At 39.7% G+C, this 123,369-nt stretch overlaps 2 protein-coding genes and 1 pseudogene across 2 annotated transcripts; all 3 read right to left on the bottom strand.

The window, feature by feature from the left end:
- Positions 1 to 33,402: 33,402 nt before the first annotated feature.
- Msh2 (mutS homolog 2) lies at positions 33,403 to 99,497 on the bottom strand. The gene is made up of 16 exons (XM_076832948.2): positions 99,214 to 99,497; positions 90,909 to 91,063; positions 88,119 to 88,397; positions 85,915 to 86,061; positions 83,270 to 83,419; positions 82,606 to 82,739; positions 72,958 to 73,157; positions 57,573 to 57,682; positions 51,681 to 51,804; positions 47,958 to 48,108; positions 45,480 to 45,577; positions 41,126 to 41,371; positions 39,934 to 40,138; positions 37,931 to 38,178; positions 36,224 to 36,399; positions 33,403 to 33,829 (listed from the first exon to the last, which is right to left on the bottom strand). The coding sequence occupies exons 1-16, from the start codon at positions 99,422 to 99,424 to the stop codon at positions 33,659 to 33,661; spliced, it is 2,805 nt and encodes a 934-aa protein (XP_076689063.2). The 5' UTR covers positions 99,425 to 99,497; the 3' UTR covers positions 33,403 to 33,658.
- On the bottom strand, positions 81,305 to 81,629 carry LOC143380473 (peptidyl-prolyl cis-trans isomerase FKBP1A-like; annotated as a pseudogene).
- Positions 99,498 to 106,687: 7,190 nt separating the features above from the next.
- Positions 106,688 to 119,085, bottom strand: Epcam (epithelial cell adhesion molecule). The gene is made up of 9 exons (XM_076832740.2): positions 119,010 to 119,085; positions 116,170 to 116,277; positions 115,398 to 115,638; positions 114,203 to 114,268; positions 112,914 to 112,977; positions 112,436 to 112,537; positions 111,403 to 111,603; positions 108,392 to 108,436; positions 106,688 to 106,729 (listed from the first exon to the last, which is right to left on the bottom strand). The coding sequence occupies exons 1-9, from the start codon at positions 119,083 to 119,085 to the stop codon at positions 106,688 to 106,690; spliced, it is 945 nt and encodes a 314-aa protein (XP_076688855.1).
- Between the last annotated feature and the right edge of the window lie 4,284 nt (positions 119,086 to 123,369).

The raw sequence follows: 123,369 nt of genomic DNA, 5'->3' as shown, positions 1-123,369 counted from the left end.
AGCTGGCAACCCCAAAGCATATGGTGCAGCTTTTCATGGCTCTGAATTACCTCCTCAGCATTTAGAATCCTGGCCCAGCCTAGCAGCTTCCTTCTGGTCGTCAGAAGTGATATAGTCACAGTTTTGACAGGTGGGGGTGGGGAGAGCCATATGTTGCCTCCCCATGTATATATATAGAACAGCCACTACACACAGAGAATGGTGTAGTATTATGCAATGAGATGAAACATAGCACCAACTTGCAGACTGTGGCATTTCCCCCAGATTTGGAAATTGCAAATGGTAAGGGGCTTAGCTGGCCTTTCTCAGCCTGGAGTGAGTCCACTTAGCACAACACACCGGGCAGCTACTTCTAATGGTGGAAAGCCCAGGGTAGCCCGCAGGAGCTGTCTCTCAGGCTGCGGGAGCCCTGCTCTGCTTCAGCTGGCTCATCTCTGAGGCACATGTTAAGTCCCCCAACCCTCCTTTCATTCACAAGCTTCATCCACATATAGGAATGCTCTTCTTCATTATTAACCAGGAATATTTGATTCTTCTTAGACAAGATTTTTTGTTATTGTTGTCATTTTCTTCTTTTTTTAACTACTGTTGACAGTTTGACATTTTACCATTATTAGAGAGCCTGTTGGTGCAGAGCATGGCCGCCCTAGTATCCCTCCTCCCAAGTCAGGGCTCTGCCAGCTACTCCCTTGGGGACCCAGGGCCTGTGTCACCATAAACCCAAAGTAGCCATCCTGCAAATGTCAGGGCATTTGGCTTCAGTGCTCATAAGGTATTTGGGGTCAGCAGTAGCAGAGTTCCATTCTAAATCCTATGTGCCCCTCAAATCAGTTTTTGTTTTTGTTTTCTCATGCACAGTCTGCATCAAAGGTGGAGAAAGACAGGAGGAAGGGAGCTGGGGGAACCTATGGATTAGAATAATTTTTGGATTAAAGTTATGGTCTGGATGCTCCTCAAGCTGAGGGACAGATTCTCCCAGAAGAGCCCCCTCTATATCCAGGCTTCATTGAAAAATTGGTGGCTTGAGGCTATATACTATTTCTGTTGGGAAGTCTTAGAAAAGTACCACTTCACCACCAGCTGCAGGGATGCTATGACATCTCCCTCCCTGGCAACTGTGTCTAGAGCACACACAGGCACAGACTCTTACACACTCATACCTACACCCAAATATGCACACCTGCACACTCATGTACACACAGCATTAAGAATCATGTTGAATATCAAACTCCTCTCTCCCCTTCAGGTTTATGGCAAGAAGGAAAAAAAATAGCTGAGATCTCAGTCACTCTCCAGTTACTTTGGGTAATTCCTAACTTGGGTTGGGGTTGGTTTTTAAACACAGGACTTCATCTGAGATGAAGCCAGTGAGGCAGGGCTGACCAGGAGGGGAGTCAGTCTTGCTAAATCCTGAGAGGTAAGCTTCTCCAAGAGCTCAGCTTCTGGGATCCACCATGATTGTCAGTCAGGTCAGCCCTGTGAACACCCATCTGAATGCTGGCTGCATTCACACAAGGGGACTGCATGCGCTCAGAGAGACACATGTCTAGTGGGACTTGGAAATAAAGTGCCAGGTTCATCTCTTTTAAAGAAGGAACCATTAAAAGGCATCTAATTAGAGATGTCACCTAGGCAACGGGAAATAACTTGGAGATCTGAGCTATCCAGGGGAGGAAGTAAAGATCCCCAGGGTAGAGGCATCTGGACACAAGGACTCAGTTACAGGCAAAATAGCAGCCTACCTAGGGTCAGGGAGCCCTGGGCAACAGCACAGAGGGGCAAAGGCCCAGCTACCAAGTTTCCATCCCACCAACAGGTGCACAGCAATGATGGAATCCTGTCCCCCTGGGAGGGACGGCTTGCCTCCAGAGAAGAGAGATACAAAACATTCCTTGGCAGTCTCCTCTGTCAATAGTGCTTCCTAGAGTCAATCCTAAATTGCTTATGCTCCAGCCTTAGCTGTTTTCTCTTCCTTTCCTGTGTTTTTGCTTTGGATGGAGGCAATTGGGCGCAGCTGAGCAAATTTGTAAAGGAGCCATAAGCCTCCCAACTTCCCAGAGAACCATTAATCCTCCAAGTATGGTGGTAGCTCAGGATCCAGGACCACATGCACATTTTCCCACAAGTCCCCATCCCTCTTCCCCAGTCTCAGTGACACTGGAGGGTATAGCACATCATTGTCCTTCCCCTTAGACCAAAAGGCTTAGGGCTGCTGCCTTCAAAAGCTGGGTCAGAGGACTGGGTAGGACATTTGACTAACCCACCCCTAAAGGATGTTTGGTTAATATCCTGCTTGAGGGCCTAAAATGAGAAGCAGGGATGGGATGGGATCTTCACATAATTTCAGGAACAATGACATTGATAGGGATCCCTTTCCTTCATGCAGTTTCTTTCCAACCTTGGGCTTAGAAGGGTTCAATTCTGTCAGATGCCAAGGTCCCTTTAGATTGACCCACAGCTGGTAGCTCACTGCAATCTGCAACTTGCACAGGCTCTGGGAGCTGTTCCTAACCTCAGGCCCACACTCACCCATCTCAGGCTGAACTGTGGGGCTCCATCAAGGCAGCCTGACTCCAAGAAGCCCTTGCCATTTCAGCTGTGGCCAAGAAGGGTCTTGGTGCTGGGCCCTCTCAGAGACAGGTTAAGAAGCCACTGTGGTGCGCCTGCTTGCTAATGCTGGGTGACTGATTCCTTCATTCTGTGAGTGAAGCCGGAGACCCAGGCCTGGTGAAAGGAGTCCTAAGGCTCAGGGAGTCTCAACCCTCAGCCTGTGGAAAAGGTCAGACAGCCCTGGGACAGGTGTACCTGCACACACATCAGCCTTACAAAGAGCTATTAGCCCTTCTCTGCAAGGAAAAATCAGTCTGGGCTTCTTTAAGAAGAAAGATGGTTCATGTTTGATTCTCTAGAGGTCTGCTAGGACCTGGGAAGCCCCTTTCTGCCTTGGCGGAGCTCTTTGTACCATGTGCGTGTGTTTGTTTTACACAGAAGCCAGCACCCAAAACCAAGCCGCGTCCTGAGCAGCAGCTGACCTGGGGCCTCTGTCCCTCAAGCCTTCTAGCAGAGTCCTCTTCCTGCAGGCTCTGGGGTGAGGAGTGGCTGAGCCCTCATGGGGATCGGAGGCAGACGACAGTCCACGGAGGCCACCGAGGAGCTGTGGGCCATGCAGTTTCATCTTACTGTAACCTTTTACACTCTCAAAAATAAAAAGCACAATTCTACATCACCGCCTGGAAAGCACATCCAGACTGCAGCTGAGGGCACTTCTGCGGGGCTCTGTTTGCTACAGCAGTTGAATAACCCTGGCCTTGGTGACTCCTAAAGCTCCTCCTATGGGGCAGGAGGGGCTAATGAAGCCATTCCTGACTCCCAGCAGGCTCAGCAGCAGGGGACTTGAAGCCTGGACTCCTGGAGGAGCTCTGTCACCCTCAGGCACTCCAGGGTGTGACATCACTCTGTGATATCTTCCATGCAACACAGAGCAAAGCCAGCCTCATCGCGTGCATTGAGAAGCCATGAGGGGTCTGCACTCGCCTGGCCCCCTCCCTTTCCTCCCAGAGGAAGCTGCCCCTGCTTTACAACTCATTTTCTATGCTACTCGGTCTCTCAGGAGGGGGGTGGAGCATGCAGGGCTTCTTCAACAACACGTTTCTTTTTCTGAGCGGCACTTCAAGAGAGGACTTGAAGGGTGTTTAAATTAACGATGAATAAAATGCAGCCTGCCACCCCTGTGAGCTGTTTGCTTTCTGCCTGTCAGAGCCACCTGCTTTCCCATCTTCCTGTTCACACCTCCTCTCTGGAGGTCCCTGGAGATATGTGGCAACCCCACAGGGGAATTACTCTGCAAAACAATGACTCCATTTGAGCCTGGGCATCAACCAGGCCAGAGTGGCCTGAGCCTGGGGGAGGGACCGTGGCCCTGCTCTTCAACCCAACTGCCCACTGCACACTTGCCCTTGATTCTCCAAATGAAGCTTCGAAAGAGGCCAGGCCCAACCCTGGAGATTCTGGAGATTTCGATATCATGGGAAAGCACTGGGAACTTTTACAGAAGTTGCCCAGGTAATTCTAATGGGCAGCCAGGGTCTTGAACCTGCACCATAACACTCACATTATAGGGAGGTGGGCAGGGTGCCCGCTGAGAAACGAGGAGGCCTGGCATCACCACTCAGCTCCTCCGTCTCCCCATCTCTGATATGAGTTAATGATACCCTCCCCTGATCTCCCAGAAGTAAGCAGAGCTGGGGACTCTGGAAAGTGTAATTTGTTGCACCATTGCAAGGTGTCACCATAATGAAAGGCATTTCATGAGGATAACGGGACCAGGTAGCCCCTCTTGCTTCCTCAGGGGAAACTGCTCCTTCCGGGTGATTGCTCAGCCAGGGGCTTTTGTGAACTTCCTTTCAGTAGCACCTTAGTCACCGCCATAATTGTGCCAAGTCTGCAAAGGCTTCTTTCCGCCTCCACTTCCCCCTCCCGCACCATCCTTGTCCTAGAGACAGTATTGGATCACACACCTTGAGGGCTCCTCCCATTACAATCTATGAACTCAATCTCCAGTCCTCTGGGCTCCCCACCCTGCTGGCCAAAGCCACCAAATATACCTCCTCTGTCTAGAGCAGGGGCCTTCCTGATATCACGTGATAGAATGGAACAAGAATTTTCGTAAAACCACACTGTACAGTATACGGTATCATTTTCCATTTGAGTTTTTGTTTTGTTTCAGTGATAGACAAAGCTACTAAGTTGATTTCATGATCCACCTATGAACCTCATCCAGTAGGTGAAAGAACACTTTGCCAACAGAGTTTTTGGAGAGAGGGCTTCCAATTGCCCCACTTCCAGCCAAGACCCAAGAGCTAGGCTCTGACAGTGAAGGGCACTGCGTCCAGCTCACCCAGCAGCTCTCCTCCCTGTTGGGGTCTCCACTATGGCCCAAGTATGTGATGGGTGCATGAAGGTGTCAGAGGGTCCTCACCTTCCTTTCCATTCTAAAGCCTGTGATTCCTGTGACATTTCAACATCCACTGGGCAACTGGGAAATATCTAGATGCCAACCCTCTCCCTTCTATAATCAGTCACCTCCCTGTTTTCTGCATAGGGAGATAAGAAAAGGGAACTGCTGGGCACAGTGGCACACACCTGCATCCCCAGTGGCTTGGGAGCCTGAGACAGAAAGATCACAAATTCAAAGACAGCCTCAGCAAAAGTGAGGTACTAAGCAACTCAGTGAGACCCTGTCTCTAAATAAAATGCAAAATAGAGCTGGGATGTGGCTCAGTGGTCGAGTGCCCATGAGTTCAATTCCTGGTACCAAAAATGAAAAAGAAAAGGGAACTTATAGTTACCAAGCCAGGTCTTTGAACAAGAGACTTGCATTTTTATTTCATTATCAAATAAAAAATACACAGCCCTAGGAAATTGGTACTTTTCCTCTGTATTTTTTTTCCTGGATCAGAGATGTTAAGTACCTTGTCTAGTTTGGATCCAGGCAGCACTGAGTTAGGGGTCAGAAAGACAAAGGTGGGAAGGACAGTACTATTCCTGTACTCCAGACTTGTGGTTCCCTACAAGAGACAGAGTGCTGTGTACCATGGGGAGGACTCTATGGCCATGGGCCAGCCTGAACTGCTGGGGCACAGCAAGGAGATACAGCCACCCTAAGCCTGCAGGCAGGAAAGGTTCTGGGAAGCAGGCTGCCCAAGCTGAGCCTGAGAGGAAGCCACAGGGAGCTTGCTCATGAGAAGCAAGAGGGTTGCATGCAGAAGGAGTAGTGTGTGAATCCAGAGAGGGGGCTGGTTTTGGAAATGTGTAGGACTGGATCTGCAGAATAAGGAGGTGACAAGGACCAGACCATGAAGGGCCTTGTAAATCAAAGTATTTTTGCTTAATATTGAGGATATTGAGAAGATGGTACAAGGTTTTGAAGGATGTTTCTGCTATAGAAGAATGGCTGGGGCCACAGGGCTGGAAAATAAGGGAATGGCAGGGTGGGCGAGGGCAGTGAGAATGGAGACATGTGGACAAGTTTGAGAGACACCTTAAAGAGCAGGTCAACGGAATCAATACTTTGCCTGGATGTGGGCAAAAGACTGAAAATCAAGATGACTGCAAGTTTCAAACTAAGCAACTGCGTGGTCAATGGGGCTGCTACAGCCCAAGAACCCAGGAGGAAGAACAGGCTTAGACAGGAGAGACAAGGAGCACAAGGAGAGAGAGGCTGGGTTTCATGGGCCTGTGGGGTATGCCAGCGAAGGTTTCCATTAAGCAATTGGCCATAGGAGTCTAGAGCTGAGAGCAATGATCTAGGTTGGACAAACATTCCAGAAGTTCTCAGCTTCAAGATGGTAAATAAAATCACTCAGATGGTGAGTAGAAAGAGATAAAAAGAGGATCATAACCAACACTTCAATGACATGCAGAAGAGTAGGCAAAACAAACTAAGGAAGAAAGGTCAGAGATGTAGGAGCAAAGTCAAGTGTATGGATACCACAGAGCCCAGGGAAGGCAGGGTTTTGAAAGGAATAAATGCCAAGTACCACTGAAAGATTTAGTAAAACAGGCTGAAAAATGCCTCCTGGGTTTAGTGGCAAGGAGGATCTCAGTGGCCTCAGAAAGAGGAGGTGCAGGTGCTTGTGAGCTCCTTTGGAGTGGGGCCGCCATGTCTAATTTTCATGGGCCACACCTTAGAATACAGATGGGCAGTGTTAACAGATTCTAAACAATACTGTCTTCAAAAAGTAAAAGTTTATTTCTCTAAGAGTTCAAGCATAATCTATCCAGTACGGAGGCTCCATAATATCAGCTCCCAGCCTCTCCTACCTAGTTCCCTCACCATACTCAATGGTGTTTCCGGTTTTCATGATCAAAGATGATCACTATCAACATCCACATTTCCAAGAAAGGAAAGGGAAAGAGAAGAGGATGAGCTCATCCCTTCCTTTCAAGACCTGGCACTGAAATTATACACATCATTTTTTCTCCATTGACATTGTAAAGGTCGGGCGAACGTCGGAGGAAAAGACCACCAAGAGACTGTCTGATGCAACAGCAAAGGGCTTATTGGGGGTCCAGCATGCTGGGGCTCAGAGCTCACTTCTGAGGAGCAGAGAACAAAGAGCCCCGGGAACAACTTGAGCAGAGCTTATATACATTCTTTGGAGGGGGCAGGGACTTTACATACATCATAGCATCCTTTAGCAAATCATCACATACCGTGGGAAAATCAAATAACAACTCTAAAACATGATTAGCACATTCCCTGGCGGGAACAGGTCGGGCGGGGGTGATTGGTCAGTACTAGGATGGGTATATATTTAAACTGATTGGTTTAAGCCTTGAGGTGTATACGTGCTGGGTTGCATGGTTTCTGAGAGGGGGTTGTTGAGCAACAAGGTGGTCAGGGGAGATTTCAACACACATCTAATGGGCAGTTCCTGGAATTGTTTTACTGCCACATGAATTTCAGGTTCCGAATGCAACTTAAAAACTTTTCAGGACAAACCTTATCCTTTACATTTCAATTTTTTTATCCTTTCACCATTGGCCAGAACTTTCCCATATGACCTAATATAGTTGCAAAGAGAGCTGAAAAATGCAGTTTTCCTTCAAGGTAGCCATGAACAAAGTAAGGGTGAGAATCAGCTCATGTTCAGGCCACTGAAGGGACAACAGGCAGTATAGTGGTACCTCAGAGGACCCACAATGAGGCTGGCATCATAGTTGCCTGATGCTGATAGAGTGATTCAGACCCTGACTGGAAACAAGAAATGAGTCCCTTCCTCTTCCCCGACTTCCACTTGCAAACTTATTTGGAAGGAAACTGGCAAAAAATTATGGGAAGTGGAGTTTTCAGACTTCTAGCCTGAACAGTACAGAGCAGAGCTCAGAGACAGTAGGTATAACAGCACCAACATCCTACTAGGGCAACTTAGCCACCATCTCAAGTTCACAGAAAGTGTTTTCTTACTGTAAGAACTGTAGTCTGGGCAAAGAAAGTTATATTGCTAGTCCTTTGTTTGGTTGGATGATTTGGGGTTTTGTTTTTTGAGACAAATCCTGGGCTCAAGCTATTCTCTTGCCTCAAGCCTCCCAAGTAGCTGGGACTACAGTGTGTCACCATTTTTTAGAGTTTCTACTCCATTTTGAGGGAAATGTTCACAGATGTGATGTTCACAGAATCACTAAAGAAAATCTTAATCAGGAAACACCAGACACCCCCTGGCTCTGCCTCTCCAACTGACCACAAGCAATTATTTTCCATATAAGCAAAATGAGTCTGACCTTTGGGCTCTGTCACTCTGAGGTTCTGAAGGGAAAGGAAGGAGTGGAGGCAAATGTAAGAGTCCCACAGGGATTTCCACCAAGAACCACATTTAGTAAGCATCTGCCAACTGCGTAACCCAGTTTGGCAGGTGAACTGTATAGAGCAGGATGGAGCCACCTGGATGCAGGATGGAAGGAAATGTCCTCCATTGAGGGTGGGCCATCTTCCTGCTGAAGATGCATCTTCAACACACATCCCCTGCCCCATGAGGTTTTGCAAGCCCAGTTCTTGTTTTCACCAGTTTCTGTTTCCTAGGAGACCAGTAAAGTTCTGTTCTCTAGAGTTGTGCTGCCTACTAAGGTAGCCACTAGCTACCCACAGTTATTTACATTTAAATGAATTTAAATTATTGCAACTCTTTGGTTGCACTAACGATTTTTGAAGTGCTCAATAGCCACCTTGGCTAACAGCCACCATATTGGACAGCACAAACATAGAATATTTCTGTCCTCACACACAGGATTATATTAAAAGCCTAGTTCCAGGGGCTGGGGTTGTAGCTCTGGTAGAATGCTGGCCTAGCCCAGATGAGGCCCCAGGTTCAATCCTCAGCACCACATAAGAAGCAAATAAATAAAATAAAGGTTAAATTAAAAAAAAAAAAAAAGCCTAGTTTTGGGAATTGTAGTAGGATACAAAATCAAAATTCAGAGACTGCTCCCTTTGGTTCAGACATTCATTGTGCAATGCAATGGCAGAGCGGACAAACAACGGAGCATTTGCTTGACTCAGCAGGTGGAGGTAATGAAGGATCAGCAAGGTGAAGTTCACGGGGCAGCACCAGCCAGTGCAACCAGGGGCCTCTTCCCAGAGAATTCCAAGGTCTGATGCAGGTGCCCTCAGTCTGCAACCTTGCCAACTCCCTGGTGCATAGGGAGGGGAAATCTCTGTCCTCCATCTTTAGTGGGGAGTGTGTTTCTAGGACCTGTGAGCATCCTTTCCAAAGCCCATGAGGACTCCTGAAGGTCCTTGTACAAATACATTTCAGTTCTGCCTGCCAGAAACTGTCACATAAATAAATGCACTTCCCACAGAGATATGAGTAAAACGGGGTTATGTTAATCATCCCCTAAAGAAGACATGTGAAAAAACCGTGTCAACTACTGGAAGTCATAAAATAAGAAATGAGGAGGGTTACGGTTCGTATGTTTCTTTTTGCGGGGGTTGTTTGTTTGCTTGGTTAGCAGAAACTTTTCTCCACAATGATTTAAACTATAAATCCTTGAGGAGGGAGATACTGTGGTTTTCAGCTATACTACATTGCAAATGACTGATAACAAAATCCTTGCAGAGAACTATTTATCACATGACCAAAAATTAGTAAGGTTGGGCGTGGCAAGGCACGCCTATAATGCCAGTGACTCCGGAGGCTGAAACAGGAGGATCACAAGCTCACCTGGACACTACTTCTGAGAGACAGGCCTGCAGCCAGGGTGGGGAACAGGCTTTGGAACCAGGGTTCTGCGAAAGTCACACCAAGGACCCATCTCCAGAAGCACATCCACATTCCAGGTCCCCAGACTCCTGCACCTCCTGGCTCCCTACAGCTGTTCCTTCTGATGGTGACATCAGCTTGAAGCCAGGCCTTGAGACAGAGTGTGTGGGCAGGCCCTCCTCTCTCCTCCTCTGAGGCCTGCTCACCCAAATGACACCTGCTCTCAGCTTCTATGCTCTGGAATAAACAGAGCGGATATCGTCTGGAACCCCTCAGAGAGACCAGTCTGGGGGATGAGGGAGTGGAGAAGGACCATGGGAGACAGGGCCAGCTGGTAGTGACCTTGTTGTAGGGACAAACGAGGCAAGGCACTGAAGATAGCAGGAAACAGTTTTATTTGGCTGCAGCCAGGTTCAGAGGGCACAGCTTTTGCTGTAATCAATCAATCCCCTGAACCCTGAGTTCAGGGAGTTTCAGAATTTTATACCCAGCATGTAAGGGGAGGGGCTCAGAAGCTCACAGTCTGCAGAAGTTCACATAAAAGCAGCTTTTTTCTTTCACTGTTCTGGGCAAGTTAACCCTTCAAGGACAACACCTGAGAAGGGGAGAGCTTCTTCTCCCCTCTCTTTCCTCCCCCTGCCAGCTGTTACCATGGAGCCCATTTGTAACTTATCTTAAGAATGTAGACATCTCTGTGAAGCCCAACTCAAGGCCAGAGGCCTTGTTTGCACATTTCTTCAAAGCACTATACTGGATACGTTTTGAAAAACTAGTCAGGGAGTGTCCAGCACCTGGACACCCTGGCCAGTGGCCAAGTAAAACAGGGTGACACACGAAAATAGGAAGTTCATCTACATTGGACTCTTTTGTAGAGACTCTTTTGCTGACAGTCCTAAAATCAGCCATGGTGAAGAGGGCTTTTCTGTGGAGAAAGGGGGTGCCACTTCAGCCTGGAACCCAGCACAATATTCTAGGACAGGGCTGCTGAGAGTTCCACTATACCATCCTAGGACTCCTCTCGCAGCAAGCGGGGGATGGGCACTCGAGTCACACAGGCCTTGGGGAAGCCAACTTTTTGGTCCCTGCCACTGACCCCAAGTCATGGCTGAACCTGCTTCACTTTAATCCTGTAGTCACATGTGTCCTGAGCCAATGCCTCTGGGTAAACGACATCACAAAAATCAACTTTTTTGGTGTCTGTTTGGTACTCAGTTGAACTTTAGAGTATAGTAGGCATTTTCATTCACACTGACCTAGATGAAGGTCCCACTGGGCAAATTCTTAACCTGCCTAAATAGAAATGTTGAAATAGAAAAACAACAGGCTGCATTGGTACGAGTCTTAACTGAAGTGATGTTTATAAAGTGCCAGACAGTATTTAACTCAGACATACCAAGTATCACCTCCCTTCTTCCCTTCTCTCATCAGCCCACAATTTAGCTTTGCCCAGCCCAACCTGACTCCCCAGCATCCTTCATCCATGCTTCTGTCCACCCACCCACCCATCCATCCATCCATCCATCCACTCATCCATCTACTCATTTGTATATTTTTATTGCATCATTTACTGAGCACAAACCACTGCAATTTGTCCACAGACGTAGATATGGGACAATATAATCTAAAAGCAAAAAGTAAATATCCAAACCTGGATATAAATAACTTGGCAGGAAGTGAAAATTGTCATAAGAGATGTGCAGAGGCTGCATTGGGAGACTTCAAGCTCCAATCAAAGGCAAGTGCCAGGATTTCACTTTATTTGAGAAATCCTTTCTCTTTCTAATGAAGACCACCAGGACATTTTTTTCCTTTTTACACAGGAAGATGCCTCCAATTCTAATTACCGTAATCTGGGCAATGGCTTCGTCTTGTTTCTCATTTTACTGTATTCAGCACTAAGTTGCTCCGCTGAGGGCAATGTACACAGCCCAGATTTCTTCCAAGATTTTAATTGGACCTTCCACGAGGGATTTTGAAACCCACAAAATGATCTAAATGAGATGATGGGTCCATTAGAGATGCCCTTTTTAGGGCCTGACATTCCCTGCATGACAGTGAGCAGGTCGGCCCTAGGGTAAGGGCCATGCAGCGTCAGCAGTAACTTCTACCCCTTATGACCTCTCCCTGTCTCCTGAGTCCTGCCCTCACTTAAGGTCAACTCCAGGAAAAATAAGGGAAAAAATGTCTCCCACGAATGTTCTGGATTACAAGCATAGTTCACAGCTGATGCAGGAGAAAAAGAAACCGCACACATTCCATTGGCACAGGGAGAACAAGGGCCCACTGACGTGCAGAGTGAAACCTTCCCCCTGCCCCATCCTCCACAGCTGCCACGCACCCCCTACTGGGAGAATGTTTTTTGGGTGTAGGGTGCTCGGTTTTGAACCCATGGTAGGCAAGCACTCCTCTGCTGAGCTATACCCTTGATCCATGAAGGGGAAGTTGGACCTTAAGATTCCTGCAAAGACATTACTAAGAAAGTAAGTGCTGCCAGTTGAGCTGTAGGTGTGGTGCATTTAGAGGCAAAAGGCCCAGCCCTGCTGCTCACCAGATGGTGAGTGTGGATGAGGGCCCCCTGGGCATCTTCCCTCACTTGGCTGTTGGTGGGGAAATCATCTACCTTGCCTAGGTAACCAGCTCGAGTGCTAGAGCCACAGTGATGGTGACAATGCCCTCTCCATGAGCTACTCACAAGAGGCAGGACACACAGTGAGAAGCCAGTCCTGCCTCCCACTAGCTCGATGACTTTGGTCACATAATGTTCTGAGCCTCTGCGTTCTTTACCTGTAACTTTACAGGTAAATCCAGCTATCGGCAGCGTTCCTGGCGACACACACGAGTCTCAAAAGTGTTAGTTCCCTTCCCCTAGAGGTCTGCCGTCCTCCCTCTGCAGAGTCCCCCGGGGTTATGGACAGGAGGTGGAGGGTCTGTCTGCATGCATGGTGTCCACCTCGTCTGATGCCCTGGTCGATTCCCACTGAAAACCCAATCTAGGCTCAGCAGCTTCTGGCTCCTGGAGAATGATTTACCAAAACCCTTCCTCATTGTGCTATACAACCAGCAGCAAATTCATGATCCAATTCATGCTTTCATTGCAAACCATTAAACTCAAACTGTAACTCTGGTCTTTAGTGACCTCAGGGATTTTTATTTATTTATTTATTTAGGTACTGGGAATTGAATCAGAGGTGGTTTACCACTGACTCTCATCCCCAGCTCTTTATATTTTTCATTTTGAGCCAGGGTCTTGTTTGAGCTACTTAGAGCCTTGCCAAAATACTGAGGCTGGCCTCAGACTTGTGATCCTCCTACCTCAACCTCCTTGCTGGGAATACAGGCGTGTTCCACTGTGTACAGCACAGCTCAGGGATTTTAGCTCTTTATGCTTCAGTGCAAAGACTTCATCTTCCTCCCAGAGTTTTGCTAGCTCTCACGGTGCTTCTGGGTGATGTAAAGAAGGTGCTCCAAGCAACCCAAGCTCCCCACTAGGACACAGTGCAGTGAGGATGGGACATGGCCCCGTTTGCCAGTGGCTCCCCTCATGCCCAGGATGCTATTTGGGGCTGGCATCTGAAATGGGAGCAGTCTTTTGGGATTGAGCCCTTAACCTCTATATGATCTCAGTTGACTCCAGATAGTGTCAGAATTAGATGGAAATGTTGGATACCAAGATGGTGTTGTTGGAGAATCAGAGACCAGCTTACACCAAAAGGGCACTGGTTGGCCTTATGAATCAGAAGTCCAGAAGTGGAGCTGGCCTCAGAAACCCTAAGAATCCCATTACCGCGATCAGCTCACTTTTGCTTCATTTCCACCTTTCCCAGCATCTCTAGCTCCCCTCCCTCTGTGTGTTGACCTCATTCTTATTTCCTGCTGATGGTTTCCTTGGGATGGCTACATGATATGTGGGGTGTGGGGACATGCCTATAAACAGTCCCAGAAACATCCAAGTCAAACCAGGGTAGAGGAAGAAGAGCATCTCCCTCCCGAATGTACATATAAACTCTGGTGTCACAGCTTGGACCACTGGCCACCTCTGTGGCCAGTACAACGGACCCTGTGACTAGCAGCCCCTTCAGAACTGCCAAGTGTCCCAAATCACATAGAAGAATTGCTCACAGGCCTCCTTACCCCTGAGCCTCAGAGGAAAGGCTGGCTTTGAGGCCTGTGCAAGCCAGTTAAGGACAAATAGGGGTCTCTGTCATATAAAGAGGAACCAGAGACAGACGTGGAATGAGTTCAAGCAGGTCTGAGCCAGAGTATCATTAAGAGAACGCTCACTGTCTACTGAGAAAAATCAAAAAGCTGCTGGAGATGACAGTGGGGCCTCTGTCAGCAAAATTCTAGAAAGGAAGGAATTTGGCCAGCGACTGCCTGGGTAAGTCCTGAACTGCATTTCTCCCCTGCAGCGGCTGTCATTGAAGTGTCATTGAAACACAGATTCTTTTCTAAAGGGAGGACCATACTTATAGCACTGCCCTTTGGAAATATGACACAACTCTTTGAAAAAAGAAACCACTTTTCTTCCAGCTCATTTATTTTCCAGCTTGTCAGTTCTCACACCAAGGAAAAATGGAGTGAGTGGGGGAGAGAAAAGGACCCTGTTAATAAGGATATGGTCTTCTAAAGAAAGTCTATAAACAAGGTGCACACTCAGTAATTACCACTTAGATCCCAGGCTGAAAATCATTATTTCCAATGAAGTTAATCAACCCCAAGAGCAGGGGAGGAGAGAAACCGTTTCTGAACATATAAAAATTTATTATCCTTTTCTATTTTACTTAATGACCCTTAATGATCAGCCTGACCCTGATCAGGCTCTCTGTGGAAATTGGTGGAAGGTGGCTCCTTTAGCAGGAGGGGCCTGAGGATTAGGAGCTTTCTTCCTCCCTCTTCCCTTCTTTCTGCACTGAGGACAAAAGCCAGAGGCACTACATCCTCAGTTCTTTTTACTTTTTAATTTGAGACAGGCTTTTGCAAAGTTGCCACGGGTCTCTCTAGGTTACAGAGGCTGTCCTCAAACTTGCAATCTCCTTGCCTCAGCCTCCTGAGTTGCTGGGATTACAGTGCCACCACACTCAACTAAGCTGCTACATTTTTTTTTTTTTTTTTTAAGGAAAGAAGCAAATGAAGGAAATAGAGAGGAGAAGGAGGCTGTGTTAGGTAGGAGTTCAGGGACACCAAGATGGCGGAGGCAGAGTATAAGAAGGATACAGCAGGAGGACGAAACAGGGAGACAAGTTGTGTCCCCTCAGCGCACTCCGCTCTACCTTGCAGATTGCTACTTCCACCTCTGTTATGCTCGAATTCGGGACCCCCAAAAGACCACCAGAGATCAAGATCGATGTAAACAGCAAAGAGGTGTTTATTGTGAGCTAGCTCGGTCCTCCGCGAGTACACACAGCAACTGGCGTCACTGAGAGGTCCTGAGCCCAGGGTTTGCAGCAGTTTTATACTTTTTTTGGAGAAGGCAGGGACTTCACATACATCATAGCATCCCTTAGCAAATCATCACACACTGCGGGAAAATCAAATAACAACTCTAAAACATGATTAGCACATTCACTGGCGGGAACAAGTTGGGTAGGGGTGATTGGTCAGTACAAAAGGAGTATTCATTTGAACTGATTGGTTTAAGCCAAGAGGGGTGTACGCGCTGAAATACATGGTTTCCCAACATGTTATCAACCACCATAAACTACTGGGAGGGTCATCTGGCATCCCAGGTATTTCCCTGTCTCATGCTGATTGCTGGCTGCTAGGGGGTTGTTATGGATCCCCACCTAGCCTGACTGAGTCAGGGACACCTGGTGCAGCAGATCTCTCCTGTTATTTGTAGATAAATAACTTAGCAGGGTGGGAATGTGCTTAGAAGTGCTCTGTGGGTCTTTCCAAGGAGTAAGGTCACGTCCCTTCCTTGAACAGGCTTTGCTCTGAGATAGAGGCTGGTTTTTCACTGAGAGGCCCCGAGCCCAGGGTTTGCAGCAGTTTTATACATACTTTGGAGAAGGCAGGGACCCCCACATACATCACAGCATCTCTTAGCAAATCATCACACACCTCGGGGAAAATCATAAAACAACTCTAAAACATTCACTGGCAGGAACAAGTTGGGTAGGGGTGATTGGTTACTACAAGAGGGGAATTCATTTGAACTGATTGGTTTAAGCCAAGAGGGGTGTTCATGCTGAACTACATGGTTTTCCAACATGATAAACTACTGGGAGGGTCATCTGGCATCCCAGGTATTTCTCTGTCTCATGATGATTGATTGTTGCTAGGGGTTTGCTATGGATCCCCACCTAGCCTGACTGAGTCAGGGACACCTGGCACAGCAGATCTCTCCTGTTATTTGTAGATAAACAACTTAGCAGAGTGGGAATGTGCCTAGGGGTGCTCTGTGGGTCTTTCCAAGGACAAAGGTCATGTCCCTTCCTTAGACACTCTTTGCTCTGAGGTAGAGGCTGTTTTTTCACCTCCACCTTCAAAAAATCCATACTTTGCCTGTTACTTGTGTGAACTGCTCAATTCTTTGTTTGGGACTCCCTGGCAGTAACAAAGGCTCAAGGGTAACAAGTTTATTTGGGACAAACCTGCAGGGAGGTGCCCAGAGGAGCCTGAGACCATCCTCCACTTACAGTTTGAGGTAGATATAGAGGATTAAGGGAGAGGAATTAGGACCTTGCTAGGGGCTTTTCAGGGAAGGGTCTGGGTGGTATCACCTGCATAAGGAACTAGGTATTTTTAGTCCCAGATAACCATTTCCTTTCTTATGATGCATTTGGGGTTTCTTTGCCTAATGGTGGAGTATTGTCTGGGGTTTAGGTCAGGCTTGAATCAGAATGACCTTGAGGTGACTCTTGTTCTAAAATGGAGGATATGCTTCAAAATGGCGTTGCCTATGTCAAGTTTTACCTAACATTTTAAAAACAATTTTATTGAGCTATAATGTAAAGGTGAAATTTTTAAGCTGATTCTAAGCTCAAAGCCTGAGTAAAATTGTAAAAGATCAGACATTGTGAAGTTTCTAAACTGCAAGGCTTGGGTTGTAAAGTAAGAGACCATTGATATGTTAAATTCCTCGGCTACCCTGGAGCCTTTGATCTCTATAGCTGTTAGGACAATACCGGAGCTGCCCCAGTAAACATTCTCACTGACTCCTCTGGTGGTCTGATAACTTGGGACTTTGAGTCGCCTGGCACTAGGCACCACGGGCCCAGAACCAATCAGTTTAAATATTCCCCCCCACTTAAAAGTAACCAATCACCCCCGTCCAATCTGTTCCCACCAGTAAATGTGCTAATCTTGACTCAGAGTTGTTGTTCAATTTTCCCGCATCTCCTGTTGATTTGTTCTGATGTATGCAAAGCCCCCCCCCCAAAAAAAAGGTGTACTTAAGCTCAGCTGAACCTCTGCTCTGGGCCCTGGGCTGCTCTTCCTTTTTGTGCGAGCCGGCCTGGGGACTCAGCGCGCTGAACCGGATCCTAATAAACTCCTCTTGCACATTGCATAAAGTTAGTCTCTTGGTGGTCTCTTCCTCCGACACTTCACCGGACCCTTACAATAATTTATATACCACCTAGTTTTCCCATTTAAAGCATACACTTCAGTGATTTCCAGTGTATTTAGAGAGTTTTATATAATTTTAGTGTAAGGGTCCGGCAAAGCGTCGGAGGGAGAGGCCACAAGAGACCGGCTTCATGCAATTGGCAGAAGGGGTTTTATTGATTCAGCATGCTGAGGCTCCAGGTTCACTCAGGAAGATAGAGCAGCCCAGAGCACAGGTCAAGCAGTGCTTAAGTACACTTTTTGGGGAGGGCAGGGGGCTTTGCATACATCAGAACAAATCATCATGAGGCACGGGAAAATTGAACAACAACTCTGAGACATGATTATTACATTCATTGGCGGGAACAGATTGGGCAGGGGTGATTGGTCACCCCTAAGTGGGGTACACATTCAAACTGATTGGTTTTAGGGCCTGCAATACCTACGTGACATATTACACAGCATCCCAAGTTATTAGACAACCAGAGGAGAAATTGAGAATATTTACTGGGCAGTTCGGGTATTGTCCTAACAGCTACAGGGATTACAGGTTTTGGGGGTAGCAGAGGAATTTTAACAATACTTGGTCTTTTACTTTTTTACCCAAGCCCTGCAGTTTAGAAACTTTACAATGCCCGGTCTTTTACACTTTAACTCAGGCTCTGCGGCTTAGAATCAGCTTAGAAATTTTACCCTTACATTAGTACATTTCTATCATGCCCCAAGGAGACCTGTACCCCACAGCAGTTACTCCTCATTTCCTTATTCCTTCTCCCCAGATCTAGGTGTGGGTTTGGGGTTTTTCTTTTTTGCCATGCTGGGGATGGGACCCAGGGCCTCAGGAGTGTTAGGTAAATAAATGCTGTACTGATGAAACTATAGGGACCCTGTTAAGACAAATGACACACACGTGTCTCACATCTCAGCCTCCAGTGCCGCTGGGATTACACACTAGGATTACAGGTGTGCTCCATTACACCTGGCAAATATGGTTTTTAAGATTTTTTTTGTTTTTTTGTTTTTTTTTTTTTGGTAGTGCTGGGCATTGAACCCAGGGCTTTGTGCATGCAAGGCAAATACCCTACCAACTGAGCTACATTCCCAGCGGGCATGGCTCATTTTTCGGGAACAGAAAATGGCGACTGCTGGCGGAAGCAAGCTTCTGGGTTACATAGGCCTCCTTTAGAGTGGGACAGGAATATGAATAGGGAATTGCTGGGCTTAATGTATTGGCTTCGGGTGACCCATTAGGGTGAAGGGTCAACTATGCTCTGGCAGAGGCCTGGGATTTTAAATGACAAAAGCTTAGGGGAAATGTCCTTGGACTTGATGAAAAACAAGACCCTTCAGAATTAAGGGAAAAACACCTCTCAGGGGAAATTAGACAGCTCAGAGAGCTCTCAGTCTTACAGGTTTAGCGGCCATACTAGAAAATTAGAAGTTAAAAGGTGAATTGCCCTTCACAGAGATGGGAGTAGGAAAACAGGCCGGGAGACAGGAAGCTGGGCAAGTGAGTTCAGCTTCTGAGACCCTGTGGTCAGCAGAAATGTCAGCTAACGGCAGACAGAGCAGGGTTTGCTCTATCCTCAAAATAATATTAGAAACTTTCCCAAGATGATAAGGGGAAACTGGAGAGGGGCAAAAATGCATCTACCCACAGTTACCTGGTTACTGGTTATCACAGTGTAGCTGCACCCACCTCCGCAGAAAATCTTAATTAAGCTTCTCCAGAAACCTTCACCATAATTGAGAAGAGTCTCTACAAAAGGATTCCATGTAGTTAAACTTCCTATTTCCTGTTGCTCTATACTTGGCCAACAACATACACAATAGTTTGTAGAAGCCTGTTTGCGAATGCAAAGTGTGGTAAGAAAGGCAGATCCTTTAACAAGGCCACTGGCCTTGAGCCTGAGCTACACAGAGGTGTTTACATTTCAAAGAGAAGAAGTTACTAATTGGGCTCCTGGGTAACAGCTGGCAGGGGGAGGGAAGAAAGGGCCCTAGAAGCTCTCCTCTTCTCAGGGTGCTATCGTTGAAGGGTTCACTTGCCCAGAACAGTAAAAGGGAAAAACTGCTTTTATGTGAACTTCTGCAGACTGTGAAGTTCTGAGCCCCTCCCCTTTCACACTGGGTATAAAGTTTTGAAACTAAACTCAGGGTTCAGGGGGATTGATTGATTACAGCGAAAGCTGTGCCCTCTGAACCTGGCTGTAGCCAAATAAACCTGCTTTCTGTTTCCCATCTGGTGTCCTGCCTGGTTTTTCCCTACACACCTGTGCAGGGAGTCCCACCTCAAATGTGATGACAGCCAGGCGTGGTGGCACATGCCTGTAATCTCTGCAGCATGGGAGACTGAGATAGGAGGATTGCAAGTTCAAAGCCAGCCTCAGCAAAAGCGAGGCACTAAGCAACTCAGTGAGACCCTGTCTCTAAATAAAATACAACATAAGGCTGGAGACGTTGCTTAGTGGTCAAGTGCCCCTGAGTTCAATCCCCGGTACTCCATAAATAAATAAATATATAAATAAATAAAGATATTTAAAAAAAAAATGTGGGGCTGAGGTTGTGGCTCACAGGTAGAGCGCTCACCTGGCATGTGTGGGGCGCTGGGTTTGATCCTCAGCACCACATGAAATGAAATAAAAGTATTGTGCCCACTAAACTTTGTTCCTGGAGAGCTGAGGTACTGATCTCCAGCCCAGGGCTTTCAGGAGAGACAGTCCTGGCCAGCTCCAGTGTACTCAAATACAAGCTCACTTTAATTTGATTTAAAATTGGAGTCAGTGTGAAAAACCAGCCTCTACCTCAGAGCAAAGCCTCTCCAAGGAAGGGACATCACCTTTGTCGTTGGAAAGACCCAAAGAGCACTCCTAGGCACATTCCCACCCTGCTAAGTTGTTTATCTACAAATAACAGGAGAGATCTGCTGCACCAGGTGTCCCTGACTCAGTCAGGCTAGGTGGGGACCCATAGCAACCCTCTAGCAGCCACCAATCAGCATAAGATAGGGAAAATACCTGGGATGCCAGATGACCCTCCCAGTAGTTTATGGTGGTTGATAACATGTTGGGAAACCATGTATTTCAGTGCGTACACCCCTCTTGGCTTAAACCAATCAGTTCAAATGAATACCCTTTTGTACTGACCAATCACCCCTACCCAACTTGTTCCTGCCAGTGAATGTGCTAATCATGTTTTAGAGTTGTTATTTGATTTTTCCCGCCGTGTGTGATGATTTGCTAAGAGATGCTATGATGTATGTGAAGTCCCTGCCTTCCCCAAAGAGTGTATAAAACTGCTGCAAACCTTGGGCTCGGGGCCTCTCAGCGTCACCAGTTGCTGTGTGTGTGCATGGAGGACCGAGCTAGCTCGCAATAAACACCTCTTTGCTGTTTACATCGATCTTGGTCTCTGGTGGTCTTTTGGGGGTCCCGAATTCGAGCATAACATGTGGTCTCATCATGGTTCAACATCATCTGTTTTAACTTGTACTCATCCCTCCTCAGGACCTGTCCATGTTTAAGCTTCTATTAGCCAATCTTGCAAGCTACTTGAGTCATACTCAATGCTGAAGGGCCCAAACTACTTTCTTATTCCCCCTAAGTCTGTGATTACCTGATTACTGTAGGCTTGGAAGTGTTACTTTATTCCAACCATCTTGCCTTCTCTTCCTACAGTAATCAGGTAATCACAGATTATTCACTAGCTCCTCCCCTGTTCCCCTCTGCTTGGAATTCATTAGGTCTTTTTTTAAAAAATATTTTTTAAAATATTTTTTGAACTCAAGGGTACTCGACCGCTGAACCACATCCCCAGCCCTATTTGGTATTTAGAGACAGGGTCTCACTGAGTTGCTTAGGGCCTTGCTAAATTGCTGAGGCTGGCCTTGAACCCATGATCCTCCTGCATCAGCCTTCTAAACTGCTGGGATTACAGGCATGAACTGTAAGGGTCCAGCGAACGTCGGACCAAGTGACCAACTCATGCAATAGCAAAAGGGGTTTATTGAGGATCCAATCCAGCACGCTGGGGCTCCATGCTCATTCAAGTAGGGAGAGCAGCCCAGAGCCCCGAGCAGGGCTTGAAAAGTGTTTAAGTACACTTTTTGGGGAGGGCGGGGGCTTTGCATACATCACAGTCTCCTTTAACAAATCATCATACACCTCGGGAAAATCAAACAACAATTCTTAGACATGATTAGTACATTCATTGGCAGGAACAGGTTGGGCGGGAGTGATAGGTCACTCCTAAATCGGGGTACACATTCAAACTGATTGGTTTAGGTCCTGCGATGCCTACGTGCCGAGCCGCACAGGGTCCGAGGTTATTAAACAACCAGAGGGTCAGGGGGAATATTTACTGGGCAGTTCCAAGTATTATCCTAACAGCTACAGGAATTTCAGGTTTTGGGGGTAGCAGAGGAACTTAACAATTCCTGGTCCTTTACTTTTTAACTCAGGTCTTGCAGCTTAGAAACTTTACAATGCCCGGTCTTTTACACTTTAACTTCAATTTCTTTTACCTCTTACAGAACCACCCTGCCTAGCTCATTAGGTCTTTTTTTCCCTCCGTGTTTGTACTAGGGACTGACCCCAGAGATGCTCTACCATTGAGCTACATCCCAGCCCTTTTTATTTTTTTGAGACAGTCTGGCTACATTGCCTAATCTGGCCTTGAGCTTTCCATTTTCCTGCCTGAGTCTTCAGAATAGCTGGGATTATAGGTGTGTGCCCCCCCCCCCCAGCTCCTAGTCTGATTCTTGTGAAGTGGTTACCAAGAAGGCCTCAGGGAAAAACACTACTGAGGTATGTTTCTAAGCCTCAATGGACCAGGGCTGCTAGTGAAGTCAGATTTAAAGGTAATAGTTAGTGTAGTTAGGTAAATCAGGTCTAATATAAATATGAATAAAATAAAGAATGGAGGCCATTATAGAGAATGGAGTCCAGGAAAGCAAAGCAGCACTTGGGGAAATTAAAATGTTAATGTCCCCAAGTCCTCTGAACCCATCCTAAGGAAATATTAATGAAGCAGCTTTCATAAGACAAGGAGGTGCTAATCAAAAGCTGCCCCAGGCCCTTCCTGCCCTTGTTACTCCTCCAGCCCACCTATCTCCCACCTTTTGGACCTTCGCACCTGCATTCTATCACTGAAAAATAAAGGGAAACAAAGAAAAGGAGTGTGGGAAAGCTGAAAGAAGACCTTAGCTATAAAAAAGGGAAGACATCACCCTTGTGGTGGGTCCCCTTCTTCCTCCGGGGAGAAGTCTTTTCTGCTGTCCTTTAATAAAGCTTCTACTTTCCACTCTACACTTGCCTCGGCGCCCTTCTCTGGAGTTACACTTCAGCATTCAGGGAAGCAAGGACTAACTGGTAAACATCGATAACACTAGGATCACAGCTAATTACAACAAATGGAGCAGCAAAGTGCTCCATTGCTGATTAGAAAAATATGAGCTGGAATATTAATATTTAGATGAGGACAGAGGTTGGAGACCACCTTGAGGTGGCTATTTGGATGTGTTATGCTCGAATTCGGGACCCCCAAAGACCACCAGAGACCCAAGATCAATGTAAGCAGCAAAGAGGTGTTTATTGTGAGCTAGCTGGGTCCTCCGCGGGCACACACAGCAACTGGTGACGCTGAGAGGCCCCGAGCCCAGGGTTTGCAGCAGTTTTATACATTCTTTGGAGAGGGCAGGGACTTCACATACATCATAGCCTCTTTTAGCAAATCATCACACACCACGGGAAAATCAAATAACAACTCTAAAACATGATTAGCACTTTCACTGGCAGGAACAAGTTGGGTAGGGGTGATTGGTCAGTACAAAAGGGGTATTCATTTGAACTGATTGGTTTAAGCCAAGAGGGGTGTACGCACTGAAATACATGGTTTCCCAACATGTTATCAACCACCATAAACTACTGGGAGGGTCATCTGGCATCCCAGGTATTTCCCTGTCTCATGCTGATTGGTGGCTGCTAGAGGGTTGCTATGGGTCCTTACCTAGCCTGACTGAGTCAGGGACACCTGGTGCAGCAGATCTCTCCTGTTATTTGTAGATAAACAACTTAGCAGGGTGGGAATGTGCCTAGAGTGCTTTGTGGGTCTTTCCAAGGACAAAGGTCACGTCCCTTCCTTGGACAGGCTTTGCTCTGAGGTAGAGGCTGGTTTTTCAGATGCTGACACAGACTGCAGCTGGAGCTTATTTCATTGTGAATGAAATAAATCATTTCACAGAATCGTGAACTATTAGAGAACATCCGAGGGTACAAAACTAGCCATCTTCAACCAGATTCAGGCCTGAAGCTGTCAGATCAGGCGAAGCGGGCAGCGACCAAAGGAGGCAGATTTAAAAAGGGCTGCTTTATTGAGATATCACTCCTGGGCGGAACTCGACCAGGCCCCCAGAGTGGACAGAAGGGTCTGAGGAGAAACTGCGTGGAAGCTCGACCCGACTGGACTTTTATGGGGCTTCCAGCAGGAAGGGAAGGGCTTGGGACAGGAAAAGGTGTCTCTAGGGTCCCTTGCCCCCTTGGAGTTGGTCGGGGGAGTTGGCTGAACTCCAGGATTGGCCAGGGGGTCCTGCTGATTGACAGGCGTTTCCAGCGGCGCCTGATTGGCGTTCTTTTCCCATGAGGGCTGCTTTGTTCTAAGTCGCTGCCTCCGACCTAACAGAAGCCACTGCTTTTAGGCTGGGAATCTCACCTTAATTCCACTATGTATATCTTGCACCTTCCTGGCCTTACAAGTATGGCATTTGAGAACTCTAATCATCCACTTCCCTTAAATTACCGAAGAGGGGAACAACAACAACAAAAATAGGAAGAGAAGTAACCAATTTACAAGTCAGACAGCTAAATGGTGAAACAAGGGTTCATCCCAAGGCAAACAGTTTTCTTAATAAACCACAGTGCCGCTGGGTGATGGGTACGGTGGCGCATGCCTGTAATTCCCAGCAGCTCGGGAGGCTGAGGCAGGAGGATCACGAGTTCAAAGTCAGCCTCAACAAAGAGGTGTTAAGCAACTCAGTGAAACCCTGTCTCTGAATAAAATACAAAATAGGGCTGGGGATGTGGCTCAGTGGTCGCACACTTCTGAATTCAAACCCCGGTACCAAAAAATAAAACAAAAAATAAATAAAAATAAAAGAAACCCACAATGCCGCTCACTTCAACTCCCAGTGTGTCCAGGCCCTAGTGGCTCACTGTGTTAGTCGGCTTTGCATCTCTGTGATCAAAATACCTGACAAGACAATTTAAGAGAAGGGAAAGTTTATTTGGGCTCAGTTTCAGAGATTTAGCCCACGGTCAGCCAATTCCATTGCTCTGGGTCCAAGGAGAGGCAAAACATCATGGCAGAAGTTAACAGTGGCTGACTTTATGCTTTGAATACAGCCCTTGCTGCTCTGCCACTGCTACTGATTCTTAAAATGGAAGATTCTTTCTCTTCCTCTCTCCCTGCTCCTCCCTAATCTCAGGGGAAACAGGATTATCTTTCTTTCCCTTGTTGGCCGAGTTATCAGTCCCTGAGTACACACCCACCATAGGAAGTAATCCAGACTTTGGGGATGGTACCCAAAGATCTCAGAAAGGACTATCTTCCAAATTAACAAGTGAATTACAACAGAGAACACACAGAATGGAGCCTTTGAATCACCTCCTTAAAAGCCCCGTTCCTGCTGACAGGCAGAATCACTGCTTTTGGGACGGGTGTCCTCTGTGTTTCTCCTTCGCTACATAGCAATAAACTTTCTTTTTCCTTTTACTCAAAACATTGTCCTCGTTATTGGATTGGCTTGAGGGGCAAGGACCAAGCTTTTGGGAACCAAGGGTGTGGTGGAAGGAAGCTGCTCAGTTTATGGTAGCCAAGAGGGGTGGGAAGGGGAGGGGAGATGAGAGTTACCACCCAGGCAGTCCATTCAAATTAGGATGGGCTGATTAGGTCACAGCTCTCAAAATGCAATCATTTCACCTCTGAACATTTCTGCATTAACAGAGGAGCTTTTGGGGGACACCGACCGCATATCCAACCCAGAAGAAAATTTACTCAGTAAGTGCATATTCAAAGCAGAGTAATAAAAAGAATTACCAGGGTTATTCCTTACAGGTTGGGGAGAATTCTTGGGGTATAATAGAACAAATGGAGGATATTCTGGTACACACCTGTGAGGATGGCCTTGGGCCTGAGCCTAAGCAACTCCATTTTAAAAACTCCAGTTTGAAACCTGCAGACACGTCTAACACAGCCCTCCAGTAAGGCCCTCAGGCACAAACAAGTCACTTCCCCCTGCCCCTATAAACTCCAAGTGAAGCCTCTTGCAAGAGAGAGAGAATTTTTAATATTTATTTTTCAATTTTCGGCGGACACAACATCTTTCTTTGTATGTGGTGCTGAGGATCGAACCGGGCCGCGCACATGTCAGGCGAGCCGCTATCGCTTGAGCCACATCCCCAGCCCCCAACGCTTTTCATCATTTGTTGATCCTCTGCATCTTCCTCACCGCTCTCAAACTCTACAGCCACATCTTGACCCTGGTGAGAGCCACAACTCGTCAGCTCCACCCCAGGAGAAGCCTGCCTTGGTTCCAGACCTGGTCACCGCGGTCTGAGTGTGCATCTGCTGGACTTCAAGCCCAAGGCTTGGGACTTTTGATTGACACCTGAATTTAACCCGCAGAGGGAATGTCTGTCATGAGCCTGTCATAATTATGTTTGCAATGCTTAGAATTAATCTAGAATTGTTTGCTGTGAATTTAATTAATCTAGAATTGTCCTATAGAGTGAAATTGTATTGAGTGATTTTTTTTTTAAAAGAGAGTGAGAGAGGGAGGGAGAGAGAGAGAGAGAATTTTTTTTAATGTTTATTTTTTTTTTAGTTATCGGCGGACACAACATCTTTGTTTGTATGTGGTGCTGAGGATCGAACCCGGGCCACACGCATGCCAGGCGAGCGCGCTACCGCTTGAGCCACATCCCCAGCCCTGTATTGAGTGATTTGAGTGAATACAGCATTGAAAAGGGCAGAAGCACGTGGACATTCTTTATTTCTCTCCCTCGACTGCATAAGTTGCACCTTTTGCCCATCATGACAACACCTCTGTTTTTCTTAATTCCAGTTGCATTGCCTACATCACTCATTTTGACATTTATTATTTAGAAAGATGAGATCACACATGTACATCTCAGATTCCCAATCATATTTCAAGTTTCTAAATTAAAAAAAAAAAAATGGGGTTCTGGAGACAGGGTGCTGAGGTACAAATCTCAACTTTGTCACTTACTGGCTGTGTGACCTGGGTACATGACTGAACTTCTGAACCTAGATTTCTTCTGTACAATGTAAATAATAACTACTAGCATCTACCTTTCAATGCTGTTTAAGAGAAGGAGTCTTTGGAGTAGCCCCTCACAATAGTTTGCACTTTTTGTAATATGCAAAATTGTAATCCATGTTAAGGATTTCATGTGGGCTTATTTTTATGATTGATTTGATGGAGCCAGATAACATTTAGCAATAAAATGTCAAATTATAACTGATAATAAAAATTAGATCCTGATTATGTGACCCCCCCCTCAAAAAAAAAAAGATAAAATACATCATGCTGGATAGACAATGTACATTAAAATGGCCAGTCAGTGTCTGCACTACAAATAATTATACTTAATTTGGCTTTAATGTTAAACCACGATGCAAGGAAAAGACCACCGGCTCCAATTTAAATCAAATTAAAGCAAGCTTATAATTCCAACCAGCCAGGGGCCAGAGATCCATGGGAATAGAAGACAACCCCGCAGCTCTCTAGGAGCACAGTTTTAAGGTACAGAAAGTTGCAAAAAGGGGTGTCATGAGAACTTAAAGAAAACAGGTTTTTAACAAGCATAACACAAAGGCAGGTAGTAGGTTAATGGTCCAGCACTTAGGGAGTAAATTTAGATCCCAACATCAGAATTTATAAGGCACCACTAGAGTTTCAGAGAGGGTCCTTATCTGGTCAGGGGGAGCCAGGCATGGGTGAGTTCAAGGCACCGGCAGGCATTCCAAGCAAGTTTAGAAATTGCAGTAATTTATAGTAAAGCCGAAATTAACTTTTCATGCCTTTCTGAGGAGATGGCTGTGGATCTTAAGAGGAAATTAGGCTGGGTTTATCATTTAAGATATCTCCATTCAAGATCATTCATAAGGGGCTGGGGATGTGGCTCAAGCGGTAGCGCGCTCGCCTGGCATGCGTGTGGCCCGGGTTCGATCCTCAGCACCACATACAAACAAAGATGTTGTGTCTGCCGATAACTAAAATAAAATAAGTATGAAAAAATTTTCTCTCTCTCTCTCTTTAAAAAAAAAAGAATGTCCAATACCATCCATGTTCTCACAAAAGGCAAGATTTCGTTCTTAAAAAAAAAAAAAAAGATCATTCATAAAATTTATCTAACAATTAAGTGTCAACAAAATTCCAGGAAATAGGGGCTGGGATTGTGGCTCAGTGGTAGAGTGATTGCTTTGCACATGTGAGGCATTGGGTATCATCCTCAGCACTGAAGCCAGATTTAAAGTTAGGCAGTCAGTGTAGTTAGGTAAATCGGGTCTAATACCGAGTGAAATCTAAAATGGAGGCCATGCTGACAATGATTCCGGAAAACGCAGGACAACTCATGGAATGTTAATGAAGTCCTGAGAAAAGCCCTAGGCCCAAAGCCCATCCCAAAGAAGTGTTAATAAACAGCCCCCAGCAAACTTGAAGGTGCTACCTCAGAAGTCCTTCCCGCTCAGACTACTTCTTTGGCCCACCTGGTCTCTCCCCCCACCCCCTTCCCACCTACATTCCATCACTGGAAGAACTATAAAAAGGGGAGACAACAGCCCTTCCACGGATTCCACCTCTTGGGTCCCCTTCTTCCTCCGGGAGAAGTCTTTTCTGCTGTCCTTTAATAAACTTCTAATTTCTACTCTGACCTTGCCTGGCGTGCTTCTTTGGTGTTATTCTTCAACATTGGGGAAGCAAGAACTCGTCACGGGTCAACAGCGGTAACAGCACCACATAAAATAAGTAAGTAAAACAAAGGTATTGTGTCCAAGTTCAACTAAAAAAAATTTTTTTTAATTCCAGGAAATAAACACAACAGTGTGATATCATAGACTAATTACAATGGCTGTGTTTATTGATGGATTTTATACACCAAGGAATCCACTGCCATTGTCCTCTTGCTAGAATTAAGAAACGGATAGCTTCTTCTTTCTAAATTTAATGATTTAATGGAGTTTCTAATCTCTTTACCTTGTTTAGGTGAACTAAAGGCAGCATAGTATGCTCTTCTAGTCATCAAGTCTAGAAATAAAAATTAGGACAATCGAGGGGCTAGGGGTGTAGCTTCCTAGGAGAGCACTTATCTAGCTAGAGGCCTTGGGTTGGAGCCCCAGAACCAAAAAACAGGCAGCCCAGTCACACCTGCAGTCTCACTAGGCAGATCTAACTGATCCCTCCAGTATGGCCCTCAGGCACAAACAAGTCACTCCTCCTGCCCCCCACTATCACCACGTGGCTCACAGCACAGCTAGATGAGCTAGGCTAGATGACAGATGTGTAGGATACTCCAGTTCAAACAAACCACACACAAAGTGAAAATATGCTGACATACATTAAATTTGATCATATTCTGAATATCGTCTGAAGATGTCTAACAGGATGTGCTCAGTATGTGAAACCGAGACTTTAAGGGGAACAAGTTATTAACTATAGTTACCACTGTCACCACGCTGGGGAAACTGCTGTGGCAAATGCAAGGCAAGGGCTTCCCATTTCTCTCTGAAAGAACAGGAAGCACCCATCACAACCACTGCACCCTGTCTACAGGGTTTATTTCCCCTGCCACAGCCCAGCACTGCACCAGGATGTTCACAATGTAAAACTGGTCAGAGGTATGTTCTGAGGTAGAGCAGTAAGAGAAAGCAGTACTTCTGTCCTGTCTATCAAGGATAGTAGCATGGACACAGGGAGGGGACAACGTCAGGCAGAAAACTATTATTTTAAGTTGGCTGCACTTCCAGTTTCAGTCTAAAAATGCATGGACCATTCTGGGTACTTTCATCACTTCTCCAGCCACACCCTAGCTCCTTAACCCAAACACACGGAATTGACGAAGGCAGTGAGAGATTTCCTTTGTATATGAAAATGCTCTTTATTCATATGTTCTTCCCCATAAGCTAATTAACAATGTTTAATTTATTTCAGATCAGGGACTGGTTTTTCTTGACTATTCTGCACACATTTTAATCAACAGAATGTAACTAACAAGCTTAAAGAGCCATTCAATACTGAATCAGCAGCTCTTACCATATGCTGAGGGTAAAAACACACTTCCCCAAAAAAGCTAAATGCAGAAAGACCAAGGATAGAAGATGTATTTAATACTGAAGAAGTCTAACAGGATGTGCTTAGTGTGTGGAAGACTGAGATGCCAAAGGGAACAAGTTATTCTTTAAATATATCTACCCTGGTCACCTGGCTAGCTAAGTTGGAAGAGCTGAAGATTCTTAAACATATCTACCCCGAGACATCTTTCCTGTGTTGTTGCAACCTTTAAACCTAAAACAATATTCTAAAGGGGAAAACTCTAATTGTTTTATACAATTGCATCTTTTTTAAAATACAAAAACCAAGTAATTTCTCCAAAATAGAATTGTGGCCAGCAGATTTTATGACAACAGTATGGTTGAGTTCCAAATCCCTGCATATTTATTTATATATTCAGGTTTATTCTGGTTACCCATGTCAATGCTTGCTTGAGTGAGGGACAAAAAAGAATTACAATTAAAAATTTTAAATATAACTTCCTTTGACAGTCAGAAATTAGTTTATTTTGCTTTACATGCTCCTTTCCAAAAGGAAGGGGGACTCTTTAATTGAAGGCCTGGTTGTCCATTAGCATATTCATGTAATAAATACAGCTCAAGTTGAATATAGATCTGTTATGTTTCTTCATTTTTAAAAACATCTCAGAACTAAACACTAAGCCTGTTAAGGGAAAGTAGCCTGATTTCTAAAGCTTGAGAGATAACATGTTACCTTGGAATCAACATTGACTTGCCCCATTTCTTGTAGCCCTAACAACTAAAACCACAAACTGATTTCCATTTTTAAATATTTTTAAACAGCAATCTAAAAACACTCTTTCACAGCCAAGGGATGAAATATTTCACTGGAATTGCTTTTTGAATTATATGAAAAAGTTTCCCACTTGTGATTAAATGATTTTGTAAACCAATTAAGAGTTTCCACATTTTAAATTTTCTTCTTTAAGTTTGTCTTCTTCCCAAGCTTGTGGTATCCAAAAAAAGAAAAGCAAAATGTGACTGACTGTAAAATTATCAATGATGATGAAAAAAACATGGTAAGTTATTTTAAAGCATTAAGCTTAAATTTCAACTTGTTCTCATACCAAAGATTACATGTATAAACAAAATTGCACAGCTTAATAATAACTGTAAAGCAAGTTCCAAACCCATGTTCCACAGTATGGATAGTCCACATTTTGTAGAAAAATAATACAGCAGCCCTCTGGAGATCTGATTTGCCTTCTTCCCATCAGCAACCAGTCTCATCACTTTATTTTCCTTCACAGTTTCCATTCCCCAAGAACAGACCCCTGAACATCACTTATTTTCAACTTCATATGAATGGAGGAAAAAATAATGGTTGCCAAGCTGGGGGGTGAGGAGGAGGTAAAGGAGGAGATTGTGGAAGTGGCCTGGCATGGTTTTTATTTTCATTTTTCTGTCTTGTGATGAAGAACTTTTCATGATTATGGACTACTTATTTCCTTTGGGGTGAAGTATCTGAAACTTAAAACTAAAAATAGCTTTATTGCTATAATGCATATACCATGATTATCCATTTAAGATACACACAAAAAAAAATTCAATGGTTTTTGGAACATTTATAGATACAGAGTCATCAATTTTAGAACCTTCATCTCAGCTTTAAAACTGGAACTTTTAGTGACCCTACCACCCTCTGGCCCCAAACCACTACATATCTACTTTGTCTCTAGCTTTCCCCATTCTGAATTGTTGTACAAACAGAATCATAACATGTAGTCTCTTGTGAGATTTTTTTTCACCTGGCACAATTTTTAAGGTTCATCCAAGTTTTACCATGCGTTAATTCTCCATTCCTTTTATGGTAGAATAATGTTCCACTGTATGGGTATTCCACATTTTGTTGATATCTTCACTCACTGACAGGCATTTGGGGTGTTTTTGCCTTTTAAATATCACAAACAATTCTACTATAAACATTTATGTACGAGTTTTTGTGTGGACTTAATATTTTTATTTCTGATAAGTACTTTAGTTGAGGAATTGCTGGGTCTTAAGGTAATCGAGGACCTGCCTGTTTTCCAAAGCAGATACATCATTTTACATTCCCGCCACTAGTGTATGAGTGTTTCAATTTTCCCACATCCTTGCCAATGCTTACCATCTGATTTTTTAACTATCTTAATTGTTAAATGGTAGTTCTTCAGAGATTTAACTTGCATTTCCCTTGTCTGTCTCTTTTCATCTATAACTATTAATCTTTTTTTTTTTAATATTTATTTATTTATTTATTTATTTATAGTTCTTGGCAGACACAACATCTTTGTTGGTATGTGGTGCTGAGGATCGAACCCGGGCCGCACGCATGCCAGGCGAGCACGCTACCGCTTGAGCCACATCCCCAGCCCATATAACTATTTATCTTCCTTGGAAAAATATTTAGATTTTTTTGCCCACTTTTAAATCCAGTTATCTTTTTGTTATTGAGCTGTATGGAGACCCTTAAATGTTTCTTTCCTTAGTGATTTTGATTCTTTATCTGAATATAACGTCTTTGACTTTGTACGCGTCTGATACTAGGGACTGAACAGAGGGCCTCTCACATGCTAGGGAAGCACTCTACCACTGAGCTACATCCCCAGCCCACTTTTTATTATGAAATAAGGTCTCACTAAGTTGCCAAGACTGGCCTTGAATTACAATCCTACCTCAATTGCTGGATTAGAACCATGAACCACCTCACTGGCTCCACAAAGTGTCTTGTCTTTTTACTTTGTGATACCTTTGTTTTGCATTTCAATATAGCCAAATGTGTGACTTAAGGAATTTTCCCCAAAGATATAAAAGTATTTAAGTATTATCTTGTATAGAACTATAAACCAAGCACTAAAAGCTTGATAGTTTTGTACATTTGGTCTAAAATTCACTGGATTTGATTTTTATATATTACATGGAATACTATTTTATCAGTTTCTATATGGATATCCCCCCTCCCCATCTCACTACAATTTATTTACTGAAGACTGTTCTTCAACCCCCGCATGGTGCATAACCAAGCCCTTAACTCTTAACCCCTCATTTTTTTTCCCTATAAAATAATAGATTAAATCAAGATTCCCAAAGTAATACTTTGTTAAAATCCAGATTTCTAAGTCTCACCACAGATTAGAGGTGAGTGAATAGCAGGTTGAGTGCAAAGTCATACTCAGACTCAGAATTAATAAATTCCTTGGTGGGCTGAGGTTGTGGCTCAGTGGTAGAACACTAGCCTACCATGTGTGAGGCACTGGGTTCAATCCTCAGCACCAAATAAAAATAAATAAGTAAATAAAGGTATTGTATCCAACCACAACTAATATATATATTAAATAAATCCCTTGGCTAAAGTACATGCAGTCAGCTGATGGACACTGAGAAATCACTGGAAATTAATTTGGGGAGTAAGTGGGGTGGAGACTGGGGATTGAACCCCAGGGGCCCTTAACCATTTAGTCATATCCCCAGCCCTTTCACATCTTATTAGAGACAGGGTCTTAATGAGTTGCTTAGGGCCTTGCTAATTAAATTGTTGAGGCTGGCTTTGAACTTGTGATCCTGGGGCTTCAGCCTCCTGGGGCACTGGGATTACAGGTATACCACTGTGCTCAGCTATTGGAAGTGATCTTCAATGGTGCCGTCCAGATTCTTCAAGTTTACAAGACTTTTGGGCACTTATTTATTAGAACAAATATGAATAAAACTTAGTACAAAGAAATAACACATTCGATATTCCACAAACTACATGATTTTATTTATAAAATTCAGCAAATTTTGCCCCATGTCCATTTAAATAGTCCTTAGTTACAGCTCTCAATTTCCAAAATAAAAATCTTTGAAAATGTACTATTACTAAATATTTTATTAAATTGATATTCAATGGGCATTGATAGTCAAATAGTCAAACACTACAGAAAAGGGGTTACTATAAAACAATACAAAAGTCTTACAGACAATAGCTTATCAATACTATTTTCATTCCATTCCTGGGTTTTCTTTCATGTAGTAACCTTTATTCGTGAAATGATTTCATTTACAAAACTATTATTCTTTGCTATTACTTCAGCTTTCAGCTGTTTTAACTTTATTTTAATGTTTTCTTCCGACATTTCAGTAAAGGGCACTTGCTTCACCTTGGATAGAAACTCCTGAATAATTTTTTCACCTTGCTGAAAAATAAGAACATCCCAACAGTCATTAAGATGTCTTTTCTAAGTCACATTAGTTAGCAATAAATTGTTTTAAAAAAATTTCAATGTAAATATACTACCCACATTTAAAGAACATTTTTATTAGTATGTATGCAATGTCTAGGATACATAATAAAATCTTTTTTTTTTAATATTTATTTTTTAGTTATTGGCAGACACAACATCCTTGTCTGTATGTGGTGCTGAGGATCGAACCCGGGCCGCACACACGCCAGGCGAGCGCGCTACCGCTTGAGCCACATCCCCAGCCCCCATAATAAAATCTTTAAAAATACATTTATTAATTTTTTTTCAGCTGCTGATGACAAAGGAATTGGAATTTTTAGTAGTTCTCAAGTCCCTCTGCTTTTATAATTCATACATAAACAATCTTCTGGGGAAAAAAAGAATTCAAGGTTTATTGTTAAGGCAAATAGTAATCAAAATTCTCTCTCACACACAAGCACACAATGCTTCTGTTTTATTTATTTCACTACCCAGTTTTTGCTGTTCCAAAGAACGTGGTTATTATTTGCTATGTGACCCTTGGACATAAGCTCACATGCCATTCCTCACCTATAAAATGGGGATATTAATATTACCAACCTCATACATCTGTTATGAGAATTAAAAAGAGTTAATATGTGTAAGTTGTTTAGAACAGTTCCTGACAAAGCATGTACTATATGAATGTATATTACTGCACATAAAGCAGAAGTAAATAGGATGCTTTCATACCAGGGAGTTGATAGGTAATAAGTATCTTAAAAGTAAATGGTAGCTGGGTGCAGCAGCACATGCCTGTAATCCCAGTGGCTTAGTAGGCTGAGGCAGGAGGATCATGAGCTCAAAGCCCCAGCAATTTAGCATAAAGCTTTAAAACTTTTGGATATATTATAATTTCAAAAGCATATGACTTTTGTTCTACTTGGAAACCAACGATTTCATATAAGAACTTTTCCAATCCCAGGTCACCAAAAGCAAGTAAGTTTGATATTGTAGCAACCATCTATCCTTCAAGTAAGAAGAAGAAAAAAAAACCCAACAACAACAAAAAACTCACTGGGTAAAAGTTAAAATAATGCCAAGTAAAAAGTTGTCATAATAAATGCTGCAATAAATGTTACAGGCTAGGCAGTGCATCAATTAAGATTCTTTTATTTTGTGTCTATAAAAATTTACTGCTTAATTTTCTTTAATTGTTTGGTTTTTTTTTTTGGTACCAGGAATTGAACCCAGGGCACTCAACCACTGAGCTACATCCCCAGCTGTTTTTCATATTTTATTTTGAGATAGGGCCTCACTAGTTGCTGAAGCTGGCTTTAAAACTTGTGATCCTCCTGCCTTAGTATCCTGAGCTGCTGGGATTACAGGCATATAAGACTTAGCTTTAAAAAAAAAACCCAAAAAACAAGTTAGACATATGTTGTACCTTTCCACATAAACATCTAAGTTTGACCCCTTACTTAGAGAAGGCCCAAAATAAGCTCCATTCCTCCCATTAAAACAAGCATCCTGCCCACAAACAACTTACTTTAACAAACATTTGTCTCATACCACTTTATACTCTATGGTATATTTATTGTTCTTATCTCCTCAACTACAGTGTAAATAATTGGAGGGCAGAAATGAAGAATATCTTTAGATATCTTCACCATCTAATTTAACTGGACATCTTTATCTTTAGCTCCTTTGAATAACTAATTTTAAACCTAGATTTGTATTCCTAATTTTAAAATCTTTTTTTCCCCCCTCTTTTTGGTAATAGGGATTGAAACCAGGTCCTTGCCCATGCTAAGTATGTAATCTACCCCTGAGCTATATCCCAGTCCTGAATGCTATATACATTTTTTTTTTTTTGGCCTGCCACCCCTTGAAAATGCTATCATTTCATCATGCAGATTTACATGGTACAGAAATCAAAATATCAGAGATGGATTCTTGGCCATGCAAAGAAACATGTGAAAGCCAATAAGAATGATCAGAGGTGCTGGGGATGTGGCTCAAGCGGTAGTGCGCTCGCCTGGCATGCGTGCAGCCTGGGTTCGATCCTCAGTACCACATACAAACAAAGATGTTGTATCTGCCAAAAACTAAATAATAAATATTAAAAAAAAAAAAAAAAAAAAGAATGATCAGAGCCTGGGTACAGTGGCAAATGCCTATAAACCCAATGACTCAGAAGGCCAAGGCAGAAGGATCACAAGTTTGAGGCAGCCTGGGGATGCAGTTCAGTAACAGAGCACCCTTGGTTGCAAAAAAAAGAAAGTAAACACTGGAATCATTTATACAGGAAAGAAACTAATTCATCTTGGTGACTTGGTTTATATAACACAGAGATCATTAAATAACTACAAAAACAAACTGACAAACCTCTCTTTCCAGATAGCATTTCTTTGCCACTGGTTCTGTTTCATCACCTCCTTGTGAGACTCCAATATTCTGAAACTCTTCGAGTTCCAGGGCTTTTTGTTTGGCACATTCTATTACATGCCTAGGGAAATTAGCAAGCTCTGCAACGTGAATCCCAAAACTCTGATCACAAGCACCTAAAAGAAATTGGGAGGGAAAGAGTGAGTGAGGGAAGAGGGTGAAAGACAGCAATTTATGTAAATGAATTTATCCTTCTTACCTTGTCATCAGAAAACTGAATTTTGGATTATTTCAAATACATTAGCCAAATGTTTCAGAGTAACTTAGATAAAAGGATTTTAATCAAGCTTCAAGTGAGAAGTGATTATGACTTGGCATTTAGTGCTGTATTTTATCCTTGACAAATGTAGCATGAAAAATAAAAATAGCAGAGGAAAAGCTTGATAGATGAATCCTCAGAGGCCTACTATCTAAAGTTGAGAGGTAGAGAAACAAACAAAAACCCACCATCTCTGTGGTTTTCCCATTTTATGAGCAAAAAGTACTAAGGATAAAAGGGTTACATATACAAGTGTCACTAGTTAAGAACAGTATTAAATTCAAGACATACTGACTCATTACTAATGAATGGTCCTATTATTTTCCAAGGATAAGTCACTCAAGAAAATTAGTAAGATGAGTGTATTGATGAATTTATAGTATTTTTTCTTAGAAAAGTTGTTCACCATTCTTCTATACTCTCTTTTTGGGAGGATGGTGGGCACCAGCGGTTGAACTCAGAGGCACTCAACCATTGAGCCACATCTCCAGCCCTATTTTATTTAGAGTCAGGTTCTCACTGAGTTAATTAGCACCTCAATAAATCGCTGAGGCTGGCTTTGAACTCACAATCTTCCTGCCTCAGCCTCTGGAGATGCTGCCCAGCATACACTCTCATCCTGATTCTGAACCAGTGAAAACAAATGATAATGGAATTTTTGACCCAAGTAGGTAGCTTATATTCATTCCCATTTATATAAAATAAGGTGAATTAAGACAGTCTTTCCAAACATTTAATATGAATGATGACTACAAAGTTATTACAGACTTTCTATTTTTGCCGCAATTATATATCAACTGTTAAAAAAAAAAAAAAAAAAAAAATTAGCTGGGTGTGGTGGCGCATGCCTGAAATCCAGCAGCTTGGGAGGCAGGAGGATCGCAAGTTAAAAGCCAGCCTTAGCAAAAGAAAGGCCCTCAGCAACTCAGTGAGACACTGTCTCTAAATAAAATACACTGGAGATGCGGCTCAATGGTCGAGTGTCCTGAGTTCAATCTCTGATACCTGCTCCCCCAATCAGATGATTAATTATTTTATTAACAATAAAATAACCTAGAGCCTTGGAACTTCAAAGCATATCGTTATTAGCTAGAGCTAATCTGACAAGGAATACTGCTACAGAGTTGGGTAAATCCCTCTGTGGCGATGTTTGAGACTATAGATTATTCTATGTTTGGAATAAGAGGTCCTATCTCAAGATACAGAAATATAGATAATATACAATGTTCCTGGCTCCTGAGACTGGAAAGTTACAACTAAATGTGCTTTACAAAAATCTCAATGATTGATACTAAGAAGGAATAAGGCAATTTACTGATTATTTTAAATTCAATAAGTTTTCCACTGTCACATTCTGAATTTAAGGTACATCAATGGTACATACTTACCTTTCTTCACCTGATAAAGCATAGTTAAGGTCTCTTCAGTGGTTAGTGCTGTGACATGTAGGTTATTAACAGTGGGAATCTGTTTGGCTAAGGCAGTAAGTTCATGAAAATGGGTTGCAAACATGCAAAAAGCACCAATCTTTGTTGCAATGTAATCGGATATAGCCCACGCTAGTCCAAATCCATCATAGGTAGAGGTTCCTCTTCCCAATTCATCTATGATTATTAAAGAATCTTTGGTTGCAGTCCTGAAATACATAATTACATGAAAATTTGCCATGACACAGTATTTGGTAATACAAAACAAAAACCAAAATTAAGATAATACATTGGGAAAGATATATAGCACAAACATAATAGATTAATTACCAGTTATAATCAAAGAATTTATAAATAAAACATTCATTTCAGATTAATCAAATCACTCTAAGATTTTATGTGTATGGTACTAGGGACTAAATCTGGGAGCACTCTACCACTGAGTGGTAAATCCCCGAGCCCCTCCCCTTTTTGAGACAGAATCAAAATTGCTGAGGCCAGCCTCAGAAGTCACCATTCTCCTAAACTATTGAGATTACGGGTATGTATCACATACCCAGCTAAATCACTTTTTTTTTTTTTTTTTTTTTAAAGTACAGGGCAATGAACTCAGGGGTACACAACCACTGAGCACATTCCCAGTCCTGTTTTGTATTTTATTTAGAGACAGGGTCTGAGTTGCTTAGTGCCTTTCTGTTGCTGAGGCTTACTTTGAATTTGGAATCCTCCTCTTTCAGCAAGCTGCTGGGATTCCAGGCATGTGCCACCATGCCCGGCAAATCACCCCCAAATTTTTAAAAAATAAAATAAAATTGGATAAAGATGGGAGCAGCGTTTGATGACATGAACACTCACATACCCTGATGGTGGTTGTGTAAATTGTGTGTTTGCCAAAGCCTCATTAATCCCAGTTATTACTATTCTTATCTTTAAACAAGTATGAGGATTTTTAAAAAATTAGTGAATTTGCCAGCCTTTCAGTGATCATTGGTTATTTCTTTTTTCTGTAAATTACCAGATTATTCCTAATTTTTCAAATTATGAATATTAATCTAACTACTATGCCAAACATTTGTATTGCTTTTATTATTCCTCATGAACAACAGATCCTTCTAGAAATTATATCAACACATAATTTACTAGAAACCTAATGTATTGAAAGTACTTTAGGAGATACCAAGAAACAGAAAGTAAAGTCCCTGATTTCAAGGAAACTTCTAGAAAGTAAAATAAAGACAAAGAATTTCAGTAACCTATAAAATAAACAATGAATTACACTCATATCAAACAGCAGTAGCTGAAAAGAAACACCTATGATCTTAGTTTTTTATGTGAAGAAAAATTCATCAGAATTTTCATCATTAGGGCCTTAAAGACTGGAAAGGACTTGGGCAAGAAGGACTCTTCCAAGTAATATAAACAGTGGAAGCAAAAGCATCACAGGGAGGGAGACTTATAAGGAGGGGCTACTACCAGAAACTGTAGGGAAACAACTTCAAAATTAATCAAAGCTTTGCCAGACAGGATGGTAATGGTACATGTCAGTAATCTCATCTTCTTGGGAGGCTAAGGCAGGAGGATCACAGGTTTGAGTACAGTCTCAGCAACTTAGCAAGGAATCAGTCTCAAAACTTAAAAAAAAAAAAAAAAAAAAAAATCACCAATCATACCTTCCCCATTTTTTTGGGACAGGGTCTCATATGTTGCCTAAGCTGGTCTCAAAACTTCCTGGGGTCAAGTGATCCCACTGCCTTGGCCTCCCTAGTAGGTGGGAGTAGAGGCACAAGCTACAGCACCCAGCTTCAAACACCCTTTTAAGAAAATACAAAGTGCACAAAGTTTGTAGGAACACAACCATTAGACTCTGATAATGTTTTCAGATATTTTATAGAAAAATCTTTTAATGTACTTCTTATGAGATGTACATTCATTTCCACTTTCAGGGCACTAGAACAAGCAATTACCTGAGGATAGAAGCAGTTTCCAGCATTTCAGCCATGAATGTGGAGACTCCTTTTAACTGACTGTCACCAGCCCCTACCCGAGCCAAGATGCAGTCCACAATGGATACTTCTGCTGATTCACACGGTACAAAACATCCAATTTGGGCCATGAGTACTATCACCCCAGTTTGGCGAATATATGTTGATTTACCTCCCATATTGGGACCTATAAAGCAAATTATATCAAAAAGCATTATTAATTTCTTTCTGCTAATAAGTGGACTGCTAGTCCTAAGCTGTATACTGATGATTATTCATCTAAGCCACATGGCAAATTAGAAGAACCATAAGCCACTCAAAGACGTGGACCAAGTCACTGCCCATCCTACCCCTTAAGGCAATGCTATTATTTCTTCAGAAAAACCAGCACTGGGTCCTTCATCAGGAGGACTATGAAAAATATCTCAACTATAATTTGACTATGGTTTAGAAAGATCATACACATATCTCCCTGCAGCTCACAGAGATGCCTGTACCTTATTTACTTATAAAGTAGTCAAAGTCTAATTGAATGGATCAGCATTGGTCAAATTCTTCAAATCATTTAAAGTTCATCTTAAAGCTCTAAGATACAACTCCTCTTTTGGCAACCATCAAATTATTTGCTAGGGTTAGATTAAGTACATAACTTAAAAACATATTTGAAGAAATAAAATACAATCCTGTTTCCCAAATATATCTGTCCTAAGACTCCTACTTCCCTCTTTTGATCTCTAGAGTCTTGTTATGATCTCTCAAAATGCCTCATCTTAGATATGCTACATTGGTCTATATGCAAGACTATGCTGTGTTTAATATGACCATAGTGCCATGTCTTAAAAGAAACTGCTACCTAAGCTGAGTTTCTTCTAGCCATCAAATTTTGCCTCTCCTTCAACGACCTCAACTTCTGAAAGTAACTGACTCAAATACAAGCTTTGAGGGTGATGCTGGTTTTTAAATGCTGTGAACCACTGAGTCAGAATACGTATTTTCACATAAGCCTTAATCTCCCCTCCAAATCTTCCCTTTAATCCAAATGTGAATATTTTACTAACCAGAATAAACATGTTCTTTTTCTAATGTCAAGGGTTGGATTTTCTTTGTAAATTTAAAACATTCGTATTCTAACATAAAAGAAAAATGTTACCCGCCCCAAAGTTTTTTTAAATACCAGTAATGATGTGGAACATCTGTTTATCTTTTTCAAAGTGTACATCATTAGGAATAAATGCAACTTCATCTTGAATTTCGACACAAGCATGTCTGGATGCTTTCAATATAATTCTTCCTTGTCCTTTCTCCAAAATGACTGGTCGTACATATGGAACAGGTGCTCCATTTGACACATGAGCAAAGCTGACAACAGCATCTAGCTGAGCTAACACATCATTTAGTGTCTGCATTGGCTCTACATAGCCTGTATAAAAATAAAAACAGAAAATGTACAAAGGAATATCAAATAATTTTTAAAAAGATATAAGCTATAAGAATAAATTTAACTCCCACAAATGGGAGTTTTAAAACCCATTTCCCTAACATACTTTTTTCTTTTTAAATTTGTTCTTTTTAGATACATATGACAGTAGAGTATATTATGACATATTATACATACATGAAGTAAAACTTAATTAGGTCCCATTCTTGTGGCTGAACATGATGCGGAGTTTCACAGGTGGTGTATTCATATACAAACATAGGAAACTCATGTGTGATTCATTCATCTTTCCTAACACCATCCTCCTTCCTTCCCCTTTGTCTAATCCAATGAACTTCTATTCCCAGCACCCTTTTTGGATGTTAGTATCCGCACATCAGAAATATGGTTCTTGGGATTGGTTTATTTCATTTAGCACGAGAGTCTCCAGATCCATCCAAAGTCATAAAGTCCTTTTCTTTTTAAAAATGTTTTAGTTGTTGATAGGACTTTAATTTATTTATTTGCAGTGCTGAGAATTGAACCCAGTGCCTCACACATGCTAGGTTAAGTGCTCTCCCACTGAGCCAAGCCCCCTAACATACTTTTTAAACAAAATTTTACTAGACACTGTTCCACCAAAAAACAACCCGAACACAAAAAAGGTTGAGGTCATGGCTCAAGGGTCAAAGGTCATAGCTCTTGCCTAGCATCTGCAAGGCCCTAGGTTCAATGTCCAGTGCTGTTTCAAAAGAGTGTGATGCTTTTCCTTACCAAAATCCAACAAAATATCATACCCTCAATTTTAAAACACACTTTTTCCTGAATTTTAACAATCTGAAAACAGGATGACACCTCACAATCATCACAAGAAATGTGCATGCTCTCAGTAGCAAGCTGTAAGGAGACTATTAAGACTTATGCATTTACAAACCAACTACTGCAAGATTGTTAGCTGAGTTTTAATATTTTTCAATCAGTACCACATGCAGAGAATTTTAGCATAAATTTAGATCCATAATTGCCACTTAAAACACAAGATTCTATTCACTAGAGCATTCAAACTAACAGTTATTACATATATTAAAAAGCCCTTGACACAGGCTAGACAACATGTGAAGATAGTAACAATGGTCCAAATTTTCAGAATAGATTCTAAATGTCAACAGTTTGGAGGGGTGGTATAACAACAGTATGACAGACTCACATGTCACACTATCTCACTAGTCATTCAAGTGTAAAGTATTTAATTTTAGGAAAACCCCAAATTATAAATTTAATCAAAAGGCAGGAAATTTGACTTATTTTTAATTGTTTTTTACTTATTGGAGCTGGGATTGTGGCTCAGTCGTAGAGCACTTGCCTAATATATCTCGTGAGGCACTGGGTTTGATTCTCAGCACCACACACAAATAAATAAATAAATAAAATTTAAAAAATTTTTAAAAATTCATTTACTTATGAATGGTTGAGTACAAATAATTCTGTTCTGTTTTATCATACTTTGGTGCACACCTGTAATATTAGCAAATTGGGAGGCTGAGGCAGAAGGATAGGAAGTTCAAGGATAGCTTCAGTAAATTAGCAAAGCCTTAAAGCAACTTAGTGAGAGCCTGTCTCAAATAAAAAGGGGTAGGAATGTTGAGCTCATCTCTAAAATGACCCAGTTTTTAAAAAAAATTTTATTATACTTTTCTCTAGCAGATCTTTAGAAACCTCTAGGAAAGAGTGGAGTATTTACAATGATTATTTATTTTTAGCAGTGCAGGGATCAAACCCATGGCCTTGTATATACTAGGTAAACACCCTACCACTGAGCTACAACACCAGCCCCTATAATTATTTTCAAATTCATAAGATTTCTTACATACTGAGAATAATTTTACATATATATTTTTAGAAAGCATCTTAACAAAAAGTATATAGTCTTTAGCACGACATAAAATGTGGCTCATTAATAATATCACTCTTTCTGGTTTAATAATATGACAAAACTATAAAAAATGATCCATTACACTATAAAAATAGTTCTTAATGTGTATGTTAGAACAAGAGAAGGTTCTGTTTCAATTCAGGTTAACTCCATATACAGAACCTTCCATTTAAATGTTAAAACCTAGACCCTTTCACTAGCTAAGTGGTGAATGTTCTTTTTCTTTTTTTTTTTTTTTAAAGCAAGATTCACAGTATTTACAAGGGTTTTTAAAAATGCAAACAAAGTTTGGGAACACAATTCAGCTAAATTATTGTGCTAAAGTTATCTGATATCACCAAGAGAAATGCAAATTTTACAAATCAATTCATCTCAATACCAATACATAAAGCATATTAAAATAAAACCTTTTAAGTTTTACATTTCCTTCTCCCTCACTATGTTGTAACAATAAAACAATCTACAACTAGTACTAGGAATTGGATTCTGTCTCACACATGCTAGCCATACCCTCTGCTCTTGGTGCTTTTTATTTCAGAAGAGTCTCTCCAAGTTGTCTAGGCTGGCCACAAACTTGGGGTCTGCTTGCCTTAGTCTCCCAAGTAGCTGGGATAAAGACAAGTGTCACTGAACCCAATTTATAAAATTATACCTCCAAATAATTAAAAAAAAAAAAAAAAAAAAGATTCTTTACCCTCAAATAATTCAGCATACATATTCTGAGAACAAGGACATCCTCCTACTTAATCATAATGCCATTAATATATCCAAGAAATTGAATATTGATAGAAGATGGTCTCATATTAAACTTTCCCAATTGTCCCAAAAGTGTCCTCTTAAGACATTTCCCAACTCTAACCTAATCTAGTAAATGACTATTGACCCCACTGCATTTGGTTGTCCTGTCTTTTTATATCTCCTTTTTTTTTTTTTTGGTACCAGGGAGTGAACCCAGGGGCACTTAACTATTTAGCCACATCTTCCGCCCTTTTTAAGTTGATTAGGGCTTTGCTAAATTGCTGAGCTGGATTTGAACTCACAATCCTCCATCCTCAGCCTCCTGACCCACTGGGATTACAGTCATGTGCCACCTTGCCCAGAAATACCTCCTTTAATGTAGAACAGATATGTCCGTTCCTCTTTTTATTTCATGATCATGACATTTTTAAAGAGTTTAGACCTAAAAAAGAAAGTCCCACAATTTTTCTCCTTAATTATAACTGAATTAAATTTTTTTTTGTTAAGAATACTATATACATGGCCATGTAATCTCATATACATGGGATTACATGTCTGTAATCCCAGTATTCTGGAGGCTGAGGCAGGCGAATCTTGAGTTTTGAAGTTAGCCTTACAATTTAGCAAGATCCTGTCTCAAAAAGGCCCAGGGATGTAGCTCAGGGGTGGGGTACCTGCCTAGTGTGCATCTGGGGCGCTGGGTGGTGGTGGTGGGGAAATACTAGGTGACTATATATCCTCTCTGTACCATATCAGGAAGCACTTAATGTCATTTGTCCCATTACTGGTGATGCTAACTTTGATCACTCAGTTGCTTGCACATTTCTGAAAGGTACAATAAAGGTCAATATACACACATTGGTGGTCAAACCTTTCAGTGGAATACACTGTCACCTGTAACATAGGTTGAATTCTGTTCTAAAGGCAACAACATAATGCCAAGTCGTGCTATCGCTTTAATTAAAAAAATCATTTCAGGGGAGCGGAGGGGGGATAGTAGAGGATAGGAAAGATAGCAGAATACAACAGTCACTAGTATGGCAATATGTAAAAATGTGGATGTGTAACCAATGTGATTCTGTAATCTGTATACGGGGTAAAAATGGGAGTTCATAACCCACTTGAATCAAATGTATGAAATATGATATGTCAAGAGCTTTGTAATGTTTTGAACAACCAATAATAATAAAAAAAAATCATTTCAAACAGTGGATCCAGAGTGGACCAGATTCTGAACATCTACAAAATGGCACACAGAACTCAAAATGTCTTGTTTCATTTCTAATTTATATTTCTACAACCTAATCTGTTGAACACATAGATAGTGGGTTAAAACAATTTTTGTAAAACAAAACATTCTTCAAACATCCTGATTCTTTTTTATTAGCAAAACCCAGGTCACATTCAGAACAGTTAATATAATGGTTCTCTTAAATTTACCTGAAGAAATATTGACAATTTCTTTGACAATGGCATCCTGGGCCTCTTCGTATTCAGCTTTATTTTTAGTATATTCTTCATTTAAAGAAGACAACTTACTGCAAATCAAGATAATGGCATCATTAAAAACATCAAAATATTTACTAGAAGTAATGTACATTACCTAAAACATATCCAGAGTATCTGTCTGATGAAACATCAAAACTGATCATTAAAATGGAAATACAAGTAGAAAGTGGGACAACCTATAAGGTGCAGATGTGGCTAGAACTGTTTATTTATATTCCTCTCCAATGTTTAGAATAACACATTGGCACAGCATTGGCTATAAAGATTTTTCACTCGATTAAAATTCTGACTTAGGACCTTTTATAAATACTTAAATGAATCCTTACTTAAGAAGAGGGCCATTCCCATTTTAACACACAAATATGTTTCTTCTCATTTTGACTATATATAACTATCTTTTGCTACCAAAGTTCTGCAAATAAGGAAAAGGCTTTGAAAACTATCTTATTAATTGAAAAATGTGAATATAAAACTAGAAATTAAAATAACAAAAAATGAAGATGAGAAAGAGGAAAAATATTCACTGGCATCAAAGAAAGGGAATGAAATTACCAAAAGAAGGGACCTAGAAGAGAGAGGGAAGTAAGCATCTGAAGTGGAAGGGTTAGGGCAGCGACTGTGTACTTGGTCAATAGCACAGCACAGTACAGCTCGAGAATGAGCAAGTAGGAAAACACACACACACACACTCTGAAAGGGTAAATGTAAATAATTAAAGGAAGAAAAGCAAGAGGCAAACACACTGTAAAAACAGAACCACTGAGTGAAGAAGTGAACTAAAAGATAGAAAAGCAGAAGTAGGCAGAGACCAGATTACATAGCCCATATGAAGACTTATAGATTTTATCTGAATAATCAATAGGCACTGGAGGTTTTTTGTTTGTTTTCATTTTTAGTTTTAGGTGGACACAATATCTTTATTTTATTTTTTTATGTGGTGCTAAGGATCAAACTCAGTGCCTCACGCACGCCAGGTGAGCGCACTACCACTTGACCACATCCCCAGGCCTGGCACTGGAGGTTTTAAGGAGAGAGTCATACAAAGGAAGCATTCAACTGCTCACTCCTTACAAGCGAAAAATTTTTCTGCAACTTTTGGTACCATGAGGTCATCCAGTTTAATTTCTTTTATGTAACTAACCCATGTTGATCTAAAGATGATTATAACACCAAAAGTCCTTCCTTCCTTCCTCCCTCCCTTCTTTCCTTCCTTCCTTTCGGTACCAGGGATTGAACTCAGGGGCACCCGACCACTGAGCCATATCCCCTAGCCCTATTTTGTATTTTATTTAGAGACAGGGTCTCACTGAGCTGCTCAGCACCTCACTAAAGTGCTGAGGCTGTCTTTGAACTCATGATCCTCCTGTCTCACCTCCCGAGCTGCTGAGATTACAGGTGTGCACCATCAGGCTCGGCTAAAAGTTCAGTCTTATGTAAGCTAAAATATATATATTTCTTATATCAGGAGGAATACAGTGTGTTGGGAAAACAACAGAACTAGACTTGGCAACAGAAGACCTGAGTTTCATATCCATTAATATTAGCCATCTAACCTGGGAGAACTGAAATCTATGAAAGTAATATTCATGTTCCATTTACTTCACAAAGGTGTTATAAAAAACAAACTTAATAGATTGGGGGTTACCAGGGATTGAACCCAGGGACACTGAGCCCTATTTTGTATTACTAAGAAAGAGGGACTCACTGAGTTGTTTAACACCTTGCTTTTGGTGAGGCTGGCTTTGAACTTGTGTTCCTCCTATCTCAGCCTCCTGAACTGCTGGGACTACAGGCGTGTGTCACCAAGCCCACCTAGAAGATTTCTTAATATTCGTCTATGAATGATTTGCATCAGGAATTTTCCAAAATTAGAAAGTGAAAAGGCAATAGAAACTGGTAAGGAATTTTTTCAACACAGAACATAATAAAAAAGCTGTAATTTAGTGAATGGCCTTGTGAAGGCTCCCTAAACTAATTTATACATTCAGTTGAAATACTGAAAATTTTTAATTTGATAAATGATAGTAAAGTTTTCTTAGGAAAAAAATAACAAAATAACTAAAGCAGAGGCATTAGGAGGAACTATCTCCAATGGATATGAAAACATAATATAAATAAGGATTCAAACTATAGAGTATGACAAAAGAATGGTGAGACAGTGAAGAGAAAAAAATAGCCTTAAATAGACTCAAAGTTCCACTTTAGTCAAGGAGGGAGAGGATTACTTAACAAATGGTGTTGGGACATTTGACTAGCCTCTTGGAAGAAAGTAAAACTTGACTCTTACCTAATGCTTTATACCAGTAAATAATAACTAAGGTAAAATCTCCCGATTACAGATAATTCACATTTCACTAGAGAATCCATGCAAGTATTGAAGGCTTAAAAATATAATATAGATGTGCAAACCTGTTAGTAAATTTAACACCATTCTTCTGGATATCTACTGTACTAAAGTTTTTATTATTACGAAGGACCTTTTCTTCCTTACAGGTTACACGAAAGTAGTATCCAAACTGTGCACTGGAATCCAATTTAATCTGTTTGCCAGGGTCCAATCCTTTAAGATTAAAAAAAAAAACAATAGATAAATACCTGCAGCCATTTATCAGTGTAAATGTTTAAAATCATTAAATCTAATTAGTAAAATATACACTTTTATTATGTGATAGCATTCTGGAAATTATTAGTATTAGCATCCTGGAAAAGATAAAAATTTCACTTCACTCAAGAAACTACACGAAATAAGGATACCTAGCTGGGCATGGTGGTGTATGCCTTTTAATCCCAGTGGCTTAGAAGGCTGAGGCAGGAGGATTGCCAAATTCAAAGCCAGTCTAAGCCAGGTATGGTGGCTCACGCCTGTAATCCTAGCAGCTCGGGAGGCTGAGATAGGAAGATCACAAGTTCAAAGCCAGCCTCAGCAATAGCAAGACACTAAGCAACTCAGTGAGACCCTGTCTCTAAATAAGAAACACAAAATAGGGTAGGGATGTGGCTCAGTGGTTGAGTGCCCAAGTTCATTCCTGGTACCCCCCCACCCCCCCCCCAAAAAAGGCCAGTCTAAGCAACTTTGCAAGATTCTGTCTCAAGATAAAAAATAAAAAGGGCTGGGGATGTGGTCCAGTGATTAAGTGACCCTGGGTTCAATTCCTGTTACCAAAAGAAAGAAAAAAAAAAAAGAGATAAGGATATCTATAAAAATCCTTAAAGTCCCTCATAAGTGCTGGCTTCTGATGGAAGTTGTTTGCAGGGTAAATCCTCAAAGGGTGCAGACCATCAGCATGAGGTAGCACACACTGTACCGGACGTTTTGGGCATATGAAGATGTGTAAGGACTGGCCCACCCAGGACAAATTATACATGAATTCTTTTCTTAACCAAATCATTTCTTTAAAATTAATTAGTATAATTAAAGTGATCAGATACTGCCATAAGCAACAGTACATGCCTATAATCCTAGTTACCTGGGAAGTGAGCAGGAGGATAGAAAGTCTGAGTCTAGCCTGGTCAGCTTAGTGAGATCCTGTCTCAAAACAAAGAATAAAAGTGGGTAGTGTGGGGGGAGACTAGGGATAGAGCTCAGCAGTAGAGTGTTGGCCTAGCATGTACAAGGCCCAGGATTCAATTCTCAGTATTACAGAAAAATAAAATTAAATAAGGCGCCCAAAGGCAATTTCCAAACAAATCTAGGACTCTGACAACAAAACTCCAGGAATACTGAAATTTATATATTTTGTTAAATATAGAAAACTTCACAAAGCAAGTAATGTGCTTAATCAGATTTTATGAACCTAAGTTTTAATTTTTATAATTAAATACCCTCTCTTCATAATTTCATTCAACTTTAGATTTCAAACTATAAGAGAAGAATAGTATCCACAAATGTATTTATTGAAAAACAGCAATTAAATGTTACAGTGGCAAACAACTAAGGGCAGACTTCACTTGACCAGGGAGAAAAAAGACAGTAGAGACCTATGCCAAAATAAAATCTGTTTTGAATAAAGAATGTCTCAAAATGTTCAAAGGGAAGTGATTGTTCCAGTGAAAAGTATAATCATTCAGTGATCAAAGTCTCAAACCAAAGGACTGCAAGAAGATGTGATACTGTTTGCTGCTCTCGTATATATTTCAGTGTAGTGCTAGTAGCATATCCCTAAATATGAAAGACAATGGTATTTATGGAATAAATGCTATATTGACTTAACACTTGCATATTTGTAATACCACAAAGATCACAACTTTATTTAATGGCTTATATCCTCAAAGTGTAGAGGTATTTCTGATGACATGTATGTTTAAAAACCCAAAGCACTAAATCTGACCTGCTAATTTTATAGAGAGGGGGGCAAAAAAGTTGAAGACCAGAAAAATTAAATAACTTGGTAAAAAGCTCCCCAAAGAAAAGTTTTCAAATAATAAAAAAAAGTATTCAAATCAAAACATGAAGTTATGTTTTCCATTTCCATTTTCCCAGCTCCTTAACCTACATTTGCAGTGTTTCCTTTTCCTTTCCTTTTGGTACCAGGGACTGAACCCAGGGGCACTTAACCCCTCAGATATATATATCAATCAGAAAAATGTCCAACCAACCAAATTAACATACTGTGAAACACAGAAAGTCACGGGTACTTTATCCTTCTAGTAAGTCAATATAATAATGTCAACTCTAATTACTTAAGAGTCTCAATATCCTTACCTTTGAAATGAATAAAGTGACCTCAATAGCTTTAAGTTAAAGGCTCTTATTTTGGGATCTAATTCATATATGACTCTTCATGAAAACTATGTGCAAATTTTTCTGTGTCTATAATCTGTATCTGGGAAAAGAATCAGTAAATTTCATCAGGTTCTCCATAAAGTTTAAGTATTAAACTATGTCCTGAGAGGTTTTCTCATTCTAAGTCTGGGATTCATTTAGTTATTCAACAAACATGCACAAGATGCTCAGCACAAAGAGATTTTAATATCCAGAGTAAAGCAGAGTGAACCCTTGGGAATTAACAGTCTAATGTGGAAGATAGACATTGATTTTATTTATTTTTCATATTTTTTGTAGTATTGGGGATTAAACCTAGGGGTAGTCTACTGAGATGTTTACATCCCTAACTCTCTTTATTTTGAGAAAGGGTCTTGCTAAATTGCCTAGGCTAGCATTGAACTTATGCTCCTCCTGCTTTATTTAGTCTCCAAGCAGGTGGAATTAAGGCCACTGTGCGGGCTGGGGATGTGGCTCAAGCAGTAGCGCGCTCGCCTGGCATGCGTGCAGCCCAGGTTCGATCCTCAGCACCCCATATAAACAAAGATGTTGTGTCTGCTGAAAAATAAAAAAATAAATATTAAAAAATTCTCAAAAAAAAAAAAAGGCCACTGTGCTCAGTGTGCTTTAAAAAAAAAAAAAAAGAAAAGAAAAGAAAGAAAGAATTAATAAAGTGCTTGTAAATTTCAAGCCAAATCAATAAGCTATTATTCCTAGGAGAATAAGGCTTATGGTGGAGCTGACATTTAAAAATAAGGGCCTTTGGCTGGAGATGTGGTTCAAGCGGTAGCGCCCTTGCCTGGCATGCGCAGGGCACTGGGTTTGATCCTCAGCACCACATAAAAATAAAGATATTGTGTCCACTGAAAACTAAAAATAAATATTAAAAACTCTCTCTCTCTCTTAAAAATAAATAAATAATAAAAAAAATAAGAGCCTTGGGGCTGGGATTGTGGCTCAGTGGTAGAGTGCTTGCATAGCACACGTGAGGCACTAGGTTCAATCCTCAGCACCACATAAAAATGAAATAAAGATATTGTATTCACCTCCAACTAAAAAATAAATATTAAAAATAAAAAATAAAATAAAAATAAGGGCCTTTTGGCAGGCATGTGGGGGTAATACTGGGGGAAGTAAGTAAGATACTTCTGGCACCACTGTGTAGACAAAACAATCATTCAAGCCAGGTGCAGTATTGACTCCAGACGCTGAGGCAGGAGGATCACAAGTTCAAGGCAAGCCTCAGCAACTTAGCGAGACTCTGTCTTAAAATAAAAAATAAACAGGACTGGGGATGTAGCTCAGTGGTAAAATGCTCCCAGGTTCAATCCCCAGTACAAAAAAAAATTTTTTTGAACTTCCATTCTTACCAAGATCTCGGGCTGCACTTATTAATGTGGACTGCATCTTCTTTTCCAAGTCATCCATTACTTCTCTTAATTCACTCAGATTAGGATCAAATGAAGGTTTTACAAGGAATTCATGGTTTTCCACCTAAAAATAAAGATTAGCTACATTATATAAATAATGGGTAAAGACAGAAATCATAAAGCATACATTTTCTTCTATTTAAAAATTCAGCTAATGTTTTCAGTTGAATGGTTCTCTATCTAAAAGTTGCTGAGTCACAATTATTAAGAAGTACCTATTAAGAGATGTAAAGTTCTATTACTAGAAGCTTAGTGTTCTAGATATATGAAAATGAATCACATGAAGTAAATACAGAACTAATGATCCAAATCACCCCATCAGTAGTCTTCACTTTTTCTTAAATCTTCCCTAAACATTACTAAACAATGTTCAGTGTTCAAAACCTATAATAAAAAGTGTGGCTTTACTCAAATCAAAAAGCCATCCTAGGAATCTCAAAAAGTTAACATACTCTCTCTCTATTTTTAAAAAAATATTTTTGCGTGTGTGTGTGTGTGTGTGTGTTGCTGGGGATTGAACCCAGGGCCTTGTGCATGCAAGGGAAGCACTCTATCAGTTGAGCTATAGCCTCAACCCCTCTAAACATACTCCTAAAGTACTTTGTTTTACTGAATTCTTACCAGTGTTAACCAACAAGAAACCAAAATGAAAAGTAGATCTTACTTAAAATAGCAAAAACATACATAAAATATTTAGAATAAATTCTTGATAATACAGAACTTTTATTAAGACAATCTACTAGAAATTTTAAAAGAACTGGTAAGTGAAGAGACAAACTCTGAGAAAACTAAATCAAATAGTAATAGCTCTTCATACGTAGTGATTGTTCATTAGGAATCTGTTTTTGAAACAAAACAAAATAATTAAATTCTGATGAAATTATAAAAAACATTAGTGGGAAAATTCAGACTATCCTTACTTGGCATTAGAAACTATTGAACAGATAATTATATATAAAAGTTCAAGACAGTGAGTCAGTTTTCTAAAACAAAATGACAAAAACATCTTTAATAAATGAGGTTGAAATAAACTGATTCTGTTCTCCACTTAATCAGAACACATCTTCAAACACCCAAAGTGAACTATACATAAACAAGGAATTAAAATCAAATTACAGAAAGCTAGCAAAAAAGGAAATAAAATATTTAAACCATCAAAATGAAAGACTAAACTATGTAAAATGTTAAAATTTTGCCAAGAATGGTAGTGAATGCCTATAATCCCAGCAATTCAGGAGTTTAGGGCAGGAAGATCCCAAGTTCTAAGCCAGCCAGGACTATTTACTGAGAAAGCTTAGTGGCTCTCCTTCCTTCCTCCCTTCCCTCTTTGAACCCAGGAGGTGGAAGACTAAACCACCCGTGTACATGAGTGATCCTTCACATGACTCCTAAGTGCACAGCTAGAAAACAATGACGCTTTCAGAAATTATACATGAAACAATTGATATTCCCTGGAGATCTCCTCAAAATGGTTCTGAATCATGTAATTTAAATGCCTAAATTCATCACAAGTACCTATGATGACAGTGAAGGGCTGAATTCACCTTATAACCTCAAACAAGTTTAAAAGTTTGTAACTGAGAATAAAGAAGATACTATACTAGGTCAACTCCCTAGAGAATCTAGAGCAGGTTTTAGCTAGAAATCTGATATACTTAAATGACAGTAATGCATTACTATAAACCATGAAAGTCTACAGTTTATAGGACAATGTTCTGGGTGGATACTACTGATGGTCTACATAACAGTTGTTTCCCCCTGGAGGGAAACTGACTTCACAGCCCAATTTGGTTACGGGTCAATCATCACACTCTATTTTCCAGGCCATGATTGCTGTTTAAATGGTTCTATCATGGCAAGATTCTTGCTTGGAACGTTGCCCCAAACTTCTGGCAGTTGAAATTAAAATCCCAAAAGATAGACAAGATTAAGAAATCATATCTCCTGAATGGCATCACTAAATGGTTGGATCCAAGCAATCCAAAACAAGACAAGCAATTTAGTAACTCTTAAGTACATGATTCAGAACAGACTGAGTTTTGGGTTCTACAAAATAAAGTCCTAACTATAAAAAGTTTAATCTCAGATAGTTAATCTATTATTTTTGGGGGGAAGGACCCACAACTTACATCTTATTGTCACAATGTTAAAGCTGAAGGCATCTAGAACATACCATGATGGCACAAAATTTATTTTGCAATTACCTAAGAATACCACCATTCCCCCAATTCCCAGATTGGCTTAAGAGTCTACTGAAAAAACTAACTTGTCAGAAATCATCTCCAATGACCACAGAAAACTAGCTCTCCTCATCAGGAAAGAAGTAACCACCACACTTAAATAGACACTGCCTCAAAACTATTCTCTCTCTTGCATTCTCTTAAGGGTTATTTGCCTTTCCTAAGTCATTTTTGCCCTTTCTCCCTCTCCATTTTCCCTATTGACAGTATATAAGCCCCAAATTCCAAAAGCCATTTCTCTTGCTAATTATGTTTTGTCAATTTAATTTGCACCCAATCACTAAAACTGAAAAAAGAAAACCTTTACTTTCCCGACACCATTAAAAACTAATGTCCTACTTTCAGATTAAGAAACTGAGGTTTACACCTATAGCACAAGAGTTAAAATCAAGAATCAACAAATGGGACATACTCAAACTAAAAAGTTTTTTCTCAGCAAGAGAAACAATAAGATAGGTAAATAGGGAGCCTACATCCTAGGAACAAATATTTACCCCTCACACTTCAGATAGAACTCTAATCTCCAGAGTATACAAAGAACTCAAAAAATTAAACAACAAGAAAAAAAATAACCCAATCAACAAATGGGCCAAGGATCTGAACAGACACTTTTCAGAGGAGGATATAATCAACAAATACACGGAAAAAATGTTCACCATCTCTAGCAATCAGAGAAATGCAAATTAAAACCACTCTAAGATACCATCTCACTCCAGTAAGAATGGCAGCCATTATGAAGTCAAACAACAACAAGTGCTGGCGAGGATGTGGGGAAAAGGGTACTCTTGTACACTGCTGGTGGGACTGCAGAATGTTTTCTTTGATATAAGGGGCTCGACTCAAAACACAGCAGGGAGGAAGAGTATGAGAAGAAGATTACCATTAAATAGGGAGGAGAGGTGAGAGGTGCGTGGGAATGGGAGAGAGAAGGGGAATTGCACGGAAGATGGTAGGAGACCCTCACTGTTATGCAAAATTACATATAAGATGGTGTGAGGGGGAAGAAAAAAGAAAGAGAGACAAATGTGTCACAATAGATTGGGTAGAAAGAGGGGAGGGGAGGGGAGGGGGGATAGGAAGGGCAGCACAATACAATAGACACTAGTATGGCCTTGTGTATAAATGTGGCTGTATAACCAATGTGATCCTGCAATCTGTACACGTGGAAAATAAGATTAAGATTATGTACCCCATTTGAATCAAATGTATGATATGTCCAAGATCATTGTAATGTTTTGAGCAGCTAATAAAAAAATTTAAAAAAAAGCAACTGAGGTTTAGCAGTGTCTAAAGTGGCAATAATAAAATTAAGACAAATACCCTATGCTTTTCAAACTATACCCATCTAATTGGGGGTGGCGGGGTGAGGGGACTGGCGTTGCTGGGATGGATCCAGAGCCTCAAGAATGCAAAACACACGCTTTCTACAAATGTTAACAAGCTTTTGAACATTCTCAATACATAAAGAAATTTTGGGGTAAAAACTGCCCACTGACTAGCTAAGTGTGCAGCATTTCATAAAGGCTACCAACTGGTGGAAAGAAATTACATTCATTATCACTGAAGTCAACTGCATTATTTATTAAAAAGAAGTAGTTCTCAAAGTACAAAGCCAAGAAAAACAGCATCAACAAATAGTGGTATGCGTTAAAAATGCAAATTTTCTACCGCAACCCTAGACCTAAAGAATCTGATTAAAAGCCTGGAGTCTAGCAATTAAGACCTCCAGGGGATTCTAAAACCAGCTTAAGTTTGAGACCCATAATACTGAGGTAATATTATAGCAAATTTTAAGAACAGCTGGGTGCTATGGCGCATGCCTGAGGCAGGAGAATCGAGAGTTCAAAGCCTCCCTCCACAAAAGTGAGGCCCTAAGCAACTCAGTGAGACTCTGTCTCTAAATAAAATACAAAATGGGGCTGGGGGTGTGGCTCAGTGGTTGAGTGCCCAAGTTCAATTCCTGGTACCCTCCTCCCCGACAATTTTTTTTTTTTTTTTTTTTAAGAATAAAGGTAGCTAAGAGTGGCAAAATAACTGCAGCATTTCAGCAGAGCTTCACCTGGGCTCTGACTCTGCTTCGAGTGTGTGTGTGTGTGTGTGTGTGTATGGAGAGAGTGTGTGCATGGGTTCATGCCCAAGAGCGAGTTCACACTAGCTACAATTACACTAAAAAGCTAATACTTACTGTTTACTTCCCTATTATGCCCTATTATAGTCAGAGTTTCTGTTAATCATCAAGAAGTATCTTTACATTTTCCATTTAAAGGAATGTTTACAAATATCCAATTTTACCCAATTGAAGGGAAGGCCAAGTCCTCAGCAAGGAAAGTAAAACACATTTAGAACCAGATGGCTTTCAACAGCATTTCTAACTCTCATTGATCTAAAAGTTGAGCACCTAAAACCATTCCACTAATTGCAACATTACAAAGGAAACAGTAATCAAATATAAGTTACCCTAAATAATAAGTAACCTATGTAAGTTTTTTGGTTTCTTAACTGACAAGTAAACTAAAATATATTAAAAATCGGAAATATTTTATACCCACACACAAGCACGCACACTTGTGCACACACGCGTGTACTTTTAAAATACAGAGAACACACAGCAAATGGGATCTAACTTTTTAAAGTCTCAAATAATGATACAGTAAAAACAAAACAAGTCAAAGTCATATAAGGCAAATATTAACACAAACACAGATACTAAACTGTTAATCTTAATATAATTCAAGCACTTATTCCCTACATTATAATTTTAACAGGAAATTAAGAAAGTTTTCAAAATAAAATACTTTTTTTTTTTTTTTTTTTTTTTGTGGTACTGGGGATTGAACCCAAGGCCTGTGCATGTGAAGCAAGTACTCTACCAACTGAGCTATATCTCCAGCCCTTCAAAATACTATTTTTAAAGTCATGCAATTTGGAGGCATTATAGGGCTCCTGTATATTAACTTGTTCATAAACAACTTTTTAAAAATAAAACTTTTTAAGAATTTTATAAATTTTGCTTTGAAATTCACTTTTCAAGTAAGGATATTTCCTACTTGAGAAACTATTTCCATTTTACATTTATAATAAATTAGCCATCTCCCCCAAAGAACTTCCCTACATAGAAAATAAACAAGGGAAGTTTTCTTGGGTCCTACCTTTACCTCCCTTCCAGTGACTATAATTTTCTTTATTGGAATTAAAGTAAAACTCAGCTGCATATGTAAAATCACTTACTTATATAAGATTTTCTTCAACCAGGCCACACATACTCACTCATTAATCTCTTCTGTTAATATTTATTTTCATCCACTGAAACACTGTTCAAAAGAAAAACCCTGGTGCACAGTGGAGCAGCCATGCCTAGCATGTGCAAGGCCCTCCATTAAATCCACAGCACAGCCACCTCCCCCTGCCCCTGCTCAAAATCCTCTTCTGTCACTTAACTTATATCCACTGCCTGCAAAGATGCCACAACCGTGCCCAAACTAGGTACTAAAGGAGAAACCTGAAATACTTTCTAATGTGCTTGAACTTTTGTTTTTGGTTGTCCTTTACTTTTCAGGAATATTTTTGCTTAAATTAAATGTATATTGCATACCTGATCCATATCTAAAGTTGTTTCGATCATTTCCTGAAACTTGGAGAAATCAGACCGAAGATCAATAAGAGGAGTCACAAAAACTGCCAACAACAATACCTGGTGTTTTCCTGAAAGAAACAAAAAGAAAGAAATAAAAAGGTCTCATTATTAAAAACACAAGACCACTGATCATAAAAATTTTAGATAGTGAACATCATTTGATAGAAAAGCATGAATAGTACAGTAGGTCTCCAAAGTTACTATTTATTTAGGTGTTTTAACTAAAAAATTAGTATTAAGTTTATTTTACAGAGAGGGAAATGATGTGATCTAGCACCCAAAGCTTCCCACTAATAAATCAATGCCTCCTCTGCATGTCTGCCATCTCCTTCAAAGGAGTACTAGTGATGCAGAAATGCAACATCAATTACAACTAAATTTCATTTCATTTTTTATAGATCTAATAACCCAAAATCAAAGCCTTTAAAATAACAACTATATTCCTAATTTCCATAATTAACACAGTATATTCCAACTAACAGAGGTTAAATCAAATCAAATATTTAAATACTGGAACTTTGCTTAATGCTATTTAAAAGTACATGCTAGGGAATGATGTGAGGAGGAATAGAAGGGAAGCAACAGAGTAGATGGTGTGTAAAGGAGTAGAGACCCAAGTGCCAGTACCAGCTTTGCTGCCCTCTGTCTTTGTCCTCTATAACAGGTTACTCTTAGTCCCCCTTTCCTTCTCTGTAGAACAGAATAACAAGTTACCCAGAAGATGGATATACAACACCTAGTACAGTGCCAGACATTTAAAAGCACCTCAAAAACAGTTACTATGCATTATTACTATTACAACACAAGTACTTCCCCCACCTATATAGGAATTCTGAACGTAATCTCTAATAACATACTACATGTTGCACCAAAGAAATTATTTTCAAATTTCCAGAAATGTCAGTAGCTCTTGAATGAGAAAAAGCTACCACAAAGTCAGTAAAATTATTTTTAAAATTTATGTTTTATTATTAATCACAACACCATCTACACATACTGAAAAAAGAATACACATGTGTGAAACACTCAGACAGATTATAAACAACACTTTGCCCACATAATGTCTGTTGTGCTACAATGTCTGGTCCTTTATTCCTAGTTAGCTTAAGCACTATTGGTAAATAGAATGCTGGCAACAAATAGCAGGGGTGTCATTAGTTCACGAATGATTTCTTTTCCCCCAGTCCATTAATGTTTTCAAACCATCAAGGACAAGCTCACACAAAGAATAAGCTGTAGCAATGAAGACTTCAAAAGGGTCGGCTTAATGGCCACTGCGTTTTCACTGTGAAAGTGTAGGGGAAATGTGCAAAATTGTTTCTCAATAATAAAAAAAAAAAAAAACGAATTCTATCTCTGGTACAGATTTACAGTTCTGATGAAACTGACCTCTGTTAGAAGTAAATGCCCTCAAGAACTTACACAGGATGAAACAAGATCCTTAGATTCTAAGGCTACAAAGGGTTGACTAATGTTGGGTATAAATGCAGTGGAAGCCATGTTTCTATTGAAGTTTGTTGACACATGTGTTAGTAATGGTTTTAAAATTTTTGTGTATTTTGAGGTCTGCTTCAGCCCTGTTTTTCCCATAAGCTCTGTTATTTTTCTAGCTTATGACTGTAGGTTTTCCAAGAAAACACACATGGTTATTATTACAGAAATGCCTGAATAAATATTAAAACATGTCACTCTCACCATGTCCTCTAGCCCCTCAAACACCTAGGCCCACTTTATGTAGCTCTTCATAGAGTCTATGTCTCCCCTTCTGAGTTCACCAGCCTCCTAACCTGCAAGCTTTCACTAGCATCTTGAGAGAGCCCTTCTTTTAACTGTTAACTTCTACTGAACCCTGGCTGCCAATTTCTACATAGGGTTTTTATTTGTTTGTTTGTTGGGGGCCCTGGGGACCAAACTCAGGGGAACTCCACCACTGAGCCACATCCAAGCCCTATTTTGTATTTTATTTAGAAACAGGGTCTCACTGAATTGCTTAGCACTTCACTTTTGCTGAGGCTGGCTTTGAACTCAAGATCCTCCTGCCTCAGCCTCTCGAGCCGCTGGGATTACAGGAATGAACCACTGCATTCAGCTATCCACTAGATGCTTTGAAAACTATATTCTCCACTAGTTACCAGAGCCTACAAAGCACTATGTAAGCTAACAAGATCCATGGACCCCTTGAATTCAGGGTAGTACCATGAGCATAGAAGAGAAGTCAATTACACCTTTATTTTCCTAATCTCTTAACTAAAATTTAGCATTTCCTTCCATTATTAATGTAGGCAATAAACATCAGTAGTACTCTACCAGTATCTGAGCCTTTGTTTCTAATAAAAATAAACCTATATTTTCATATCATAGTTTTTGGAGATATCTTAAAGTATCATTTAAGCTCATTATTACTTCAAAACTCAAAGAATTAGCCACATGCAATGATGAACACCTATAATCCAAGACTGAGGAATCTGAAGTAGGAGGACTGCAAATCTGAGACCAGCCTGGGCTACACAGAGACCCTGCCTCAAAATAAATAAAAAGGGTTGGGGGTGTAGCTCAGTGGTAAAGCATCCCTGGATAGAAGACCTTCTGTCAATTTTTTTTTTTTTTTTTTTTTTTTTTTTAAAGATATAGGGTCTTGTATGTTGTCCAGACTGGCCTCAATCTCCTGGGTCCAAGTGATTTTCCTGCCTTAGCCTCTAGCTGGAACTAGATGCATACTCTACCATGGCCAGGTTATCAGGTTTTTCTTTTTTTGCGGGGGGAGATGGGGACTAGGGATTGAAATCAGGGGCACTTGACCTCTAAGCCACATCCCCAGCCCTATTTTGTATTTTATCTAGAGACAGGGTCTCATTGAGTTGCTTAGTGTTTTGCTTTTTCTGAGGCTGGCTTTGAACTCATCATCCTCTGCCACAGCCTCCAGAGCTGCTGTGATTACAGGCATGCACCAGTGCACCCAGCTAGGTTGTGGGTTTTTAAATGCATAATACAAAGGACATATTTCTATATCAAGAGTTTGTTTTAGCTGAGCATAGTGTTGAACACTTGTAACTGCAGCTATTCAGAAGGCCAAGGCAGGAGGATAGCAAGTTGGAGGCCAGCCTAGGTAACTTAGCAAGGCTGTCTCAAAATCAGAAATAAAAATGACAGGATGTAGCTGAGGGGTAGAGTGCTCTCACTCTCTCTCTGTTTGTCTTACATTTAGATAAGCAGATTTCAACATAACTGGTGTCCTTTATAACTCCACATTTTTCATGTATTTAAACACTATTCTCAGATAGAGTTCATAGGCTATATTAGAAGCCAAAAGGATTCATGGTACACGCACGTGTACACACACTCACAAGATTAAAAACATCAGATAGGCCTCACCTCTCTGCCCACACCTCTAACTGCCAATAGTCTCTCCCCCTTATTTTCTACCACTATATGCTTGACACTCCAGCTTTTCTTCACTGCCTCAACAAGTTAAGACCCTCATCAGCCTTAGGTACCTGAACTGGCTGGATCATACTAGCCTGCTCCACCCCTCACATCTTAACAGCTGGCTCCTTCGCATCATTCAAGACTTATCTTAAGACAACAATCCTGCTGGGCATGGTGGCGCATACCTGTAATCCCAGTGGATTGGGAAGCTGAGACAAGAGGATCACAAGTTCAAAGCCAACCTCAGCAAAAGCGAGGCACTAATCAACTCAGTGAGACCCTGTCTCTAAATAAAACACGAAACAGGGCTGGGGATGTGGCTCAGTGGTCCAGTGCTCCTGAGTTCAATCTCAGATACCAAAAAAAGAAAAGACAGCAATCCTTAGAGAGGCCCTCCTTGACCATCCAATCTGTGTGTCTACCTGGTTCTCTGCCAAGTTACTCCATCACCCCAGTGGAGTATAGTTTCTTCATTTCACTTTTTAACAACATATTTGAAATTCCTGCTCATTTGTTTCCTTACAGTCTCCCTCTCCATGCTTCTACTATTACAGAATCTCCTCAAATCAGGGACCTCAACTGTCAGATGCACCATTCTACCCCTAGAATAAAGTCTGGCACAAAGAAGGAAAAAGAGGGTTTTTTTGCTGTTGTTGTTTTTTTAAATATTCATTTTTTAGTTGTAATTAGACATAATACCTTTATTTTGTTTATTTGTTTTTATGTGATGCTGAGGATCAAACTCTCAAGTGCTAGGCGAGCCACAACCCCAACCCCGGAAAAAGAGTTCTTGAAGTTGTTGAATGAACAACTTTAAGCAATCACTGGTGTTCACTTTATATGTACCACATTTATCTAGTGTGGACTTCAAAGATAACACAGAGATAATGGTTTGCTTCTTAAATGCATCAAAATACGAAAAGTCCAAGTAATCAAGTTAATAACTAATTTTTGTTAAGAATTCCAGATTCTCTCCCAGAAAGAGTCATTTATAACTCCTTAAAGATTCGATTTTTTAAAATGCAGTTGCTGGGGTATAACCTAATGATAAAAGACTTGACTAGTATGTATAACACCCTGGGTTTGACCCCTAACACTGCAGGGGGAGGAAAATGTAGCTGTGTGCTTCATAAACTATTTAAGTCAATAAGCACAAGTAGTAACATTTCTGTAACAATCTAAAGCACAATTTGATCACTATTAAAAATTTCACCATCACTTACAATGAGGAAAAACTCTAACAAATTTCAGGATAAATTTAAAGCCCATGAGCTATCAAGAATAAGTGATTCATTAAGGTACACTGCTGGAATGCTGTCCAGGCCAGCTTCTAGTGAATTTAGAAAGATTACCTTGCAATTGACCAAAATACCAATGAAAACTACTTTGGCATGTACATTACCAAAAAAAAAAAAAAAAAAAAAAAAAAAAAAATTTAAATTAAAAATTAAATAAATAAATGCATTTTCTTGCTATACCACTTCAGAATTTTCCCTTCATAACAACTACCAAAACTATTTTGGACTGGGGATATAGTCCAGTGATACAATGAACCCCTTCTGCAGGAAGTCCTAGATTTGATCTCCAGCACTCCCCAAACACACTCTATATTTATTCCTGTGAGTACTGTAATGTCTATTTCCCTTAAGACTTTTTTTTGGGAGGGCGTGGGGGATACTAGGGATCGAACGCTTAACCACTTAACCACTGAACCACATCCCCAGCCTTTTATTTTGAGGCAGGGCCTTGCTAAATCACTGGGGCGGCTTTGAACTGGCAATCCTCCTGACTCAGCCTCCCAAATTGCTGGGATTACAGGTATGCAACACAGTGCCTGGCTTCCCTTAGACTTCTATCTATCTATCTATCTATCTATCTATCTATCTATCTATCTATTTATTTATTTATTTATTTATTGGGGGGGTGAGGAGGCGGTACCAGGGATTGAACTCAGAGGCACTCAACCACTCAGCCACATCCCCAGCCCTATTTTGTATTTTATTTAGAGACAGGGTCTCACTGAGTTGCTTAGTGCCCTGCCATTGCTGAGACTGGCTTTGAACTCACAATCCTGCCTCAATCTCTCCAGCTCCTGAGATTACAGGTGTGCGCCACTGTGCCCGGCTCCCTTAGACTTCTTAAGGGCAGAGGTAAGATTATTTTTGCTCCTTGTCACAGCTCAGTAATTAGCTGTGTCTGGAACGTGGTAAATATGCCAAATGTTCATTGAATCTCTTCACATTTCTGCTTGTCTTTTCTTTTCAGTGCTAAGAATTAAACCCAGAGCTCCTGAGTTGTATCCATAGCTCTCTTTATTTATCTTCTGTAATACCTCTGAATACTAGTCTTTTGGAACAACACAAGTAATGAATTAAATAAATTTTTGTTGATGCACTTTTACCTATAAAGAGACTAAAGTAAAAAAGAAACGTCCAAGCTTTCACAATCTTTTACAATGACAAAACATAGCATCTTGAACTCCTGGCACAACTATTCACCATCAACAAACTAGTTTCCCATTATTGAACTGGTCAAGTTTCATTTTCTGCTCTCATATGTCCACTCACATTCCCTCCTATATTAAGAGATACCTCCTCATTCTCCCCAAATAAGTTACTGAGCGTCTTCCTACATGCCAGCAACTGGGATGAAATACTCACTTCTCATGCATATGCTACTACACTGTTGTGGATCAGGGAAGCCACAATCATTAAACAAGTAATTATAAAGAAGGGTGGTGGCTGGGTGGATGGCATACATCTATAATCCCAGCAACCTGAGAGGCAGAATGCATCACAATTCTTATTACACACAGAGCACAATTTTTCATATCTTTGTATATAGTATGTTCACGCCAATTCATGTCTTTATACATGTACTTTGTTTTGTTTTTTTTTGCATTACAATTCTTATTACATATATATACCACAATTTTCCACATCTCTGTTTGAATATAAAGTATATTGACACCCAATTCGTGTCTTCATACATGTACTTTGGATAATGATGTCCATCACATTCCACCATCCTTGCTAATCCCCTGCCCCCTCCCCTTCCCTCCCACCCCCAGAAGTCTTAAGTATAATTAAACTTTGACCTTGTGTGCATTTATGGTATAAATTTTAAAATCCATTCCAAGAAGAAAAAAGGCTAGTAAAATACCAGTAATAAAAGTTTATGGCATAAGTGCACTTGGGTTACTGATAAATAATTGCAAGAATATGGGGCCTAATCTAACAAATTGCCAAATTAGCAAAGAAGTGAACAGTACAAGTGCAGCTGAATCATGATAAAGTATCAAAATAATTCAGTCATAGGCTGGGGATATAGCTCAATTGGTAGAGTACTTGCCTTGCAGGCACTAGGCCCTGGGTTCAATCCCCAGCATCACAAAAAAAAAAGAAAGAAAGAAAAAACCTAATAATTCAATCACTTTGAGTAATGACCTTCAACACAGGTTGTCTGTTCTTTCTCTGTTAGACACTGTGTAGTACCATCCTCTTTATCTGTCCTCATCTCTCTTTCCTTCTTCCTTTATCTTTCTTTTATGGTAATGTCATATTTTTTATTAATCCCAGGCACTTGTCAAGTTTCCTGGGTTGCAAGTAATGTTTCAGTGACACCACCATTCATTTTTATTTATTGCTTTGTCATTCTGACAAAAAATAGCACTCTGTTTTCCCTAAGCTAACTTTTCCTGCTGCTTCTATTGCTTTTTTGTGTAGTTATCACTCGTTAGTCTCAATACTACAAAATTATTCTCCTTCCTTTCTTACCTAAAATCTTATAATTCAAATGTCATGTTTCCTCTCCTCTCATTCACTATCTTCAATCTTCATCTTAAAAGATACACACTTTCACATTATACTAATATTCTTGGGCCAAAAGACATCCCTGAATCACCACCACTTCATTCAAGTGGCCCTGCAACCAATTTCATCAAACATTCCCAGCAAAATGAATCAGTCACCAAAATAAAAGCAAACTGTCAGTGAGGACACAAAGGAATCGTAAACCCTGTTATTAAAGCTTCATGACAAACTAGTTTTATTAACACATAGTTGCCTTCAAAATGTAGACCACAGAGGGGGAAGTCTAGAAAGAAAATAACAGTTTAATATTCTAGAGTTAAACTGAATATTGACAATTTTAAGTTTTATAATTAGAACTTACTTGGCCTAGAAAGTCTAGTTTTAATAAGAAATAAATCAAAATCAGAACACCAAAGGTCAAAAACAAACCTTTAATGTTTCTGTATAACAATTTCCTGGGATATGAAAAAGAACAATAGTGTTAGTGTTAGCTGAACATAAATTATAATTGGAGGGGCTGGAGTTATAGTTCAGTGGTAGAGCGCTTGCCTAGCATATGTGAGGCACTGGGTTCGATTCTCAGCACCACATGTTAACAAACAAACAAATAAATAATAAAAGCCCATCAACAACTTAAAAAAAAAAAACTGCAATTGGAGTCAGGCATGGTGTTGAGGCAAAAGGAATACAAGTTCAAAGCCAGCTATAGAAACTTCTATTTTGACACCTCTCAAAATAAAAAGGCTGGAGATGTAGTTCAGTGATAAAGTACCCCAGGGTCCAATCCCCCCATCCCCAAGAGAGAGAAACAGGAATTTAATAAAGGTGGCAGTATAGTTTCATATAAGTTAAATGGATAAGAAATTTATAACTATTACAATAAATAATGTACCCTGCAAAAGATGTGAGGTTTGCTTTTAGAGGTGGAACTTCTGAAGGTCTACAGCTTGAATTATTTTGTGACAGTAAAAGGACATTTGTGATGTGACTCATAGCATACAATGAACTGAGGTAAATATCTGAAGGGTGTACATGTCTATGTTTTGTATATTCAGCTGGATGTAATTTTCTGCATTCATCTAGTATATCCCAGGCTGAAATCATGCATAAAAAAACATGAAATTCACATTATGCTCAAGTTGTTCTCTAATGTATCAACCATATTGGAATAAATCTGTTTTTGAAATAAGGATTACAGCAGAACTTTTGCTTAAAGTCTGAAACAGCCTGGCATAGTAGTACACACCTATAATCCCAGCGGCTCAGGCAGGAGGATCCCAAGTTCCAGGCCAGCCTCAGCAACTTAGCAAGACCCTCATTTAGAATAAAAAGTAAAAAGGGTTGGGGACGTGGCTCAGTGGTTAAGCACCTTTGGGTTCAATATTTAATACCAATAAATAAAGAGAGAAAGAAAGAAAAAAGTAAGTTGGGGATGTACCCGCAATGATAGAGGTCTCTTTGGTTCAGTCCTCAGTAATACAAAAAAAAAAAAAAAGGACTGAAACAACACACACTAAAATATTTATAATGACTACCCCTTTGGATGGTATCAAAGAATTTATGCCATTTGGGGGGTACTGGGTTAAAGGGCACTTGAGTCACATCCCCGGCCCTATTTTGTACTTTATTTAGAGACAGGGTCTCACTGAGTTGCTTAGTGCCTCACAGTTGCTGAGGCTGGCTTTGAACTCATGATCCTCCTGCCTCAGCCTCCAGAGCTGCTGGAATTACAGGCACATACCACCTAACCTTATGCCACTTTTCATAAACTGAAAAAGATGAAATTTAAAGACAATATTTCCAAAATACAAAACCATTGGCTAAAATTTAAAAAGTGCTAATTAAATAAAGCAGATTCCTTTTAATACCTACATTCCAGAAATGCCAAACAATTCACTTTTATGTTTATTTCCTAGCAATCAAGTAAATATGTGATAGTACCTTATCTTTGTTTTTTTAGGGTTTAAGAAATAACAGAGATAAGGTCTGGGGATATAGCTCAGTGTAGGGCACTAGGCCCTGGGTCCAATCCCCAATAACAACCCCCCCATAATAAAGGAGAGAAAGAGAGAGAGGGAAAGGAGGAAAAGCACTGGAGATAAGCACAGAGTGTTAAGAAAACTGGAGAAAGAAATCTTTAACTCTGCATGGGAACAGCCTCATAAGACAGAATGGCTCAATCTTACAAAGTTTACTCAGGGGAGGCGGGTATCAAGGTGACAAAAGTAGTATAGGACCTTTAAGACATACAAAAGCATAAAAGAGGTGACATATCTGGAGACTGATAATACTGTACTAAGACAAAGGGTATAGAAGAAGGAATACAAGGGAGAAAAAGAGAATACAGGGAAGACTGAACAGAGGAGCAGAAGCCTGGCCACGTGAAGAAACGGGGCCTTTTCCTACAAATTATGGAATTAATGTGCTTTAAACTTAAGAGAAATGACTAAAGCTCTCCTATTAATCTTTGTACCTCAATGCAAATCCACTTTCAATACTGTTGCTGCCCCCTGCTGCCTGCAAATCTACCTTGCTTTCAGGTTTTTTTGTTTTGGGTCTTTTTTAAAAATAACATTAAACCTAGAGATAATCAAAAACCAAGAACATCACAGCAATCCCTATATAATATGTATTAAAAACTTTTAATCATGATTTTACTTTTAAAGATGGTACATTTGCTTTCTTTTCTTTGATACCAAGGATGGAACTCAAGGGCACTTGACCACTAAGCCACATTCCAAGCCCTACTTTGTATTTTATTTAGAGATAGGGTCTCACTGAGTTGCTTAGCACCTCGATTTTGCTGAGGCTGGCTTTGATCTCACAATCCTATGCTTTATTTTCTTTATTAATCAGTCCCACTTTTGTTTTTTTCTATGAAATCAATATGCTGAGTTCATGTCACTCCATGTTTTTTCAAAAGAACTTGAGAGTTAATTTCCCAATGACTAGGTTATATACCTAATTCTCAAATATTCTATGCAAGAGGAAGAAGAGAGCTCTAACACCATAACCCCCTCTAATGCCTCCCCGCCTAAGTGGTTTCAAACACCTTAATTGAACATCAGCTGCCAAATCCACAAAGGGCAGCACTCGATTTAAATGTTATGAGCTCTCATAGGTTTGGTATAACTTAAGTGTAATGCCAAAAAGAAGGGAATTATTGACCTGTTAGAAAACTTTCATTGAGTATATTAAGACATGCATGTGTTCAGGAACATAAGGAAGAAAGCCAAGTTACCCTCAGCCCCAATTCTTAACTCCTATTAACTTTCCCAGAGGGCAAGGAAAATCACCCAAACATGCAGAGCAGTTCTTCTTCCCTTTGGGAGTTGTAGGGAGGGTTTATGTATGCTTTTGTATACAGCAGTTCTCCTCTATCTGTGGTTTTGTTTATTTGGCTTGTTTCAGTTACCCATGTTGAACCATGGTCCAAAAACATTAAATGGATAATTCCAGAAATAATACAGAAGATTAAATCGCACAGTATTCTGAGTAGTGTGAAATCTGTGCCAGTCCATCCTTGGTGTGAATCATCCTCTTGTCCTGCTTAACTACACTGTAGAAACTACATGCCCATTAGTCATTTACTAGTCATCTCAGTTATCAGATCAACTTGTGATGTTCAAGTACTTTTTATTTTACAACTTATTTATATTTTACAATTCTAAGGTTCCAAAACCTAAGAGTAGTGATGCTGGCAATTCATATATGCCAAAGAGAAGCCATAAAATGATTATTTTTACCTCAAACTGCAAAAGCATGGCCGAACTGTATGGGAAGCACTTAGGAATGAAAAAGCACTAAATTTTTGGGTGGAAGACACGGACAAAACATGCTTCAAATGACAGCACCACATTACTGAGAAAGCACTGAGCATATACAGAGACTTCAGAAAGGGATCCTCTGAAAGGAGTGATAGTGAACCACTTAACTACAAGTAAGGGATGGTTATGGATAAAGGGATAAATTTGGAAAGAAAATGAAGAGGCCACATCTGCTGATGAAAAAGCTGCTACCACACTGCTGACAAGAGTTGAAGAAGCTGAAGAACAGAATAATGTTCAAAGATGGTCTTCAACTGCATTGAAACCGGGCTCTTCAGGAAGAAGATGCACAACAGAACCTATGTTCATAGAAGTATAACAGAGGCCCTAAAGCATAAAACATGAAAAGACAGGTTAACCCTGGTACTACATAGCAATGCTGCAAGGCATGTGGTAAAGCCAGGTTCTAAAAGTAAAAGTTATTTGTCCATGTTCTATCAACATAATCAGAAAGCATGAGAACATCCATCTTATTTACAAAATAGTTCTACCAATGCTTCATTCCAGAAGAGTACATATAATTGGAAGAGGAAGAGTTGGGATTTAAAGTCAATGCAGCTGGGTGTGGTGGCACATGCCTGTAATTCCAGCAACTTAGGCTGAGGCAGGAGATTCCCAAGTTTAAGGGCAGCCTCAGCAACTTAGAAAGACCCTGTCTCAATTAAAAAAAAAAAAAAAAAAGAATTGGGGATGTGGCTGGGCGGTTAAGCACCCCTGGGTTCAATCCTAGTAGGGAAAAAAAATAGAAGCCAATCTGTTTGCTATAAAAAATGAAAATGTTGAGATTCTTGTGTGTGTATGTGTGTGTGAATAAACTTTTCCTTTTCTATTGTTCTTATCTGGTCTTTTGGTCACAGTGATGAAAGAGTTGACTAATACAGAAGAAAAGGAATAGGGAGAGTGTGGAGAGCAAACGAGTCCCTGGTCTTTGGTTGATCCTTCAGCATTGGCAAAAGCCAAGCCTGGGAAATATTCCTTGCCAAAGGCGAGGATTATTAACTTTGACTCTCAGCACAGACACTAACAGTTATCAGATGTCCCAGGACAATGGGTTTCCTGGAGCAGTAGAATGTTCCTAGCACTGCAACAGTAGAGTTGCAAAAAATGTTTCTAGTTCTGTAACTTTTTAGTGCACAAAGAAGCCTCAGACAATTCATAATTCTTAAACAATTTACAATGCCCCTATAGTTTGACTTCCTGATTATGAGACCCTATATAATAAACGTGCAGAGCTAGTTCTGGGTCACTATTTCTCCAGAGTGCAGTGTCCCACCTGGCCCCAGCTTTACTTGATAATGTCTGTGTTTTCTTTGTCTCAATTTTTTTTTTTTATCTCTAGCTGCCCCTACTTGAGAATCCCTTATTGATGCTGTGCAGGTGGCTGCAGGAGTGGAGACAGGAAATTAAGAGAGTTCTTCACTCAAGGCCAGTACTTTCTCAGTAATAAAAAGATAGTTATTTACTGTGTGAGGAAGGAGATACATGAGACAAGAAAAGATCCAAATTAGCTGATTTAAGTTGTGAGACTGCATTGTCTAGAGAGCTATCTTCATTATACACAAGTTCAATCTTGAATTGTCAATCTAGTACTTGACAATAAACTCATTTTCAGTAATCTATCGCAATCAGATGAAAGATCATAAAATCAAAAAAGCAAAGTAAAATCAAAAAAGAAAAAAAAAAAAGCAAAGTAAAAGATATTCATTTATAGGACAGAGGAAAAGAAAATAAGTGACTGGCTAAGCCAAAACTAAAGAAGTGTGGAGCAGGAAAGTTTCAAGACCCATTTTATTTAATTCAACTCTGTTGCAACTAAATGCAAGGGCTCAAAGTCTTACCAGTCTAACAAAGATTCTTGACCAGAATGGTAATATTCTTTATAACACAGGTACTATGAGAGGATAAGCACTTAGCTACCTTTTATGTTAGACAGGGAAAAGAGTCACCATAAAATTTAAGTTCAATCTATAGTTATGTATTCTGTCATCATAAAGTTCAATTTCTTTAAATTTGTCTGCAAAATAAAAACAAAATGTAAGGCTGGGGATATAGCTCAGTTGATAGAGTGCTTGCCTGGCATGCATAAAGCCCTGGGTCCAATCCCCAGCACCAAAAGAAATTAAATAAATAAATAAATAAAGTTCCCATAACACTTAAAAAATATATTTTTGTTTTGTGGCTTTGGGAAATGAACCCAGGGTCTCACAAATGCTAGTAAGCACTTTACCTCTCAGCTACATCCCCAGCCCCTAAGGTATGTTTTAATAGTTCAAATGGATGCAGACTTTTAACTAAAGCTTAAAATGCTTTATATATTAAATATAATAACACAATAATAACTAAAGTTGTTGCAGAAACTCACATTTACTTAATTAAAATTATTTGGCTGGGGCTGGGGATGTGGCTCAAGCGATAGCACGCTCGCCTGGCATGCGTGCGGCCCGGGTTCGATCCTCAGCACCACATACAAAGATGTTGTGTCCACCGAAAACTAAACATAAATAAATATTAAAAAAAAATTATTTGGCTGGATGTAGTGGTCATTTCTATAATTCTAGTGACTCAGGAGGCCGAGTCAAAGAGGATATCAAATTTGAGGCCAATTTCTGCAACTTAGCAAGACTCTGCTTCAAAAAATAAAAAGGGTTGTGGATATAGCTCAATGGTAAAGCACCAGGGTTTGATGCCCAGTACTAAGGAGGTTGGGGGAGCTACATTTGTCAAGCAACTTTCATTTTATTAACCAATAATATATTAATCAACTGTATGTTGATTAAAGTGAGTGACACTGATCACTTTACTTGAATTCGTTTCAACCTCTACTGCTAAGAGAGCACCATAACTTTTTTTGCCATAACTTTCTGTCATAGGTGTGCTGTGGGGATTAATTCTGGCAGGTTTGAAATAAGTCTGCTGGGCTTTTGATGGGATAGATTTGAGATGAGTCCTCACTGTGTTGCTGGGCTGATCCCAGAACTTAAGTGATCCACCTCAGCCTTCCAAGTAGCCAGGACAACAGGCATATACCATTCTGCCTGGCTTTGCTTGCTCTATATTGTTAAGATTCTTTCATGGCAAGGACTGCTGGCCAAGGGATGAAACACTGATTAATATGGCTATTTTATAATTATGCGTCCAGGGATATTTGGGACAGTTTGTCTGGTTTATCAGCATTGTTTATTGTGACAAATGATTTGCACCTGCTCTCAATTAAGGCTCCCCTCAGAGGGCTCTGCTGCACAGGGTAGCTACCAAATGGCAATATACCCCCTTGACCAGCAAAAAATATAGTCTACCCAAGATTCTACTTTGGGATCCCTGGTTCCAAGGTGTTCTGCACCCATATCTTGAAAAAGTGCACACCACCATGAACTTTTCAAAAGGAAAGACATTGACTGTGACAGCTTTTAGCCATGATATACATCTTTACTTTAATGGTGCTGCTGGACTTTCTCCTTTCCCTATAATATTGTAAACTATACAATTCTAAGTACTGTCATTATGAGTCCTGAGTTTTCTTTAGTAATCAAATCCTATTTAACTGCCACTACTGGTACAATTAATCCATTAATAATAAATGCAGTAATTTTAGAATTTATTTTTAAAACAACAAAAATTCTAACTTGTCTCATTGTCGGAAGACATCCGTGAACTCTGCATGAACCAAATTAGCATGGAAGCCACTTGGTAGGAAAGCCTAGTATCTGGGAACTTTCAGTGGCACTCCTGCTGGTTTGAGACTATCCAATACACGTGATATTCTACCTAGCCCTACCAGGTTCAGCATTGCACTGGAGTTTGAGTAATCTGCTGGAGCCACATAGACACAGCCTCTCAGAGATGGGTGTGGCTTTCCAAGATGCCAATCAACCTGTTGATCGAAAGCCATCATGAAACAAGACTCCACCTGCTGAAACACTATCCCTGCCTTTGATGTACTCTCCCTTAAGTAAAGGACCAGAGCCATTTTCTAGTTGTTCTGTTCTAGCTCCTATGTGGACTGGAGAAACTATCAGGCACCCCCCCTCTTTGAACTTAATATTTGGCTTTGGCTCTTAATTCTCCATTAATTATCTCAGACTTTCTTTTCTCAGGTGGCTCAACACTCCTAAGCAGGAAAATTATCCCGGTGGGTGCTGGATGCCCCATGATATCTCCTGCCACGAAGCATATATTAACACAAAACTATCAGAAAAACAATGTGTGGTAAGTGGGAGTCACTAGCACCAACATCTGCCAGGTAAGAGTGAAGGAAAACAAAAAACAAAATCATGTTACCTTCATATTTTTCCAGAGCCTGAATAACATTAGGGAGTTGGTTTATGCCCTGATAGAGTCGGTAACAATCTTGAAGGTTTGCTGCTTGTCTTTGAAATTTCTTGGCAAGTCGGTTAAGATCTGGAAATCGACGAAGTAAATCTTCTTGTAAACTTTGTCTCAATTCTGCATCTTCTACAAAAGCTTCCACTAAATTTAATCTAAAATTAATTACATGAAAATAAACAGTAAATATTTTAATGTAAAGTTAAACCTGTCACCTAGGGTTGACGATGTAGCTCAGTGGTAGATTGCCTGCCTACCATGTGTGAAGCCCTGGGTTCAATCCTAAGCATCCCCCAAAAATAAAAAAACAAAAAAACCAATCTGTCAACTAGGCTCTTAAGTCCAAATTAAATAAACTCAAAAATCCCATTTGTAAAAATGTTAGCTTTTTTAAAAGAGGGTAAAAAGGCTCCATAGGGCTGAGTCAAAAATTTCCTGGTTAGATAACAAATCATCAAGTAGTACTATAAGATACTGAGATATACCCAATTTTTTTTTTTACTTTCATCCAATTTACTACCCCCCCCATCTTCCATCCCCCCCACAGGTACTGGAGATTGAACCCTGGAGCACTGAGCTACATCTCCAGTCCTTTTTAAAATTCTGAGACAGGTCTCTCTATTGCCAAGGCTGGCCTCAAACATGCAACCCTCCTGCTTCAGCCTCCTGAGACTCTGGGACTACAGCATGAACCAACACACACAGTTTCGAACTGATATTTCTTAAATTGATGAATTTCATTACTGGGACAAGACTGTTGCTAACACATTGTTTTACATGTAAACAGTGATACTTAAACAAAATTACAGTTCAGCAGTACTGTCAAATCCTATATTTTATCAGAAGCTTTTTAATTTTTAGAATACTTTTAAAAATTATCTCGTCAGACAAAGTCAATAAATAACATGACTGTTTCAAAAACTAGAATATGTAGCACATACTGCTTTTGAAATCTGTCGGAAATCAGAGGCTTTCCACTTCTACTTGTACTGTAATGTGCTACTTCTACTGTAATGTGCTGTTATTTTCATTTTCTTGTCAAAAATGCTCTTCAGGGTTGAAAGTGTAGCTCAGTGTTAGTAACATGCTTAAGACCTTGGGTTGGTTCCAGGACTCAAAAGAAAGAAAAAAACTGTTTTATCACCTACAATGCTAAATTTCCAACCCACCTCTGAGTCACAACTTGCCATTTGAAAAACAATGTTGTATGTATTACTTTGTTGTATGTATTACTTAACTAACAGATGAAAGGCAAATTGTTAACACAAGATAGGAAAAATTATTCCTGGGACTGGGCTCAGTGGTAGAGCAATTGGTTAGTCATGCAAGGGGACCGGAGTTCAAACTCAAGAACAAAGGGAAAAAGAATAAGAAAAACACCCAGTGCGATGGCAAATACCTGTAATCCCAGTGACTCAGGAGACTGAGGCAGGAGGATCTGAGTTCAAACCCAGCCTCAGCAACTTAGCAAGGCCCCAAGCAACTCAGTGAGGCCCTGTCTCTAATAAAATATAAAAAGGGGCTGGTGATGTGGCTCAGTGGTTAAATGTCCCTGGGTTCAGTCTCTGGTACTGAGAAGAGAAAAAAGTAAAAAAAAAAAAAAAAAAAATTCCTGTACATGTTATATATCTCTAGCAATAGCTTTAGAGAAGCTTTCTGGAGACCATGGGTACAATGAATTATTTGATTCTGAATGCTGTCTGATGAACAACTACAGGAAAAGGAAACAAATCCGCTTTCTAACCTCTAAACTATTTATTGATGTCTCTCCATCAGAGTTTATAATTCATGCATCAAAATGTTCATGCCAGCTTGTTATTTGAGGGAAAAAATATTCTACCCTCAGAGTAATCATATAATGACCATATATCTGAAAGCACGGTTTCTGACTCTCAGTAATACTGACAATTCAGACTAGTTAGTTCTTTGTTGTAACAGCCTATCCTGTGCTTATTTAACAGTATCTTTGGCTTCTATCTGTAGACATTTATGAACATCTCCTGGAGTATGGGGAGAAAACTGTTCCACTTTGAGAACCACTGGTTTAAGGAACTTGAGCCAGGAGTGATGCCACATGCCTGTAATCCCAGTGACTTGGAAGGCTAAGGTAGGAGGATCACCAATTCAAAGCCAGCCCTCAGCAACTTAGTCAGATGCTAAAGCAATTCAACAAGACCCTTTCTTTAAATAAAATATAACAGAGGGCTGGAGATGTGACTCAGTGGTTAAACCCCTGGGTTCAATCCCTGGTACCAAAACCAAAAACCAAAAAGCTTTTCTTTTTCTTTTCTGTTTTTATAACACTGAGGATCAAACCCAGGGCCTTGTACATGCTAGTCAAGCGCTATGTCACTGAGTTACAACTTTAGTCTTTTTATTTTGACACAGGGTCTTGCTAAGCTGCAAGCCTGGCCTTGAACTTAGATTTTCGTGTCTTAGATTCTCCAGTATCTGGGATCAGAGATATGTACCACCACATCCAGTTCTCCAAAAGATTTCAATGGCATCTAGATATTTTTAAAAAACAAAAAAAGCAAATAAGGGCTGTAATTAAGTCACACAATCCAATTCCTAGCTAAGTCATAGCCTTTAACTGGGTTTCTCCAAGTTTGATTCAAGGATCACCAGCATCAAAATTATTTCAAGGGGCTGGGGTTGTAGTTCAGCAGTACAGCACTCACCTAGCCCATGCAAAGCCCTGGATTCAAGCCTCAGCACCACATAATAAATTAATTAATTAATTAATATGTCCAACTACAACTAAAAAATAAATATTAAATAAAGCAAGGGGAGGTTTAAAAAAAAAAAAAGAATGAAAGAAAGAAACCCGTTGCTGGCTGACCTACACCCTCATCTGTTTTCTCTCTTCCTTCTCTAAACTCCTATAACCCTTGGACATTCTCAGGGTTATTCTCTGGGTTCAATGTCCAGGATGACAAAAAAAGATAAGAAAGAAAAGCAAGTTGTATTTACATGACCCAATATTACTTAAGGTATCTATTTTTCCTGTGTACGCACATGTGCATGACCTAGATGATAAGGAGATATACTAAACTGTTAAAAGTGACTACCACCATGGAGCGAGTAAATGCTTTTCTTATTTGTCTTTTTTTTTTTTAAAAAACAATGACCATGCAGACATTTTTAAGTAAATAAAAAATTAAATGCTGGGCGTGGTGGCACACAACTGTAATCCCAATTTGAGACTGAGGCAAGAGGATCCCAAGCACAGCCCAGGCAATTCAGGAAGATCCCATCTCAAAATAAAATATTCTATAAAGGGGCTAGGTATATAGCTCAGTGACTAAGCACCACTGGGTTCAATCCCTGCTCCAAAAAATCATAATTAAATTCTGAGACAGCAATGATAAGGAGCCATTAACAAAGAACCACAAATGCACTTTTATACTTTTACAAATCTGTTTGCCAACAATGTTATAAACTTCTTTCTCTCAAATAGCAACAGTATAACTTCTCATTTGAATCTTAAAAATAGCCAAAAACTATAAGCAAACTTGAATAACAGAAAACCAGTGGGAGAGGGGTTCTAAAAAACCCCAGGATGATGGTATTGTGAACCGGGAGACAGGGAATATAAAGATTAAATAAATTTAAAAACCAACAAAGAGATGCACCATTGACAAGTACTTCTAAGAACAAAAACTTCCTACATTGAAGATACATAATCTTTTTCCTCTGTGTTATTTCCCCAAAGCCCATGAATAAAGGTGATATCTCTAGCTTATGCTAACTGATCTTGAAGACATTCAAACCACTTCCAAATGATTCAAAGTGTTTTATCCTGAACAAATCTTTATCATGAATTAAATCTTCCTTTGCCATGGACAAATTCCCTAAAATTGACTTCACATATACTATACCCACACTCATTTTCTAACAATTTTCAAAATTTCACAAACACCATCCTCCTCCTTTCCTTCCTAAGCCACCAAATTAAAAAGCCATATAGTAATTATAATATCCAAAGGAATATGTCAGCCTTACATTGGGTAATTTCTAACTTAAAAAATGAACTTCAAGTTATTTCCCAATTTTCATTTATAAAGTTCCAATAAGAGCACTAAGAAAAAAGTAAAATGAACAAAGAATTTTTTTTTTTTAATTTGTTTATCTGCAATGCTGGGGATTGAACCCAGGGCCACACATACACTCTGCGACTAAGCTATATCTCCAGCCCTTAAGCAAAGAAACTGTGGAAGCTTCTTAAAAAAAACAACAACAACAACAAAAAAAAAAAAACCCACAAAGCAATATACACTCCCCTTCAGTCTTTGGTTCAGATATCATGTAAAGTTTAATAAATTGCTAGTTTCACAAGTCTATTCAGTATACCATTTCAGAAATAATTATAGTGTCAGTTTACGTTTCTAGCTAAAAGAAAAAAGAAGACTGCTCAACTGTTTCCATGACAATGCCACTTGCAAATCACAATTTCAGCAGTGTCAAAGTTACTATTGACATAACATCCTATAACTATCAATTTGAATGAAATATCTCAGCTGTATACAAACTGAAACCAATACTCACCTACAAATTGACTGGTATACAAGGTAAGATTTTTAAGATCAGTTAATCCCTGAAATTTCAACTAATTATGAAATTAACTATGAAACTTTAGATATTTTTAAAGTCAATGTTCTGTCATTTCTTTAAAACCAGTATACCTGGTTTATCTTTAGAAGAGTTTACTGAAAATGTAGGACAACATATTTATAAGGCTGCAAGGAAAAAAAAATACAATTGAAATCAAATTAAATAGAACTGATAGGAGTAATATAGTACAAAGATAATGGGATGAAGGCCAGGGTTGTAGCTCAGTGGTAGAGTACTTGCCTAGCACGTGTGAGGCACTGGGCTCAATCCTCAGCACCACATAAGAATAAATAAAATAGATGTCTATGAACAAGTGAAAAAAAAAAAAACAAAAAAGGGAATAGGCTGGCTCTAGAATCAGCCAGGAAATTTAAACCTACTCTCCACCATATTAAAACCAAATGTAGGTTGCTTACAAAGTATCAGGGACATAGTAAACACCAGTATCAATCACTCTCCTCCTTCTCTTAATCTTTTTTTTTTTTTTTTTTTTTGTACCAGGGATTGAACCCAGGGGTGATTAATAACTGAGCTACATCCCCAGCCCATTTAAATTTTTATTTTAAGACAGGGCCTTGCTAAATCCTAACCTCTTTACAGTAATTAAAAAGTCATATAAAGTGGCGCACACCTGTAATCCCAGTCACTCAGGAGGCTAAGGCAGGAGGTTCCCAAGTTCAAACCAGTCTCAGCAACATGGCAAGGCCCTTGGCAACTTAGCAAGATCCTGTCTCAAAATAAAAAATAAAAGGGCCAGGCACGATGGCGCACACCTGTAATCCTAGTGGCTCAGCGGGCTGAGACAGGAGATTTTTTTTTTTTTTTTTGGAGAGAGAGAGAGACAGAGAGAGAGAGAGAGAGAGAGAGAGAGAGAGAGAGAAAGAGAGAGAGAGAATTTTTTAATATTTATTTTTTAGTTATCGGCGGACACAACATCTTTGTTTGTATGTGGTGCTGAGGATCGAACCCGGGCCGCACGCATGCCATGCGAGCGCGCTACCAGTTGAGCCACATCCCCAGCCCGAGACAGGAGAATCTTGAGTCCAAAATTAAGCCTCAGCAAAAAGCAAGACGCTAAGCAACTCAGTGAGACCCTCTCTCTAAATAAAATAGAAAATAGGGCTGGGGGTGTGGCTTAGTAGTCAAGTGCCCCTGAGTTCAATCCCCAATACCCCCACCCCCCAAAAAAGAAGGGCTAGGGATGTGGCTCAGTGGGTAAAGTGCCCTCGGGTTCAATCCCCAGTACCTTCCCTCCTGAAAAATCACCCCAAAACAATGACACTAAGAAACAAAAACTTGTGCAAGGCCTTGGGTCAGATGAGAAAGGAAAGGAGGGAGGGAGGGATTGTGAGAGAGCGAGGAAAGAAAAGAGAAATCTGATTTTTCCCCCCTGTAATCCTGAAGGAAGATCAAGAGATTTACAGACAAAACAGATTTGAGGATTACCAGAATGGCTTAAACTAAGAAATATGGGGTTACCACATCAAGTAGAGTTATAAAAGGGTGATAAAAATAAGGAGATTGTCCAAACAACAAGAATGTAACTTGATCTTCCTACTCTGTGGAATTTCCATACTTGGCCTTGAAAAATCACAGGCTTTCCTATTTGCTGGTTAAAAAAAAAAAAAAAAAATTCTCACCAAGAAGGAAAAAAAAAGTATTTCTTTTACCATACACTTGAGTTAGTCAGCAGATAAAATTCTAACTTATAAAGCTACCCTCCTAGATGTTATTTCTAATAAATAAGTCTCTTCCACTTGTCAAGACTACCAGATTTGGTATGTGTACCAGAGGGTATAGCTCAAAGGTAGAATGTTTGCCATCATGCATGAGGCCCTGGGTTTAATCCTCAGCATTGCAAAACAAGACAATCAGATTTTGAAAATTATTACTTTGTTCTGCAAAAGTAACTTTACTTATGGAGGGGGGGAGGGATCAGATTTTCATAGCTTGCCTTCTAAATAATGTTACTATAGTAGTAATATGTGAATGACATCTTAGGTTTACTAGCCATGTCTATAGTTTAAGCCAGAAGAAATCATTTCCTTTAAAAACAATTTTAAAAAGAGAGGACAGAAACTTTACATTATTTAAAGAAAACAGACAAAAATAATCAATCTGTGATACCAGAAGTCAGGACTGTGTTTACTCTTAGATTAAGGAGGGATGGTAATTAACAAAAAATGGGCAGATTGGGGGTGCTAGTTATGTTTTTTCTTGACCTGGCTTGTTACACAGATATGTTCACTTTGTGAAAATTCAATATATACACTTAGGATTTGTGCTCTTATGTATATTATACTTCATTTAAAAGTTTTTAAATGTCTATCTAAATAAAGACTAAACTGTACTAAACTGTATCCAAGCACTAGTCATATTAGAGTAGCATATTCATCTTTTTTTTTCCTTCAGAAAAGCCAGCATAAAGTACTTTTATTGCAATAGCAAAATTTGAAACTCATACATGATGTGGGGAAGCCAGGACAAAGCAACAATTTCTCTCACCAAATCATTTTACTGGACAGCAAAGGGTAAGAGGCTGAGGGACAAAAAGACAGGAAACCTGGAGATTGGCAGAGAGCCAAGTATCAAAAGAGAGGGGATGCTGAAGATGCAGTGGCCAGCAGCGTTTTCTGAGAACACTCGAGGATGTGTCACAAAGGCTGGGCTTCCATTGGGTGTTGAAGCCTATAAATAATACCTTCAATTTAAACTTTCAATTAAAGTTCTTAAAATTTACAAAGTGAAACTTGAATAACTTCGATATTACAAAAGTTCTAAAAATCCACTAGAAAAACCACAAGATGGAGGAAAGAAAGAAGCAGGGGGGACCTAAAAAACCCAAAACCAGGGGCTGGGGTTGTGGCTCAGCGGTAGAGTGCTTGCCTAGTGCGTGCCAGGCCCTGGGTTTGACCCTCAGCACTGTATAAAAATAAATAAATAAAACAAAGATACTGTGTCCAACTTCAACTAAAAAAAAAAATCTAAAACCAAAACCAGCCAGGTCACAAAGGTGTCTTCAGAGGTCCCTAGCCCAGGGACAGATACCTGTAGTGTCCAAAATCACAGTGAAAGTGATCTGCTTTCAAAAGGAAGATGGGTTCAGGGGAGGGTGGCAGGGCTGGCGAGCTAAAGGCTCTCCCCTCCCCACTGCAGTTTTGGGTAGGGCTTTTAATTTTACCCAAGGACACTTCTCACACTGGAGAATAGCTCAGCCCTTCACAGCGTCTCAAATCTACTATGGCTTTGCAGCGCAGCAGCAAGAATGTTTTGTATATAATAGATAAAAATTTCATGCCCCAAAATAAAATATTCTTGCAAACCTCATCCCCCCTAACTCCAATTCCTATTCTAAAGTTAACCCATTCACTTGTGCTGTCAATACCTGTTGAGGTACTTAAATGGAAACCTAGATCCAAAAGACTGAATCTTCACCCCAAAATAAAAACAAAACGACTAACTTGAAGTTTATGGCATATAGTTTAGGTAAACACACATACAAGGATAAAGGAGAAGAGGAGATGGAGGTGTCAGAAGCAAAGCTGAGTGACAGAACATATTCAGTCAGGGTAGATGTTTATTCAAAGTGTAGTAGGATGCCAAGGAAAGTTCTGCAAGGATTCACCTGCATGACCGGATGCCTCCAAGGCAGATCCAAGAACAGGGAGCTGAAAGAAGAGCCACTCTGTCACTCCAGTTTTAGAAGCTCAACTTCGAAGACCAGAGTGGCATGTGGTGGGATGATGCCCGGGTGCCCAGTGGCACGGTAAGCATAGTCTGGGGAGATGGTTAGTTTGGCTCTCTGACCCACACTCATGTGGGACACCCCTTCTTCCCAGTCTCGGGTCACCTCCTGCTTGCCTAGCATAAACTTAAAGGGCTTGTTTCAGTCCCGGGAAGAATCAAATTCTTTCCATCTTCAAGCATCCCAGTGTAGTGCACCACGCAGGTCTGGCCACGCTTTGGGAAGGTGCACCCGACTCAGGGGAGGTAGTCTCCACCTGCATTCCCATGGCAGCAGTGACTGAAGGCTGTTCCACAGCTCTGCAGACACCCCTCGTCTCTTTCTTTTAATCTTTTATTTATTATTATTTTTTTAAATGTTGGTGTTGAGATTCGAACCCAGTACCTCACACATGCTAGGCAAGCGCTCTACCACTGAGCTACAACTCCAGCCCCATGGAATCATCTTTTTATTTATTCATTTTCAAAGACTTCTTCCCACCCTCAACCCCAGTGCTAGGGATCAAACTCTAGGCCAAATGCTAGGTATTGTACCACTGAACTTATATCCCTAGCTTCAAAGATTTTTTCAAATATATGTTTAGGTCACCTTCAATCCTTTCTAGAATAAAGAAGAGTAAATGCTTCCCATGTATCAGACCCTATTGAAAATTCATAGGTCAAATATATTCTACTATGGTGTATAACTAAAAAGAATAAGCCCTAACTAAAAAGAATAAGCCCGGCATGGGGGCTCATGCCTGTAATCCCATTGGCTCTGGAGGCTGAGGCAAGAGGATTGTGAATTCAAAGCTAGCCTCAGTAATAGCAAGGCACTAAGCAACTCAGTGAGACCCTGTTTCTAAAATACGAAATAGGGCTGGGATGTGAGTTCACTCTCTGGTACTCCACCCCCCATAATAAAAATTTTTAAAAAAAATTTTTTTTTAAAAAGTCTTCTATACACATCCTATGAAGTACACATTGAGTAACCTGCCTAAAATTCAGTTTGAACCAAACTGGCTCTTATGCTTAAAAAAAAAAAACAAAACAAAAAACTAATAAATTTTTATGTTTTTAGAGTTTAAAAAACCTTATTTAAGGAAATAAGTTCTTTAATTAATCTAAATGATTAATATTCTATTGATAAATAGCTTTCTGTGCAGTTAAATGATAAAATACAAGTGCAAAATTACACATGAGAAGTGGCTTCATATGAAATAACTGCAATTTCTTGAAGGTGACACAAGTGCACACCAGTTATACCTTTCTTCTATTCTCTTCTTATCCATGAGAGGCTGCTTAATCCACTGGTTAACCAGTCTTTGTCCTTGAGGAGTTTTGCATTTATTCAGCAATGCAGCCAGAGACTGAGAGCCAGTAGTATCTTCAACAGAACCCTTATGAACAAAAAATAAAATAATGCCACACTCCATTAATGAAAAATAAACTATGCCATGAAAAATAATTCAACAATTTTGGAGAAAGAACATATAATACTCTTCAAATATAAAATGAGAAATTTCAACAAAAATTTCTTCTACTGAGATCAACTTTCAACCTGTTTTTGTGTATTTTCAGCTATACATTTTCCTTCAAACTAAAATCACTTATAATTACTGCAATTTTAGACATAAAAACATCTCAAAATGTAATGTTAAAGAACTTCCGTTAATATACAAAATGACTCATAATGCTAGAACAAATATCTACATATAGCTAGGAAGTAGAAAAATAAATTAGAGCAATTCAAAATTACTTATATATTCTAAGTATAATAGGGCTGGGGATGTGGCTCAAGTGGTAGCACACTCGCCTGTCTAAGTATAATAATATTACAAAACATTCACATTCCTTAATAAGATTTTTCAGTATTTACAAAAGGAAAACATTTTATAGCTATTCAATAATCTTAACACACACGTTTTACCTGGAAAAGGTTAAGAGCTCTCACTGCTGCAATATCCAGTTTCATGTACTGGCTGAAGTCAAAAGTAGTCAGTTCAAACTGTCCAAAATTTGAATCATCTGATAAGAGTTCTAAAAACTTAATTATTGCAGACAATGATGAAACTGCAACCTAAAATTAAGAATTAAAAATGAAAGATTCCTTTACAAGTAGAACCAATTCTAGAGAGTAAAAAAAAGAAAAAAACAAATGAAGAATGAAAATAAACTCTGAATATTATCATTTTCCTTGGTGTTCTTCCCCCATATGAACCAAGAAAATCAAAGTTTAAATATGGGGCTGGGGTTGTGGCTCAGCAGTAAAGCACTTGCCTAGCACATTTGAGGCCCTGGGTTCCAGCCTCAGCACCAAATAAATAAATAAATAAATAAGGGTGTTGTGTTTAACTACAACTAAAAAATAAAATATTAAAAAAAGTTTAAATACATCTCTTAAGATTAGAAAGCAATTTTTAGAAATTGAAAATTACTTGAAATACCAGCATTATTTAAAATAGCTAAGGGCTGGGGATGTAGCTCAGTGGTAGAGCACTTGCCTAAAATGCATGAGCCAGAGTACCATAAATAATAAAACAGTGAAAAATGGAAATTACTCAAATGCTCATCAACACTAAAATGGATAAATGCTGGCAAGTTTCCAGTATGAAGTACAAAACAATAAAACTGAACATAAGCCAGGCACGGTGGCACACCCTCTGATTCTCAGCAAAAAGCAAGGCACTAAGCAACTCAGTGAGACCCTGTCTCTAAAAAAAAAAAAATTTTTTTTTTAATGCAAAATAGGGCTGGGGATGTGGCTCAGTTGTCAAGTACCCTTGAGTTCATTCCCCAGTAACCACCACCCCCATCCCCCAAAAATCGCTGAACACAATCCATTGCACTCAACAAACTTAATACTGACTGGAAAAAAAATAGACTTGAAAGAAAGTCATGATTCCCTTTATATAGACTACAAAAATAGGCAAAACTGCCAGCATGGGCTCTCTCCCTCTGGAGATAGCCAGCACTCAAGAAGGTGTATTCCTTGTTTTGCCCCAAAGGCGTCTCTCTTGAGATTTCCCCATTCTTCTTGAATATGTATCTACTTTCCTAAATAAACTTCTCTATGCCTTTGGAGGGTAAGGAGAAACTGTTAGGTGTGGTGTCACATGCCTATAATCCCAGTGACTTGGGAGACTGTGAGGTAGGATGATCAAAAGTTCACAGCCAGCCTCAGCAACTTAGTGAGACCCTGTCTCAATGAAAATAAAAAGGTATGTGGTTGTGGCTCAGCAGTTAAGCACTCCTAGGTTTAAAAAAAAAAAAGCAAAACTAATCTATTCCATTAAGGATCAGAACCAGAGTTATCCCTGGTAGGGAAAGGAAGCATAAGAAGAGCTTCTAGGGTTCCACTATTATTCTGTTTCATGTATAGGTATGCTCAGTTTTAAGAAAATTCAGTTATATACTTATGGTATAAGTACTTTCCTATATGGATATTCATTTATTTTAAAAATATTTTATAGTTATCAATGGACCTTTATTTACTTATACGCAGTGCTGAGAATAGAACCCAGTGCCTCACACATGTTAGGCAAGTGCTCTGCCACTGAGTCACAACCCCAACCCCCCCATATGTATATTTAAACAAAGTAAGTTTAAATTATTTATATATATATCCTTTTGCCTAAGTTATCACTATAACAGAAAGCAAAAAGTTGAATACATCAAACTGATATCAAGTGACAACTTAAACTTATTAAAATATATTTGGGGGGTTAGGGATGTAGCTCAGTAGTAGAATGTGTATTTAGCATGTGTGATGGCATGGGTTAAATCCCCCCTTAGCACCACTAAAAAAAAAAAAAGAAAGTAAAACATACTTAACACTTAACTTATACTTAACAGTTACTTATATTTAACAGCTTCATTGTTAATGTACCCATTTTTCCTACTTAATAACATTTATCTATCTCTATTTGCTAAAGTCCATAACTAACGCATGGGCTGTTACAAGGAATCCACAAATATCCAGTCAAGACTTTCCAATATTTTACCTTAAAAATACATCTCTAAAGCCATGCACACCTCTAAGATTTGACCAGCAACAGAAACTCCAACTGAAAGTTACACTGTAGCATCTTCAATTTCACCAATGAACATATACAACTCAAGCCAATTTTTTAGTTCAATTGCTTAAATGTAGCATTTATTATCCAATTATTATGTACTGCACAAACTTCCAGTTTTATTACCTACTAATCTCCATAAACTAATTTAACAGATAATGAAACTGCTCTCTCAGAAAGGTGAAGTAATTTACTGAAGACACCAAGAGCTGGTAAATAATAAAGTTGAGATGGGAAATATTACCCCCTTTGCCCTCAAGTCATAGTGATCAATCTCTCTCATGTGAAACTACTAAAATCCTTCCATACCCCAGGGATATGCGTCATTTAAATATAATTATATTTAGGGTTATGTTTAAATTTTTCCAGTCATTTCCTTGGAAATTAGCTTAAATATCAATGATATACAGTTTAGGTTTTGATATAAGTGCACAGAGTTAACCTTCTAAAAAGTGACTATTATAATTTAAGAATAAATTCACATTTATAATCAACATACCTGATTCTCCATTTCTGGCAAGACAGCACTGTTCATCTGTTCTCCCTTTTTGCCTTTCAACAACCGATTCAGATCCTGATAAATGTCTTTTGTGGAAAAGTCAGCTCTTTTTCTTTCTGTGATCAGAATTCCTCCTCTCTGAATAACCTATTTTATAAGAAATACTATAAAATACTATGATAAAAGAAAAGCTGTTAACACTGACAAATATAAAGTGACAACCATTTAATAGATATTAATCCATATTAATTTAGGGGGTAGAGTACTGGGGCAAACCTGGCACCCTGCTCATGCTAGGCAAGCACAATACAGCTGAGCTAGATTCCCAGCCCCATATTAACTTTTACACACGTGATAGCCATTGGCATTATTACTTAATAATACATTTTTTAAATATATAAAGTTTAATGGAAATTTGAAGTAATGTGGCTATAACACTTTCAAAATTACAGACCCAAAGTACAAACTTAACAGATATAATTACTCATGGAAAACTGCATTAGATATTATCTGTGCTAAAAATGTTTAATATAGATTTGCTATACCGTAGAAGTTCTTATGGTATTTGAGGCCTACAAACTAAAAAAAATTCTTTAAGGGAAACATCCTTTTAAAAATATCTAAACCGGCCAGGCAATGTAGCGCAAGTCTATAATACCAGTGGTTTTGGAGCTGAGGCAGGAGGATCACGAATTCAAACCTAGCTTAAGCAACTTAGCAAGACCCTGTCTTAAAATAAAATATTAAAAAGGGCTGGAGGGGGGCTGGGGTTGCAGCTCAGTGGTAGAGTGCTCGCCTAGCACGCACAAGGCACTGGGTTCGATCCTCAACCCCACGTAAGTGTAAAATAAAGATATTGTGTCCACCTAAAACTTAATAGATCTTCTTAAAAAACCAACCAACCAATAAACAGATAAATGAATAAAAAGGGCTGGAGATGTGGCTGAGTGGTTAAGTGCCCCTGGGTTCAATCCCAGGTATATTAAAAAAAAAAAAAAAAAAAAGAATTGGGGGTATAGCTAAATGGTAGAGCACCCCTAGTTTCAATCTCCAGTATCATAAAAATTAAATAAAATTAATTAATTAAAATAAAATAAAAATATCTAAATGGCTAGGCACAGTGGCACACACCTACAATCTCAGCTACTGGGGAGGCTGGGACAGGAGGATCACAAGTTCAAGGTAAGCATCAGTAAATCAACAACTTAAGGAGAACCTGTCTGAAAACACAGTATGCATGTATGTGCACATATATGTGTACATAAATAAAGAGCTTAGGATGTAGTTTAGTGAAAAAAGCCACTGGGTTCAATTCCCAGTACTGAAAAAACCTAAACAATTATGTCTATGTAAATGGAACAATCAAAATTTGGTTAAAATAAAAAGAATCAGTAAAATAAGAGACTAAAAGTCCTACATGAAATATCAAAATGTAATACTAGGTCTGAGGGTGTAACTCATGTTTAGCTCTTGTTTAACAAGTTCCAGGGAATGGATTAGAATCCCAGCTCTACTAAAAGCAAAAAAATCCTAAAGAACTACATGCTATTTATTTAATATATCATGCAATAATAGTTACTGTAATGGTTACTTTTTCAGAATGAAGGAAGGCAGAAAGGACATGAAAAAGGGAAATCTGAGAAAAGATGTTAGGTAGAACAAGTCTTACAAGAGCTTATTCTGGGTGCTGGAAATAGAACCCAGAGCCTCATGCTAGACAAGCACTAACCACGGAGCTACATCCCCATCCCCCGGCAGCCTTTTTTTTTTTTTTTTACTGTGCCTTGAGATTGTGATCCTCCTGTCTCAGCTTCCAAATCACTGGGATAACAGGCATACTCCATGGTACCTAGCTTGATATCCTTTTCTTAAACTTTGTCATTTTTTTTCTTTTCTAAAAATTTCCATTTTGGCCTGATATCTTCTTAAAGATAACTAAATTTTTTTCAAAGATAAACATCAAGGCCAAACAGGGTGGCACATGCCTATAATCCCAGCAACTCAGGAGGCTAGGATTATAGGTTCAATACCAACCTCAACAACTTAATGAGGTCCCTAAGGACTAACAAGATCCTGTCTCAAACCATTAAAGAAAAAAAAAGGAGACTTTTAAATTATGTTTTTTGAAAAATAAAACAGCAGATCGTGAACTAAAGAACATTTCCTAGACTTAGATTCCCTGTCGCTAAGACCCAATTCCTTACCTGCCTCAGTTTCCCCATATCTCCAGCAGTCTCTCCTCCTGGTAAAATACATTCCTTTGGTCCAATCTGAATCAGGAGAGCCTCCAGATTGGAAAACTGATCATTATCAGGGAATTCACACAGTCCTAGCTTCCTCTGTATGGTATCAACATACCCAACTCCAACCTGTCTTTGACCATCAACTGTGGACATTTTAACACCCACAACACCAATGGAAGCTGACATATCATTGTTACCAAACAGAATGTCTTCAAACTGAGAAAGATTGCCAGGAGAAGCCTATGCAAAAATAAAGAAAAATTTTAAGAAACTGTTCAATACTTTTAAAATCTTACTTGCAAACAAGAATTGTCCAACCTTAATTAATTTTATTAATTTTTTTAAATTGCTCATCACCACATATTCAAATTATCGTTACACTTTTTATAAAGTAACATTCCCCCCGCCTTTTCAGCTGTTTTCACAACACCTGGGCACATTTAAAAATAATTCTTTCAAAAGTGATTTTCAATTTTAAGTGTGGCCACTGGATTTATATACACACAGTTGTAAAGGTACTCAAACCAGTAACCTTTTAATTCTGCTTAAATTTCTACACTCTGCCAAACTACCCATTAGTTACATATACTTATATTTTCGCACAATAGTTATATAATATATAAGAGCAGTATAACCAGCTTAAGTATTGACCTTGGAAAGTCACCTCACTAAATCAGTTTATCTTTCTGTAAAAGGCATAGATTTTCCTAGATCAATGATTTCCAAATAAGGATCCTTGGGCTGGGGATGTGGCTCAAGCGGTGGCACGCTCGCCTGGCATGCGTGCGGCCCAGGTTCAATCCTCAGCACCACATACAAACAAAGATGTTGTGTCTGCCAAGAATTAAAAAATAAATATTAAAAAATTCTCTTTCTCTCTCTAAAAAAAAAAAAAAATCAAGGCTTTAAAAAAAAAAAAAAAACAAATAAGGATCCTTGATTTATTTTCAATATTTCAAAAAGGTTAAAAATATCTCCTTAAGACTGTACTAGCTAACTAATGGTCTGATTTAATTGCCAGTGGAAGCTTCTACATATCTAAACCTAGGTTGCTGTTAATTTTTTGAGCACTGTCATGGTGCCTTAAATGGAAAATTCCATACCATAAAACTGTTTACACAAAAAATTATTTAAGGGCTGGAGATGTGGCTCAAGCGGTAGAGCATTTGCCTGGCATGCGAGCGGCGCTGGGTTCAATCCTCAGCACCACATACAAATAAAATAAAGATGTTTTGTCCACCGAAAACTAAACAATAAATATTAAAAAATTCTCTCTCTCTTTAAAAAAAAATACTTTAAAAAAAATTATTTAAAATTCTGTATAAAATTACCTTCAGACTCTGTGTAAAAAGTATACACATATGAAAGACAAACGAATTGTGTTTAGAGTTAGGTCTTATTCCAAAAATATATTATATGAAAACATTTCAAAATCTAAAACATTTCACATCTTAAACATTCAGATAAGGGATACTCAATATGTATCACACATGCGATAATCAAAGTTCTTCAAATAAACACAGTAACAGCCAAATTTAAGCAATCAGTAGCCACAAATGCAACTTAGTGAGACCCTGTCTCAAAATAAAAAATAAAAAGGGCTAGGGATATAGTTCAGTGGTAAAGGGCCCTTGGGTTCAATCCCCAATACCTCAAAACTTAAAAATAAAAAAAAATAAAAATTCCTAGCAAAGTCTACAATGTGGGGGGTAAAAATGGGAGCTCATATCCCACTTGAATCAAAGTGTGAAATATGATATATCAAGAACTATGTAATGTTTTGAACAACCTACAATAAAAATTAATTTAAAATAAATAAATAAATAAATAAATTAACTAATCCTCATTAAAAAAAAAAAAGTCTACAATGTGGGATACTAAGTTTTTCCATATGGAATGAAGATTGAACTACACTATATTTGAAGCAGCTTCATCAAAATACTGAATATTATATGACAAAATGTGTGTGGGGGGGGGGCTCACAGAAATTTAAAACCATAAAATATCTTTAAAAAACTTGTAATTTTACCACTTATGAGGTACAGATATAGGAGAAGTTTGAAGGACTTGCCATACATTAAACATTAGGGACAGAGGAAATGAAATCTGCTATAATCCAGAGCACTGTCCCTCTTACTACACATTCATTCCTTTCAAGAATAAACCTCACCTTCCCCACATTTTAACCATTAATTTATTCCAGTATTTGAGAAAACACTTTATATAAGTATTGTGTGTGCACAAATACATGGCCTTTCAGATAAGTAAGGAAGATAAGTTGCACTAATTTCCTTGAAGGCATTAGAAGCACGGTGACAGTGCTCAAATACGATCAACATTCAAAATTTCCAGGTTTATATAAATATACATTCTAACAGAGTAAATACAAAGATACAAATGTGTAACAAGTGTACATAAGTGAGACAATGCAAATTATTTGCTATTCTTTAATTACAGTAAAATAAAATCCTTGTTTAATGCTGGAATTCAACTTTATATACAGGATATTATCAATAGTTTTAAGGAACTATGACAAGGTTCAGAGTATTCAAAAACATCTTATAATGGAGAGCTACTAAATTTCCAAACACATGAACTGAAACCTTTTAACAACCACAAGCTAAATTATATGAAAGTTTCTCAAAGCATTTTATCATCACAACCTGGCTAAGGTATTAAACATCTAGTTAAACACTTTACAATTTTTTCTACCCTTAAAAAAAAGAGTTTATTAAAAAGGAAGATAATTACCTTAAATGCCAAATACCAATCATTCTCCTTGGATGCCTTATTTCCAGCTCTGTTTTTATAAACTTCAACTCTATACTGACGAACAAGTAGAAGATCTTTTACAAAAGATTCAAAATTCATTTTACTAAGCACAACACTCTGCAGAGTCTTTGCTCCTAAAAAACAAACAAAAAGACTTAATTCCCCTGGTCCTGTGGAGTCTACAAATTAAAATTCTGGAAGAAATATAAAGACAAAAGAATCAGTACGTGCATATAGCCAACTTTTTGTTGTTGTGGTTTTATTTTGGTATGGGGGGACTGAACCCAGGAGAGCGTCCCTGGCCCTTTTTTGAAACAGGAACAGTGACAAGAGGCTGAGGCAGGATGGTCAGGAGTTCAAAGCTAGCCTTGGCAAGACCCTGTCTCAAAATAAAACATAAAAATGTCTAGGGATAAGGCTCAGTGGTGAAGGGCTCCTGGGTTCAAACCCAAGTATTATAACAAAAACAAAAACACCAAAAGCTGGCTGGGCATGGTGGCCCACAACTGAAATCCCAGATACTTCAGAGGTTGAGACAAACAGATTCCAAGTTCAGTACTAGTCTATTTCTCAAAATTAAAAAATTTTAATTTTAAAAAGAGCTGGGAATGTAGCTCACTGATAGGGCACTTGTCTAGCATGTGCAAAACCACCCCCATCACCCCCAAAAGTCATTATTCATTCACATAGCTCAAAATTCAAAGGTTCAAAGGAGTGCTGCAAAGTCTTTCTTTCACCATTGTCCCCTACACATCCAGGTCACCAATCATATTTATTACCTGCTCCACACAGCACTGGAGCTACCCCAAGCATCCATGATCCGCCAACCTCAACCCCCCAGGAAGCTGGGATTGCAGGTGAGCAGCCACAGAAATGGGGCAGACCGGAACGCAAGTTCAAACTCAATGGTTAACCAATAGTATCAGTACTTTTCTAAACCCTGATTAGCAAAAATTTGGACTAATAGCAGTGTCCCAAGTGCTAATATAAACCCCCAGATTAGCACACTCAAGCATCAACCCCTATCAGATCCCTATTGCCCAGTTAGAGTTCTGTTTCTATTTACACTTGCATAAATCCTACTTTTACACTCACTCATCCTTGCCTGAGGATTTCATTCTTCCAATTCGTGAGATAAGAACCCAGAAAGAAGAAATTGGCAGTGAGCTACTGAGGTCTGCTGAAACACTGGAAGTCACAGTCTGCCATTAAGAGCTGCAACATGTCACTTAATGGTAATAGAGAAGAAACAGACTTTTTTTTTTTTTTAAATATTTATTTTTTAGTTCTCGGCGGACACAACATCTTTGTTTGTATGTGGTGCTGAGGATCGAACCCGGCCGCACGCATGCCAGGTGAGTGCGCTACCGCGTGAGCCACATCCCCAGCCCAAGAAGAAACAGACTTTCTGAGCTGCAGAGGCTTGCAGCTTAGGCAGACCCACCAGTCAGCTTAGAAGTGGAGAAACTCCAGTTTCACAACCACAAAAAAATTTAAAATGACACTCTTCACAATATCAAGTTATTTGTTTAGTCCAAAATGTTAATAGTTCCACAGTGGAGACGCGGTCTTACATGAAAAATAAGTGTTTCAGCTAGGTTTGATTGGCAGATATCAATTTCTTTGTAAAATAAATAAAACCACCCACACTGTCAAGTAGAATACTAAATTTTCTCCAGACATAATATCCCATGCCTATAATCCTTGCCTTGGAAGGCTGAGGCAGGAGGATCACAAATTCCAAGCCACCATGGGCAACTTAGTGAAACCATGTCTCAAAATAAAAAATAAAAATGGCTAGGATTGCAGCTCAGTGGTAGAGAGACCCTGGTTCAATGCTAAGGAGGGATGTTCCAGTTTTTATCAAATACAGATAGCATGAATTATTAGAGTATACACTTGCTGCTGGGTCTGGTGGCTCACACCTCTAATCCTAGTGACTTGGGAGGCTGAGGCAGAAGGATCACAAGTTCCAAGGCCACCTGTCTCAACATAAAAAGGGCTGGGGATGTGGCTCAGTGGTAAGCTTCCCTGGGTTCAATTTCTGTAGCCCCACCATCACCATCAAAAATGAAAAGATAATGGCAGGGCTGGGGATAATATACAAATAACAAATATAAATAAATAAATGGCAGCAGAGCATAGTGGCACATGCCTGTAATCCCAGAGGCTCGGGAGGCTGAAAAAGGAGGACTGCAGGTTCAAAAATCAGCCTTAGAATCTAGTAAAGCTGTATGCAATCCACAGAGACTGGCAGGGAATAGAGTGGTTGAGTTTCCTTGAGTTCAATCTCTAGTGAGAGGGAGAAAGAATGAGGACCCGAAAAAAAAAGAAAAAGAAAGAAAGAAAAGGAAAGGAAAAGATTTATACTCAAAATCTGGGACACAGCTTAGGCCCCAATCAGGTAATTAATTTTACATACCAGACAGAAATCCCTACTGCCAACAGACATCCTAAAATTCACTCAAATCTCAAATCTCTAGTTTGGTCCCTTAAAACATTTCTTATAATCTAATCCAAACTGTAATATCTACAGACCAGGCAGATAACAAATGAGCAATAGAGATCCAAGATAACAGATCTGATAGGTGACAAATAGCTTCAACAAAGACCTAAGTAACATGGGACCTGTAACAAAAAGGTGATAAAGGAAGACTCTGGACTCTTTAGGTCAGAGGAAACAGCTAGCTATTCAGTACCATCTTACTGCTGAACTACAGGAATATTTCTGTCCAAAGTTTCCAATTTGGCGGATTTTTATTTTTGTTTTGCAGTGCTGGGCCCTGGGCCTTAAGCACACTAGGCAAGCACTCTACCACTTAACCACACCCCAGCCCCAGATTTTTCAAAAGAATCTCACAATATGAATTTTTTTCATGAAATCTCCCAATTTAAAAAATACAGTCAACTAATTCAAATTCTTATCAAAGCTTCTTATCAAAGCACTTTTTAGACCTCAGTTTTCATCTCAGTAAGTTCAACAAACCCACATTTTCTTGGAATTGAACAGATCTGCTGTTTCTGTAGTTTGCATTTAGAAAGCAAGTTGCATGAAAATTACAAATACCTTTTCTAGATTATCATTCAGCAAAACCAGTACTCAAATTCTCAGAGGCCTATCTAGCTGCAGCAGATTTAAATATCCTAACCAGCATTCACTATGCATCAGAACTTCAGCGTACAATGGCAGGCCCCATTTAAATTATTTCCCACTTTTGCATAGCACAGAAGGTAACAAATCATTTGGGTTTGCCCAAGCCTTACCCAACTTCACTAATGAAAAGTCCTGTTTCAGGAACCCATCAGTCCCAGGCAAACCAGACTCACTGACTGTTCCATTAATCCAGCTACTCTAGAATTGAGGCAGGAAGATCTTGAGTTACAGGCCAGCCTGGGCAACAAAAGAAAAATGCATTAAAAAAATAAGGAGGAATGACAGGTCTAAGATTTGTCAAAACTGGAAGTACAGTCTCAACCAGGAAATCATTCTACTCTAAAAGGCTCCTCAAAAACTGGGATGTATAGAAATCACTGAGGTTGTTATCCTTAAATGAAAATTCCAATTTGGCAAGTCTGGAGTGGGGCCTCATATTCCAAAACTCTAACAGTTAAACACCCAAGTGATACCAATGCTCTGGTTTGTATACGATACTGAATAAGATTTCTCAAAAGAGTATTGGATTTTAGTTTTGGGCAGATGAGGAGGCCAGAAACAAACAGAAAATTGTTTTCCATGGAATAGGAACTAAGAATAAACAGCAGAAAAGTTTAGGAAAAAAAAGGAACAATTGTTATGAGTCAAAGGAGGGAGAACAGAGACAGAACAAAGTAGTATGAAGACAGAAAATTGGGGCAGAAAATTTAGATGCATTTTGGGTTGCAGAAATAATATGGGAAGTCAATCTCCTGGTAGGACAGATATGGATGGATTTTAAGTATTCGGTGCAATAATTTAAAGAACTATTTCCTTCAGTTCATTATCTTAAACTGTATACAACACATTGTTTTGTGGTACTGGGGACTGAACTAAGGGGGTACTTTAAAACTGAATTATGGGGCTGGGGATGTGGCTCAAGCGGTAGCGCGCTCGCCTAGCATGCGCAGGGCGCTGGGTTCGATCCTCAGCACCACATAAAAATAAAATAAAGATGTTGTGTCCACCGAAAACTGAAAAATAAATATTAAAAAATTCTCTCTCTCTAAAACAAAACCTTTAAAAAAAAAACTGAATTATATCTCTGGCCCTTTTGTATATTGAGACTGAGTTGTCCAGGATGGTCTTGAATTTGAGATCTTCCCGAGTAGCTGGGATTACAGGGACTACAAACAGGTGTCTCAAGACATTTTAACATACATATGCATAGTGAAATTATTATTATAGTCAAGCAAACTAACACAACCATTAATTCACAGTTACCTTTTGTGGGGAAAGCACCTAAAATCTACTCTCTTGGTAAATCTGCAAGATACAACATTAACTATAGTCCTCTAGGATCACTAGAGATAGCAAATTAGATCTCTAGTTGTTAATTCTGTATAACTACAACTCTGTACCCTCTGACTCCCCATTTCCTTTCCGCTCCTGGTAATCATCATTCCACTGTTTCTATGTAGTTGACTGTTTTGAGAGTCCATATGTAAATGAGATCATGCAGTATTTTTTTTTCTGTGCCTGGCTTATTTCACTTAGCATAATGTACTCAAGTTTCATACATGTCAAAAAATTCAGGGTCTTCTTTTTCTTTTTTTGGTACTGGGGATTGAACTCAGGGGCACTTGATCACCGAGCCACACCCCCAGCCCTATTTTTGTATTTTATTTAGAGACAGGGTCTGAGTTGCTTAGCACACCTGCTAAATTGCTGAGGCTGGCTTTAAACTCTGATCCTCCTGCCTCTGCCCCATACAAGCCAATGGGATTACAGGTGTGCACCACCGCACCTAGCTAGGGTCTTCATTTTTAAGCCTGAATAATATTCCAACCTTACATTTTACTTCGGACAATTTACCGGCTTTGGGAAACAATGGTACATTTTGGGCTGGACTTCCTGCCTTTTTCAATTACTTTTGTCAACTTCTAGTAATAAAGTTCCAAATCTTTTTATAATTCTTATTATACTGCCCAAATAAAGACTAGAACAATATTTAAATATGCCTGCAGAATTAAGTCTGTAATGTAAGAAAGAGAACCTTGAGAATAACACACATTTCTTTGCTGACCTCTTTGGAAAGTTAAATTCACCTCCAGCCACATTCTCAACATGATTAAGATGAAGGGACCATCTAGGTTAGTCTAAGAAAACATCCCTGCAAAACACTGTTTTTTGTTTGGTTGGTTTTTGGCAGCACTTGGGACTGAACTGAGGGCCTTAGGCATACCAGGCAAGCACTCTTGCCACCAAGCTATATCCCAGCAAAAAAAAATAAAACACATTTTAATCTTCAAGGGCAACAAAATAAAAGCATTATATTAAAAAAAAAATCTATGCTTCAAAATAAGATTTCTGAATGTTCATACTACATTTTCTTCCCAATAAACAGATGTAATACTTAGCACCCATAATTCCTTTCATAATGTAAATCAGAAAAACCACGCCTGTAATCCCAGGCACTTGGGAGGCTGAGGCAGGAGGATTCCAAGTTCAAGGCCAGCCTCAGCAATTTAGTAAGACCTTGTCTCAAAATAAAATATAAAAAGGGCTAGAAATTTGGCTCAGTGGAAAAGTGCCCCGAGCTCAATCCCCAGTAAAGAGAAGGGAAAAAAAAAAAAAAATAAGGGCTGGGGATGTGGCTCAAGCCGTAGCTCGATCGCCTGGCATGCGTGCGGCCCGGGTTCAATCCTCAGCACCACATACAGACAAAGATGTTGTGTCCGCCAAATACTAAAGAATAAATATTAAAAAATTCTCTCTCTCTCTTTCCCTCTTTCTCACTCTCTCTCACTCTTTCTAAAAAAATAAAAAATAAAAAAAAATAAAAATAAAAAGTCAAGTATTAGAATAGGTATTTAGAAAAATCAGTGATCCAAATTATACGAGTATAGAACTTTTCACATCAGCTAGGCGTGGTACAGCATGCCTGTAATGCCAGCAACTTGAGAGGCTGAAGCAGGAAGATTGCAAATTCAAAGCCAGCCTCGGCAACTTTGTGAGGTCTTAAGCAACTTTGTGAGACCCTGAATCTAAATAAAATAGAAAAAAGGGCTGGGAATATGGCTCAGTGTTCTAGTGCCCCAGAGTTCAATCCCCAGTACCAATAAATAAATAGATAGACAGATAAATGGAAATTAAAAATAAAAAAGGCCAGGGTCGTGACTCTATAAGTAAGCACCCCTTAGGTTCAATCCCCTGTTCTAAAAAAGAGAGAGACTTTTTACATCAAATGCTAAAAACTAGTCTAACTGGAACATAAAATAGCTACTTTAAAATTAGAAAGCAATTTAGACCATCATTAATTAATTATGAAGCAACCCATAAACTATTCCTGGGTGGTCTTTTAACTCCTTGTATGCTTCTACACTTGCCCCCTTCTGACCCATCCTCCAAACTACAGTCAAAGAGATCCAACACTCTACTGGGTATTTACTTAAGTCTTCAGATCTCTCATTGCTACAACACAAAAAACCCTTTCATGGACTGGGGATATAGTTCACTGTTAGAGCACCTACTTAGCATGCAAGAGGCCCTGGATTCCATTCTCAGCAACACACACACAAAAAAAAAAAAAGAAAAGAAAGAAAAAGCTTTTTGTGATCTCCCCACCCCCCCACCCCCACGCCCACGCCCACGCCCACGCTGGGAATCAAACTCAGGGCCTTAAGCCTGCCAAGCAACAGCTCCACCACTGAGGCACATCCCCAGTCCATGATCTTGATCCCATCTACCTGCATCCATAATTTTCTACACCAGTAATACCAATCAACCTTTCAGGGCCCTCTTCCCCAGCAAATTCCCAGTCAACCAAGTCTAAAGTGAAATTTGGCATCTTGGGTAATGCCTCTTGTGGTGTCTCCAGTCTTTGGTGATCCTGCTTCTATGCCTGCTGACCAACTTGTTATGGGCTTCACTTCCACTTCCATCTTAGCTTCACTTTGAACTGCGATTATTTCTGCCTCTCTCGCCGCTCAAGGGAGCTCTGTGAGAGCGAAGACGGTCTTTTCACCTAGCATCCATAACCCTGACAACAAATTTCTACCTAACGAATAAAACATTTTCCAGCCACATCCCATTTGCACGTAGCAGCATAAGGATCAGCACAGAACTCCGTAATTCCCCCAGAATGTTCTTTCCGTTATCATAACTCCAAGAAATAGCAAAGAAACAAGGGAGGATGGGGCTGGGGATGTGGCTCAAGCGGTAGCGCGCTCGCCTGGCATGCATGCGACCCGGGTTCGATCCTCAGCACCACATACAAACAAAGATGTTGTGTCCGCCGAAAACTAAAAAATAAATATTAAAAAAAATTCTCTCTCTCCCTCCCTCTCTCTCTTTAAAAAAAAAAAAAATCCTGTTCCTTCTTCTTCTCCCTCAATCTACTGCTCTCCCTTCTATTTAAAAAAAAAAAAAAAAAAGAAACAAGGGAGGAAAGATATCAGCATTAACCATCTAGAACATCCAGCCACACACAGTGAAAAGTTTGTACCCCTTCAGGAAGAAATGATGCTGCACAGGTAAGGCCAGGTGACAAAAAAAAAAAAAAAAGAGAGAGAGAGAGCGAGCACTGAATCCTGAACTGAAGCACACAGCTTCCATGACCACCTCAAGATCACACAGCCATAAATACAGCGAGAGAGCCTCAACCAGAATCCAGGGAGCCCGACTCCAGCACGAGCTCGCAGTGGTGACCGCTTCTCCACACTTCCCTTCAACTGAAGCGGTCCATTACAGGTCCCCGAGCGGGACTAAAGGTAAAAATGGCGTGTTGTTGTGAGAAAAATGAAGTAGGTAACACAAAGAAGTGTTACCAACATCGCCACCATTGTAAATTCGCATTCCTGGGCTGCTGGATGCAGTTATAGACATCCCGCCGAGGAGAGACTGCGGGAAGATGCAACCGAGCACCTGGCTTCAGAAACATTCCAGGAGGGTTCGCAGGGAGCCCAGGTGCGCGGCCGCGCCTCCCTGGCGGTGCAGACACCGGAGAAAGCGGAATTCCCTTTGGGGGAAGCCACGCTCGCACTCCCCGAGCTCGGCGCAGGAAAGCTGCCTGCCGCCCACTTCCCGACCGGGCACGGGAGCCGCCCACAGGCCCACGGGTCCTCCCGAACCCGCGCCGCCCAGTCTCACCTGCAGGACCCAAGTACTTGATCACCCCCTGGGTCTTGAACACCTCTCGGGCGGCCAGCAGCGCGTCCTCGCCGTGAGCCGTGTAGAAGTCGCCCCGGTCGAAGAGGCGCACGGTGGTGGTCGGCTTCTCCGGCATGCTCTGGAAGAAGCGCACGAAGCCGACCTCGGCCGCGCTTTCCAACTGCAGCGTTTCCTTCGGTTGCACCGCCATTTCGGAACCTATCTACAGACGAACGGAGGGAGCAGCACGACCCAGCACCCACCAGGATGTTTCCCGCCTCCCCTCCCTCGCCCCCCGGCGGCGTCCGGCCTCTGAGGACGCGTCCAATCAGCATCCAGTGTTGCACCTCGGTGGGTGGGAGTCCGCCGCGGTAGCCAATCATAAACGGACGCCGTCCAGCTTCCCGCGCACGCTGAGGACTCTGCTTACTGCGCATGCCTGCGGGGTCACCGGCAGACCCTCAGACGCGAATCCTTAAAATAGATCAGTTCTCCGGGTTTTCCTGGGTGCGCCCCTTGCAGCCCAGGTGGGCGGGCAGCTGGGGTAGGCGGTGACCAGATGGGAAGCTATTGAGTTTATTTCGTGCCTTGAAGCTTGGTAATAAAATCACTAAGAAGCTTGAAAACAAAACCTAGCCTTCCTTCTCTCAGTATGGTTTTTTAAACTTGTTCCCGGGACTCTCTCCCTTTTCCTTTCTAAGCAAACTGCCAACGTCAATATTTCAGGTTTACACTCCACAGCCTTTTTACTGCTCCCTGTTAGCTAGATTTTTTTTTCCATTTTCCCATCCGTTGAATTCATTGGAAAACATTGATTTAGCCGGGCATGGTGGCTCACGCCCTTAATCCCTGTGCCTCTAGAGGCTAAAGCTGGAGGATCAGGATCACAAAACTGGAGGCTAGCCTCAGCAATTTAGCGAGGCCGTGTCTCAAAAAATAAAAAAGTCTGGGGACGTGGCTCAGTGGTTAAGCACCCTGGGTTCAATCCCCGGTAGCCCCCCCCAAAAACTTAAGTTAGGGCCTGAGGGGTATCTTTCCGTGGTAGAGTGCTTGGCATGTGGGAGGTTTCTGGGTTCAGTGCTCTTCCCCGAAAGGAAGGGAAGAAAAAAGGAAAAACATTTATAAGGCTTGAAAGGTGCCATAGTGTTCTTGGTTCTGGGGATTACCAGCAAGTAGAAAACTCACAACATTTGTTCTGCTTACCTTCTAATGAATGGATTCAAGTAATGTAGTAGATAACCTAAATGTTGCCAAGTGTTTGGGTAAGAAAAAATTCAGAAGGTGAGGGGGTTGAAATATTTTTAAACCTTAAGCAATGACCTGGAGGAAGTCAGTATTCCTTCTGCTGACTTAATACCTTAGAAAGGTATTGTCGCTATAGGCAAAGGTGTAACATCTGCAGTCAAGGGGAGAGAGAAAGAATGTCCAAGTGCTATGCCCTTTTTCAATGCTTTATTGAAAATCACTCAATACACTTTCGCTCTATAGGTTCTTAATCAAGAAATAACACTTAATGCTGGGTACTGCAATAGACATGATCAATTCAAGGCGAACAATTCTAAGTTAATTTTTAAGCACTGCAAACACTTAATCACGACAGACCTATTACAGACATTTCCTCTGCATGCTAAGCTTAAGTGCTAGGTTTAGAGTCTTAAGTCTTAGATCATAAGTCCAGCAGATGCACACTCCCTCAGACCACAGCAACCAGGTCAGGAACCTTTAGAGGCTTCTCCTGGTGTGGAGTTGGTGGCTGGCTGAGGACACTGTTGTAAGACAATGTCGCAGTCCTTACCAGGGTCAAGAGGCTGCTGTAGAGTTTGAGAGTTGTGAGGAGAATGCAGAGGATTAGGCAGATGATGAGAAGAGTTGGGATGTCAGTCTAGGTCCTCATCAGGCTCAAGCTTGTGTGCATCAGTGTCGGCTGGCTCCAGAGTCTGTTCATCTGTTCTATCATTTATACTAAATTTTGGAAGCTCCTGGTCGCCCTTTGGGTCCCTATCACCAGGTTTCTTTCTTTTTCTTTTTCTTTTTTTTTTTATTTTTAGAATTTTTTAATTTTTTTTTTTTTTTTTTTTTTTAGTTTTTGGTGGACACAACATCTTTATTTTGTTTTTATGTGGTGCTGAGGATAGAGCCCAGATGCCAGGCGAGCACGCTACAGCTTGAGCCACATCCCCAGCCCTCACCAGGTTTCTTAGTGACATCTTGCATTTAGAGTCAGGACATATGGTTTGGTGATTTCTGCCCTGATATTACACTTTTGACTCTTATCAGGGTTGTCTTTGCATCACACAAATGACATGTGACTTCATCCTGACTCTTACCAGGGTTGTGAAAAGTGACTTGCTTTTATCAGGCTATGCCTGATTTCATACTGGAGAGCTTTGTAGGCTTGCCTAGTAAGACTGAAGGTTTATTTTAAAATGGAGTTTTAAAATGGAATTGCTCAGGATAAGGCCTAAGGCCATACTTACAGGTATAGCACTCTTAAGTGGTCACTCTTCCCCCAAAGAAGGGGCCCCAAAATATTCTGCAGCAAAATCACCCTAGGAGCTTTTCAAACACATTTCTGAGTCCCATCTATAATGAGTTGTAATGTCTGGAGAAAGGGCCTTTCAGTCTTTTTTAAAAAGTTTCTGTTGGGCTGGGGATGTGGCTCAAGCGGTAGCGCACTTGCCTGACATGCGTGCAGCCCGGGTTCGATCCTCAGCACCACATACAGACAAAGATGTTGTGTCTGCCAAATACTAAAAAATAAATATTAAAATTCTCTCTCTCTCTCTCTCTCTCTCTCTCTCTCCCTCTTTAAAAAAAAAAAAAAAGTTTCTGTGGTCTGAAGGAGTAATGGTGAATGCCTATACTCCCTGAAATTCTAGGAGGTTTAGAATTTCTAGGAGGAAAGAAAATCCCAAGTTCAAGGCCAGCATGGGCAACTTAGTGAGATAATGTCTCAAAAAATTATTATCCTTTTTTTTAAAGGACTGGGGATGTAACTCAGGGGTAAAGCACCCCTGGATTCTATCCCCTAAGTATAAAAACAAAAATAAAACAGCTTCTTGAGTATTCCTGACAATCAGTTCAATTCAGAAACAAATGGCCTACAGGTTAAAATTCAAATGCTTTGGATAATTGAAGAAAGTTTGGACCATCTGACTGCACGTGAACTTCCCAGCAATGTGGCTAACTTGGCAACATTCCCCTCTTCTTTCCCTAACTCTGATCTGTGGCCAAGAACTTCCTTTCCTTTGCATCTTGTGACTTCCTCACACACTTCGCCCTCCCCAGTCCTTTGTATTGCCCACTCTGGATTTTCCTCTTGTCCTCAACTCAGACATCTTAGGAAAGCCTGCTCAGCTTCCACAAGTGTAATTATTTGCATTTTCCCCCAATGTCCCACTTAATTCATAGATTTTATTACAATATTTACCATGTTGTTTTAGGAATATATTTGCCTTTCTTATTGTACACTTGGAAAGGACAGGGATAATACTTATGTATGTTTATTCACAGTTAATAATATTGGTGCCAGGTATGGTGGCACACACCTGTAATCCCAGCGGCTCAGGAGGCTGAGACAGGAGGATCACAAGTTCATAGCCAGCCTCAGCAACGGTGAGGTGCTAAGCAACTCAGTGGTTGAGTGCCCCTGAGTTCAATCACCAGTACACAAAATAATAAGTAATAGTGGCAAACATTTTATCAACATCTACTGATTTGGGGGTTGTTGTTTTGTTTTGTGGTATTGAGGTTTGAACTCAGGCGTGTGTTTTATCAAAGAGCTACATCCCCAGCCCCCCCACCTTTTTTTTTTTGGTACCAGGGATTAAAACCAGGGGTGCTTAACCGGTGAAACACATCCCCAGCCTTTTTGTATTTTATTTAGAGCCTAGGTTTCACTGAGTTGCTTAACATATCCCTGTTGCTGAGACTGGCTTTGAATTCATGATCCTCCTGCCTCAGCCTCCAGAGCCACTGCACCAGGCTCCCTTTTTTTTTTTTTTTTGATGCTGCTGGGGATTGAACTCAGGTCCTGTGCATGCGAGGCAAGCACTCTCCCAACTGACCTATATCTCCAGCCTCTTTGTGTTTTTTTTAAACAGAGAGCCAGAGAGATAGAGATAGAGAGAATTTTTTTTTTTAATATTTATTTTTTAGTTTTCGGCGGACACAACATCTTTGTTTGTATGTGGTGCTGAGGATCAAACCCGGGGCCTCACACATGCTAGGCGAGCGCGCTACATCCCCAGCCCTCTCTTTGTATTTTTTGAAACAGGGTTTTGCTAAGTTGTCCAGGCTGCACATGAACTTGTGATCCTCCTGTTTCAGCCTCCTAAGTTGTTTTTTGTTTGCTTGTTTGTTTTTGGTACCTAAGATTTAACCCAGTGAGCCTTAACCACTGAGCAACATCCCCAGTTTTTTTGTTTGTTTGTTTGTTTTTTGCGGGGGCGGGGGCAGTACTGGGGTTGAACTCAGGGACACTTGACCACTGAACCACATCCCCAACCCTATTTTGTATTTTATTTAGAGACAGAGTCTCACTGAGTTGCTTAGAGCTTTGCTTTTTGCTGAGGCTGGGTTTGAACTTGTGATCCTCCTGTCTCAGCCTCCCAAGCTGCTGGGATTACGAGTATGCACCACTGTGCCCGGCCCCAGTTCTTGTTTTTCTAATTTTGAGACAGCGTCTTGCTAACTTGCTGAGACTGACCTCAAACTTGGGATCCTCCTACTTCGGCGTCTGAGTTGCTGGATTACAGGCATGCACCACCAGGCCCAGTGAAGTTGTGTGGTACTTTTTAAGTTTTTTACATATGGTTCCTGTTGAGGAAGTCATTACCATTTCTGGTAAGACTTTAACTGGCATAAAGTCTAGAAAATTCATCCAGCAGGCTATTAGCCCTGCCAGAGGACAATGACCTTTAACCAGACTTACAAGATAGCTGATGATTCCAGATATTTTTTCCTACAAAATGTCATTGAGGATTTGGCATGCTTGAAGACCAGCTTCAAATTAGAATTGAATATGTGCTTGTAATCATTTTGTATAAGAGGTTGTTTTAACAGTATCTGTTTATTCAACCATATAGATGTATTAACTGCTGATGATAAACTCTTATATTAAATAATTGTGTCTTACTTAAGTTTCATATAATTCCCCATCTCACTTGGGAAACTGAATTTATAAACATAACTGGCAAGGGACTGGGGATATAGCTGAGTGATAAAATGCTTGCCTAGCATACATGAGGTTCTATATACAGAATTGGTGGTGGGGAACAACTTTAGGCAAATAATTTTCTGGTCACTAGATTGTTCAGGAGAGACACAATAAATTGGTGGCAGAGATCAGTGAAAATGTTTAAGACATTAGAGAAAAACATTTCTGAGGGAGAATCACAGGGTCTGGCAACTAGAAGAATGGAGGTGAAAAGGAAAGGAACTCTGGACTTGGTTCATGGTATGGGCATTACCTGATTTTTTTTTTTTTTTTTAAGGGAGAGAGAGAGAGAGAATTTTAATATTTATTTTTTAGTTATTGGCAGATACAACATCTTTGTTTGTATGTGGTGCTGAGGATCGAACCCAGGCCGCATGCATGCCAGGCGAGCGCGCTACCGCTTGAGCCACATCCCCAGCCCCTTTTACCTGATTTTGAGAAAACAATAAAGTAGGGCTGAGGATGTAGCTCAGTGATACAGCACTTTGACTAAGATGCATGAGACCCTCTCATGGGAGGGAGGGAAAAAGAGGGAGAGATGAAAGAGGTTTATGGAGAAAGATGTGACATCATTGAAACAGTTTAAAATTTAAGATGAACAGAAATGGTAATTGTGCATCTGTTATCATCTAGTCAGATGGTAACTAAGTCAAGAGAATGGATGAAGTCCTCCAGGAGGAAAGACAGAAATAAGGACAAATCCTGGGAACATCAGTATCAATATGGTCAATGGAAGAGAAAAATAACCAGAAGAAATCAATGAACATTCAGCACAGTGACAGACCTTGGAGAATATTCATTGCTAATTAGTCAGCGTCAACCTTAGTAAGAATATCTTCAGAAGAAATAGGACAGACTAGAAAGCAATGTGTTGAAGAATGTGCCAGTTAGTGATTTATTGCCCCTTTCAAACTCCCCCTTTTGCAGGTGGGTGGGGGGGCAGTACAAGGGATTGAACTCAGAGGCATTCAACCACTGAGCCACAACCCCAGCCCGACTTTGTATTTTATCTAGAGAAAGGGTCTCCATGAGTTGCTTAGCACCTTGCTCTTGCTGAGGCTGGCTCTGAATTCTCCATCCTCCTGACTCAGCCTCCAGAGTCACTAGGATTACAGGTAGTTGGGCAAGCCTGAATGAAATTCACCCTTTTTTTTTTTTGCCTGCTCTGTGAAAGTGGATCTGAAGCTTGGTCAGCAGAGGGCACTGCAGAAGGAAAGGATCCTTTCCTAGTACTGATGTGAAGGCCCGCATTTGAACCATAATTGTTTATTATGTTAAGATATTGATAATGGGGCCCAGCAGCGGAGACACATGCCTGTAACACCAGCAGCTCAGAGACTGAGGCAGGAGGAACAAAAGTTCAAAGCCAGCCTCAGCAATTTAGCGAGACCCTAAGCAATTTAGTGAGTTCCTATCTCAAAAAATAAAAAGGGCTAGGGATATGGCACTCCCTGGTACCAGGAAAAAAAAAAAAAAAGATAGATTGATAAAGCATGTACTGAGTGCTGCTCTAACTGAACCATAGTATTAATTTACAATATTCTCCATCAATTCTTCCTCAACACCCAAGACCAAGAAACAGAACATTAAGATTCATTCTGAATCAAATTATTTTTCTATGTAAAAATTCTATATTGTCAATGTGTTATATATTACACATGTAAATATTTATGCAGAATTCTAACTTGTAATTAGCACTCAGAGCATTTTTGTTTTGTTTTAGTTATTGGTGCTGGGGATTGAACCCAGGGCCTTGAGCATGCTAAACATGTACTTTGCCACTGAGCTACATCCTCAGCAATTATTTATCAGAGGTAAATGCTAGAAAATTTGGTTCAAACAAAGTTAGGAAATTCAAAATGTTTTATTTCATACTTCATAAAAAAAGTTTATGTACAAGTGTCAAAGTAAATAGAAAGGCAGTTTCAATCACAAATCATTCAAACACTACTGTGGAAGCATATTTAATGCACACTCTTCAATATTAAGCATAAATAATTTTACCTATTCAGCCAAAGTACCTGGTTTTATATTATTAGATTTGCACATGTAAGACACTGGTCAAATTTTAAGATTTATAATGCCAATTTCAAGTTGCTTATATTGTGAGTACAAGTTAATTATTACAAATATCTGATGTTAACCAACAAAATAGTAACCCTCAAAGGTCTCCCTTTTTTTTCCATCTTCATATGTTCGTAATCTGAGTTCTTTTGATAACTTCCTTTCTTGTAGTTAATCTTCACATTACAGCAGTTATGTACTGAGTTCTCTATGCATCTCACCCATCTCCTTTATCTGAAACAGAGGGGGAAAGTACAGAAATTTTAAAATAATTTTGTTCATTGTAAAATAGTTTTTCAAAAACCTATTCATTTAGGTTTTTAAATGAATGACTCATTTATGTAAATAAAAAAGAGAAAGTTATATTACAAGGAAACACATTATAGGCATTATCCAAGTTGTTATTCGAATCAAAATGGCCAAAGTTGACTTTTTGGAAAAGAATAAACTACACCTTTAAGAACAGACAAGATTTTTACTAAATGCATGCTATTTTTATACCAAGGAAGAATCAAATCATATTATTTTTTTGCAGAGGGTAGGGGTGGGATGGGAGTATCAGGGATTGAACTCAGGGCACTCAACCACTGAGCCACATCCCCAGCCCTTTTTTCTATTTTATTTAGAGACAGGATCTCACTGAGTTGCTTAGTTCCTTGCTGTTGCTAAGGCTGGCTTTGAAATGGAGATCCTCCTGCCTCAGCCTCCCAAACCCACTGGGATTACAGGCATATGCCACTGTACTCAGCATCATTTTCTATTATTGATCTTTCATTTTATAAGTGAGGAAAACTGAAGTTCTTTTTTGGGAGAGCAGTACTGGGGACTGAACCCAGGGCACTTTATCACTGAACTACGTTCCTAGCCCCCTCCTTTTTTTTTTGAGACAAGGTGTCATTAAATTGCTGAGGCTGGCCTCAAATTTGCAATCATCCTGCCTCAGCCTCCCAAATTGCTGGGATTATAGGCGAGAGCCACCGTGCCTAGCAGGAAACTGAAGTTCAGAATTAAGTGACCTGTCCCAGATCTCACTATTAATTAGGGGTAGAACTGAAACAACAATGACAGCAGGTCTGTACTATTATCTCCATTTTTCAGATAAGAAAGCATGGAGGTTTAAAGAAGTTGTACTGTCTAGTTAGTAAGTGGCCAAACCCAGGTCGGTCTATATTGCTCTTAATTATATATTATATCATTTTGCCTGTCAATATTCAGTTCAGGGACAGTCCCCTGGGCCTATGATCCTAATTAGATAAGCCAGATGATCTATTATGGAACAGGAAGAAAATGTTAGAACTTTCTGGTTTTATTAGATTTTTTTCAATATTCTTTTACATTTGTTTTTGTTATTTTATAAAATATTAGTAAGTGAAACCTATACAACTACAAATAAATACGCAAATATACAAAAATTGGTGAATATGCAGAAAATGTTATTGATAAGAGTTTAAGGACAAATGTGTCCACATTCAATTCCAAGTGACTGCAACACACTAACAATCTGATACTGACTTCACCCCAGTGTGCACAACTAGTTAGTATGTAATAGATTTACTATGACAAATTAAATTCATCTTAAATTATTATTACTTATTGATACAGACACAATAAATCATTAACCACAAGGAGCTTTTCTAATATGACTCCACTAGAATATGGCTCTAAAAGATTCCTTTAAATGTTGACACTAGTGAAGCAGAATTCAATATAAGGTGGTCTGCCATGAAACTCATACATTAAGAGGTAAGAGTTCATTCTCAGACCCTAAGGAGTGTCCCTAAGACCCTAAGGACCTTCAGTATAAATGAGATCTATCAGTATCTAGGAAAGAACAATTACTACTAAGGAATGAGAAACTAAACAGGGTTTTTTAAAATTATATAGCAGTCCATTTACCTCAGCCTTCTCATACTTTGTTGTTTTCTTCCTTCTGGAAATAACCTGAAAGGGAGATAAATGATTACTACTTTAGTATTGCTACTCAAACATTAAAGTCTAGATTGATATATGTGCTTTTAATGTACCATAATTCCATCTGAACAATTTCAAACTCTATTAACATGTTTCTTAAGTGAAAAATTGACTACTAACCTAAAAAAAGTGCACCACAACCATTGAAACAAACCAAAAAATATACCAAGAAAACAGTGAATCATCTTTTAGTGCAGTTTAAGAGTTTGATGTACATTCTTCTTTTTCCATATTAAAACAAACACAGAAACACCTGTATGTAAGTTTGAGGGTCTAAAAATGGGATCATGTGATATCAATTCCATCTTGGAACAGATTTTTTTTTTTTGATCTTCCAGATCAAAAGAGCTAGACTGAACTCATTGACAAAAGAGCATAGCATGGAATACTGCTATTTACTCATGCATCCTCCTGGTAATATACACTCAGGTTATTTTCCAGATTCAGCCTTAAAAGCAGCACCTCAAGACAAAATTTGGGGGCTGGGGATGTGGCTCAAGCGGTAGCGCGCTCGCCTGGCATGCGTGCGGCCTGGGTTCGATCCTCAGCACCACATACAAACAAAGATGTTGTGTACGCCGAAAACTGAAAAATAAATATTGAAATTTTCTCTTTCCTCCCTCCCTCTCTCTCTTAAAAAAAAAAAAAAAAAAGACAAACTTTGTGCTTCCTTTTTGCAACTTACAATTTCATTTCTACAGGACGAATAGATTTCTATGAATCTTTTGTGTTGGCTTTGCCGTCTGAAAGTACTCTTCTATAAATTGTATATCTATACCAGTTGCCAGTTGTATATCTATACCAGTTTCCTCATTAATTCGTAGGATCCGTTTGCATACTATGCATAATATCAATTTTTTAAGAATCATAAATATTTTTCCCAGTCTATCATTGATTTTTTTTTTTTTTTAATATAGAAACTCATTGCATTACCCAGACTAGTCTGGAACCTCAGCCTCCCAAGTACCTGGGATTATAGGTTTGACCTTGGGGCCCAGCTTCACACTTTTTACTTTATATTTTTTGACATACAAAATGTCACAAACATTTAATTTTAAGTCAATCATGCTGACACATGCTTGGAATTCCAGATACTCAGGAGGCTGAGGCAGGAAGATCAAAAGTTCCAGCTCAGCCAGGTTCAGCGGCACACGCCTATAATCCTAGCAGATCAGGAGGCTGAGACTAGAGGATGGCAAGTTCAAAGCCAGCCTCAGTAACTTATCAAGGTCCAAAGCACCTTAGGAATCCCTGTTTCAAAATAAAAAATAAGGATGGGGATGTGATTAACTCAGTAGTTAACACTCCCAGTACCAAAAAAAGACATTAAAAAAAAATTTAACTTATAGAGATATAGCTTTTTATGGATTTTAGATTTCTTGCCTTAGATGGTTTTCCTTATCACAAAGTTATAGAAAAATTTTCTAAGTTAATTTTCTTGAAACTTATCTTTCTGCCCATTCCTTTCACATTACTAGGCTCTGCATACACCTGTCACACACAGTTGGGTAACATGGCCTGTGCTCTGGTGGGGTGAAATAGGAATTCAACGTTTCTTTTATTGAGATGGAGCAGGGTTACTCTACTGAATTAAAAATATAGGGCTACGGTTGTGGCTCAGTGGGAGTGCACTTGCCTAGCATGTGAGAGGCACTGGGTTCAATCCTCAGCACCATGTAAAAATAAATAAATAAAAGTATTGTATCTATCTATAACTGAAAAAAAAAATTTCAAAAATGTAAATATATAGGTTCCTACATACCTTCAAATCTATTTCTGAATTCTGTTGTGTTGATGAAATTTACTGATGTTGAGCAAGCCTCCCAAGTTGCTTGGATTACAGAAGAGAACCACCCTGAATTCATTCACTACAGAATTATAAAATTAGCAGGGGTGGATAAAATTTTTGCTTTATTTAATATGTTTTTTAGAACATGAATGTGGAATTTGAACAGGGAATCAAACCCAGGGGCATTTAAACACTGAGCCACATCCCTATCCCCTTTTTTATTTTGAGACAGGGTCTTGCTAAGTTGCTTTAAACCTCACTAAATTGCTGAGGCTGGCTTTGAACTCTCAATCCTCTTGCCTTAGTCTTCCAAGAGGCTAGGATTATGGGTGTGTGCACTATCCCCAGTCAGCAGATTTTTTTGTTTTATTTTGTTTTAATATTTTTTTTTAGTTGTAGGTGGACACAATATCTTTATTTATTTATTTTTATGTGGTGCTAAGGATTGAACCCAGTGCCTCGCAAGGCAAGTGCTCCATCACTGAGCCACAACCCCAGCCCTGCAGTTTTTTTAATTAACTTTTTTTCCCCTTTTATTGCCATGCTGGAGATCAAACCCTGTGTTCCATGGATGCAAAGGCAAGCACTCTCCCAATGAACTACACCCACAGCTCTTAACTTTTAAGAATATGTCCGAAAGCCCATGACATGGTGCACATCTGTAATCCCAGCAATTTGGGAGATTGAGGCAGGAGGATCAAAAATTCAAGGCCAGACTCAGCAACTCAGCAAGACCCTAAGCAACTTAGTGGTAAAATACCCCTGGGTTCAATCTCTAGTACTTAGGAAAAAAAAAAAAAGGAATATATTCTTAAACATATACATGTGGTCCTGAGTTTAATCCCCAATATTGGGGGCAAAAAAATGTAAGTAAAAGAATATATCCTTGCTGGGCACAGCGATGCATGCCTGAAATAATACCAGCAGCTCAGGAGGCTGAGGTAGGAGGACTAGAAGTTCAAAGCTAGCTTTAGCAACTTAGTGCGACCCTAAGCAACTCAGTTAGACCTGGACTTTAAATAAAATGTAAAAATAAAGGGCTGGGGATGTGGTTAAGTGCCCCTGGGTTCAATCCCCAGTACAAAAAAAAAAAAAAAAAAAAAAGGCTATATCCTTAAATGGAATTTTTTACTTATTCTGTACTTACCAGGACAACAATACCAGCAATAACTGCTATTGTCACAACCACAATGACAGCTATAATACCAGCTTTTAGGCCCTGCATTGAAAATTCAGGGGCCTTTTCATCAACATAGTAAATTAAAGTTTGACCAGGATCCAGTTCTAGTTGCTCCCCATCTACTCTCAGGTCTATTTTTGATGTACGGAACAAGGATTCCCCTTTTACCTATAATAAAAAGGAGAAAAACGAAAACATCTAAGCAAACCAATTTCAGCCACTTATAATTAAATTACATGCCAATTGTGTACCAAAGAACTGCTGCCAAGAATCTTTATGGTTTCAGTAATAATGATCTGACCCACTGAAATCTTTGAAAAATTACAGGAAAATTTCAAACACATATAAATCAGATTAATATAATGAAGCTAACACCCAAATTAAAAAATATCAACATATAATCAATCTTATTTCATGTATTTGTCCTTCTATCCCTGTTTCCCACTCAAGTCCAGATTTAAAAAAAAAAAAAAATCTAGGCAGAAAAATTTGATAGACATACAAATATACATACAAGTAAGAAAGGTGTATATGAATGACCAGGAAAACAAACTTCATTCTAAGAATCAGAGAGAAGGTTGAACTACATGTGGAGAAAAAGATAATAAAAGATCTTTACTCCACTGAAGCATGACACACATTATATATATATTTTTAATAAGCATTATCTTTCTTTTTTTTTTTTTAATATTTATTTTTTAGTTTTCTGCGGACACAACATCTTTGTTTGTATGTGGTGCTGAGGATGGAACCCGGGCCGCACGCATGCCAGGCGCGCGCACTACCGCTTGAGCCACATCCCCAGCCCCAACATTATCTTTCTTAAGAATATTATTTTTTAGTTGTATACAGAAACAATATCTTTATTTTTATATTTTTTATATGGTGTTGAGGATCGAACCCAGTACCCCACATGTGCCAGGCAAAGGCTCTACCACTGAGCCACAACCCCAGCCCCACACATTATATTTCTGAACACATAAATAAAGTTTATACTTACATCTTTTTCAAAATAATAAGCCACATCAGCTATGTCCACATCATTTTGAGTTTTCTGAGAAGAATTTTGCACCAGATCAATAGTGATAACATTATTCTCATACTGAGGGAAACGGTAGAAAATACAGATTATTAGTATAATCAAAAACATATGAAAATATCAACATTCAATAGAATATTTAGTGTTTGGTTTTCTGTAATCTACATGCAGAAGTATTCTTTTCCATTACTAGGTAAATTTATCACTAATAATTGAAGAAGTTATTCAAGGGAATAAGACAGCAAAACTTGGGTTTTCAAAGGCTACGGAAGGTAAATATCAACAGGAATTTCACATTAAGTATCCAGGACTTATGTTGCTACTCAAATGCATTTATCACTACTACACTATCTGCCCTTATGCCCAAACAACACTGTCCCACCAACTTTCTGTTAAAGCTCATTTATAAAAAAAAAAAAAAAAAAAAAAAAAATCATACCAGAATATTTGTGATAAATTTTGGATCCAGTAGATACCGAGTGGTCATCATTTCTTGAATTGCACTGTAAATAATTAAAAATTTGTATTTTAAAAAAAAATTTGTGCAATAAGAAGCAGCTCTGCTTTCTAACTAAGCAGATAGCTTGAGGTCTACAGTTATCATTTCAAAGTTTTTATTATTTTTATTCTTGGTATTATTATTTTGGCTATTACTGGATTGAACCCAGGGATGCTCTACCATTGAGTTACATATATTTCTAATCCTTTTTATTTCTTGAGACATAGTCTTGCTAAGTTGCCTAGGCAGGCCTCATACTTCTGATCTTCCTTTTTCAGCAGCCTGAATTGCTGAATTACAGCCCTAAGGCACTGTGCCCCGCAGTGCTAAGAATTACTTTGCAAGCAATGATAATAATTGGTCAGGCTAGCATCATTCATTGTTAACCAACTGTTGAGAGCCAGGCTGAATAGAAAGAGAAAACATTTACACAGTATCCAAGAATCTGCCCAGTTTATCAATTACAAAGGGGAAAATGTTAACTCTACCAGTGGAGAAACCTGGTAGATATCACTTTAAGCAATTAACATTACCAGTGAAGGGACAAAGTAACATTATGGATCTTCTGATGTGAGTACTGGAAAGGACACAAGATCACTTATATAGTTTTCATATCAAAAATGCAAACCCTGCCCAGTGTGGTGGCACCTGTAATCCCAGTTACCAGATAGGTTAAGGCAAGAGGATTCCAAGTTCAAGGCCAGCTCCAATAACTTAATAAGACCTTGTCTCAAAAATTTTTAAAAAATAAAAAAAAACTGGGAATATGGCTCAGTGGTAAAACACTCTGGGATTCAATCCCAGTAATGAGGTGGAGGAGTTTGCTACAAAGAACATCAATGGGAAAACTGGCATGATATGGTATTATGGTTAATTTCCTAATTTTGATCATCATACAGTGGTTATATATGACAACGCCCTTTTTTTCCTTAAGAAATGATACACTCAAGTAGGGGAAAGGGACATAACACCTACAACTTGCTCTCAAGTAGTTCTAGGAAAAATACCTGTACATGCACAGATAGATATAAAGTGCATTCACTTAACAGACAAAGGGGCATATTGTTAACTGGTGAGGAAATACAGGCACAATTATTGCAAATCTATTTCAAAAAACTATTTCAAGAAAGTAAGAAAAGGCATTTAAATTTAGTTTTTCTAATGGTGCAGAATGAAAAGATTTGAGAAGCAATTTTGAAAGGAAATAGGATCCGTGTAATTGCACTTACGTCTGCAAACTTTGAACATTGTAAGGTTTTTCCCTTGCTTTGTGTTTCAGTTCAATCATGATCCAGCTGTAAAGTGAAAAGACAGTGACAATGGTCTATAACTCAATCTTTTATACTATTTTCCTAATAAACAAAAAAAAGCTAAAATTCTCAAGTGGAATTACAAGAGAGCTAACAGAACAAGGATTGTTGCAGTAAGTAAATATGCCCATAATTTTTTTCTCTCATTCTCACACATCCATCATACAGAACCTATCCAGAGGGAACACCCTTTCTCATATTGACCCTCTGGCCTCTGGCTACAACATATAAAGTCATATGAAAGTGAAGACTAAGCTAGCTGTATTGGGCCCTTCTCAAGTAAAAAAAGACAAAAGGGAACCGAAACAACCAGAGAAAATTGACCATGAGTCTCCACAAGAAAGAACTGCAGCGTCAGGATTTGGGGCTTGACATCTTTCCAGTTTCCAGCTCCTTCTAACAAAGTCTTGTTAGCTTAAGCCAACTTGAGTATGTTTCTGTTCCTTTCCATTAAATAATCCTGAAGACAACCATCTTTCCCCATCCATCTTTGTTTTGGTGTTGGGGATTGGACCCAGGGTCTTTCTACCACTGAGCCTCAGCCCTCCTATCTCACTTTCACAACACAATAAATGGACAAATATGAAAATAGCTTAAGTTACACACATTTAACACTATTCCAACATTAAAATACTGAACAGTGTTAAGTGAAAATAAGAAAGGAAAATTATGCCTAGTATGCTACCATTTACATAAAAAAATAAAAGGGCTGGGGATGTGGCTTAGTGGTTAAGCACTCCTGACTTCAATCCCTGGTACAAAAAAATAAAAATAAATAAATAAATAAATAAATAAATAAATATAAATATATATATATATATGTGTGTGTGTGTGTGTGTGTGTGTTTGTGTGTGTGTATATATATATATGTATATATATATGTATATGTCTGTCTACATATTAAATTCATATATTCTCTTTGGAAGATGATGGAATAAAGACACAGTTCTAGGCAGGTACACTGGGTAAATGGGGGCCTGGGATGGGATGAAAAGGGTTACACCCTTTCCTATATTTTGAGTTCTAAACCATGAAATCATGTTTACATACAAAAACAAACTTAACTACTAAATCTGAAAAGCAAAAAAACAGTAATATGGGCAGCTCCACTTACAAGGTCCTCACTCGTTCGGAGCAGGTAATTTCAGTGTCCTTGTCAGTTCTTCGGACCCCAGCAGTGTTCACACACCAGCACGTGGCAGTGCCATTGCACTGCTTGGCTTTAAAGAGCCCTTTCTCGTCACAGTCAGGGTCATATAGCCCGTCATTGTTCTGGATTGCCCCTTCCGGTTTCCCTCTTCTCCCAGACTTTGAGGAATTCATTTCTGCCTTCATCACCAAACATTTGGATGCCACTGAAAAGAAAGTTTAAAGTCAAACTGAAAAATAACTGTAGTTTTACATGCCCAGGGAAAAACGCCTTTTAATCTAAAACTGAACTCCCAGGCCAAAGATTATTTCATATTTCCATTTTCCCACACTTACTTACTTGCTAAAGATAAGAAGCTTCAGATGTAGGATACTTATGACAAAACAAAACAATTCAGATTTGAGCCAGTAAAACCCTTTCCAATTTGAAGAATATCAATTGTAAAAAAAAAAAAAAAAAAAAAAACTCTTTATCAAGAGAAGCTTAAAGAGCACACCTGTGATCCCAGCAGCTCGGGAGGCTGAGACAGGAGGATTGAGAGTTCAAAGTCAGCCTCAGCAATGGCAAGGCACTAAGAACACAGTGAGACCGAGTCGCTAAATAAAATACAAAAATAGGGCTGGAGATGTGGCTCAGTGGTCGAGTGCCCCTGAGTTCAATCCCTGGTACCAAAAAAAAAAAAAAAAAAAGAAAAAAAAGATAAGCTTAAAGGCAGTAGTAAAAGTATTTTACTCACATTTGGAACAAATGACAGTATTTTTTGTACCCATGGATGTACACTGGCATTCATCATTTTCATTCTTATAGCAGTCTGTAGCGAGCTTATAGTTTTCACAGATACATTCTAGAAAATAAAAATAAATATTACATACATACATATAGACAGAGACACACACACATACAAACAAATATATTTTTTTAATTCAATTTTATTTTTTCAGTTGTGGCTGTACATGATACCTTTTACTTATTTATTTTTATGTGGTGCTGAGGATCGAACCCAGGGTCTTGGACATGCTAGGCGAGCATTCTACCACTGAGCCACAACCCCAGTCCCACAAATGTAATTTAAAATGTGGATCCAGCCTGGCTCAGGAGGCTGATGCAGAAGAATCATGAGTTCAAAGCCAGCCTCAGCATCCAATCCAACTATCAACTCTGATGTCCTTGCTAAATGATGTTCTGAAGTAATGCCCAAGTGACAGGGACACAAAATCTTAACAAGTGGTCCTAAATGTTTTTTTCAGCTATAATTTAAGTGCTTCCTAACTGCCTGGCACCTGCTACACAATTTGTATACATTACACACACACAGATAGCCTAATCTGTACTCATTTCAATTTTTTCTTTCTTTTTTTTTTTTTTGTAGTACTAAGGATAGAACCCAGGGCCTTTCACACATGAAGCAAGCCCTCTAACGCTGAGTACATCCTGGGATCCCTATTTCAATTTTTTTAAACAATTGTTTTTTGTTTTTATTTTTGTTTTTGCAGTGCTTGGGATTGAATCCAGGATTCCAAGCATACACTCTATCACTGAGCTACACAATGCTGGTAAACACAGCTCGCCAAAGGTCATTATCAGCTCTGCCTTTGCTATACTTCTACTTTCAGCTCTGTCCCTTCTTCTATCCTGTTAATCCCTGCCTTTCAGTTACTGTTTTTTGTTTTTTTTTAAACTCAGGGTCAACTTAACACTGAACTACCCCTTTTTATTTTGAGACAGGTTCTCCCTAAATTATTTAAGACTCTCATTAAATTGCTGAGGCTGGCCTTGAACTTGTGATTTTCCAGCCTCAGACTCCAGAGTCACTGGGATTATACGTGATTATACGTGTGCAACACCACACCTGGCTTCTACCCCATTTTCTTAAGGGATGCTTGCTTTGGTAGAAACTATTCAACATTCAGAGCATCTCCTTTTACTTTTCTCTCTCTCTCTCTCTCTCTCTTTCTTTTTTCTTTCTTTTTTTTTTTTTTTTTTTTGAGACAGGGTCTCACTAAATTGCCAAGATTGACTTTGTGATGCTCCTGCTTCAGCATCCTGAGTCCTTGGAATTATAGACATGTGCCACCAAGCCCAGCTAGAACATTTTCTATCTTGGAAAAATTATACTTTAGATTTAATGTGGGTGCATCTTTATTTGTTTTTTAACTACATCAAATCCTAGTATCCCATTCTCAAAGTGATACTAAGCACCCATTGTGGTATGGATGTCAGTTTAATTGTTTTATCTTTGACTACCTGGAAAGTTCATTTTAACTTCAAACTGGCCTCTCCACCATTTCCTCTTGGCACAGTATGGGGGTTTGAACCGACGAATGCTCTAGAACTAAGCTGTATCCCCCCTTTTTATTTTGAGACAGGATCTACTAAATTGCCCAGGCCAGTCTCCAGTCTGCGATCTCGGTGCTGTGATACTACATCTAGCCCATCCAATCCCTTTATCTGTCTAGTTAAGATAGTGCAAACATTTAAAACACATGACAAATAAAAGAATTTTTATATCAGCACTTCATATCCCATGTTTCCAATTGGTTTTAATTTTCCCATTTAAGTTGTAATTAAGATTAAGTATTCAACTCAAGATTCAAGGTAGAAAAACATGACTTAAGAGCTTTGTCCAATTCTCCCTACTTCTAGATACTATCTTACAAATAAATCAAACAACCACAGCCAAGCTATTTCAGAGCAAGAAGAACTGGAATCAAACTAAACTATATTCCAACCTTTGGATACTGACCATCCTATTGTTCACCCACCACTTAAATCTTGCTTTTAAAGACTAAAGGAAATGGAAAACTCTGGATGATATGAGGGGGTAGGGAGATATAAAAACCTACATGTCTAGATTTAGGGCAGTGTTTAGAGCAACGTCTAAAGGAGAGGCCAATTATTAATTATGGGATTCTCGAAGTGGTGGGATTATGGGATTTTTACCCCGTGCAATTACCTTTATTTCTGCGTTCCCTACAACAAACTTGATTTATGCTCATATTATTCTTAGAAAAGGGAAAACACGTCTGGTAGTCAAGTCCCAGAAGGCTCGTCTCCCGCGCGCAGGTGCATAGCGGCTCTCAGTTACCTGTCCCCGCCCGAGGCCCACATCCGGGGCCCGCTGCAGGTGCCTCGGGAGGAGGCGGGCAGGATAGCAGCGGCCACAAAGGCTCCGCTACCGGACCCGACTGGTTTCAAATCCAAAGTCGGCTGGGGCCGGGGAGGTGGGCGCGCCCCAGCTTGAGGTTCGGGTTCTGTGGCCTTAGGAGCGACCCAACCTGCTCACTCGGGTCCCCGCCTGCCCCTTCGCCCCAACCCGGCTCCTTTCTCTAGAGACCAGTGCAAAGGGCGGCCGCTCCCTCCATCCGCAGCGAATGGGCGGGCGCCTTCTCACCGCCTCCACAGTGCGGAGGACCTGGACCCGCGCGCTGCCCGCGCCGTCCGTCTTCAGGCAGCAAAGCGTGGGCTCTCGGTCCCTTCCTCGTTATTCTCGACTCCGGCGCCGAGAGCCGCCAGGTCCCGGCGGGCCCGGCCCGGCCCGGCCCAACTGCGCAACTCCGGTCCAGGTCCGCATCTCACCTTTCTGAGCCGCGGCCACCGCTGCCGTCGCCGCTGCGAGCAGGAGTCCGAACGCTAGGACCTGGGGGCGCGCCATGCTGCGCGCGCGTCGAGAAGAGGGGTGCGGCGGCGTCCCGCGACTCGGTGGAGGGACTAGGGCTCAGAAAGCCGGGCGCGCGAGGCCTGGGGCGCGCGGATCCGCGTCGGTGGACCGGACTTAAGTGCGAACTCGTCTAAGGAGTGAGCGCTCTGGACGCGCGGCGGGGTGGAGCGCAGACCTGCGGCACCTGGCGGTCCCGCCCCTCGGCCCCTTCTCGGAGCCGCTCGACTCTGCCCGCCGGGGCCCGGAGTGAGTCACCTCCTGGGGGCGGGGCAAGGGACAGACTCCCATCCCCCATCCCCACCGCGGCCGTCGGGGGGGCCGCCCCCACTCCAGGTGCGCGCTCGCGTGCGGCTGCCCAGTGCTAGCTCCCTGGGAAAGAAAATAGGACTCTTGGTGGCTCCAGAGTAGGTTTGAAAATACAGAGGCTTCCTTTCCTCCGAAGGAACGCTACTAAAGTGTACTCGGGAAAGGGGGTGGGTGGGGGGACGCGGGGGCGGGGAGAGTGACAGAGAAACTAAGAACCAGGAACCACCCGGAGCACAATAAAAAAGATGACCTTTGAGCTTTACCTGACAGTTTATTATACTTTTTTCGAAACAAGACAGAGTTTCCCTGGTTCCCTGACGATGACAAATTCGTGTGTTCTTTAAAATTATCAACAATTCTTTTTCGTATAAACATTTTGGGATCTTGATGAAAAGGTTTTCCCTTGGAGGCAAATGCTGGGAAGTTTGCTTCAGGTTCTTGTTTGTTTGTTTGTTTATTACCGGGGATTGAACTCTGGGGCATTCGACCACTGAGCCACATCCCCAGCCGTATTTTGTATTTTCTTTAGAGACAGGGTCTTACTGAGCTGCTTAGTTCCTTGTCATCGCTGAGGCTGGCTTTGAACTCTTCATTCTCAGCCTCCCCAGCCGCTGGGATTACAGGTGTGTGCCATCGCGCCTGGCTAGTTTTGATTAATATTAGAGAAAACTAAATGTACGCAAGTGGACACAAAAGATATTTCAATGCAAATGAATTCAAACTGTATTATTAGTCTTAAAATAATTGTAATATTTTAAGTTTTTAATAACTATTAAAGCATAGTTGTTTTAATGCTTTTTTTTTTAAGCTGTACTATCGTTATAACCTGTTGAAAAGAGACTTTATCTGCTTAAATCCTGGGAGTAAGAATTCAAGAGAGGAGAGACAAAAAAGCAATTTAAAGATTCAACTAAATTTGATTAGTTTTTACATAATCTATGTTAAGTCAAAGATTATGCTTTTATTGAACAATAACTTAAGTTTTACTCTCCTGTTTAAGTGTAAGAAAATTGATTAATGTAAATAATCATAGCTATAAGTACCTCTATAATTTGAATTTTACTTGGTACATTAAATAAACGATTTAATTATTTAATGATTGGCATCTCAAGCCACCCCATCCCCCACCCCATCTGGGTCTCACTGTCTAGGTTCCGAAATGGTGAGCTCAAGTTATCCTCTCCTCTCAGCTCCCAAGTAGCTGAGACTACAGGCATTTATTTGCCACCACCTCAGCCATGGTTGACATCTTAAGGAAATCCTGTCAGCCTTTTAAATCTAAATTTGAGCTGCCAGATCTGGTTTTGGAATGTTTTGATCTGTTGAGCAACTTGTTTCCATGAAAAGAATATTACTAATAAATCAGGAACCAGTTAACCAGATTTTTGTTGCCTGCTGAGTTTGGGATGATTTCAGGAAGTTGAACCTCCCTCCCCTAACTACATGCTTTTCTCAAGAAAAATGTAACTGGTTATTGTGGCTCTATTTGCATAGTGTTCCATTGTCAGGGCTAAATCAATTACCTAATCAAGGAGAAACTCACTCTCTTAAAATTTGACAGCTGTTTACTAAATTATTCATTTCAATAAAGTGAACTGAGTAAACATGATTATTAAATGACAAAACCAATCACCAATCTCTGATTCACAACATCCTAGGTATTGTTTATTTATTTTTTTAGCTCTTTAATGCCTTCTCAATTTGTCATTCACTGCTGAAAATTACTACTATTTTATGCTTTCATTTTGAACATTTTGTAATTCCAGCACCATATTTTAAAACGTTTATTAATATTTTTGTAGATTTTGTACCCAAGTATACTCTTAAAATTATTCTCAATTTTATGGGTAGTTTTTTTTTTTTTTTTTTAATTTTGTTAGGAGTCAGTTTGATAAATAGTACTTGACTAAGAAAAAAAAAATGACAAAATTAAAATTTGTAGTTAAGTTTTTCAGCTTCTGCGGCCCATCAACTAAGAACCCAAGCAGAAAGCCAGCCCAGTGCACACCTGTAATCGCACCTGTAATTCACTTGGGAGGCTGAGGAGAGGGACTACACGTTTGAGGGCAACACAGTGAGATCTTGTCTCGAAAAAATAAATAAATAAAAAGAACTGGGAATGTTGCTCAGTAGTAAAGTTCCCTGGATTCAATCCCTAGTACCAAAAGAAAAAAGAAAAGATAGCCAATTGGGCGTGGTGGCAATAGACTGGGGATATTAATAATGACTTTCTCTTTACTATTAAAGAATGCTTTTAGCCTTTTGCAGTGGTGCTCACCTGTGATCCCAGCTGCTTAGGAGAATGAGGGAGGAGGATCACAATTTCAAAGCAAATACTCAGCAACTTATTGAGACCCAGTCTGAAAATTAAATGTAGTTCAGTGGTTAAGCGCCCCTGGGTTCAATACCGAGTACAAAAAAAAAAAAAATTAACCATATTTAAAGTCTATTTCTGAATTCTGAATTCTGTTTCATGCACATTATGTGTCTGTCCTTGCTCTAGTACTATGCTATGTTGATTACTGAGTCTTATAATCCAATTAAATAAATCCTTTATTTTGTTTTTTAAATATATTTTTAGTTGTGGATGCACCTTTATTTTATTTGTAGAATCAAACCCAGTGCCTCACACATGCTAGGCAAGCTCTCTTCCACAAAGTTACAACCCCAGCCCAGAAATCTTTTCCTTTCATGGTGGTTTTTCAAAGCTGTTTTGACTATCCTTGGTCCTTTGTATTTCCATATTAATTTTAGAATTATCTCATCAATTTCTGCAAAAAAAAGCTTGCTTGAATTTTATTTGTTTATTTATTTTTTGGTTCCGGAAATTGAACCCAAGCCATGAAAAGAATATTTTTGTTGCCTGCTGAGTTTGGGATGAGGAGAGGGACTGCAAGTTTGAGGGGAGGGGGCTGGGATGTGTCTCAGCGGTTAAGTGCCCAAAAAAACAAACCCAAAAAACAAACTTGAGCATGCTAAGCATATGTGTGCTACCACAGAGCCACAGTCCACAGTCTGTGTTTAAAAAAATTTTTTTTGATTGTCTAAATTGTCATATTTATTGGGATAAAGTTGTTCGTCATATTTCCCTCTGTTTTTTGAATATCTGTAGAATAAGTATATATGTGCTTTACTTTATTCCTTTTATGAGTAATTTGTACCACCGTTCCTTTATATATTGTTAGTCTGGTTAGAGATTTATAAGTTTATATATTTTTTAAAAGAATTAATTTGGGGTTTTATTGATTTTTGTTTACTTTTTTATTTTTTATTTCATTGATTTTCTTGCTTTAATATTTATTTTAGTGCTGGGAATTAAACCCATGGCCTCATACATGCTAAGCAAGCACTCTATCACATTGAGGACCCTCAGTCCTCAATCTTATTTTTATTATTTCTATCATCTATTTACTTTGGACTTAATTTATTTTTCTGACTTTCTAAGGTAAAAACTTAGTTGATTTTAGATCTTTCTTCCCCATATCATAACCATTAAGCTTTCTTCCCCATATCATCACTTTAACTGTTTCCTATAAATTTTGGTATGTTGTTTTGTAATTATCATCCAGTTCCAAATGGTTCCTAGTTTCTTTTATGATTTTTCATTGATCCATAGATAACTTAATATGTTGTTTAATTTCCAAATTTAGGGATTGTCCATATATATTTTTGCTATTGATTTCTAAATTAATTTCAACAACAAACTGGGTGATTTTAATCCTTCCAAATTTATCAAAACTTGTTTTATGGGGCTTTGGGTATAGCTCAGTAGACTACATGTTTAACTTGCTTGAGGGCCTGTGTTCCAGCCCTAACACCAAAAAAAAGTGTTTTATAACCCACCATATGGTACATGTTGTTTAACATTTTATATGTACTTGACAAGAATGAGTATTTTGGTAGGTGGTGTGTTCAGTAAATTATCAACTAGGTCAAATTGGTTAGTAGTATTGTTCAGTTCTTTTAACTTTC

The sequence above is a fragment of the Callospermophilus lateralis genome, chromosome 14, assembly GCF_048772815.1.
Source record: "Callospermophilus lateralis isolate mCalLat2 chromosome 14, mCalLat2.hap1, whole genome shotgun sequence".
NCBI lineage: Eukaryota > Metazoa > Chordata > Mammalia > Rodentia > Sciuridae > Callospermophilus > Callospermophilus lateralis.
The sequence above is the reverse complement of the archived record's forward strand: the minus strand, read 5'-3'. Positions and strand labels throughout refer to the sequence as shown.

Excerpts from the sequence above, each read along its gene's own strand:
- Epcam (XM_076832740.2), bottom strand. The coding sequence starts at position 119,085 with ATGGCGCGCCCCCAGGTCCTAGCGTTCGGACTCCTGCTCGCAGCGGCG. Across the intron at positions 112,978-114,202 it reads AATGTTCAAAGTTTGCAGAC|TGCAATTCAAGAAATGATGA; the intron begins GTAAGTGCAATT and ends AATTATTTACAG. Across the intron at positions 111,604-112,435 it reads CTTATTATTTTGAAAAAGAT|GTAAAAGGGGAATCCTTGTT; the intron begins GTAAGTATAAAC and ends TTTTTATTATAG.
- Msh2 (XM_076832948.2), bottom strand. The coding sequence starts at position 99,424 with ATGGCGGTGCAACCGAAGGAAACGCTGCAGTTGGAAAGCGCGGCCGAG. Across the intron at positions 86,062-88,118 it reads ATATGGGGAAACTGAGGCAG|GTTATTCAGAGAGGAGGAAT; the intron begins GTAAGGAATTGG and ends CTTATAAAATAG. Across the intron at positions 40,139-41,125 it reads GATGTTCCACATCATTACTG|GTCCCAATATGGGAGGTAAA; the intron begins GTATTTAAAAAA and ends TTTGCTTTATAG.